Source organism: Pongo abelii, chromosome 8 (genome assembly GCF_028885655.2).
Source record: "Pongo abelii isolate AG06213 chromosome 8, NHGRI_mPonAbe1-v2.0_pri, whole genome shotgun sequence".
NCBI classification, from domain to species: Eukaryota; Metazoa; Chordata; class Mammalia; order Primates; family Hominidae; genus Pongo; species Pongo abelii.
In genome coordinates this window covers 63,780,001-63,898,543 of record NC_071993.2, presented here as the reverse complement: position 1 = coordinate 63,898,543, position 118,543 = coordinate 63,780,001, and the positions used below count along the sequence as shown (strand labels likewise).

At 48.9% G+C, this 118,543-nt stretch overlaps 2 protein-coding genes across 10 annotated transcripts; both read left to right on the top strand.

The window, feature by feature from the left end:
• The first annotated feature begins 1,823 nt into the window (after nucleotides 1-1,823).
• Nucleotides 1,824-27,513, top strand: PRXL2A (peroxiredoxin like 2A). 3 transcript variants are annotated; one of them, XM_054522364.2, is made up of 6 exons: nucleotides 1,824-1,971; nucleotides 13,526-13,688; nucleotides 15,456-15,547; nucleotides 18,907-19,047; nucleotides 20,368-20,532; nucleotides 25,321-27,513. In XM_054522364.2, exons 2-6 carry the CDS (start codon nucleotides 13,544-13,546, stop codon nucleotides 25,432-25,434), a joined length of 657 nt encoding a protein of 218 aa, XP_054378339.2. In that variant the 5' UTR covers nucleotides 1,824-1,971; nucleotides 13,526-13,543; the 3' UTR covers nucleotides 25,435-27,513. The 3 variants fall into 3 exon arrangements, with proteins under 3 accessions (XP_054378339.2, XP_054378338.2, XP_054378337.2); XM_054522363.2 differs by having other exon boundaries at nucleotides 1,879-1,971; nucleotides 13,509-13,688; XM_054522362.2 differs by lacking the exon at nucleotides 1,824-1,971 and adding an exon at nucleotides 2,214-7,197 and having other exon boundaries at nucleotides 13,509-13,688.
• Nucleotides 27,514-47,566: 20,053 nt separating this feature from the next.
• TSPAN14 (tetraspanin 14) lies at nucleotides 47,567-110,676 on the top strand. 7 transcript variants are annotated; one of them, XM_024253695.3, is made up of 10 exons: nucleotides 47,567-47,659; nucleotides 61,881-62,020; nucleotides 80,395-80,492; nucleotides 95,883-95,933; nucleotides 98,384-98,530; nucleotides 100,445-100,615; nucleotides 103,235-103,360; nucleotides 105,095-105,139; nucleotides 107,285-107,404; nucleotides 108,936-110,676. In XM_024253695.3, exons 3-10 carry the CDS (start codon nucleotides 80,412-80,414, stop codon nucleotides 109,005-109,007), a joined length of 813 nt encoding a protein of 270 aa, XP_024109463.1. In that variant the 5' UTR covers nucleotides 47,567-47,659; nucleotides 61,881-62,020; nucleotides 80,395-80,411; the 3' UTR covers nucleotides 109,008-110,676. The 7 variants fall into 7 exon arrangements, with proteins under 7 accessions (XP_024109463.1, XP_024109462.1, XP_063583661.1 ...); XM_024253694.3 differs by lacking the exon at nucleotides 61,881-62,020 and having other exon boundaries at nucleotides 47,632-47,659; XM_063727591.1 differs by lacking the exons at nucleotides 47,567-47,659; nucleotides 61,881-62,020 and adding an exon at nucleotides 52,538-52,852.
• Nucleotides 110,677-118,543: the final 7,867 nt, after the last annotated feature.

Below are 118,543 nucleotides of genomic sequence, written 5' to 3'. Positions count from 1 at the left end.
ATCATATATATCATATATATCATATCATATAGATCATATATATCTTATATATATCTTATATATCTTATATATCTTTTATATATCTTTTATATATATATCTCTCTCTCTCTCAACTACACCCACATTGCACCAAAGTACATGAAATATTTTCTGGCCTTCAAATCATATGCCTAACTCCTGCAGGAAAACTGCATGGGTACTCAAGCTGATCTCCCTTACCCCACAACTTAGATCCACCTCTCACGTTTTCTAAGTACATTTCCGCGCTGTCCCTGGGCCAGGCTCTAAGGTCCCAGAGGTGAAGTGGAGGAACTCACAGTCTGGTTGAGGAGAGACCCCCTTGAATAGATCAAGCTCCCCAAGTGTTGCTATAAGTTTACATGGAACATGGAGTCTTGAGTGGGAAGTCAGGGAGGTGAATCACGGAAGGCTTTGGACTTTGTACACCTGTGCGCAGCTCCCAGATGAAGGGGGGAAGATGTTGCAGGCAAATGGCCACCTTTGACGGGCGGGCATCGGCCTGCTTTGCCACTTCACCTTATGCTGCCCTGTGACTGGTCTTTGCACTGTGTCACCGATATGTCTTTTTTTTTTTTGAGACGGAATCTCACGCTGTCACCCAGGCTGGAGTGTAGTGGCACAATCTCGGCTAACTGCAACCTCCACCTCTGGGGTTCAAGCAATTCTCCTGCCTCAGCCTCTTGAGTAGCTGGGACTACAGGTGCGCGCCACCACACCCGGCTAATTTTTGTATTTTTAGTGGAGACGAGGTTTTGCCATGTTGGTCAGGCTGGTCTCGAACTCCTGCCCCCAAGTGATCTACCCGCCTTGGCTTCCCAAAGTGTTGGCATTACAGGCATGAGCCACCGAGCCCGGCCAACCGCTAATATGTCTCGTGAGTCAGCTCTGCTGTCTCTGAAAGTCCAACCTCCTACTTTTTGTTTTTTGTTGTTAAGACAGGGTCTTTTTTTTTTTTTTTTAAAGACAGGCTGGAGTGCAGTGGCGCGATCTGGGCTCACTGCAACCTCCGCCTCCCGGGTTCAAGCGATCCTCCCACCTCAGCTCCGGAGTAGCTGGAAATACAGGCACGCGCCACTATTCCTGGCTAGTTTTTGTTTTCTACGTAGAGATGGAGTCTTACTATGGTGCCCAGACTGGTCTTGAACTCCTGGGCTCAAGCGATCCTCCCAAAGCCCTGAGATTACAGGCGTGAGCCAGCGCGCCGGACACAACCTCCTACTTTCACGGAAGTGTGGGCACTTCCAACAGGAGGAGTAAGTGGAGGAGCGGTGTGTGACAAACCCGCCTCAGCGTCGCCCGGAGTCCGCAAGGCTGCGGCTCACCGTTCTCTGCCCCATAGCTAGCATTGTGGAGTGAAAGGGAACGTGGGTGGAGGATTGAGGTTGGCAATTCTGAATCTGTACATACAGCTTGAAGGGGCTCATCGAATGTGTCGGTCCTTTAGATTCCCCCTGCCCATGGAGGTTAAAAAAAAAAAAAAAAAAAAAAAAACAGAAAAAAAACCCTATCAAAAGAGCTATTCAAAACCAGGCTGAAGATTGGCCAGCCTCGGCTGCAGGACAGGTGCTTCCAGACTCCATTAGGGGTGTCCAGCGCCTTCTTTTGCCCTAGGCAGCGCCCTGAAGAACGCGTCGGGGCCTCGGTTCGCGGACTCGAGGAGTGGACCGACCGAGCGCTGTGCATAAAACGACCGGTGGAGTACACGCCCGAGCGCCACCGGGGATAGGAGACCGCGGCCCGGCGGTCTGCGAGTCGGGGGCAGACCCGGAGCTCCTCCCACGGGGGGCGGGGCGGGTCACATGGCGGTGGCGCGGCAGCGCGCGATGCAGCACAGGCTCGAGGCTGCGCAAGCGCGGGGCCCGCCCCTGGGACCCTCCGGGCCGGGCGGTTTGGTCCCTTAGCGCCCGGGCGTCGGGGCGGCAAAAGGCCGGCAGAAGGGAGGCACTTGAGGTAGGTGCTGCGCGCCGGGGCTCAGCGAGGCACGTGATGTCCGTAGGCGGGGCCTGCCGCGGCATAGGTGGGGAAACTGAGGCAGGGCAGGGCCGGCGGCGCGCGGTAGGGTGGGTGCTGGGCTGGTGAGGCGGGCCCCTCGGGTCCGCGCCAACTTTCCTGGGAGCCGCCGCAGCGCTGGCGCTCCCTCCGAGGACGACGACCCCTCCGCCACCCTGCGTGGCGGCGGGTGGAAAAACCCTGCGCCCAGGCGTCGGAGAACGGAGACGGGGACCCGGCGCTGCTGCGGCGGGCTAGGGCCCCCTCTGTCCCCGCCCCCAAGCCTTGAGTGACACCGGTGGCGCCAACCTTCGCGAATTATTGGGACAAGGAACAGAGGAGAGGGCCCTGCCCTGGAGCATGGGCCCGGGGGCGGCCCAGCTGGACCAGCCCCAGATGCGGACCTGGCAGTCCTCGTCCTCGTCTCTGTGCCTGCTTAGGGTCGTGTCTTTTAAGAGGGCACGGTTTCTAGCGTTGTTCAGCGTTTTGAAGGCACCTGTTCCCCCTCCTTCCCAAGAGTCACAAACGCCTGACTTTAAATTGGGTAGAGCCCAGTTGTAAACTTAACAGCCCTGCTGAGGTCTAGGAATGAAAAGATGAGCAATCTGCCCCCAGGGTTGTTGCTGGGGCGGGAGGTGAAGGCGCAGGTGAAGATGGTTAGAGGCAAAGGAAGGGAAGTTAAGGCCCAGCCGGTCCAGGGCTGTGGGAAGGAGGCACACCCGGGAGTCCACTGCCGGACCGGGGTTCACAGCTGCTTCTGCGTCTCTTTTCCTTGCCACATCATGCTGTCTCCACAGCCCAGCAACCCAGAACTCAGCTTTTTTGTTTGTTTTATTTTAATGTATTTTCCTTTGAACCTGGCAGGTGGTTTTTTAAAAAGAAAATAATCAGGATTTGTTTTGAAAAGCATTGTGAAAGAGTCAGCTTGAATAGTCTTGAATGCTCCTGCTCCGGCCCAGCTTTGGAGAATGAGGATTGGGATTTCCGCTGCAGACCCCGACTCGTTACCATACTCATTCATCAGAAAACTCTTCATTTTGTGTACAAATAACGTTTTGAGGGTAATCATTGCTCTAGAAATGAAGAATTATACATCGTATTTATTGCACTTTTTGTAAGGTACTTCACAAGGCACCTCCTATACATTTAATCCTTTGATTCTTGCAAATCTGTAGAAGGTAATTAAGGAAGCATTCCCATTTTACTGATGCAAAACAGTTCCTTGTCCAGGTTTATACAGCTTGCAAGAATTAGAGTTAGATATTATTCTTGGCGTGGGCCTTTCCTATATCCCCCTCTTTTATAAATGCATGTCATTTAGTTGAGACCTTCTGCATTACTTCTGAAGGGGTACAAAAGACATTTCTGATGATTGTCTCATCTCGTGTCATTTAAATGGTGCTCAGAAAGTTTGGATAGGACTGGAACTCTAGGGCTCAAGCCCCAGGCTCTGTCCCTATCTATGCAATAAGGCAGCTGTCCTGCCAGTTGGGTTCTTGCCTCTTTGTGAAATGTTGAGCAGAAGCTCCAAGTCTCTTTCTGCTGTGGCTTGTGTGGCGAAAACCATCCTGAGGTGCTGTGCAGAGAGCCAGCCTCACCTTTGAGCTCAGTGGCCTCTGGCACAGGGAAATTACAGCTGGGCAGTGTCGTTTGCCTTCTCTGGTGCTGCTAGTGCAGGAGGCAGTGTTAGCTGCTACAGGAATAGCATGGAGCGGGCCTGCAGGCCAGAGGGGCTGAGACAAGCCAGTGTTCCCACCAGACCTAGAACGTTCACCAGAAAGCAGGCCTGCAGTGACACAGCTGCAGAAGTTCACTATTTTGTGCCTGTCATGCTTCAGATATCTTGTCTTTATAGGGGCATGAGTGAATCTGAGCCCTGCAAAAGAAAGATAATGCTGCTTTGCCGTTTTCTAGTGCGTTACCGCATTGCAAATTGCTCTTCTTATATAATCTTTACGACAACTTTTTAAAGTGCCCTTGTTTTTAAGAAGACACTGAGGTTCAGAGGGATAAAATAACTCTCAAAGAGAGAAAACCCAGGATTATTGGCTTTTAGCCCAGTGTCTTCTGTGGTATTGCCTTGCCTTCCTATCCACACTCATATAACTTGATGGAGCCGGAGTTCTGAGCCCAGACAGGAGGCTGTGCAAATGAGATTAGAATGGCTTGCTCTTTGTGGGGGCCCCTACAGCTTGACGAAACAAGAGGACATAATCAGCTACTGGGAAACCCTGAGATATGCCCAAGAATGAGGAATGTGGGGGCTGGTGCTGCTTTCAGCATCTATTCAGAGGTTTCTGAATCTGGCATTGGAGAGTAGGGCTGGGCCAGAACCAGACAGATACACACCCCAAGGAGAGTTGGAGACTGAGGCAGGTAGGTGAGAGCTCATTGCAAGTGACTGGTTTTGTGGTATATGAAGACAAGGGTGGGTGGAAGGGCATCTGTTGCGCATAAGGCTTTGTGTGCCTGCATCATCCATCAGTCTACTAGACAAGGATGGACAGAGTCTTGTTACTGTGGGGAGGAGAGGTGCAGAATGGCTTCTCAGCGGAGACTAGGCAATGAGACCCTTAAGACATTTGGCTTCAGATTATAAGCTGCTTACCAAGGATTGGGCTTGGGAGAGGCTGATGATGTTCTCTCCAGGCAGCAGATTTCCCAGGCCCTGTTTAGGGGCAGTCTTGCTCTTAGCTTGCCTGAGGCCAGTGAACAGGCTTCAAGACCTGCAGGGCCCCTCTTCCTGAGCCCAGACTCCCGTGCTATTCCAGCCTTAGAGGCCACTGGCCCGTGGCTGGCTGCCCAGGACCCAGCGTGTCTGATGCAGGATAAACAGTCATGAACTGGAAGTTGGGAGACCCAGACCTGAGTCCCAGCGCAGCCACTGACAACCTGCCCTGCCCATGTGACCTTGGACTAGCCAGCTCCTTCTCTGAGCTTTAGTTTCTTCATTTGCTCAGTAAAATGAGCTGAACCAGCGCTTTGAGGGAAGGAGAGGGAAACAGAGGAGACCAGAGAAGGAAGATGAAGCATCCTTTCAAGCCTTATTCACTGAGAGCCTGAGGCAAGGAGGCCCATGTGCACTCTTAGTTTTTTGTCTCCCTCAGCACCATTTCTTGCTTCTCCCCTGTCTCTGCCTCAGGCCAGCTCATTCTGAAGAGGGAGGACTCCCTGGTTGGGGCTGGGCTGCACAGGTGTACCCTTGATGTTTAGAATATGATGCTGTCTCTACTTGTTTCAGACATGATTTAACTCACCCAGTGCTGATACTTTGTTTCATTAAGACTTTATCAGTTCCTGCCCACAGGCAGCTCCTGGAACAGTCAGGAGTTAGGCCCAGCAAAGGAGGCAGTGTGAATGTGCACACCCAGCAGGAGAACAGTGGTGGCAGGGGTTCCCATGGCTTTCTAGACATCAGATCCCTGTAGTTGCAGTCACATGGTACTTTAGAGTCTTTGGATGTCAGAGCTAAGCAACCTCATAGAATTTTGAGTTCCTTCCTGTCTCTATACAGATGATGTGATCCAGGCCCCGAGTGTCTTCATACCTTAAGTCAGATTGCCCTGCTAGTGAGCAGTAGAGCGAGGACCCAGCCTAAGGTTACCTAAGTCCCAAGCTAGAGTGTTTTCTTTAATGTCAAGCCAGCCCTGTCCAAAATTGCCTTTCATACTGAACTGAAATTGGAATTGAGTGGTTACAAGTTCCAAGTCTGCCTCACTGTGGAATTCTAAGAGTAAAATTCAGATAATTTCATTAACATTTAATGCCTGGTAATTACCAGGATCTGTGTTGAGTGCTGGGGATGCAGGAATGAAGACGACAACACATTGTGCCAACATATTGTGGAGACAGACATGTAAATAACTAAAATTTACAAATTCATTTGTGCATTGTGCAGGATTATAGGTGTGTGCGCACACACATGCATGCTATAGAAGAAGTCAGTGAGCAGTCAGTTGTCAGGGCTTTCAGGAAAGGCTTTGGAGAGAAAGTGTTATGTGTGCTGGGCCTTATGAATAAGTAGGCATTTACGTGGTTGGCCTGGGTCGGAGCGGGGGCATCCCGGGCAAAGGAAACAACATGAGCAACACTTGCTGAAGCCAAGCTGTGGAGGGCCCCATCAGCTGGCATGCTGAGGAGTTTATTGTTAGTGAGAGTCTGAACACAAGGGAAAGGTGTAATCAGGTTGGGGTGTGCTGGGATCGCTCTGACTACGGCATGGAAAATAAACTATAGAGGACCAGACTAGAACCAAGCCAGATTTAGTTCTGTGGTTCTTGAAATAGGCTAGGGACAGAGTTATAGGATCCTGGGTTTGGACAGCAGCAGTGAGGTCAAGAAGAGGATGGGTAGCAGATACATTTTAGAAGATGGACAGAATTTCCTGAGTCGGTGTAGGCAGTGAAGGCAAATGAACAGTAAAATGTGAACCCCTTTCCCCCACCGCCCCCCCTCCCTGCCCCCCCATCTACTGAGCCATGGAACTCCAGCAGATAAATCGACTTTAGTTTCGGATGTGGTACAACAGAGATACCTACAAAACCCCCAAGTGGAAACTTTGGGTCAGAACAGCAATAGGAACTTGGAAGTCAATAACAAAGTGGTGGGAGAAGTGCTGGAAGTCACCCAGGAAGGGAGTGTGGGTTGAGGGAAGCCAGTGATGTGGCAGAAAAGGAAGGGAAAGCAAAGGGAGGTAAAGAATAGACAGCAGGTGAGGAGCCTCAGAGGTGCCAGCTGACTTTCCAGGCCTGGGGTGAGGAATGGGGCAAGGGAGCAGGCTGCACAAGGAGCCACAGAGAAAAGGACATCTTCTTTTATTTGCACTAGTGTGACATGGGCTGTGTTACGAGCTTTGCTTCTTTAGTCTGCGCGGGATAGCAGAGGAGTCTGGTGGCACTTGGGAAATGTTATAATCTGCATGACTGCAAATGACTCAAAGGTTTGCTCAACTTTTTGAAGGGCTAGGGGGCCTTGGCAGCTTTCCATTTAGATGTTTTCTGGAGACTGACTGTTGGCAGCTGAAGAAGCCCCAGGGTTTCTGGGTGGCCTGGTCCTGCCTATGGAGTGACTGAGCCTAGGGACCTAGTCCCGCCTCCAGCCCTCCCCTTGCTGCCTGCCCAGGCCCGTCTGCTCACCCCTGGGTATACTTCTTTGTCAGGAGAAGCAGAGGTGTGGACGCTGTGTATGGTGAGTGCCTTGTTCCCAAGTTTGAAGTGTCCGAGGTTGGGGGTAAGAGACCATTTGTGGAAGGGAGTTTCCTTGTATAGGAAAGAGACAGGGTCTCAAAACTGGAAACTGAATTTGGCGAGGGTGGGGGTGGGGGTGGGGGGGTGTTGAGGAACCTAGAATGTTCTGACTCCAAAGTGACCAGTTTTTGTTAGACTCATAGGATGTCACTGGGGATCATTAGGAACTTCCTCATGGAGTTGAGAAAAATGGGGCCTGGGGAGGAATTGACTCAGTATAGCCTAGGGAGCCTGACTGGGTCTCCTCCTCTTGCCCCCATGTTCAGACCAGAGCTGCCACTCTGAGCTGCCACAGCTGTTGTTTGTTTGTGGCTTTATCCTGCTTCACCTTCTGTAGGAGAGGGTGGATCAGATAAGCCCAGCAGTGGGGAACTGAATGCTATAGCTGTGTCAGGTGGGGGCTGGCTCTTCTGTAAACAACGCTACTATTCTGTTTCAGAGAAACTGACCCTTTCCTTAATGGAAGGGGGATAGAAAGGGGGAGGAAAGAGAAGGAACATCTGGTGTATGGTAAATTTCCTTTAGAGTAAACATAGTTTGACTGTACATGATGACTGAAAAAATGTGATTAAAAAAACATTCTCTTTAAGATAAAGGGAATCATACTCCTGGATCTCCAGGACTGACTTCTTTCTTCTTTTCTTTGTTAATCAACAATTACAGCAGATGTAAACCCACTTCTGAATGTGTGGCGAGAAAAGGTAGTCTTTCAAGTTTTGGAGTCCTAATCCTGTTGACTCGGGTCCAGGTTGTAGTACCGCTGCCTGCTGGCTCTGTGACACAGGGGAAGTTACTGAACTCTGAACCTCAGCGTTAGCTGCTAAACAGGGTAATCTTTGCATCACAAGACTGTTGAGTGAATGAAATTAGGCCATTACTGACAGGCTTCTAAGACCACTGACTGCAGAGGTACGAAGGATTGCTGGCCTCCATACCTCTGCAGTCTTAGAGGCCCATGTGAAAATGCATCGTTTCTGTTTAGAAATTAAAGTTCCTTTGATTGTCCTTTTTTGTGTGTAGGAAAAGTTGTGATTTCAGAATTCAGGGTCTGCTCACTGCTCACTGTGCAGCAAGTCACAGTAGTACATGCTTCAAGACATGCCAGGATGGGAGTTGCTTTGTAGCCAAGGGGACTTGGATAAGAGGCTAGGCCTGTGTGCTCTCCAGGTATTCCTGAAAGTGAATTTTCTGTGCTTCTCTCTGGCATAAGAGTGGGCTGCTAGAGGCCCACTGGGTGCGGTCTGTCCATGGAGAGGCCTGACGCTCACCACTGGTCCTGATAACACTCTCAGCATGGTGCTGCAGTGCCTGAGGATGGGGTCCACCGCCCCAGAGGACTGATTCTCTGCTCACACTTTCAGGATCACAGTGGGAGGTTGGAAGACAGCACTTCTGGGGGTTTTGAGGTCTGAATCTTGTACCCAGCCCTTGAACTTGAGGTATGGAGATGGGGGTCTTTGGAACATAGAAGTTTGAGTTCTCAGGGTTCCTTCAGCACTGACACTTGCCCCAGTCAGCCCGCTGTCTCCCAGCTTAGCTGGCCCCATCTCAGCCTAGCCTGTCCATGCTGCCTCCTGTGTCCTACACCGGCTCCAGAGCCACTTCCTTCTGGGTGCTTCTGTGGCTACCCAGACAGGCTGTCATTCCTGCACCACCATAGCCTCATGCCCATACCTTGCCCAAGCTGCCCCACCTTCCCACTTGATTTGTTATTTGTGTACCAGGTCCATATTTTCTTGAGGATTGTGTATCATTTTATGTCCTCCCAAATCGCCATTTATTGAAGAGGTCAGTACTGAATAAATGTTTAGAAATAAATGTTGAGTCTAGTTGAGTTGAATTCCCTTGTGCCTAGGAGCAAACATGCCAAATGCCCATCACTGGACAGTGGGAAGGTGGAGGCTGTTTGAGTGTGGCAGGGGTGGGTGTGTTGGAAGAATGTGGAGCTGACTGTGAGGGGCCCTGGACTTTGTGAATGCCCTGGTGTGTCCTAGGAGTCAGAGTCCATTTGCGGGATAGATGTAAGCCGGTCTTTGTATACTGACACAGAAATGCCCATCAAATCTGTGATCAGAGACCATTCAATGTGCTCCTGAGTCATAACACAAGTCTGAGTCATAACACAAGTCAGAAATCCAGGAACATTTTGGAAGTGCATAAAGGTACAGAAGTTGTTCCAGGCTCTGGGAAATCTCTTGTTTACAGCAAGCAGATAAGAGCTGTGGTTTTCACCATTCTCAGCAAACTATCGCAAGGACAAAAAACCAAACACTGCATATTCTCACTCATAGGTGGGAATTGAACAGTGAGAACACATGGACACAGGAAGGGGAACATCACACACCGGGGACTTTTGTGGGGTAGGGGGAGTGGGGAGGGATAGCATTAGGAGATACACCTAATGCTAAATGATGAGTTAATGGGTGCAGCACACCAACATGGCACATGTATACATATGTAACAAACCTGCACGTTGTGCACATGTACTCTAAAACTTAAAGTATAATAATAATTTAAAAAAAGCTGTGGTTTTCCTCCTAATTGTTCTGTGAACTATAATCCAGTAATGTGTAACTTTGTCAAATTAAAGAATTGGAAGCAGGCCTGTGGCAGGTTCTTTCCTGTTTGTCCCAGGAACTTTGGTTGTCCATAAGCCATTGTCTCTGTAGTTCAATTTTGTTGAGTTCATTTCAGCATGCACTTGTGGTGAGCCTGCTTTGTACCAGATGTGCGCTGTGCTAGGCATGAGAGATTCAGAGATAAACTGCAGAAAGTCGCCAAAGGAGAGAAATCTGACAGGTCCAAACCAGTGTGTCAAGCACATCAGAAGAAATGTGGGTGATGTTTGGGCACAGAACTGAGGAGGGGGTGGATCAACACCTCTTGGGGGTGGAAGTGGGAGGCTGGAAGTAGGGGGCTGGCAGAACATCAGGGAAGCCTTCTTAAAGAGGCCTCTGAGTTGTGAAGCACAGAATGAAATAGGATATTCCAGGCAGAGGGGTAGAGATGTGTGTATGTCTGTAATGTTCTGTTCTCAGGGTCTTGGCTGGGGGCCCAGCTCTCCAAGGCCAGACCGCCCTCGTGACTTGACTTTATTCTGGTGGCTGATGGCCAACCGAGCGCAAAGTCCTGAATTCTTTGCCCTAACACAATGCTTCTCAATCTTTAATGTGCTTATGAATTGCCTGCCAGTCTGACTAAAAGGCAGTATAAGATTCCTTAGTTCTAAGGTGGGGGTTGAGATTCTGCATTTCTAGATGGTGCCATTTATGGGTTACGTTTTGAATAGTGGGTAGTAAGAAGCTCTTCTTTCTCAGCACAGGTCCCTCATGTCAGACACACCATAGCAGCACCCCCTTCCCCAACACACACACACTGATTTTCCTTTTCTTTTTCCTCTTCCCAAGTATATAGATGGCAAATTCCTCTTTCTTAGATGTTGTTTTTGTTTGGTTACTGCCCCCCGCTTACCTGGAACTTCTTTTCTTCTTCTTCATCTTTTTTTTTTTTTTTTTTTTAAAGGACAAGATCTTGCTCTGTCACCTAGGCTGGAGTTCTAGGCTGTAGTGATTCTCCCACCTCAGCCTCCCAAGTAGCTGAGACCACAGGCGTGTGCCACCATGCCTGGCTAATTTTTTATAGACAGGGTCCTCCCATGTTGTCCAAGCTTGTTTCAAACTCCTGGGCTCAAGCAACCCTCTTGCCTCAGCCTCCCAAAATGCTGGGATTACAGGCATGAGCCACTGCACTCAATCAAGGTTCTCTCTTATTCCTTTTTTTAAAAAAAAATTATTTTAGATTCATGGGGTACGTATGCATATTTGTTACATGGGTATATTGTGTAGTGATGGAGACTGGGCTTTTAGTGTACTCGTTATCCAGTAGTGACCCTTATACCTGATAGGTAATTTTCACCCCCCCCGCCCCCTGCCCTCCCCTCCCCTCTTCAGCAGTCCCCAGTGTCTGTTATTTCCATCTTTATGTCCATGTGTACTATTGATTAGCTCTCACTTGCAAATGAGAACATGTGGTATTTGATTTTCTGTTTCTGGGTTAGTTCACTTAGGATGATAGTCTCCAGCTCCATGTTGCTGCAAAGGACATGATTGCATTCTTTTTTATGGCTGCCTCTTTTATTTCTTAAATCTGAATTTCCAGGTGGCTTCAATGCTAGTCTGGCCTATCCTCTCCTTCCCAAAGTTACCACCGACTCACGCCCACCCCCACTTCATGCAGTGCACCCCTCACAGCCCCCACCCTTGGCAGTGACCTTCGGATTTCTAGGGCCTTTCCTGATCCTTTGGAGACATCCTCTCCCGGCCAAGTCCTGCAAGGGAGACTTGAATCGGAGGTTCGATGGGCTGGGGTGAGGTGGGCCACACAATTACCACACCCACTCCCAGGCCTATCCCCGGTGATCTAAACACACAGAAGCAGGCTGGTACTTAGGGAGGAAGGCACCAGGGTATGCCAGAGCTTAGGATGGTGTGAAGACCAAATGGAAAGATAGATATTGTAAGTGGTTGTTGGGAGAAGGAAGGCTGGAGGTGGGGGTACCTTGTGGGCTGCTTCCAGGAGCTCCCACCCACAGGCACAAGTCTTCCTAGCTGGAGAGGGGCCTCAGTGAGGCACCCAGGCAGATGCCAGGAGGAACACTGAATTCTGACAGAACCTGCCTGGAGCTCCATTTCAGTTGCAGAGACCCTTATCTTATGCAGCTATCTTTTGCCCAGCCTCCTCTGCAGATGCCACAGGACCTCCTCTTTCTTTTCTTTTTTTTTTTTTGAGACTGAGTCTTGCTCTATGACCAGGCTGGAATGCAGTGGCACAATCTCAGCTCACTGCAACCTCGCCTCCCGGGTTCAGACGATTCTCCTCCCTCAGCCTCCCGAATAGCTGGGATTACAGGCATGCGCCACCATGCCCAGCTAATTTTTGTATTTTTAGTAGAGACAGCGTTTCACTATGTTGGCCGGGATGGTCTCAATCTCTTGACCTCGTGATTCACCCGCCTCGGCTTCCCAAAGTGCTGGGATTACAGGCATGACCCAATGCGCCCTGCCAGGACCTCCTTTTTCTTTTTTTCTTTTTTCTTTTTTTTTTTTTTTTTGAGACGGAGTTTCGCTCTTGTTGCCCAGGCTGGAGTGCAATGGCACAATCTCGGCTCACCGCAACCTCCACCTCCCAGGTTCAAGCGATTCTCCTGCCTTCAGCCCCCCAAGAAGCTGGGATTACAGGCACGCACCACCACGCCCAGCTAATTTTGTATTTTTAGTAGAGATGAGGTTTCTCCATGTTAGTCAGGCTGGTCTCAAACTCCCGACCTCAGGTGATCCGCCCACCTCGGCCTCCCAAAGTGCTGGGATTACAGGCATGAGCTACCGTGCCCTGCCAGGACCTCCTCTTTCTGATATAACATCTGCATTTGTTTGGCAGACATCTGTGTAGTTCTGTTCACAGGAGAAAAAAGTCAGATTACTAAACACCAGTGTTTAACAGTGGCCATCAGTAGGTGGTAGCTTCAGAGAGTATTTGCTTTCTTATTGACTATGGTTTCATGTATTCTCTTTGTTTTGTTTTTTACTATAAACGTATTTTGTTTTTATAATGAGGGAGAAATAAAACTCTTCTCAATTGGGAGAAATTACTGCCTGCCTATAATGAATGAGGCCCTGCTGGGCACTGGCTGGGGGCTTGATGAGTAGGATATGGTCCCTGTTTCTGGAGGGTCCTCAAACTAACGAGTAAAGAAGATAGGGGAACAAAACAGTGTGGTTGGTGTTCTAAGTATCCTCTGATCACAGAAGAGAAACCTGCCCCTACCCAGGGACGTGATCCTGAGCCACCTGGATTGTGAGGGAGAATCAGGCATTGATGAGGAGGGGAATGAGGAAGTAGTCTGCCTACAGGGGACATAGCTCAGCACAGCTCCACAGAGCTAGGGGCTGCAACTTGGGGCATGAGAAGAGAGAGCAGCAAGAGAAGCATTTGAGAAGGCTGTCCTTTCTGTCATCACTCCTGACGCCCTGGTGAGCTCCACGGTGCAGGAACCTCCATGTGTGTGCTGCATCCCCAAGTTGTGGTGGCAGCAGGTGCTTAGCAGCTCTTGTCCAGTCTCACCTCTGACGCTGCTGCTCCCCTCCCCTGTCCTGACCTCCTGGTTGGCTGTCCTGCCAGAGCCTTGCCTGGAAGATGAAATTCCAGCTACCTTGTGGGAGCAGTAACGCCTTCTTCCTTCTTCTCAATCTCCAGAAATGTCTTTCCTCCAGGACCCAAGTTTCTTCACCATGGGGATGTGGTCCATTGGTGCAGGAGCCCTGGGAGCTGCTGCCTTGGCATTGCTGCTTGCCAACACAGACGTGTTTCTGTCCAAGCCCCAGAAAGCGGCCCTGGAGTACCTGGAGGATATAGACCTGAAAACACTGGAGAAGGGTAAGTGGTGACCCTTCAGGTCTCAGTACTTTTCCAAGGAGCTGGGATACAGGCTTACTTACTGTTTTCTTTCTAAACTCTCTCCTTTTTTTAATTGAAAAGATAATATAACAACATTAGGAAAAATTTAATAACAATTTTTAAACTAGCAATAATTCTATTACCCTAACACAGTAATTTTTATTTTGGCATATTCCTTTCCATGTGTACATATTACATAGTTGTGCTTGGCTTAGGTGCTGTTTTACATTTTAGCTTTTCTTATCAAAAGCATTTTTCATTATCTGTTGTTGTCTCTGTAACTATAATGATAAATTGCTCCATAATATTTAGTAATAATTACCATCTTTTACTAAACCAGTGCTTCCAGAGTGTATTCTAAGGAATTCCAGGCTTGTGGGATCGTCAAACTAAAAGGAGTTCCTGAGTCTTGTATGGGAGACACATTTTATCCAATTCCATGCTCCTGATGCTCAGCACAGACATGTGCTTATTAGAATGAGGTGTCTAGATTGCTGCTGATTCAGGCATGGCCAGCCCCTCCCTGTGAAGAAGCTGTGGTGTCTGAGGAATCACTTCAAGGTCGCCTGTTAGAGCAGACCTGCCTATCTCCCTCTTCTGGGAGACTACTAGAGTCCATTGTGGACAGCTTAGAGCCACACACTCAAATGTGTTAGCTCTGCCTCCTTGCTGTGTGCTCTCAGTGTTAGAGCTGTAGCTTGGTGGGATTTCAGTCATGCCAGTGGTGTGGCAAGAGAGTTAGAGTGGTGAAGGTCTCATTGATGGCGTGGTCACCATGTTAGCCCCCCAGGTGGAAGTCATCGTCATCTGTTTAGTAAGTAAGGAAGCTTGCCAAAGGAAGGCAGGAGATTGTGCAGGTTTATAGTAGGTCACCTTAGTAAGATACTAAGAGAGAGACCTGTTAAGCTTTGTTCAACCCAGGGTTTCCCAATCTTATTTGATTACAGACTCTTCTCCCCACGCTCTCACCCACCTGACCACACTTTTTTTTTTTTTTTCCACCTAACATCTACGGGAACATGGATCCCTCTGGGAAATACTAAAATAATTAAGGGCTCATGTTTATTGAGCCCTCACCAACTCTATATTACCAGACATTGTGGTGAGCACTTTTATATTCATCTTTCAATATGCCTTGTGGCCCAAAGTGGAGCTACTAGATATTTGCATTTTACAAATGAGGAAGCTGAGGTTCAAAGAGCAAAAATAACTTGCCCAGAGTTACACAGCTAGATTCAGACTTAGTTGGACCTTAGAGCTGGGCTTCAACTACAGTACTGTACTACCCCAAAGCATTTTATTCCTAGGCATCTTCTATCCTCCTCTGTTAATAATATTGCAGTTAACATATTTAGGTTAAAAATTTGAGACTTTTTCAGTTTGGGCCATGTTTCTCTTCTAAAGGATTATTATACAATATCTGATGACATCAGCAATAGACAAAATGGCCATTTTTCCAGAAATGTCCCACTTCTGAATGTTCAGGTTGGAAAAAAGATTTTCATGGTGGGAGGGACCTAGTGAGTATATAATAGGATTCTTAAGCTTGGTTAACTTTCCTCAGGAAGGTGAGTATTCTGTCTGTCTGTGTTTCCTGTGTGTCTTTTCCCACATGTGAAATGCCTGTCCAGGTCCTCTGCTAGGCCGGGTCTCTGACCTTGGCTGGACTTAGTGTGGTTCATGAGCTGCTTAGTGATTGGGGCTGGGCCGGGAGGAGATATCGAATTCCCTTTTTTTCTCTCTTAGAACCGAGGACTTTGAAAGCAAAGGAGCTATGGGAAAAAAATGGAGCTGTGATTATGGCCGTGCGGAGGCCAGGCTGTTTCCTCTGTCGAGAGGTGAGTGCAGATGAGGATCTATTCAGAGAAAAGGATCCTGGCAAGTAGGGGCCATTGTTTTCTGGCCAGAGCCAAGGGCCCATAAGCCAGCTTTAGCCTTTTACCCACATGGTCTGTTCTGTTATTTGCTCTAGGTATTTCTTTTGATTTGTGCTCTATTTCTGTTTTGTTGTTTTTTTTTTTTTTAACAACTCACCCTCTCCTACTGGGGTTAGCAACACATCTGACTTTCCCTCAGTACTCCCAGGCCTTTCACCCTGTGCTATACCTTCTGAGTCCTGGACCATCTTCCAATTTAATCAGGGGCAGCGACCAGGTCCAATTCCGTGCTTCTGATGCTCAGCACAGACATATGATGTGCTTGAATTGCTTCTGATTCGGGTGTGGTCAATCCCTCCCTGTGGTGAAGCTGCAGTGTCGGAGGAAACACTTCAAGGTTACCTACTAAAGCAGACCTGCCTGTCTCTCTCTCCTTGGGGAGCTCCTAGAGTCCATCGTGGACAACTGAGAGCCACATTCTCACGTTAGCTCTGCCTCCTTGCTGTGTGCTCTCAGCATTGAATCTGTAGCTCAGTGGGATTTCAGTCATGCCAGTAGTGCATTTAGCATGAGAGTTTGTTGAAAGTTGGAGCTCACTGACTGGGTGGTCTCCAGGTTGGCCCCTCGAAGGGAAGACATCATCTATTTGTATGTGATGGAGCTTATCAATGGAAGGAAGGAACTGTGATTGTTGAAACACAAAATGCTAGTGTGAGAAGGAACATTGCAAATACTTGGATCTAGCCTTGTCCCTTTATAGGTGGGCAAACTGAGGACCAGAGTGGTTAGTGGCCTGTTTGTGGTCACACAGCTAGTCAGTGGCAGAAGACCCAGATTCTGAAATTACTGCCCTGCCTGGGAGAAGACTGGGAATGACAGTATTCCTGCTCTTGAGACAACTTTGCATCTCAAGCAGTGGCTGTGGCCCTGTCCAAATCGTCATCCTCATTCTCCTGGTTCCCCTCCCTGACCCTGAGGCACCACCTTTCAGCCTTGCTGATCTCTGCATGCTTGTGTGGCTGGGCTGGTGAAGAATCCACTTGCACTGCTGGATGCATGTGATGCCTGCAGTACCCTACCCCCAGGGCATTGTGTGCCTGCTATCTCAGTGGGTCCTCACCATAGCCCTTGGAAATACAGCTTGTTGTTTTACTCTCGTTTTATTATTCTCATTACAGAGGAGGAAACAGTTACAGAGGTTGTAACAAAGCCACCCTGATCGGGGAGATGTATTAATTTCCTATTTCTGTAACAAATTACCTCAAACTCAATGGCTTTAACCAGCACAGATTTATCTTGTAGTTCTAGAGGTCAGAATTCCAAAGCGGAATCTGGTTGCATTCCTTCTGAAGACTATAGGGGAGAATCCATTTCTTTTGCCTTTTCCAGCTGCTAGCGGCCACCTATGTATATTGGCTTATGGCTCCTTCCTCTATTTTTAAGTCAGCAATGGCTGGCAAGTCAGCAATAGCATGGAAACCTGTTTTGACTTGATTTCTTGGGGCCATTAAAATCCAGAAGGTTCCAAGAGCAACAGTTCTCCCTAATTATAACCTGTTTCCCTCTGTACTGGTCTGTGCCCACATAGAACATTTAGTGGAAACTTATGTTTCCAAAAAGATGGGTGGATGGCAATCTGAGTTATTTTGAGTGGCCCAACTAGCAGGTATGTGACTCAGTTTCCACATCATGGCTTTGTATAGTGCCACACCAGGAGTAAAGAGCCAGGGAAAGCGAGTAAGACCTTTCATCTCAGCCAGGTGCAGTGGCTCACGCCTATAATCCCAGCACTTTGGGAGGCTGAGGTGGGAAGATCACTTGAGCCCAGGAATTTGAGAAAACCCTAGGCAACATAGCGAGACCCTGTCTCTACAAAAAAAAAAAAAAAAAATTAGCCAGGCGTGATGGTGTGCACTTGTAGTCCCAGCTTCTCAGGAGGCCGAGGCAGGAAGATTGCTTGAGCCCAGGAGTTCAGGGCTACAATGAGCTATGATTGTGCCACTGTAGCTGGGCAACAGGGCAAGACTCAAAAGGCCAGGTGTGGTGGCTCACACCTGTACTCCCAGCACTTTGGGAGGCCGAGGCAGGTGGATCACTTGAAGTCAGGAGTTCAAGACCAGCCTGGCCAACATGGCGAAACCCCATCTCTGCTAAAATACAAAAAATTAGCCAGGTGTGGTGGTGTGCCCCTGTAATCCCAGTTACTTAGGAGGCTGAGGCATGAGAATCACTTGAACTCAGGAGGTGGAGGTTGCATTGAGCTGAGATTGTGCCACAGCACTCCAGCATGGGCGAGTAGCATGGGCGACAGAGCAAGACTCCATCTCAAAAATAAAAGACCTTTCATATTACAAAAAGGTGGTTTTTGATTATATCAAACACAGTAGTCCTCTGCTCTAGGGCAAAATTTGCCGGTCAGTAAAACTCTTGATAAATGTATTGTAATCAATTCTGCCTCATTAGTTGTCTTTTTTCTTACTCTAGAAAATAAATGAAAAATTAAATGTAGTTGCAAGCATACCACAGCAAATTTGTACTGGAGATGGGCAGACTGCATTTAAAAGGATTTGCTGCTCATTCTTTAATTCTGACACCAAATGTGAAAAAAGGATTGAGTTCTTAATGTTTAAGCTTTACTATGACTCATGCAGTTTCCCTCATTCATCTAGCACACAGTTCCTGAGAGTCAAGGGTGTCTGCATCTCTCAGCTCAGCTGCATTCTCCCCATTGTCCCCCTTCAAATCTTTGCACCTGGTATTTAGCACCTGTTTTATACTCAGCCATGTTCTAGGCACTGAGGGTTCCAAGAAGTGGAAGACATAGTTTCTAACTATTAGAAACATTTGGCAATTTAAGAGACAACACTCGTTAGTGGTAACATGCAGACTCAGTACAGAAAATGTCACCAAACAGGGAAGATAGGATATGCACAGAGAAGTAGGGCTTTACTTCAGGGTGGACTAGCCAGGGAGATCTTTTTAGAACAGGGATACCTTTCCAGTGGGTAGGATTGAGCTGAAGAGAGAAGGAAGGTTATGGCTAGGGGAGCGTGTGTCTGCTGGGCCCTTGTGTTAGTTTGGTCTAGTGCAGGGAAGGGGCTGGGAGATGATGTAGGAGAGAAGCATTGTGGGTAGGAGGAGAGGATGTGTTCAAGTATGGCTGCTCCCAAGCTGTGGTTAGGACAGCCATAACAGGAGCCTTGCCTCTGCTTCCCACTGGAGAAGACAAGGAGCCTGGGCTGAGGAGGGAACCTGACATCCTATGTGGAGGCCCACAGCCAGCTGGGACAGATGTCCCTGAACCCTTGTGTCTTCCACAGGAAGCTGCGGATCTGTCCTCCCTGAAAAGCATGTTGGACCAGCTGGGCGTCCCCCTCTATGCAGTGGTAAAAGAGCACATCAGGACCGAAGTGAAGGATTTCCAGCCTTATTTCAAAGGAGAAATCTTCCTGGATGAAAAGGTATGTGTGCTGGGAAGCTTTTAGACATAGACTGCTGGGGATTGTTCTCAGCTGTGTGATAGCGGGGTGGCCCAGGTATGTCTGGCCTGGAGCTAGAGGCTGGCCTTCCCTTCAGCTGTCCTGAACTTGCAAGGCCTTTTTCAGCCCCCTGAGAAGAGCATGATCAGACATTTTAAAGCTGTCCTCTCAGTTACAGACAGTCCCTGACCATCTGATGGTTTGACTTATGAACTTTCAGCTTTGTGATGATGCAGAAGTGATAAGCATTTAGTTTCTACATTTCTTCAAGAACCCATACAGCCATTCTGTTTTTCACATTCAATATTCAATAAACTACATAAGTTATTCAATACTTCATTATCAAATAGGCTTGTGTTACATGATTTTATTCAACTGTAGGTTAATGAGAGTGTTCTGAGCATGTTTACGGTAGTGTAGGCTAAGCTATGAGGTTAGGTGTATTAAATGCATTTCAATGTAAGATATTTCAACTTATGATGGGTTTACAGGGACATAATCCCATTGTAAGTTGAGGAGCATCTGTATTACTTATTACTTAAGACTTTCCTGCCATGTGAACTGGGAGAGTAGGAAATAGCTGAAACTCCAACAGGTTCCTCCACTGTTGGGGGCCTAGTACAAAGCCCCACACCCTGTCCCTTAATTCATTTATTTATTTCTCTTCTGCTCCCACCTCTGCAGAAGGTAGCACTGTTACCATCCTGTCAGGTGGAAGACTAGTGAAAAGGTAGAGTCAGAATTGAAAGCTACGGGTGTCACCCTAGGTCAGGCCTACCTTGAGGTCAGAAACGACCCAGCAGGGTTCTGTTTCCTTGGCAGTTGAGAATGGACCTGGATTGGCTGGGCATGGTGTCTCATGCCCGTAATCTCAGCACTTTGAGAGGCTGAGGTGGGCAGATCACTTGTCAGGAGTTCAAGACCAGCCTGGCCAACGTGGTGAAACCCTGTCTCTACTAAAAATTCAAAAATTAGCCGGGCGTGGTGGCAGGCACTTGTAATCCTAGCTACTTGGGAGGCTGAGGCAAGAGAATCGCTTGAACCTAGGAGGTGGAGATTGCAGTCAGCTGAGATTGTGCCATTGTACTCTAGCATGAGTGACAGAGCAAGACTCCATCTCAAAAAAAAAAAAGAGTGGACCTGGATGTGGGCAGTGTGTGTGTGTTGGGTAGGAGAGAAGACTGGAACCAGCAGCCTTTTGAGTCTTTGCCTTAGAACCAATGCCCTGTCGGGAGACTTTCCTCCTTGAGGAAGGCAGGCATGTAGAGTACTCATATGGCATCTGTCTTTCTCACTTCATAGAAAAAGTTCTATGGTCCACAAAGGCGGAAGATGATGTTTATGGGATTTATCCGTCTGGGAGTATGGTACAACTTCTTCCGAGCCTGGAATGGAGGCTTCTCTGGAAACCTGGAAGGAGAAGGCTTCATCCTTGGGGGAGTTTTCGTGGTGGGATCAGGAAAGCAGGTGAGTTCTTGGTGTTTACTTGTGGTCTGTTGGTGTCTGTGTCTGTGAGTGTGAGACTCCAACCAGAAGCTGGAGTGGGGGTTGACTTTCCCTGTTTTGGGTCTCCTAGCCTTCCTTCTAGCAAGCCAGGGAACATGAAGAAGGGAAGGGAAGGCAGTTGTTGTTTATCACACATCTTTCTCTGCTAGTAGCTCATACTTGAATCTACTCACTCATCACAGTGACACCATGAGACAGTTTGATCATTTTGCAGCCAAGGAACTTAGAACTGAAAAGGGATGAGCAGCTGCACAAGAAGCACAGCTCATCGGTGGCTCTGCTAGGCCTGAACTCAGGTCTGCTGACTTTTAAGTTCAAGGAGCACAGCTCATGGGTGGCACTGCTGGGGCCTGAACCCAGGTTTGCTGACTTTGTTTTGTCTTCTGTGCTTGAACAAAAGCATAGTTTTATTCTGTTTTTGAATTTACTCTCTCGCAGTGTTCCAGGCCACATGGATGGATGACAGAAAAAAAAATAAGAGGAGAAAATAAGGAATAGAACTAGGCCTAATTAGGGGAAGTGGCAAGGAGGTGGCGGGGAGACGATGCTTTTTTCTGTGGGGATCTTGGTGTCAGGGCTGCCTAGGAAAGGTATCTGACTCCTCTGCAAACAGGCTATTATTATAGGTCCTGGCTGTGAGGCTCCACAAGCAGCATGGAGCCCTAGGGGAAGGTGTGGAAAGGAGGAATGGGGTCTCTGTAGGCCCAAGAGCCGGGTGGGCAGTTGTTTGTGTCAGAGTCTAGGCAGCCTTGAGCTATGGTGGCTCCCCTGCCCTGGAGAGCAGTGTCAGCAGAGGCCAGGAGGATGTGTAGCAGGGATGGAGCAAAGTGGATGAGGGGGCTGGGCGTGGTGGCTCACACCTGTAACCCCAGCATTTTGGGAGGCCAAGGCGGACGGATCACTTGAGGCCAGGAGCTCCAGACCAGACCAGACTGGCCAACATGGCACAATTCCATCTCTACTAAAGAAAAGCTTAAAAAATTAGCTGGGCGTAGTGGTGCGTGCCATAGTCCCAGCTACTTGGGAGGCTGAAGCAGGAGATTTGCTTGAACCCAGGAGGCGGAGGCTGCAGCAAGCTGAGATTGTGCCACTGAACTCCAGCCTAGGCGACAGAGCAAGACTGCGTCTCAAAAAAGCAAGTGGATGAGGGAAGGGTATGGGAGAAGGACCTGGAAACTGGTGGCCTGACTTCTAGGCCTGTCTCTGTCAATTTTGGACATGACATTAATGTGTAGAAAGTGTTTTCTTGCTGTAGAAAGACGGGGTTTATCTGCATTGTTGGATCTCACTATTAATGTTGATAATTACATACTCTTCCCAATTTGGGAGGAATAAAAGGGAATAGAAATCCTTCAAGTTTAAGCTTTCTTTTTTTTTTTTTTTTTTTTGAGATGGAATCTCACTGTGTCACCCAGGCTGGAGTGCAGTGGTGCGATCTTGGCTCACTGCAAGCTCCACCTCCTGGGTTCACGCCATTCTCCTGTCTCAGCCTTCTGAGTAGCTGAGACTATGTAGGCATCCGCCACCACGCCTGGCTAATTTTTTTGTATTTTCAGTAGAGACAGGGTTTCAACTTGTGATCTGCCTGCCTCGGCCTCCCAAAGTGCTGGGATTACAGGCGTGAGCTACCACTCCCGGCCTAAGCTTTATTTCTTATGTTTTCCTTTTACAGCTTGGTAACTGATTCGCTTGACTATATTAGAATTTAGCATAAAATGGTGTCTGATTTAACATAAACCTATTTGCTAATTTTCTGGTAAATCTGTCAAAGTGTCTTAGTAATAATGGTTTCCAATGAGTGCCTGTCTTGTTCTACGTGTTCAAGTACATGGTCTCATGTCTTCCTCACAAACCAATCTAGGATGTTAGCCATTTTTATTCCCATACACATATACAGCAGTCGGCTTAGAGATTTAAAATAACTCAGCCAAAGACACAGCTAAGTGGTACAACGGAAATGAAACTTAGGAACTCAAATCTGTCAAACTCCGGAGACCCTGCCCAGCCCTGTCCTGCCCCTAGCCTCTCCTGCCCTGCCCTGCCCCTAGCCTCTCCTGCCCTGCCCTGCCCCTAGCCTCTCCTGCCCTGCCCTGCCCCTAGCCTCTCCTGCCCTGCCCTGCCCCTAGCCTCTCCTGCCCTGCCCTGCCCCAGCCTCTCCTGCCCTGCCCTGCCCCAGCCTCTCCTGCCCTGCCCTGCCCCTAGCCTCTCCTGCCCTGCCCTGCCCTGCCCCCAGCCTCTCCTGCCCTGCCCCTAGCCTCTCCTGCCCTGCCCTGCCCCCAGCCTCTCCTGCCCTGCCTCTAGCCTCTCCTGCCCTGCCCTGCCCTGCCCCTAGCCTCTCCTGCTCTGCCCTGCCCTGCCCCCAGCCTCTCCTGCCCTGCCCTGCCCCTAGCCTCTCCTGCCCTGCCCTGCCCCTAGCCTCTCCTGCCCTGCCCTGCCCCTAGCCTCTCCTGCCCTGCCCATCTCCTAGCCTCTCCTTGGAGGTGTTTCCCAGTGACCACTTCCTGATGTCCTTATGCTTGGGCAGGCCACTTCCCCAGTGGATTGCCCATCCTCTCCCCACTCTGACACTGTGGGGTTCCTTCCCCTACCCGCCTCTGCCTTCTCATGGCCTCTAGGGCAGGGCTTGGCATGCCTGCCAGCCTTTTCTTGCCCGGCGATGACTCATCTGGTGCTCATGGGCCCTATGGCACGTTTCTGATGTTGCTAGGTGTGTTTGACTTTGTTGGTATTCCCTGGAGCCGCTGGCCTTCATTCTTCCAGGAGGAAGGTTAACTGGCTAGCTGAACTTCAGGACTTACCTCAGTTCTTGTTGGGTATAGAGTTTTTGTAGTCTAAAATTGGGGTGGTGGGGATTTCCTTTTTTTTTTTGAGATAGAATTTCACTCTTGTTGCCCAGGCTGGCGTGCAATGGCACGATCTCAGCTCACTGCAACCTCCACCCCCCCGGGTTCAAGCGATTCTCCTGCCTCAGCCTCTTGAGTAGCTGGGATTACAGGCACCTGCCACCATGCCCAGCTAATTTTTGTATTTTTAGTAGAGACAGGGTTTCACCATGTTGGCCCGACTGGTCTCAAACTCCTGACCTCAAGTGATCTACCCACATTGGTCTCCCAAAGTGCTGGGATTACAGGCGTGAGCTGCCGCACCTGGCCTGAATTTTCTTTTTAATAACAATCTTGAAAGCATTCTTAAAGAAGCAGCAGCTGGGCAACATAGCAAAACCCCATCTCTATAAAGAATAAAAAAGTTTAGCCGGCGTGGCGACGTGCACCTGTAGTCCTGGCTACTTGGGAGGCTGAAGCAGGAGGATTTCTTGAGCTCAGGAGTTCAAGGCTGCAGTAAGCTATGTTCGCACCACTGAACTACAGCCTGGGAAACAGAGCAAGACCCTGTCTGTAAATAAATAAATAAATACAGAAAATTTAAAAACAGCAGAACATTAGAAGGTGGGGAAAACCATCCTATGAGCTCAACCACCATGGACAATCCATTGGAACAAAGCTGAGTGGCCTTTCCTTTTGTTTTGCTTTGCTTTAGAAAATTGTACCTTACTAAACTAGATGTTCTTTTTTCATTTAACAGTATATTGTGAACATTTTCCTATGTCACTATATATTCTTAGTTTTTTGTTCGTGTTTTTGTTTGTTTGTTTAGATGGAGTCTTGCTGTGTCGCCCAGGCTGGAGTGCAGTGGCACAATCTTGGCTCACTGCAACCTCCGCCTCCCAGGTTCAAGGGATTATCCTGTCTCAGCCTCCTGAATAGCTGGGAATAAAGGCTTGAGTTACCATACCCGGCTAATTTTTGTATTTTTTAGTAGAGACCGAGTTTCACCATGTTGGCCAGGCTGGTCTTGAGCTCCTGACCTCAAGTGATCCACCCACCTCAGCCTCCCAAAGTGCTGGGATTACAGGTGTGAGCCACAGCACCCAGCCTATTAGTATTTTTAATGTCTGTATTATGGTTTACTGAGCAAGTAAATATAATTTTCTGATCTGCTTGCCCGTAATCACCACAGTGTGGTGGGCCTTTTTTTTTTTTTTTTTTTGTAAGTCTTCATAAATATTGACACAACGTATTTACAGATTTTCTTTTTAAGATGAGTTTCCAGATGTAATGAATCAAAGAACTCTAACAAGGATTCCTTGATGCTGATCTCAAACATGTTATTTTGTCTTTTTTTTTTTTTTTTTTTTACCACCTCTGACTTTAGATAACTTTGGGGTATCCTGTGTCTTAGTGCATTTTTCTTCACTGTATGAGAAGAAAGTGGCTTCCAGTTTCTTAGGAGACTAAAGAAAAAAGAGGGTCTCTCTTTTAGATGGTCATTCAGTGCCTTCCAAAGTCTAACTTCTGAGCTCCACTTCCACACCTTTGGGCCTTTCTGTGTTAGCTTCATTTTTTTCTCTTCACCTGGTATGTTCTTTTACCTGCATCTCTACTTGTAGACATCCTGGTTACCCTCCATGCTTTATCATCTGTGAGGCCTTCCCTGATTGCCCTTGTCATGCTTTATCACTTCTGACTTCCTGCTTCTAGAGAGCTGCTGATACAGGCCAGATGGATGTGGCCTTCCCCGGTCTATCTTCCCTCAAAGACTGAACTCCTTGAGGGCAGGAGCCAGGCCATATTTGGATCTGTGTCCTTTGCTATTCAAGCAAAGGGCTTGACAGACAGCTGGTCCTCGATGCCTGTCTCATGAATGAAAGATTTAGGATGAGGACTCACATTACCTCTTGTTTCCTTTTAGGGCATTCTTCTCGAGCACCGAGAGAAAGAATTTGGAGACAAAGTAAACCTACTTTCTGTTCTGGAAGCTGCTAAGATGATCAAACCACAGACTTTGGCCTCAGAGAAAAAATGATTGTGTGAAACTGCCCAGCTCAGGGATAACCAGGGGCATTCTACCTGTGTTCATGGGATGTATTGTTTCCACTTGTGTCCCTAAGGAGTGAGAAACCCATTTATACTCTACTCTCAGTATGGATTATTAATGTATTTTAATATTCTGTTTAGGCCCAGTAAGGCAAAATAGCCCCAAAACAAGACTGACAAAAATCTGAAAAATTAATGAGGATTATTAAGCTGAAACCTGGGAAATAGGAGGCTTAAAATTGACTGCCGGGTCAGGTGAGGTGGCTCACACCTGTAATCCCAGCACTTTGGGAGGCCAGGGTGAGCAAGTCACTTGAGGTTGGGAGTTCGAGACCAGCCTGAGCAACATGGGGAAACCCTTTCTCTACTAAAAATACAAAAATCAGCTGGGTGTGGTGGCACACACCTGTAGTCCCAGCTACTCGGGAGGCTGAGGCAGGAGAATCACTTGAACCTGGGAGATGGAGGTTGCAGTGAGCCGAGATCATGCCACTGCCCTCTAGCCTGGGTGACTGAGACTCCATCTAAAAAAAAAAAAAAAAAAAAAGATTGCTGTGCCTCATTACAAATGCATATGGTGTTTGAGTGCTGTTGTTTGAAATTATTTTTCTTTTTGGGTCTTCAAAAATCCGAGAAAAGTTGATGATTGACTTGAAGATTACAGAATTTAAGGTTTTTTGGCATGTGTGTTTTCTATTAATAATTGGTTATGTGATGTCAAAGTAATACTTTCATAATAGAATTGACATGCTCTGGGATAGTTTGACAAAGGTAAATTATAAAGTGAAATCTCTCATTTCATTATCTTCCATTCTAACCTTAGAGATCTGTTTCTCTAGAAAAAATGACCACCTCTGGCTTTAATAAAATTATGCATCAGAAATCACCTGTATGTACAAGATTTTCTGATAAAACTAATATTTACCATATAATTGGCTGAAAGTAAAAAAAAGTCAGCATTCTCCATGGCTTAGGGGTAAAGTGCCTGGGGGGATTCCTCTGGTTCTAGCTATCTAAGTGGTTGAAAATGACCAGGGAAAATTCATCCCGTCATTCATGTTAGTAATTTTGCTGTCTTTCCTAGAGGAATGACTTCGGTGTTTAAAATTGGTAGCTGTTTTTCTATTGGTCTTTTAGCCTAATTTGGGAAATCAGAAGAAAGGACATAGAGATGATGAAATATAACTTAATTTCTTAATCTTTTTTGCTTGAATTTTGTCGTGTATGTTTGAGTGACATCATCGAGACCTACCAGGGAGCTCGGCTGCAGGGAGTCTACTCAAGGCATCAAACTGGCCCAGGAGAAGAAAGGTGGGGGTGGAAATAGGAAATAGTGTTTACCCAGGGGACTGGCCCAGCCAGGAGGAGAAGAGAGTCAGTATTTACCCAGGAAAGCAAGAATGGATACTGATGTTGGAGGTAAAGCCGGGAAAGTAGGAGAGCATCGGGATTGAGTATGCAGAGTGAGTTAGGGGTGAGTGGTTCAGGACTAAGACCCACTAAGACCATGCTTGCATCTGACTTCATGTAGCAGTGGCTGCACGGGGTATGCACAGGCCCATAAAGGGCTGGGCTTCTGCAGCAGTTGAAGCCACAGCCTTTGGTACTTGCACAGGGTTGGTACCTGTCATCCTTGGGACTCCAGCTACTGATAGGATAACTCAGTACCTAAACTTAGAACTTTAATACCTAAGACACTTGATGCTGAAACAGTTCTCTTGCAACTAAAGAAGAACCTGAGGTCAGGTGTGGTGGCTCACGCCTGTAATCCTAGCACTTTGGGAGGTTGAGGTAGAAGGATCACTTGAGGTCAGGAGTTCGAGACCAGCCCGGCCAACATGGTGAAACCCCATCTCTACTAAAAATACAAAATATTAGACGGACGGGGTGGTACATGCCTGTAATCCCAGCTACTCAGGGGGCTGAGGCAGGAGAATCGCTTGAACCTAGGAGGCTGAGGTTGCAGTGAGCCGAGATCATGCCACTGCACTCCAGCTTGGGCAACAAGAGCGAAACTCCATATCAAAAAAAAACCTGAGAGGACATTGCACCAATGGAGATGCATCAAGAGAAACATTTTTGTTTTTTTGTGAGCTCTCACCAACTTTTTTCCCCTGGGTCCTCACGTGCAGTGTGGTCTTCTCTTTCTGATTAGCATGTCACTTTGGAAAGAGCACTGGATTGAGTCATGAAGCATATTCAGTTTCTAGTTTACCAGTGTGATCTTAAGCAAAGATCTAACTCATTGGCAAAATGGGCATAATTCCTTCCCATTCAGGGCTGTTTATAAGTCACTGAGGGAATGATAAATATTATGACACTGCTTCTCAGACTGTAATGTACATGCACATCACATAAGGACCTTGTTAAAATGGAGACTTAAAGAAAAAGCTGGACACTAGTTAAAGGCAATAATGACAGATTTTACTCAATAACTACTGCAGAAGGAGAGCGTCCTCAGTATAGAACTGAGCTTAGCTCCAATCTGTGCAGAGGTGACGGAATTTTAAAGAGGGGAGGGAGGAGGTTCAGATAGAACTAGGGAAGTGGAAAATTACAAAAAGCTGGTAAGGAGATTGGTCTATGTGATTAGGCTATCTGTGTCTACTATCAATTTTATCTGTCAAAGTTAGGATCCTAGCCTCCCACAGAGACCAGGAGTCGGCCTTATCATTCCTGATAATTATATGACAAAGGGATGGCTCCCAGAAAAAGTGAGAAACACATTCCTGTGCAGCAGAAGATACATATATCCCTCAAAGGGACAGAAAGGATTTACAATTGTAAATTTTATAAAGTAAGTCCTCTAAGAAGATGGAGGGGTTGGGTGCCATGGCTCATGCCTATAATTCCAGCATTGGATGGCCAAGGTGGGTGGATCACCTGAGGTCAGGAGTTCAAGAGCAGCCTGACCAACATGGTGAAACCCCGTCTCTACTAAAAATGCAAAAGTTAGCCTGTCGTGGTGGCACACACCTGTAATCCCAGCTACTCGGGTGGCTGAGGCAGGAGAATCGCTTGAACCTGGGAGGCGGAGGGTGCAGTGAGCCGAGATTACGCCACTGCACTTCAGCCTGAGTGACAGAGCGTGACTGCATCTCAAAAACACAAGAGGGAGATTAGAAACCTATGATCAGGCATTGGCTGAAACAAATGGTAAATTCTTTTGGCAGCCTTGAGCTTCCCCAGGCAGGGACCCAAAGGGGCCTGGGTTATCCCTGAGACACGGCCTTGAGCTGCTAGAAACTATGCTAGTGTTTGTTCAAGTCTCTCAGTGTCCGGGGTGGGCAAAATCGTTTGTGCTGAAAATCAATGATTTGCAGCTCTCAAGATTCCAGTAGGGAGTCTGGGTGGACCTGAGTTTCCGTTTTTTTTTTTTTTTTTTTTTTAGGTAACAGGATCTTGCTCTGTCCCCTAGGCTGGAGTGTAGTTAGCGGCCCAATCATGGCTCACTGCAGCTGCAAACTCCTGGCCGCAAGCTGTTCTGGCTCAGCCTCCCAAGTTACTGGGCTTACAGGTGGATGCCACCGTACCCAACAGATTTTATTTTTGTAGGGATGGGAGTCTCCCTGTATTGCCCAGGCTGGTCTCAAACTCCTGGGTTCCCAAAGTGTTCAGATTACAGGTGTAAGCCACCACACCTGGTCAGCCTCTGCATTTCTAACAGGTTCCAGGTGATCTTGATGTTCTGCTGGTCCATGGGTCACACTTTGAGAAGCGTGGTTCTAAAGGACTGTACAGATGAAAGTCATTAATCTCTGTGGGCTTTGGACCTGAAGTTTCAGCAGCCTTTGACAAGCGTTTGCAGGTTTCCTTTTTATTTATTTGATAAACTGAGAATCCATATGCAAAGAAATGCAAGAAAATTCAAAGAATGTAAGAAAATGTCCTTGCTGTAAAGCTGGTGGTTCTCAATCTCGGATACACAGTAAAATCACCTGGTGCAGGGGTTGGGGGCGGGGTGCAGTGTAAAAATTATTAAATCAGAATCTCTGGGGTAGACCCCAAGCAACTTTTTTTTTTTAGATAGAATCTTGCTTGTCACCTAGGCTGGAGTGCAGTGATGCAATCATGGCTCACTGCAGCCTTAACTTCTGGGCTCAAGTGATATCCTCCCACCTCAGCCTCCCTAGTAGCTGAGACTACAGGTGTGGACTACCACACCCAACTAATTTTTAAATTTTTTGTAGAGGCAGGCTCTTACACTATCTTGCACAGGCTGGTCTCAAACTCCTGGGCTCAAGCAGTCATCCTGCCTCAGCCTTCCAAAGCTCAGGGATTACAGACGTGAGCCACAGCACCAGGCCAACAATATTTCTTAAAGCTCCTGGGGTGATTCCAATATGCAGCCAAGGTTGAAAACCACCCTTTAAAAGAGCTCGGTATCCAGTGTGGAAGACCAGCACTCACACGTCGGGAGACCTTACCCAGAGCCAGGCTGCCCCTGATCATCTCTGATACTTTAAAACGAAGGCCTCAGAAGCAGCCCCAGAAGCAAAAGTTTCTCTCTGACCTTCTCCTGCCCTCTTGTTTCTGGCTTCTCATTCTCCCCCCAAGGCTACCCATAGAAACTAGAGTCCCTCTTCCCCAAGGCAGGTCATCAAAAACCAGAACCGGTTTTACCCAAAGCCAGTTATAAAACCTAAAAATAATCCTCTCACTCCCCACTCCCCTTTCTGTGTAAAAACTGGTCAGAAAGAAATGATCTGACCTACTGTGTTTGACTGTCATAAGATACCCATTCCAGAGAGGGTCCCACCCTGTGCCCAGAAAGAAGGAATGCTGCGCAGAGAGGCCAAGAAGAATCTAGACAGGCCTTGCTGGGTTTTCCCTCTCAGTCTATTACTATTAGATCATACCCTTCTTGTCCAATCATATTTCTACACAGTCCATAATCTGTTGAACCTAAACATAAAAATGGACAACTCCCCTGTATCTTGGGGTCTTCATTCTGAAGGCTCACATACAATTATGATCAAATAAATTTGTTTGCTTTTTCTCCTGTTAATTTGCCTCTTGTCAGTGATTTTTTCAGCAAGTCTTCAGAGGGTGAAGGGCGAATTTTTCCTTGGCCCTGGCAGTGGCAAGGGTCACAGATGGTGTGGACATGGGTGCATGGGGAACCCCCAGCTGGAGGAACTTTCAAGGCAGAGATTTGGATAGCGAAGCATGACTAGGGGAAAACAGGGAGTCTAGTCTGTTTTGTTTATCTGGTTCTATGTCCTCTCTCCCAATATGCAGATTTCTCAAAAGCAATGCCTGTGTCTGCTTTCTCTCTTTCCCAGAGCAAAGCATACCATTGCAGTGTAGGGGAGTGGAGGGTAGGGAAGGTGAGCTGTGGGGAGGAGGCTGTAGGGATTGTGAGGATAGAGGGTGGGTGCAGTCAGGGCAGACTGAAGTTTCTCCCCAGCACTGGCTGCCCTCCCTCCATTCTGGGTTGCCAGTGCCCCATGGGGCAAGCAAGAAGGTGTGTATTTGTCAGTTTATGTTTGGGAGGGGAAGGGAAAGAAAGTTGACTTGTTCTCATTTAACCCTTCAAATCCTTTCTACATTTAAAGGAGGATTTATTTGTCATTTTGTTTTGAAGACAGTTACAATTGAGGATGATAGTGGGTTAGATCCCTGGATTAGGGAGGTGTGGGGAGGTCCTTTCAAGGACGTGCTTCTTCCAGCTGTACCTGGTCACCTTTCTGTGTTATATAATGATGGTCAAAGTCAACCCACACACTAGTCACTGCAGTAGGGGATAGGAGACAATTCTAAATTTTACTGGGAGCGATGGGAATTTGTTTAGAGGGTTTTTAGAAGAGTGACATGATCTGATTTCTATTATTCTGGCTGCTTTGAGAAAATAGATTTTAGAGGATCAAAGGTGGCACCAGGGAGCCCATTTGGGAGGCTGGTGCAATGATCCAGGCAAGAGAGAACGGTGGTGGCAACCAGGTGGGAGCACAGAAGATAGTGAGAAGTGTCATGATGGATATATTTGAAGGCAGAGCTAAGAGGATTCTTTCACTGTTGGATGTAGGATGTGACAGGAAGAGGAGCTAAGAGGATTCTTGAACTATTTGGATACAGGATGTAAGAAAAAGAGGAGTCAGGGTTACCTTCATGATTTTTCTCCTGGACAGCTAACTGCTCATGAAGTTTTGATCATTTTACAGCAGAAAATGATGGGGCAGTAGAAGGTTTTACTGTGCTATAATAGTTACAATGAATGAATTAGAGGTATAAGTATCAACTTGGATGCACTGAAACAATGCTAAGGAAAACTTCAGAATGTACATTCAGTAGGATACAGTTTACATAAATGTGTAAGGCTTGCAAACAGTATTGTGTAAGCTCCATATATAGATGGTAAAAGTGTAAAGACAAATACAGAATAATTACAGTCAGGGTTGAGCCCCATCTGCGAGCCTCACACTAAACAAAACAAAAAACGAACAAAAAAAAAACATGCCATTGCTCAGTCTAGATCCTAGTCCAGTTAAACCAGAATCTCTGGGGATGGATCGATCCAGGCATCAGTATTTTTTAGAGCTCCCTAGGGGATTCTAGTATGTAGGCAAGGTGGAAGACCACTGCCTTACATTGACAATTGTGAAATCTTTAAGAAGCAGAGGAATTTTCCCCTTTCGTGCCAAGTCTTGGTCCGCGTCTGTTTTGAAGTTAGTTAAGAGACACCCGTGCCCTAATTTCCATGGTGTTCAGCCAGAAAACATGAATAAAGTCTCTCAAGAGACAGCTGAGCCCAGAACATGGTCTTCCAATATCAGTTTCTGCTAAAGGGAACTCCTTGGGGAAATGGCTGATTGCAGGATTGGGGCAGAAAATGTACAAGATGAGCCTGTAACATCTTGTACCAGATACCAAGCAAGCTCTCAATCACCACTAAGGGCTTGTATAAAGGACAGACTCAGGAGACAACTCTCACTTGCCAAAGATGGGACTCTTTGAGCATCAATAAGAATAATGGCAGTGAATTAAAATACATCAGATGTTTAAATCAATGAGTTCATAATGATCCTTTAAACAAAGAAAATCTCTGGATAATGCTAAGAAAGCAACTCATTTGAAACCTGGTAAAGAAAGACAAGAATTTATCCTGGCTTTGTTACTTGAAAGTTACCAAAGAGTTGATGATAGAAGTTTCTCATTGCAGAAGCACTCGTTAAGGCCCAGGTCCAGCCATAATTAGAGTGAGAGTTGCCAAGGGGTGGCCAATGGGAGATACCTGAGTCCCCGAAAATGCCTCTCTGAGTCTGTCCACAGGGCAGCTCCTTGCAGAGCTTTGTTCTGGCAGAAGATGCCTCTAACTGCACTCTTCATCCAACAAGATGTGCTGGTCCCACTTGCTACACTAAATGCTCTCCCAGCAGTCTGAGTCAGTCAAAAATCTTGATCTTGGGGCCGGGCACGGTGGCTCATGCCTGTAATCCCATCACTTTGGGAGGCTGAGGCAGGTGGATCACATGAGGCCAAGAGTCTGAGACCAGCTTGGGCAACATGATGAAACCTTGTCTCCACTAAAAATACAAAAATTAGCCGGGCGTGGTGGTGCGCACCTGTAGTGCCAGCTACTCAGGAGGCTGAGGTAGGAGAATCGCTTGAATCCAGGAGGTGGAGGTTGCAGTGAGCCGAGATTGTGCCACTGCACTCCAGCCTGGCCAGCAGAGCGAGACTCTGTCTCAAAACAAAAACAAACACACAAAAGAAACAAATGTTGGAAAGGATGTGGAGAAAAGGGAACCCTTACACACTGTTGGCAGGAATGTAAATTAGTACAGCCATTATGGAAAACAGTATAGAGTTCCTTAATATAGAGATCTTATATGATCCAGCAATCCCACTACTGGGTATTTATCCAAAGGAAATGAAACCAGTATGTTGAAGAGATACCTGCATGCTCACATTCTTGGCAGCGCATTATTCACAATAGCCAAGATATGGAATCAAGATAAGTATACATCAGTGGATGAATGGATAAAGAAAATGTGGTATATGTACACAATGGAGTACTTTTCAGCTTTTAAAAAGAAGGAAATCTAACACTGGGTGTGTTAGTGCACATGTAGTTCCAGCTACCCAGGAGGCTGAGATGGGAGGATTGCTGGAGCCCAAGAGTCTGAGACCAGCTTGGGCAACATTGCCACACCCCATCTTTAAAAAATAATAAAATAAGGAAATTCTGTCATTTGTGACAACATGGGTGAACCTGGAGGCCATATGTTAAGTGAGATCATGCAGTATCTGTCTTTCTATGCCTGGCTTTACTTATTTGTGAAAAAAAAATTTTTTTTTTCAAAAATTGAACCCATAGGCCAGGCACGGTGGCCCACGCCTGTAATCCCAGCACTTTGGGAGGCTGAGGCAGGTGGATCACCTGAGGTCAGGAGTTCGAGACCAGCCTGGCCAACATGATGAAACCCCATCTCTTTTGTATTTTTGTACTAAAAATAGAAAAATTAGCCAGGCTTGGTGGCAGGCACCTGTAATCCCAGCTACTTGGGAGGCTGAGGTGGGAGAATTGCTTGAACCTGGGAGGTGGAAGTTGCAGTTAGCCAAGACCACACCATTGCACTCCAGCCTGGGTGACAGAGTGAGGCTCCATCTCAAAAAAAAAAAAAAAAAAGGAACCCATAAAAGCAGAGAGTAGAATGCTAGTGGATGGTGAAATTCTGCACATTAGATGGGCTGGGGTGCCATTGGATATCACCCCTGGGAATGAGATGCACCATTGGGCCAGCAGCCTAAAGCTGTACACCAGGCTGACTAGGGTGCCTGCCAGGAGGTGTAACTGACTCTGCGTTCATGTTCTTGATGAGCTCTTTGGTACCTACCTAGGAGTCAGTGCTCATAAAAGAATGATAAGAAATCTGTCCCTGACCATGGCAGATGTTGCCTCCTTCTTCCTTCACTGCCACTGTCTTGGCAGCCCTGCAGACATCCCTCATTTCTCTTGGGAAGATTGTTTTACATACCAATATTGCTCTAGACTTTCTTTTAGCCCAAGTAGGAGGAGTGTGTGCAATTGTTAACACCTCCTGCTGTACCTGGACAAGCACATCAGATTTCATAGAAACACAAGTAGGCTGGGCACGGTAGCTCACACCTGTAATCCTAGCACTTTGGGAGGCCAAGATGGGCAGATCACCTTAGGTCAGGAGTTTGAGACCAACCTGGCCAACATGGTGAAACCCCATTTCTACTAAAAATACAAAAATTAGCCAGGCATGGTGGTAGGCGCCTGTAATCCCAGCTACTCAGGAGGCTGAGGCAGGAGAATTGCTTGAACTGCGGGCGGTGGAGGTTGCAGTGAGCAGCGAGCCAAGATTGTGCCATTGCACTCCAGCCTGGGTGACAAGAGCGAAACTCCATCTCAAAAAAAAAAAAAAAGAAAGAAAAGAAAAGAAACACAAGTAGAAGAAATTCAGGAGCAGACCCACACAAGCAGAAAAAATTTAGGAGCAGGCCCACCAGCTGCAGACAGTGGGGCTACCTGAAGGATCCTTCTTTGACTTCCGTACCAACTTCTTAACGGGATCGCTGGGTCCAAGGCTAGGTCATGCTCCAGGCAGCCCTGGTTATTCTGCAGTTGTAGGGGTCCTCCTGGGCCTCGTGAAATGGATTCTGGCTATGGCTCAATGATGTTGCACTGAGATTGTGTCAGTTAAAGTGTTAACATCGAACTAATGAGACAAAACAAACCCCTGCCTCCAAATCCAGGGAGGTTGGTGGGATATGAAATTGACCAGCTTTGCTAAGGGGGATATCTGGGTTTCGGATGGACTACAGGGCAGTTCTCCAGATGGCCTTGGACTAACCCAGTTCTCCCAGCTTTCTCACTGTAGTTCTCAAGAATAACTGTAGAATGTGCTGGGAATGCAATAGCCTGAGGTCAGGAGGAACTAGCCAGAACAGCCTGGGCTTGTTCCTGTCCCCGCCATGAAAGAATGCCCTTCAGGCCGGGAGAGGCGCTCACGCCTGTAATCCCAGCATTTTGGGAGGCCAAGGGGCAGATCACCCGAGGTCAAGAGTTCAAGACCAGTTGGCCAACATGGTGAAACCCTGTCTCTACTAAAAATACAAAAATTAGCCAAGTGTGGTGGCACACACCTGTAATCCCAGCTACTTGGGAGGCTGAGGCAGGAAAATCACTTTAACCCAGGAGGCGAAGGCTGCAGTGAACTAAGATTGTGCCACTGTGCTCCAGCCTGGGTGACAGAGAAAGACTCCTCAAAAAACAAAAGAAAACGAAACAAAAGATGATGATGAAGAAGAAAGAGTGGATTTGGGAAAAAAAAAAAAGAAAAACCAGCAGTGTCTGCCATAATATATTTATGAGAAAATACGTGAAAACTTGTAACAGTATTTGCCCTAGGAACAGGATACTGGTGATTGGGGACATAAAGGAGAATGTCCCTTTTAATACCCTTTTGAACTTTTATAATCTGTTCCATATGAATATATTAACTAATCACACACTTTTAACAGAGTAATAAAAATGCACCATACTGCGTGCTTGGTAAACCTCCCTAGCTAGTTCACTGACAAGAAGTTTTTGTGCCCTCACCCTTAGCCCCTCAGAGAGGGCTATTTGTGTTGTGAAACTCAGGCCACATAGAACTGTAAGAAATCCATTTGATTCAAGGAGCACAGGAAGTCTCATGGGCCTGCATGGGTAGGAGCCTGGAAAGGGACACAAATCCAGCTAAGTGTCCTGGGGGGGATGCCAATCTTCCTGAGCCAGTGGACCCAGCTGGTACTAGCCCTCCCTTGTGCCCTTCATGACTGTGCTAGGCTTCCTTAGGGGGAGAGAAGGCCAGTTCTGCTGCTAAGCTCTCACCCCAGCACTGCTTATACACAGAGGCAGGAGGAGGCCAGATGCCTCTGGCCAGGAGGGGCTAGGGTGTGGAGCCTGGGGGCCAAAGCACAGCCAGCTCCTGGGAAAGCGGGTGCTGCATGAAGCAGGAAGTCTTTAAAGTCTCTGCCATGTAGAGCTCTGGGCTGCCCTTATTGGACTCTCATCTTTCCCCAGCCTTCATGACTCAAGAGAGCCAAATTTATGAACCTCGTCATTCTTCAGCTGACGATAATTTTTAGAAAGTAGATTTTCTTTGAACATTTAAACATTAAATGTAATCAGTTACACTCTTCCCAACTGTAATGACTCAGTCTCATAAATGTTTAAAACGCCTTTAAAAATTGACAAATAATAACATAATCATTACAAAACTGGATCTGTATATGCATGCTAAAACCAGTTACAAATGCTAATATGTGGCTCTAAATTTGCTTTTTTATTATTTGCAGTTAGCAGCCTTAGCAGCAGGTGGCAAGACATTATGTGCCCAGATGTTGCTGTCCCATCCTGGGGACCTCAGAGTTGGCCATGCCACACCTTCCATTGGAGGCACCCAGACTCTCCACGGTCTGCACCACAAACCCCGATCCTGGGCACATCGACTGGACCGGGGGGGACCCTGGACCCTAACTCAGGCCTCTGTGAACTAGCCAGGGACCTGTAAAACCTGTACAAAGTTTTTCCCCAGAAGGGGCGCAGATGGTGACAGCTGCCCGGCAGAAGGCAGGGAGGAGCCCTGAGGGGAAGCTGGCCAGAAGTTGCTGGCACCGTGGAGATAAATGAGATACCAATGTCTTAGCGAGAATAGAGAGTGGGTGACGTGGAGGCAGTACTAGATCCTGACCTCTGCTGGGCGATTCTCCTAAGGGCCTGGCTGCGAGGTTGTGCTGGGTGGCTTTCTACTTCCTGTGCTCAGACAGGCAAAGGAAAATAACTCAAAAGCTGTTCTGAGCCAAAATGATGGCATATGCCAAGTGCACAGGAAATGGAAGCTGGTCCAGAAATGTGTATGCAAGAAGTGAGAGGAGCAAGACTGAGTGGAGGGTGACCTGGAGCTGTGAGGCCTCAACTGATCCCACAGGAGCTCTGAGTTGGGATCACCCAGCAGATGCCCCAAAATGAGACAAGGGGGCTTTGTAACTCCCACCCATCACTCATTTAGTGGACATAGGCTGCACGCTGCACCAGGAATGGGGGTGGGGCAGAGCCCTGGCGGGGGGCAGCTTCCTTCTGCCAGGGGCAATTCCAAGTGAGTGATCTAATCTAACACAGTGGGTCCTGAAGTGTGGTCTAGGTGGTCACAAACCAGAGGTGACAGGCTAGGTCACTGTGTGTGAGGTAGGCCTGTGGTCAGAATATGGTTGGAGAAGCCCACTCAGAGGCCAGGCCTGGTTAATCCCTGTAGAACAATGGAAGGAGCTGTGTTCATGAAATGAACCTCTAAGGGTTTGCAGGAGGAGGACTGATAGGATCAGATTTTCTTTCTAGTGTGAGGGATGGGGAACCGGAGCTCAGGAGAGGGATCTGGCCATAAAGATGGGTGGGGCCAGTGCACAGAGGATTCTAAAGACACAGAGTGGCACTGAGGGCAGAGAGCCTGTGGAGATGAGAGGGGGAAGAAAGTGGTGTTAGATGTTTCCAGCATCTGGGAAAAGTAGCATTTGCAGGAAATGGGGAGCAGGATCTGCAAAGAGACTGAGGAGGAGCTGCGTGCAGGACACGTGGTCCCGAGTGGGTAGAGGAAGAGAGCCAAGGGCTCCAGGAAAGAGAGAATCAGCAGTGCCAGACAAGGACTGAAAAGCCCTCCCTTCCTCCCCCAACACACAGAAAGACAGACAGACAGACACACACACACACACACCCCCCCGTGGTTTAATAAACTTGGAGTTTCCTCAGACTGCCTCTAGGTGGCAGTGTCTGCACGCAGCATCAGCTGCTGCGCAGCCCTCCCCGGGGACTACCAGATTCTCCCATGGAACCAACTAAAAGTCCCCAGAGCTGTGACAGGGACAGGGAAAGGTACCTGTGATGTTTGCAGCATCCCTCTGTTTTCTGCTCTGTGTCAGAGGAGTCTAGGTGTGCCTCTCTCCCCTACTTTATAGTGGTAGGGGGAACTTTCAGTGGCTCTCCTAGCAGTGTCTGCGCCTAGAGGTCCCAGGGCCTTAGCCGACCCTCAAATCTCTGGGTGTGAGATTGAGACAGACTGGGGACTCAGGTGTGGTCATAAAGCTGACAGTCCTGCTTCTACCACTTATCAGCTAGGTGATTCCCTCTGAGGCCCCTTTCCACATTTATGTTACTAAGTCAGAGCTTTGTGAAGGTCAGTTTGCGTGACATTATTCCAGAAGTAACACTCTGTGCTGTCAAGTGGCTTTGACATCCGCACAGATCCCATAGTTCCCTGGGTAGACATGAGCAGCTCTCCAGCCTGAGTGGACCCAGCTTTCAGGGGCAGAGTTGAGACTTAGCCCAGGCAGTCCCATTCCTGGTATTATACTTGCTCTTAACATCTAGGATCTGCTCCCTCCCTTGATGTCTTATTTGGCCACATCTGGGGTTTTCTTCTTTGGCAAAACTTTCTTCTCCCATGTGGAGTCATTACAGTGTGGTTGATGCACAGGGCTGAAAGGGCCATGGGATGTCACCTGTTGAACAACCTTTCTTTCTCTGCCACCTTCAGTTTATGAAATGGGACAACTGAGGGCAGAGAGACAATGGGACTCCTTGTCACCACCATCTGTTTAGACGTCTTAGATGCCATAATTAAAGGGTGTTCCACTGTGTCTTGTCCTCACACATGGGCTCCTATCACAAATCTTAGTCCTAACTATTTGCAGGGGACACCACTGGCAGGCAGAGGTCCCATGGCTGAGGCTGTAGATGCAAATAAGAGTAGGAGCCTCCTAGAAGCTTGCAGATTCCTTAAAATAGATTGTTCTGGAACAAATAGGCCAAGTATAGAATGACAGGCCAAGAAATAAATTTCGTTTCTGTTCTCTTTTCCCCAAGGCTCCCTGACCTCTTTCTTCAAGAAAGGCAACATCAGTGCAAAACTGAGCTTGAAGTAAAAGTTCTACCAAAGATGTTGGCGCCTAACTCATTGCCATTGCCTGCACTCCAAGTCCTGCCATATACTGATGGAGTGACCCATCTTTCCACTAGCCTCTTGGTCCTGACCTCTTCACCCTCAGGGCCATTGGTTTCTCCGTTTCTTCCATCTTGATCACCTGGTCCCATGGATACACACCTCTGTCTGACCACAGCCTTGTGTCACCATATCTCCCTTCTTCACATGCTGAGGGCCCTCCAGCCCCAGCCTCATCTTCTTTCCCCCTATCTACTAGCCCCTCCAGCTGTCACTTCTCTCCCCTAGTAGCCAAGACTCAGGATACAACACCTCAACTGCTTTATTTCCAACCTTCTTGAATCCTTTGCACCATTGTTTTTCTATCATGCTCTCCTGGCAAACCCCAAATTTTGATCAATCCTGCTGTCTGTACTCTCTGCACTTGCACTTACTCCAGCTGCTGAGTACTGACGAAAAAGGTCATGTAATCTGAGATGTGTGTCACTCTCACTCTGGGTCTCCATTTGCAGCTGGGCTTGCAACCCTTCCCCAAACATTCCTGCTTGCCCCTGCTCAGAGGTGTCTCTCGTTCTCTCCTAGGTTTCTCTGAAATCCTTGGATCCCACCCAACACCCACTTACCTTCAGCAGGTGCCCATTCTGTCTACTTCCAGAGAAAGTGGACCCCTTCCCTTAGGAAGCCTCACCGAACCCACAAACATCTGCATCCTCACCCAGCTTATCTTCCTGCCTCCTGTCTCTATGAAGGTCCTGCTGTCCTCCAGTTTGGGGCTCTCCTCTTGTTCCGAACACCAATCCTTCCCACCTTCTCCAGCAAGCGTTTTCTCTCTTCCTTCAGACTCTCCCATCTCCCCTCTTCTCTTGCCTTCTCCCTTCATCATTTAAACATATTTGGGTCTCTCCTTTGTTTTTCTTGTTATTTTCTTTTAATAGAAACAGGGTTTTACTATGTTGCCCAGGCTCACCTGGAACTCCTGGGCTGAAGTGATTCTCCCACCTGGGCCTTCCAAAGTGCTGGTATTAAAAGCATGAGCCATCGTGCCTGGCCCAAGTCTCTCCTGCAACTGCTTATCCTCATCATCTTCCAGTTAACAACCTCTCTCTAATTTTCCAATTGCTGTTCAGCCCACTGTTAACTGTCTTTGACCCAATTCTCCACTGAAACAGTTCTCTGAAGCTATTAACCCCATGGTTGCTCTTCAGCCTTGTTTCACTGGCCCTCTGCAGCCCTGGAAACTGGACCACTCCCCTCTTCTTGAAACACTTGTTGCCCCTGGGCTTCCATCCATTCCACCCTCTTGGCTTTTCTCCTACCTCACTGGACAGTCTTCCTCAGTCTCTTTGGTCCCTCTGCTCTCTCATTTTCCAAAGATTCTGTCCTTGGTCCTTTTCTCATCTCCCAGTCCCAAAATAATCTCTACTCTGATGATTTCAATTATCACATGCTGCTTCCTCAATATCGATTCTCTCTTCTTTCTTTAAAACAGGAGTTAATTTTTTAAACATTTCCCAACCTCCTTTGGAGTTAGGGTGTGTCATGTGACTGCACTCCGCGAGTGAGGCATAAGCAGTAGTCTGGGGATTTCTGGGTAAGTTTTAGGTGTTGCTCCTTCATTGTTTTTGCTCTTTCTTCTGTCTGGAATGTGGGTGGGAAGCTGGAGCTGGGGCAGCCATTGTATGACCACAAGCCAACTCTGCCCCATAAGGAGAGCCAGACACACCAACAGAGAGGAGCTGGGACCTGATGACATTGTGGGGCTGCTGACCAGCCTTGCTCTGCTTACCTTTAGACTTCTTGTTGTGTCAGAGTTTTTTCCTACAACTACAGCAAGAAAGCTGAATGTAGTTAAAGCAATGTAGTTGTGTTGCTATTTTCTCTCCCCTCCCTCCCTCCTTTCCTTCCCTCCTCCCTCCCTCTTTTCCCTCCTTTCCCTCTTTCTCCTCTCTGTTTTCTTTTTTTTTTTTTTCCTAAAGAGATGGGGTCTTACTATGTTGCATAGATTAGTCTCAAACTCCTGGGCTCGAGTGATCCTCCTGCCTCAGCCTTTCAAAGTGTTGGGATTACAGGTGTGAGCCACTGCACCTGACCTTGGGTTATTGTTAGAAAAGCTAAATACAATTTCAAATGGATACAAGTTCCAAATTGATAACTTCTGTTTAGCTGTCTCTCTTAACTCCATACAGCAAATTGCACCTCTCCACCCTACCCAGGAACACTTCAAATGGAAGACGTCTAAGGCATCACCTCTCACCAAACATATTATACATCCATACAGGGTCTCTTGTGTTCCTTCTCAGTGAATAGCGCCACTGCCCATGCAGCCAGAATATGATGTCTCTTTATTCCTCATTCTCCCATGCAATTAGTCACTTGTCAGTTCTAGCTCCTAAATATATCTTGATTCTGTCCACCTCTTTCTATTTCCTCATCATTTCTTTCCTAACCATTTTTTATTCCAGTCTTGCTCCCTCCCACCTTCCCTTCCCACTCCAGCCTTAGGGATCTTTCTAAAGCACAGATGTAACAATGTCACTATTCTGCCTAAAACCTGCCCAGGGCCTAAAGAATACTTGGTATATAAGACTGCTAAAAATGATGATGTTGGCCTTGCACACACCACTACCCCTTCTTCTGCATAAGCCTTGCCCTACTGATCATAGGCATGGGCATGCGACCCAGACCTAGTCCAATTACGGTATCTCATCTCCCTCACCACACTGGTTGTGTCAGAGTTTGTTTGGCTCTCTCAAGCCACTCCATGGTGCTGTAAGAATGGGTCCAGGAGTGAACATGTGACCAGAGCTGACCCAATTAGGATCCTTTTTTCTTTTTTTTTTTTTTGAGATGGAGTCTTCCTCTGTCGCCCAGGCTGCAGTGCAATGGCACAATCTCAGCTCACTGCAACCTCCATCTCCCCTGTTCAAGCGCGATTCTCTCACCTCCGCCTCCTGAGTAGCTGGAACTACAGGCATGCGCCACCACGCCCAGCTAATTTTCCTACTTTTAGTAGAGACGAAGTTTCACCATGTTGGCCAGGCTGGTCCGAAACTCCTGACCTCAAGTGATCCGCCCACCTCGGCCTCCCAAAGTTCTGGCATTACAGGCGTGAGCCACTATGCCCGGTCGATCCTTTCTTGAGATTTGTTCATACCGACTTAAGAGTGTAGACTTACTCAGTCACACACCTGACATGGCAAACTCTGAGAACTAGGAGAAACAGAGGGTAGGGCCCCTGGTCTGGGACGCTGTCAGGATCAGCCCTGTTTTGTGTCACTGGTTTCAAGTTCTTCTTTCAATTCTGTGAGCGATCTGAGGCTCCTTCCAGTATCTCCCCTTTGATGACCTAAGCTAGTCTGAGTGGGGTTCTCATTTCCAGCCAAAATGTCCCGACTAATCCTTGGTAGTCTGGTCCTAATAAGACATCTTTCCTGGGTAACAGAGTTCTTTACAGCTTACCCAGTATTTTTCGAAGTTTTACAAACTTTATCTCTTTGGATTTTTATTACAAGCTTGTGAGGTGGGTTTTAGTATTACCTTGACTTTACAGATAAGAACAGCAGGGCTCAGGGATGTAAAGTGGTTTGCTCAAGATCATGTTGAGAACTAGGAGAGCTTGGACACCAACTCCCTCTTCTGTTCAATCTCACTCTGACCTGCCCATTGACCTGTAAACACACACAGAGGCTGCAGAGTGGAGCCCAGGGTGGGAGTGCAGCACTGGGGACCGACACAGAGGGCTATAGAAGAAGTCAGGGGAAGACAAAGGGCAAGCTCTTCCACTTAAAATTTTATCTGTGGCAGCTTCAGGTCCAGGAAAAAGAGGAGAAACTCTCAGCTTTTTTCTTTTCCTCCTTCCTGTACTGTTTTTGTTCCCACAGTCCATACATTAGGCTTGCAGTCTGCACTAGAATTCATTATATGCTTGGCAATTATGGTTCTAGGTGCTAGCCAGGAAAGTAAACCACTGGTTACAATACAACCCTTTTATGAGTTGGGGCTGTTTATATTGAATTTTTTATTTTTTAATAAAGGAGAATAAAATAGACCTGTTTTGCATTTTGTGTCTCTGAGGCTCTCTCAAGCCACTCCATGCTGCTGTAAGAATGGGTCAGATAGGCCAGGCACGGTGGCTCATGCCTGTAATCCCAGCACTTTGGGAGGCCAAGGAGGGCAGATCATGAGGTCAGGAGTTCAAGACCAGCCTGGCCAACATAGCGAAACCCCATCTCTAATAAAAATACAAAAATTAGTTGGGTGTGGTGGCACGTGCCTGTAGTCCCATGAATCCAGGAGGCAGAGGTTGCAGTGAGCCCACGCCATTGTACTCCAGCCTGGGTGACACAGTGAGACTCCGTCTCAAAAGAAAAAAAAATGGGTCAGATAAAACTTTGTGGGTCTCTGCTACAGCCGGGAATGGCAGGTGAGTGTCAGATGTGACTGTCTGGGGCGTGGCAGGGAAGGCCATGCTGGCTTTGTGGGTATTCCCACCACACTTTTCATAGCCTGCAGCAGTGTGGCCAACTGTTCCAGAAAGGACACGTCTCCCAGACGCTGCTCAGGCCAGCAAGATCTCCAAAACCACTCAGTCCATGGTTGGCAAAGCTGGCTTCCCCATCTCCTTCCTCCTTGTTCTAGCTCATGACCTCCTGCACATCCAGGATTAAGCAGAAATCACCAGGTGTGAGTAATCATCTTCCCAATCCCAGCCTTTACTAGAAACCTGTCCTCGGCCTCCACACTCCTCTCCTTAATAATGGTGGAGGTGTCCCTTTGTAGGAGGTGACCCTCATTAGTGCCCATACCATATCTCCTTTCACCTGCTCTTCCTATCATGGCCCCTGTCTTCTTCTTAGATCATTCCTATCAGTGTGCAAGCCTGCTTCAGTGACTCCCATATTTTAACAAACCCCTCTTTATTCTAACAAATGTTAGAATTAGATGTGGCTACATGTGCCATAAAACAGAGGATTAAACAAGACAGAAATGTCCTTCTCCCATAAAGAAAGTCAAGAGGTAGTAGTCCAAATGTGTGGTGGCTCCCTACACATTAGCATCCACATTTATTCTCACTTCCACTAACATCCTCAACACTTTGGCTTCCACTTGAGATCCAATATGGATGCTTGAGCTCCAGCTATCTATTAATATATCCTAGTGGGCAGGAAAGAGTAAAGCACATGACTTCCCTTTAAAGCCAGTTTTGAATTTGCACATGGACTCCTACACTTACTTCCTATTGGGAGGAATGAAGTGTAGCTGCAAGGGAGGCTGAGAAACTTGCCTTTATTCTGGGAAGCCATGCGGCCAGACAGAATTAGAAATTCTATGAAGGGAAGAGAGAATTACTACTAGGGGCATCTAGCAATCTCTACCAAAGCATTCTATGCTTCCATATCCTTTCTAGATTCCTCCCAGTTCTCCATTCCCTGTTAGACAAGTTGTGCAAACATGGTAGCTCTACCACAGCATGGCTTCCACCACTACTCCAGGAACACTGCCCTTATCATGTTCACAATTGCCTTCATGTTGCCAGAGCCAACAGGTCCCAGTCCTCATCTTACCTGATCTCTAAGCAGTATCTAACACAGCTGACAACTGCTTTCTGGAAACATTTTCTCAGTCTCTGGGATACTCCTGATTCTCCTTCTGCCTCCCCAGCCTCTTTTTCAGTCTTCTTGCCTGCTTTGGCTCCCCTGGGTCCCTCCTGAACTCTCTCCTCTTCTGCATCTACTCCCTCACACTGTGTGTCCTTCTCAGATCCCATGGCCTTGAGCATCTTTATGCTGATGTATCCCAAAGCCCCTCTCCAGCCCTGGCCTTTCTTCTGAGCTCCTAGTGATAGATAACCCCACTGGTTCTCTAACAGGCATCTTAAGCTCCATGTGGCTTTAACAGAATTCCTGATGTAACTCCCTGAGATGTGGTTGGTGCTTTTTGATCCAATAAATGAAGCACTGTCCACCCACTTACCCCAGCCAGAAACTTGAGTTATCTTTGGTTTCTCCATTTCCTGCCCCCATGTCCTTCCTATCAATGTGTCCTGTTAAGTCCAAAATAGCATCTCTCAACTACTCATCTTAGCACGACCACCACTTTGGTTCAAACCACCATCATCTTTGGCCTGGATTGTGGCAAGCCTAATTGGCTCCCTGCTTTTATTTTTGCCTGACACCCACACACAGCCTTAAATCAGAACATGTTAGTCTTCCGCATAAAACCCTCCCAAGGCTCAACAAAGTCTCCATTCTTTGACACAGCCCACAGGCCCTGCATGCTCTGGCCCCTGCCCACCTTCCCACTCCATCCTGGGCCTCTGCCCCTAGGCTTAAAACTTCAGCCACACTGATTTTCTTTCAGCTCCTTGACCCATCCAGAACTTACCCTGAAAAGGCACCTACACCTACTGCTCTCAGCGAGGAATGTCTCTGCCCAACTTTTCCCAAGGCTAACTTCCTTACTCTTTTGACTTCAATTTCAGCATCACCTCCTCACTTTCCCTTACTGCTTCATCTAAGGTAGCTTTTATTCTCTATTCTAGCCCCTTGTTTTTGTCCCAGCCTTTACTTCAACTTGTGATTATGTATTTGTCTTCTCCACTAAAAATTAGCTTTATTGGGCAAAAGGCCTCAGCTGTCTTGTTCACTGAAGTATCCCACCATGCACACAGGGCCTGGCATATTATCAGGCACTCATTCAAGCACTCACTATCTGCTGAATGAATGGACAGGTTCCCAGGGAGGTTCCAGAGCTGACTGAGCTGTCACAGACAAGTTGCACCCCCCTTAATTAAACAAACAAATAAAATTAGCCAGGCACAGTGGCTCATGCCTGTAATTCCAGCACTCTGGGAGGCAGAGGCGGAAGGACTGCTTAAGCCCAGGAATTTAAGACCATCACTGGCAACACAGCAAGATCTCGTCTCTATAAAAAAAAAATATATTAGCTAGGTGTGGGGGGCCTGCACCTGTGTTCCCAGCTACTTGGGGAAGCTGAAGTGGGAGGTCGAGGCTGCAGTGAGCCACGGTCATGCCACTGCACTCCAACCTGGGTGACAAAGCGATACCTTAGCTCAAAAAACAACCCAAACAAACCTGGGAATGGACTGAACAGTCTCCATTTCAAGACTTCCTCCTTCCATTGTAATTAACCTGTTGGTTGCTTGTACTGGCATGTGGCAACCAGTCTTAGCCCAGTTTTAATAGATCCCTGTTTGGTGTCACCCAACAGAGCAGACCACTCGGCCCTCAGCCACCGAATAAGTTTAAGAAATAGAGGTGTGGCATGCTTCATTCTACAGGTAGGGAGGCTGAGGCTGGGGAGCCGCCCCTGGCTATCCCTAGAAACCCCTCTACCCCACAAGAATCGTCCCAGCCATCTCTTTAGCGTAAAGGTGAGGAACAAATCTCAGCTACGATCCAAAGAGGGGAGCCACCCCTGGCTGTCCCTGGAAACCCCCCTACCCCACAAGAATTGTCCCAGCCACCTCTTTAGCGTAAAGGTTAGGAAGAAATCTCAGCCACGATCCAAAGAAAGCTTGGTATTTTTAGCACCAAGGCCAGAAAGAGCGTGTCCTTACTCCTTGGTTTACAAAGAAATAAAAACCTTTTCCCCTTCCTTCTTTTGAAGACTACCCCCGCCCCCAGGCTCCAAAGCCCGGCAGGAACGCCTCTTATCCCCACCACAGCCATTTTCCTAATCCTTCGCCCGCTCTCCACGGTCATCCCGTGTATCCCTCGAGACGCCGCCTCCCACAGCTCGTGCTTCTCCCAGGTTCGGCTCCGACAAGGCCAGAGCGGTGTCTGCGCAGCGCAACGGCTCAGAGCGCTCGCGGCGGCTACAAGTGCCCGGCCCCGGGCCAGGCCCGGCCTGCGCCGCGCACCCACTGGGAGGGCGCGGACCCGGGCCGCCCCAAGCCTCCGGCACCGCCCAGAGCGGGACAAAGGGGCGGGCCGGCTACCCGGCCTCGCGGTCCCTGGTGCCTCGCGGGCCAGGAGGCGGGGTGCGGTGGGGGAGGGGCGAGGCGGCGGGGGGAGGGGCGGGGCCAGGGCGGGCCCAGGCGCGCGGGGCCGCACCGGGCGGCGCAGGGAAGCGGCGCCCCTTCCTCGGCAGCCGGTAGGCGCCGCGCCTCCGGCCCCGCCCCTCCGCGCCCCGCCCCCGCCGCTCGGACGGCCCGAGTCGCGCCCTCCCGCCCCGCGCCGCCGAACTTGCTCTAACTTCCTCGGCCGAGCCGGGCCGCGCCGCCGCTGCTGCCGCCGCGCGCGGGTGAGTAGAGCGTGGAGACTCGGCTGGGGCGTCGGGCCCTGCCCCTTTCTTTGTCTGAGGCCGACTTCCCCGAGCGTTCTCCGGGGACGAGGGCTGCTCCCTAGGTCCCTGTTTGGCCCCTCAGCCTCCCTCCCCGCCTGTCCGGGAGCGGCCCCGCGGGCGGCGCTGGCTTTGTCTGCCAGGATTGCTCGCTAGAGGTTGGAGGCCTCGGCCGGGACCCCGCTGAGCCGAACTCCGGCGCCGGGCGGACGAGAGCCGCGGCGGGCCCGGGGCCGGCACTCCTGGTTCGGTAGCCCTCGCCCCATCCGCGCGCCCCGGCGAGTGCGCGCCCGTGCCGGGCGGGGTGAGGGCGACGGGAGCCTGGACGGCCGCTGCGGCTCGGAGCTCTGCTTCTCGTCCCCAGCAGCGAGCTCGGGGATGGGCCACCCTTTCGGCTCAGTCACCCACCCTCGGCCCCCCGGAGCTCGGGTCCGGGGTTGGGGTGGGCGTAGGCCGGGGCGGGCCGCCCCTTCCTCCTGCCCCGCCGTGGTTGTGCTCAGTCTCCCACGCTGCCGTGGGTCCCACTCTGCCCGGCTTGGGTTTGGGACGGCTGGAGTTTGAGTAGGCGGTGACCCAGCTTCTCCACGTTAGGCGTGTGGGGTTGTGTTTGGGAGCAAAGCTTGACCCCTGACCTAGCCGGAGTTCTGGTAGAGTGAGGTTTGTGGCTGCCGAGTGTGCTGGTACCGGGCCGCTGCTGCTTCTCCTCCACCCCCAGGGGTGGGGTGCGGGTGGGTAGGAAGTGCCTGTGTGACGGTGTGTGGAGGGACTTTGGCCCTGGGACCGCAGGAGCACTTGTCTTGGGGACTTCAAGTTGATCTCCGGCGAAAAGCAGTCCGTGCTAGTGGGAGTCGGGGGAAGTCGTGGGCCCGGGTACTGGCCTGGGGCTGGGAGCAGAGCGGTGGTGAGTGCGGCGGTGTCACACACTCGTTGGCTTTGCTGGCGCTGCTATCCCGGAGGTCAGGCGGTCTTGGGAGGCTGTGCAGAGCGTTGTATTGGAGCCTCTGCAGGTGTGCTCTTGGCAGTGGTCTGCCCCTCAGGGGATCTTCCTCCCTTCCGAGAGGGGGTTGCTCTTGGGCTAGTGAGAGAGTGGCCTGCCAAATCCTCAAAAGTAACCTTCCCCTCGCCCCTTGACCTTGAAGTCCAGAAGCAGTTAGTGCCTGCTGAGTGCTCCGGCCACTCTTTTCTATTTGTGAAGGGAAACCTGGGGACAGGCCATCGGAGCACCCCTACGTCCTTGCCACATTTCAGTCAGCCGAGTGGTTGGTGGGGGCGGCCTTCCTTCCAGGGATCTTCCTGGGCCCTGGCACCCCCAGAATGAAGCCCAGACTCCACCATCGTGGCCCTGTATGCCCTTCTATCCCCTTAGCTGCCGGTGTGATCATAGCCTCAAATTGCTGGGCTCAAGTGATCCTCCCACCTCAGCCTCCCAAAGCACAGGGATTACAGATGTGAGCCACCACGCGCAGTCTGATCCCACTCTGATCCCTAACGTTATAGTGACAGGCCCTGGAAACCCAGGGCCACCAGATGTATTTTCCCTTTCCTTCTCATTGTGTTGCACCTCAGCTTCAGTTGGAGACTTTCTGGATATATCCATCCCCACATCTCTGAACTCCACTGCTTGGACCACCTAATGTCATCCTCAGTTTACTTAACAAAGCATGGTTGAGATTTCTGTGGGGTGCGAGGCATTGTTGCAGGCACTATGCCAAGTCTGGAAAGTCCCTCACCAGCTATAAACTTGGTGTGGTCTTAGAACCCAGGTTGGATGTGGCATAGGTGCTCAGTAGTGTTTATTGATCTGAGCTTGATCTCAGCGTAGCAGGATCATTTGGGGGTGGGGTCTGAGCCCATGTGTGCTTCTGAAGGTTTGTGGCTGCTCCAGGAAGAAAGGGCATGGAGCCGCAGAATGGTTGGCTGCCCAGGGAAGTGTCCCCTTCACCAGCTGGGCAGCTGTGCTAGTCTCTGAGGACTGGTGAAGGTCCTTCTCATGTAGGAAGTGGCAGGATGAAGTGGGAGAGGAGATGGCTCTGCCCTGAAGGTGGTGGCGGCAGTGAAGTGAAGTTCCCATGGAGGCCGGGGAGCAGGAAAGCCCTGGGTTCTGGAACTACTTCCTCAGGCCTCACTCTATGCTACCATGTGCTCAGGAATTTGACCCATTTAACTTCAACTGAGGTAGAATTCGTTTTAGCAGTGCCTGCAAAGTGGCATTTTCCAGGCCTGGGAAACCTTTGCTGGTTTAAAATTTAGTGAAGGACAAGATTATTTCATAGTGATACTAATAGTGAGTTTATTGAGACTTACACCCTACAAGTTTGACTTGTAATAACTCATTTAATCCTTGAAAACAACTGTGATGGCTGGGCGTGATGGCTCACGCCTGTAGTCCCAGCACTTTGGGAGGCCGAGGTGGGTGGATCACCTGAGGTCAGGAGTTCAAGACCAGCCTGACCAACATGGTGAAACCCTGTCTCTACGAAAAATACAAAATTAGCTGGGCGTGGTGGCACATGCCTGTAATCACAGCTACTTGGGAGGCTGAGGCAGGAGAATTGCTTGAATCTGGGAGGTGGAGGTTGCAGTGAGCTGAGATCGCGCCGTTGCACTCCAGCCTGGGCAACGAGAATGAAACTCCATCTCAAAAAAAAAAAAACAACAACAACCGTGATGTCAACAGCTCCATTTTACGGATGAGGAAACTGTGGTCCCGAGAGGTCACAGAGTAACTTGCTTGAGGTCTCAGTATGAGCTGGGTTTTCTCATTTCTTTTTTTTTTTGATACGGGGTCTCACTCTATTGCCCAGGCTGGAGTGCAGTGGTACGATCTCGGCTCACTGCAACCTCCGCCTCCTGGGTTCAGGTGATTCTCCTGCCTCAGCCTCCCAAGTAGCTTGGACTACAGGTGCGCACCACCACACCCAGCTAATTTTTGTATTTTTGGTAGAGACGGGGTTTCACCATGTTGGCCAGGCTGGTCTTGAACTCCTGACCTCAAGTGATCCACCCGCCTTGGCCTCCCAAAGTGCTGGGATTACAGGCATGAGCCACTGTGCCTGGCCAGGTTTTCTCATTTCTAATTTAGACAATACGTTCCTCTCAGAGGTGATTAAAATGGATTCATATACCAAACAAGCCTGGCCCACAGTGGAACTAATGAGTGTTTTCAGTGAAGGTGTCCTTGTATCCCTGCCTCTGAACACATCTCATCTGTCCAGCACAGCCTGGGCACATAGCAGGTACCCCGGAACCCCCGCTGATTGGTGATGTAGCTTCTGTCTCCCTAAGGCCAGGGAATGGGAAGACCAGCACTGCCACATGCAGAAGACTGGGGAGTCACTGCTTGTGTCTGTCTGGACAGATCACGGTTTGCTGTGGTAACAGCAATCCCCAGGTCTCAGAGGCTTAAAGCAACAGAGGTTTATTTCTTGTTCACACTGCATATACATCACTTACCTGCTTTATGTTGTCCTCACTGGGGGAACCCCTAGTGATTAGTGGGAACACCCCTGGTGGCTTGGACAGAGGGACAGAGAACATGATGATCCCTCTTTCCTGCCACTGAGTCCTGGTGGCCTTTAAGACGCCTATGGGAAGGGGATTAGGCTCCTGCTGCCTGTCTCTGCCCTGCCTTGTCAGTCCTTGGACATCTTGCATGTTCCATCCCCTACCTCGATGTGGCCTGTAGGGGCAGCCACCTTTCCTAGAAGCAGGAGCAGGTAGCGATACCCAGGCAGGCCTGGTCCTCCCCACTTTTGTGGGACTCGGGGATTGAGCTTGCAGGCATGGGGTGTAGAAAGCAGTGGTAGTGAGGTGACTGAAGGTGGACTCCCACTGGGGACGGGATTGAGTGTGGGGCTAGATCCCTGGTCTGTAGAAGGGAGTAGGAACCCTCTGTTAATTACATTTTCCCCCTCAGGCCACCTTAGCAGGATTTTGAAGAGTCAGCCACACTGTGGCTCTTGATTTTGTGCCTGGTCACCTGCTTAGTCTCTGGTGATTTCCCTCGGGGCCAGCAGACACTGTTGGAGGTGGTGAGGCCTCAGGTTCTTCTGCTTCATGGTTAACTCACTCTCCTTCGGCATATTTCCACCTTTTCCAGGGCCTCCGTTTTTCTGCCAGTGGATTGAGAGGTGGTGGTAGTCTCCAGCAGTGGTCTCACTCTTGGCAGGCTATCAGAGTACCCAGGGAGCTGCGTAGAATGAAGTTTTGAGAGTCTTTGGTCTAGGTGAATGCCAGTGTTTCAGTTTGCTTATCTTGCATTATAGCAGTGTCCTCTGTAACTGTGAATCAGGGAGGTTATTCATAATATCTCCACATCCATTTTCTCCCTTAATTGTGTATGCTTTTGGTTTAGACAGGGCAAGTAGCCATGTTGGTGGAGCGCAGGCCCTGGCAGGGGGGCAGTGTCCAGTGCTGCTCTCGATTAAACGTGAAGATGTGAAGATGAATAACACTGTCCAGCTTGCAGAGTGGACGGTGGTGAGGCAAGCTTTCAAGTTGTACCTACTTTCTAGTTGAGTGACCTACACAAGTCTTTGATTTTTTTTTTCTTCCTGGAAAAAAAAAAAGTTGTCTACTTTTCTCATCTGTAAAGTGAGAAGAATCAAGTCTGCCTTTCCTGTCTCACGGGGTTGCAGTGAAGCATTAGTACACTGAGAAGCAAGATCCAGAGCCCCTGAGTTAGGCCTGACACTGGTGTGAGACAGCTGCCATCTCTGGCGACACTCAGCAAGTGTTCACCAGCAGCTGATTCTGGGAACCTCACTTCCTCCGCCCTTGGGCTTGGTGGGGTTGGGTAGGGTTGGGTGGGGCTGTGGTTTTCTTTTAGGAGGCAGCAGGCCAGGCCTGGAGACCAGAGCTTAAGTGGGCCTGGGCAGGCTGGGGTTGAAACTCTTCACCCCTTGCGGTCTGTACTGCCTCCCAACTGAGCAGCCAGGGAGAAGGCCTAGAGCCTGTGCCTTTCAGCTAGATAGCTGGAGGAACTGGCTCCTCCCTCCTTAGGCTGTGCTGGCCTGAGCTGGGAGCCTGAGAGCTGGGGCAGTTGTCTCTAAAGTGGCTTCTGGGATTCTGGTAAGAGGTGAGCTCCTGGTGCTGCCTCAGAGTCTTTGTGTTTCCTGGCATTTGGGAGAGCTGGAGTTGGGCTGTCCTGCATGGGTAAGGTTTGAGGAGGGACTGGAACAAGGGGCTAGTGAACCTTCTCTGGGTTTTTCCTGCCTGACTATGCATCCCAGCTGTTGGGCCTGTGCTCCTGTACACTGCACGGCCTTGAGAGGAGTTCGGAGCCCTAACATCCAGGAGAACGGCCCCACAGCAATGGAAGGAAATGGGTCTCTCCCAAATCTCTTTTGTTTGTACCCCGAGGTCTGAGTGGTGATCCTGGGGGTGCTGTGGGACTCTCAGCAGTAGGGGTGTGTCTGTCCCCAATCTGGGTGCCCACCAGCTGTGCTGAGGGTCCTCTCCTGTGTCCCTGGGCCAGGCAGACAGGGTCTTTTTCTGGGGCTTGGTAGGGGAGGTCATCGACAGCCCCAGACCAAGTAATTTACACACTGAGTGAGGGGTGGGAGCAGTGGGTCCAGGAAGACTTAGGGAGCTGGTGAAAGAAAAACTGAATTCTGACACTTGTTAAACTGGTAAGGTAGACTGTATCAGGACTATTACAATAGATGTAGGAATTATCGCAATGGATTTTGCGGTAGAGGGGAGAAAGTGGGCCAACTCCAAATACAACAAAGAAAAGTGGGAACTTATAGCCAAGGAGCGGAGTGTGGGGGCTCCTGAAAATTTCTAAGAGGGTAGAGAAATTTTCACTAAACTTAGCTAACTGAATTCTTGCTGCAGGCAGGCCAGGGTGATCAGGTTTTACCTGGGAGATAGTAGAGGATGAGAAATACCATCAGATATCCAGGGTGATTAGATATTGAGGATGGGGGATTCTGGTTAACAGGATTTTTGCTAAAACTAGACTCTTAGAGGGAATGGAGTTAGGAGCCCTAGGTCAGGACCAGGTGAGTAGAGGGCTCAGAGGAATAAAGTTTGGTCAGGGACAGAATCTCTGTCAGTATTGCATGGCTGGCAGTGTCCTGTCCATTCTTCTTGCACTGGCCTGTCCCTCAGGAGACAGGTGTGAGTGGTCCTGAGCTTGGGCCAGTGCAAGAATAGGGGACAGGTTTCTCTCCTTGTAGGTATCCCTTCTTGTAAGTGTCACTCTCTTTTTTTCCAGAAACCTTGGTCCTTTTCAGCATCTGCTGGCCCCTTGTCCCTTGGCTCCCTTGCTCTTGGCCTGCTGGATTTCCCCTCTGCACCCAGGAAATCGCATGGACTGGGTCCTCGTTTCCCTACAGCCCACCAATTTTGCTGTTTGTAACAGCTATCCGCCGCTAGCCTTCTATTGCCAAATCTGTTGGTTGTCAGACCACAGCCATTTTACTTTGGACTACTCTTTTTTTTGCCCCCTGAAACTGAGCTCCTGCTGCAATTTGTGTTTCCTGCTCTCCCTGTCCTGGGCAAACCAGTCTGACAACTTTGTGGTTCTCGCTCTCGCCTCCATCAGCCTGGGGATTGACCGTCCCATTTGTCTGAGCTGGGCAGAGGGAGGTGCTGTGGGGGATCTCTTCCTCTTGCCTGGACTGCATACTCCCGCGGCCTTCTAGCCAGAGCTCCTGGGCATTTTGCCTATGGGAGCTTCACCAGCTTCCTTCTGTCTGAGGCCTTCAGGTCCCTGCCTCCAGCCCACCTTGTTCCTCCTCCGTGAGTGAGGCTCCTCCTTTTCTCTCTGGCCCTCCTGTCTACTTGATCAGACTCTGCCTCTCTTGAGGGTCGGCTCCCTCCAGCCTCCCCTGCACAGGTGACCCTGTTTGGCCTGCCTCCTTTTCTTGAGGCTGATCTTGTCTCAACAGTCAGCTTTTCAGGAAACAGGCCCTTGCTGTTGTAAGGAAGACCTGTCGGCTGTGGATCGGGCCTTCCCTCCTTCCTAGAGGCTCTGCAGCCAGCTTCCACCCTTGCAGCGGAACAGTGGTGGTGACAGAACCCTGCTCTCTGCAGACATCGTACCTGCCACAGTCATTGTGTTTTGTAACTCTAGTAGCTTCTTGTGAAATACAAGTGATGGTATAAACGTGGATAGGTTTTTGAGGGGGGCGTGCCAAAATCAGAGTTGGTGGTAGTGGTGGGGGATTCATTCCCAAGGGCTCTGGGATGCTAAGTGTGTGAGCAAAGAGGAACAAGTGGCATGTCCCCAGGATGGGGTGGGGCGGGCAGGTTTAGTTGAGGGCTCTTCTGGTGTAGGGTAGCCCTGACGCTCCCCTCCATGGCATGACTGATGAGGTGGCAAAGGCAGGTGCTAGGGTTTGGTGTGTTGAGGATTAGTGCTTGGGTTGGGCTCTGCTCACTCCTGCAGAAAGACGGTTGGAGAGGGGCTGGTCTTGGTTTCACAGAGGATTGTGGGATTACAGGCAAGACCTGCTGAGGGCTTGCACTGAGCTACTGAGAGGAGCAGAATGAAATATGAGGGCTTCAGGTGCCAGTATGATTCTCACTGTTGTGAGATCTCATTTGTGCCTTTTTTTTTTCTTCAGACAGGGTCTCACTCTGTTGCCCAGGCTGGAGTGCAGTGGCTCTATCACAGCTCACTGAAGCCTCCACCTTCCTGGCTCAAGTGAGCCTCCCGCCTCAGCCTCCTCAGTAGCAGGGACCACAGGCATGCTGCACCACACCCAGCTAATTTAAAGAATTTTTTGTAAAGATTGGATCTTGCTATGTTGCCTAGGCTGGTGTCAAACTCCTGGGCACTTCATTTGTGCTTCTTAATTCAGGGGCTACTTATTGAACATATTTAGCAGTCTTCAGAAAGCATCTTATTCTGTAAGGGGAACCAAATATACCCATTCCCCTCTCTGGCCTTCTTTCCCTGTGGTCTGGGTGGTCTTTGAGCTTGAGGTCATTAGGAGTTGTTTATTTCTGTCCGCCCTGGTGGCCTAGGGGGTAGGAATGGGGTGGGATGGGATGTGATGGGGTGGGGTGGGGTGGAGGAGTTGTTCTACATAGATAGAGTTCTGTTTGTGAACCATTCCCTGCCATCCACATCTCTCACTCAAATGGTCTGGCCAGTCCTGGTTCTAATGGTCATTGTGTCATTCCCCTCAGCAGCAGGAAAGGCTGGAATGGTTTTTGTATTGTTCCTTAGGGGGAAAAATCACTTGGAGGAAGTATATCAGTGCTTCTGAGTGCAGAATATTTATTGACACGTCAGTTAAAGGAAGCTTTTAAGCAACATATATGTATCCCTTTAGTGAGGAATAAATCTACAAGTACATCTCACAGCTCCATTTTGCAGCTTCCACTTCCTAGAAGGTACATGGAGTTTAGTGGTTAGGGAATGGGGTTTTGAGCTGGGATTTTGGAGAAATTGTTTTTAGCCTGTCCTTGGAATTGGGCCAGGCCTAGAAATCTGTTGAAATAGCTTTCTTTAGTTGCTGAAACTGGGATGTGTTCATAACACTAAGACCTCGAGCTCTAGTGGTGACTGAGTGGGGAGGGCTCAGAGAAGGGTCCCTGTGGATGCCCGGGATGCCTGGGTTTCAGCCCCGTCTCCTGCATCGCCTACATTGCCTGAACCTTAGGGTCTTACAGTTTTATCATGAAGTGGGCTTGGCAGCAGATGGTCTGGTTTCTTTTGTGCCTTTGTCAGAATCTGCTCTTGCTCTTCTTAGGAAAACTTTCTATTTCGGGACTTGGGGTGGAGTCGTAAGCAGGGAGCCCTGTGAGTTGGTGAGTCTGTATCCCTGAGGCTGCCACTGCCTGACCCCCTCCTTCCCCTTGATTCCTTTCCCCTCCCCGTTACTCTGCCATGTTCTAGGGAAACACCAGAAGCTGCCTGCAGACAGCTACGGGTAAAATTGTGTGTCCAGCCACAAACTTTAGGCGTTTTAAATATTAATTTAGGTTTAACATTTTTATTTACAAAAATGTATACATGATGAAAAACACATAACAAAGATACCCGGTGAAAACTCCTATTTCTATCCCTGACCCCTTCAGTTCTGCTCCCCTGAGGCCCCTGTCACCAGATGTTCAGTGCCTAGTCAAGCATGTCTGTATTCCTCTCTTGTTTATTACCCCAGTGGTATACTAATTATGCTGTTTTGCACTTCCTGATTTTTGCTCTAAAAATTTATCCCAGGATTGTTCCATTTTAGCATACATAGTTTAGTCCATTCTTTTTAACAGCAGCACATGATTCTGCTGTACAGTGAATGATGACTCACTTTACCAGCCCTCTATTGATGGATTTTGAGGTTGCTTTCAGTATCTTGTTTCTATAGGCTAAGCTGCAGGAGTGTCTTAAGCATGCTGTAGGTCTGTAGTGGAAATGACTAGATGTGGAGTTACTGCATTAGGTGTGTAAAAGGAAAAGAAACATGCGGCTTTGATTCCGAAAGGGGGAATGAAAGTTTACAAAGTTTTCTTTTGGAGGGATCTTGGCCTTCTACAAAGACAAGAGCTAGAGAAACTACCGGGAAGGCATGAGGGGTGCCAGCGTGTTGGTTCCCACCCAAGTCCATCTTTGGTTCAGTTCAGGCCAGCCTGTCTCCGTGAGCTCCATATTTACAGCCCTTGGCTGGCCCTCTGGGTCACGCGGCTTGTGCCCATAAAAGTGTGAGGAGTCAGTCAGAGTGAGCTGGGGTGTAGGGAGTGGGGGAGCAGGCTTCTCATAGTGGGTTCCAGCAGCCTCACGACTTTGCAGGACCTATGTGGGGTGTGAAGGCGGAGCGTTGGTTGCAACAAGCTGGAGCTGGCGTCAGCTTTTAGAGGAGCAGATTTTCCCGCAGTGTCAGGGGTTGGTGTGAGGATTGGCCTCCTGCTCTGGCCTCCCTTGGCCTTTCGCTGCTCTGCAGACCTCCCTGTTCAGGCCGCCTTGGGCCTGATTGCCACCCTGTGATTTTAAAAGCCTGTGTAAAAGGCACCTGGTGAAAATAATAGATGGGTTTTGTGTTTTGAGCCGGCGCTTCTTTTCAGAACAGAAATGGGGTACGGTTCTTCCTGGGGTGGGTGGGGAAGGAGGGACAGTCGTGAGAGCATGTTGGAGGTGCCCACTCCGTGTTGGGAGCTCTCTGGTTGTTTCCCTGTGTGGCTGTCACTGCCCCATGCCAGGGCAGGGTGGGAAGCAGGGAGACTTTAGGGCTGGCTGGCAGATAGACCTCCTAAATAGACCCTGACTTGGTGGGTTTGAGGCCTGTGTCCCTGCCATGGCTCTCCCACCCTTCTCCTCAGAGAACTTCTCACCATTGCAGTTACATGCAGTCCCCTTGAGAAGGCCAGAGCTTCCCATGTGCAGCTCATTGTCTGGGCCTGGGTCCTTGGTAGCACAGAGGTTTCTATTGTGGCCTGGTGGCAGTGAGGGCTGACCTGTGGGGCTGAGGAGGCGGGACCTGGGGACTCACAGTGGAGCTATTCAGGGGCTCTGCCCTGGTTTCCTGCTGCTTCCCATTGTAGATTTTTTTGGGGGGAGGGTGGGAGGGGACTAGAGAAGGAGGAGAGTGGGAGAGGGAGTGGTCAGTGCAGCTATTGTTGCTGGTAGCAGGAGCCCATTATGCTTAAGAGAGGTCCATTTGCAGACAGCCTTGAGCCACTCCAAGGCCCATCATGTGTTCTCAGATTCTAGTTTCTGCCTCTGTCAAGATCCCCCTTCGCGCTTCTCAAGTCCCTGTGCTTGCCTGGAACACCTCTGGGTAAGAGTTCTGAGCAGCTGGGCAAGGAGCAGGAGTGGCCGGTGCCAGGCTTGTCGGCCACCTGCCCACTGCTTTGGGGAGTGAGTTCTGCCGAGTCTTCCCGGCCCAGCTGTGCCCTTGGGTGGGGGCCAGGCACGTGCCTGGGTTGCTATTAGTCTCCCAGGCCCCCCACTTGCTTTGTGCCTCAGTGCTCAGCCCAGTGCCCCCTGTTCCTCACGCGAGCACTCAGCTGCTGAAAAGCCTCTGTGCTGGCAGCTCAGCCTGCAGCCACCCCCGCTGCAGGAGCCACAGCCATTTTCCTTTGTTCTGCCATCTCCGGGCTCTTGAATCTCAGGCTGGCAATGGGCAGCAGGCAGCCAGCACACAGCGCTGGCGGGGTGGAAGCCCTTGTGACATGAATCTGCCCACTGAGCCAAAGGCATGGCAGCCCCCTGGCTGCACCCCTAATTCCTCTTGCCTGTACCCCTATCTCCCAACCATGCTGAGAGAAGCACAGAGTATCCCCTCTTACTGGATCAGAAAGATAGTGACACCTACAGTGGGAACAGAGAGAGGTCTCACCTGTTTTGGGCCACCAAGGTGCACACTAAAGAGAGAGAGAGTTAGCCTCCGGGTCTTTGGCAGAAAAAGCCACTCTCAGGCACAAAGGATGCTCATTCTTAATCTCCTGGTCTTTGTTGAAAACAGAGGCAGGATTGGTTAAGAATATTTTTTATTTTGGTCCCTGTGGTTGTGAGGACTTTTCTCTGAGGGGAACTGTCCCCTGCTCCTTCACATCTGAATCTCTCCCTTCTCTCCCCCACCACTTTTTGGTGGGCAAAATGAGCATTCTCTCTGGGGGTACAATTTCAGCTATGTGTGGGGTTGCAGGCGGGGTGAAGGCCACTCTCACCCGCTGTCTGACTTCTCTATCTGTGGTGTGCCCGCCCCAACCCATACTGCCTCCTTTCTAAACCACAGACAAAATCTGTAAGGCACCTGCCTTTGAAATAGAGTTGTTATGTATAGAACTCATAACTCCTGCTAGTTTCCATGTGTTTAGCATTATATCTTACCCTTTCAAAACCCATCCTGGCTGTCTTATTTGATTCTCTTATCAGCCAAGTCTTACAAATCAGGAAGCAAGCCTCAGCCCCAGATAGGGTTGCACCTTGGAGTGTCCTCATTTTATTTTATTTTTTGACATGGAATCTTGCTCTGTTGCCCAGGCTGGAGTGTAGTGGCATGAATATAGTTTAGTGTAGCCCCCATCTCCCAGGCTCAAGTGATCTTCCTGCCTCAGCTTTCCCAGTAGCTGAAACCACAGGCACGCACCACCATGCGCGACTGATTTTTAAAAATTTTTCATAGAGACGAACTCTTGCAATGTTGCCTTGGCTGGTCTCGAGCTCATCTTCTGGGTTCAAGCTGTCCGTCCGCCTCAGACTCCCAAAGTGCTAGGATTACAGGTGTGAGCCACAGCACCCAGCCCTCATTTTAGCAAATGTTGTAGCACCTACGACTCAAAGTAAAAAGAGCTGGTGCTCATCGTGAAAGGCATTGAAACACAGACGCCACTTCGGTGGGGGGTGGGGTATGTTAACAGAAAAGCCAAAGTCTCTGAAATATTTTAAAGAGGTTTATTCTGATCCAGTGAGTGTCTGTGGCCTGGGAAAAGCACGGTCTCAAGAGGTGTGGGGAAAGGGTGCTTGAGGACGTCGGATCACAGTTTTGTTTTATACATTTTAAGGAGGCAAAAGTTACAGGCAAAGGCATAAGTCAGTACATGGAAGATATGCATTGGTTAAGCCCAGAAAGGTGGGGTATCATGAAACGGGCTTACAGGTCATAGGTGGGTTCAGAGATTCTTTAATTTGTAATTCGTTAAAGGAGTAAAGCTTTGTCCAAAAATTTAGAGTCAGCAGAAAGGACTGGTAAGATAAGGAAGTCCGTTAACTAATACACTGGGTTAGAGCTGTGGCGTGAGTGACTTAACCCTTGTCTGGCATGGCCTTCGGTCCTCTTTATATTTCGGTATCTTATTGTCACAAACAGTCTTGTTTCTTAGTCTTATGATCTCTATTTTAATATTAATGATGGTCAGTTTTTGTGTCTAAATCCCAAAAGGGAGGAGGTATGTAATGAGGCCTTTCCAGCCTCCTCCTTGTTGTGACCAAGAGCTGTTTTTCAGGTTTCTCTGGGGTCCTCGTGGCCAAGAGGGTCTGTTTAGTTGGTTATGGGGCTTAGAATTTTATTTTTAGTTTACAGGTTGTTGGACCCAAACAAGACTGGGAAAGTCACGATCGAGGCAGCTCAGTATTCTTTCTGGGAAAAACACAATGGATGTAGAGGCTGGGGTTTGAATTCTGGCTTACTGGGTGACCTTGGGTCACTTCCTGGGGTGTAGATTCTTACTAGAAAATGGAAGTGTTGCTCAGAGGAACTTTGGGAACATTTTAGCTATAACCCTTGGAGTTCTATTAATCTAACTCCAAAATGGTTCTATTAATCTGACTCCACTACCAGGAATCTCTCTTGCCAACTCAGGATCCTTTGGAAGAAAATGTCATCAGATGGAATTAACAAAGGGCCCCTCTTTTCCTGGGCGTTTCTTCCTCAGGTTCTTGAGGGGTGGTGATGATCACCTCAAAAGATGCCTGCAGTTTTCAAATGGAAACCGAGCCACCCTGAGCCCAAACACACACTCCCAGTTCTCAGGCGCTGAGTCTGGCCCCTGGAGCAGCTCACTGATAAGTAGTCTTACCTTGGACCTCGCCTTGGCTTTTCTTGGAAATGGCACATTACTTTTGTTTATTAGTGTAGCCCCTCTGTTGTGAAGTGGAATCCAGGGAGAGGGAAGTAAAGCTTTTAATTTTACCTCTTGCCAAAGTGAGGCCAAGCTCTTAAATGTAAAAACAAACTTGTTAAAAGTAAAAACGAAAACAGTATCCCCATTCCTCTTTTGGGGGTGGAGACAGTGTTTGAATTTTGCCTCTATTTTGTCAACAGGTTCTAGGAGACAAAATGTTCTTTTCCTGGTGACCTTTCAGGCTGGGTTTCTGCCCTTTATGTGCCTTTCCTGGCCCAGCCTCCATCCTCTGGGCCTGTCCGCCCTAACCAGCACTGCCTACCAGGCCCCCCTGTGCCTGCTGCCCGTCTGACTTCCTCCCATTGTCTTCGGGGCCAGCCTGTGTCACTGCTCTAGGCTGTGTTTCTGCCGGGCACGACACAGGAGGGCGGTGGTCTTGGAAGAGGCAGGTCTCTATCATTTGGTTAGAGTAGTTTTTACAGCTGAGAAATGGGAATAAAAATAATCTGTGAGGATCCAGTGGGATGCAACAAAATCCCAAACAAATCCCAAAATTAAAGCATTCCTCCAGGGAAGCTGATTGCATCCTTGTAAATCAAGCACAATAAAGATGGGTGGCTTTCTTCCCATGACTTGCTTTAATGGTTGTTTTCCTTCTGTGTGTCAGTGTTACATCCTTACTATTCAAAGTGCCATCCACAGACCTGCTGATGGGCAGCATGGGCATCACCTGGGAGCTTGCTGCGCTGTAGAATCTTGGGGGTCTCCATCCAGATCAGCTGAATCAGAATTTGCATTGTTAACAAGGTAACCCAAGTGATTTGAATGCTTTTTTAATTTTTTTTTTTTTTTTTTTTTTGTGAGATAGGGTCTGACTGTGCATTCAGTGGTACAATTAAGGCTCGCTACACCCTTGATCTCCTGGGTTCCAGTGATCTGCCAAAGTGCTGGGATTACAGGCCGAAGCCACCGTGTCCGGCCTGAATGCACTTTCATGTTTGAGAAGCACAGCCTCAGCCAGCCACACTGTCATGCTTGCGCCTTCGCTTTGTTAGCCTGTTTCGTGGTTTTGCAGTCTTTACCCACTTGCTTTCCTGAAAGTTGTCGACTTTAAACAGGTTCGGCAGCCCCGGCTCTGCAGTCCTTCCCCTCTGGGTGTGCAGTGCACAGCAGTTATTCCTCGGTGCTGGGGATGTCTTGGAAATGGAGCTAGTTCGAGAAAGCCCCCTTGGCCCAGAGCCCTGCTGGCGAGGTTATCTTTGGGGCATGGGGGTGGGGGTGGGGATGGGGGGGGTAACTGGAGCCCTCCTGGGTGAAAGGGCAGCCCTAAGCCTCCCTGGCCATCTGGTGCCACTTGCCCTGTCCTGTTCCAGCTGGAGAACAGGTTCAGAATCAGGTCGTAAATATTGTTTGCTTTTGGAAGAAACACAAAGCATTTTCTATAAAGGTGTTTTGGTGTATATTGAAGATAAATAAATAGTCCAGAAGAGGGACTGTAAATTTGTATTTTGTAGTAGTTTTGCAGCAGAAAACAGTTTGAGGTGCTCTCCTGATTTCACTTTACGCCTGCACATCCCCTGCATTCTGGCGAAGTTTGGGGCTTTGTGGGGAAGAGCTTGCTTCCCTGGGAATGAGATCCTGACTCTCCTGCTCAGCTACCCAAGGGGTCCCCTGCCTTTCTGGCTCTGTTTTAGGGGATGATCTGCTTTCTCCTGACTCTTGATTTCCTCTCAACCTTTTCCAGCAGTTTCTCACCATTGATTTGCAGTTTAAAAAATTCTGCCGCCTCTTCCTCCTCTCTTTTGACGTTCACGAGGCACACTTAGTTTTATTTTTCGCCACTGGGCTTCACTTTTCATGGCTTCTTTGGAAAGGATTTTTGTTTGTTTGTTTTGTTTTAGCTCTGTAAATCTTTTTCCCCCAGTCTGGGGCAGCCAGGCCCTGGGGTGGGCTGGAAAGTGTCCCACCCTAGACTCAGAAGTTTTCCAGATTGCTGTCCTTTGAGGTGGGTTTTTTTGTCTTAAAACACAATACAGTTGTCCCTTGGGGATTGGTTTCAGCCCCTGCACTTAGTAGTATTTGCATATAACCTATGTCCTTCCTCCATATACTTTAAATCATCTCTAGATTACTTATAATAACTAATACAATGTAAATGCTATGTAAGTATTATATAATTTAAAGCATTTGTATTTTTTTTTTTTCTTTTTGAGACAGAGTCTTGCTCTGTTGCCCAGGCTGGAGAGCAATGGCGCGTTCTCAGCTCACTGAAACCTCCGCCTCCCATATTCAAGCAATTCTTCTGTGTCAGCCTCCTGAGTAGCCGAGACTACAGGTGTGTGCCACCAGGCCCGCTAATTTTTCTATTTTTATTAGAGACTGGATTTCACCATATTGGTTAGGCTGGTCTTGAACTCCTGACCTCAGGTGATCCACCTGCCTCCCAAAGTGTTGGGATTACAGGTGTGAACCGCTGCGCCCAGCCTTTCCTGAATATTTTTGATCCTGGTTACTCGAATCTGAGGATGTGGAACCTGTGGATATATGGAAGACTGACAGTATATTCTAGCTGACTGTGCAATTTTGTATAAAAAGATTTTTAAGCATCTTACAGCCATAATCTTTATGGCTTTCAGGCATGGAAACATAGAGAATGAGGAGTAAATATAATTCTAAACTCTCTTATGTAGTTTCTTTGTGACCTGTACAAAGAGAACACTTCAAATCTACATTAGGCATGTAGGTCAAATCCCTGCAGCCTACTGGAGCAGGTCCTGTAACAGCCAGCTTTTAAAGACCCAGTTATTGGAGCAAAGTTTATTTCTCCCCCAGAATGGGCCACTCATCACTTGGAACATCTATGGTGTTCAGGAGTGGCTCCCACCCCAATGGTGTCAGCCCTGCAAGGATGACCATGCTGGTTTTGTCTTGGTATCATCTGCAGGGCCCAGCCTGGAGCTGGGGATACACTGAAGGCTCTGTTAATAATCTTCATTGGAGGGTCAGTCTCGGGGTGAGACAGTTGCCTGCTGCCAGGTTGGGTTGCAGTGTGTCCCTCCCTATCTTCAGGCACAGCTCTTGATCCCAAACTGGGGAGCTTCTAGATGTGCTGCCCTCATCTAGTACACATTTAAACTAGCTGCTTTAGGGAGCATTTCCTGACCAGCTTGCCACCACCACGACCTCCTCCTCTCTGCCCTCCAGCACCTACTTGACTGCATTTAGTGAAGGGAGTCATGTTCTGAGTCCCCTGAGTCAGGCACAGGTCCCACTCTGAGTTGGTGTTTGTCTCCACGGCCTCATTCTTGGTGTCTTACATGCAGCAGTGCCCTGAACATGTAGAAACAAGTCTTTAGGTGCTTGTCTCCCACAGCAAAAGCCTTTTCACCCGATGGGCTTGGCAGGCGAGCCTGTGCACTGATGGATTGTTGGGTGGGTTGCTTCAACCTTGCTGATCTAGGGAGGCCACAGGGCCCAGCCCAGTCCTCCTGAGGTCTGGAGGCACAGCACCTTGGACCCCGTGGGTTCTTGTTCACATTGGGAATACTAGTGTAGACTGGGCCCAGACTCTCCACGTTTGTTTGCAGCTAGCTGAGGAAGAGGCTCTGATGTGCTCTTACCAGGAGCATGTAAAAGGATTCTGTGTATAGACATTTCATGTAGACTTAGATTTTCAGAAACAGGCCTGTCATGATGATCAGGGTATGGGTATAGGACACGTTCACTATGCCTGCCTTGGCCTAGCATCCTCCCGTGAGTGGGCAGCTTCATCTTCAATGGCAGAGGGAAGTAGGTTGGGACATCAACTTGGAAGCCAAGGTGCCAGGCCTCCTTTTGCCTAGCCATTTGAGAAGTGAGGGTGGGGTGGGTGGCAGGTGTGGGGTGAGTGGCAGGTGTGGGTGACCAGGCCCTGCCTCACCTGGGTGGGCAGGTGTTGCCCTGAGGCTGCTGGTGCAGTTGAATGAGCTGCCTGATGAATCATTCTGAAAATCTCTCATGGGTGCTGGGCGTGGTGGCTCATGCCTGTGATCCTAGCTAGCACTTTGGGAGCCCAAGGCAGTAGGATGGCTTAAGCAGGAGTTTGAGACCAGCCTGGGCAACATAGGGAGACCCCATCTCCCTATGTAGCTGGGACTGCAGGTGTGCACTGAGGTAGGAGGATCACTTGAGCCCGGGAGGTCAAGGCTGCAGTGAGCTGTGACGGTGCCACTGCACTCCAGCCTGGGTCACAGAGTGAGGCCCTGTCTCAAAACGTGAAAGTGAGAATCTCCAATGGGGCCCAAGGCCTGAATGTTTTGTTTGCTTTTTTTTTTTTTATTTCTCCAAGAAGGACCACAAACTCTATGTTTCAGTTACTTGAAGCCAGTTATTTTGTAGTATCTCCCTTAATTTAAGTTTGTTTGTTGTTTCCTCATGGTTAGATGCAAGTTTTGCAGTTTTGTAAGGAATACTGCGGAAATGGTGAGTCCTAGGTGCATCCCCTTGGGAGGCACATGATGTGGGTCTGAGTCATTACCGGTGATATTGACAATGATCGCTTGCTTATGGTGATGTCTGCTGGGTTTCTTCCTTCTGAGTTACTATTTTGTTCTTCGTAAGTGTCCTGTGGGGAGATACTTTGAGACTATGCAAATACAGTATGCTATTTCATGTCAAACTCATGACTGGTTTTAGGACCCATTGCAGATTCTTGGCACAGTCGGTTGTTTCTGTCATGGGTGTTGAGTGCAATGATTTAATTCCATAATTCCTCCTACATTTATCATTTAACTATACGGAACTGCTGTAGCTATGTATCATTGTGCTACACATAGCTTTTCCTTCTTTCCTGTTTATTTATCTATGTGTGTGTATTAGAATGGGCTCATGAATTCTTATTTTATTCAGTGAGTTAAAATCCATTGTTATTATTGTTTGTTTTGCCGCTCAGATTGTTCCAGATTTGGCCAGTGGGGGCTTTTTCAAGCTGCTGTGAATGACAGCTCTTCAAAACATGCATTTCCAAGCCTATCACAGTTCTGTTGAACTAGTTGCCATATGATTCTGGAGGCAGCTCCTTGAGCCATTCTGCTGTCCTGTGGAGCGTGGCATCAGTCGCACTAGGCCCATGGTTTTTAGTGTGCACCTTGTGAAGCCTTCCTTTCCCCCAGCCACCCGAAGATAAAAGTGTCCTGCTCTGCCTGCCTTCATGTTGGGTTTCTGGGTCAGAGTTTCTTTGAACAAAGCCTCCTGTAGCTTAAATAATAATAAAAATAGTAAGCTTGGAAGTCACTGGACTAGGTGACCTCCATTCCAGGCCCAGTGCTTCTCCCACTGAGGCCTCCCCTGACTCACATCCACCCACTCTGCTGCTTTCCTGATGACAGCATTGAGGTAGACAGAGGCCTCCTCTCACCAGATTAACGACGAGGCCCCTTGGTGTCCTGAAACTCGGCAGGTTTTGGGTTGTGGGTTTTTGGTGGTGGAAATTCACAGTGCTTCAGTCGCTAAGATCAGGGTTTTTACAGGATGCCAGGCACTGAGACCCTCAGACCCGTTGGAGAGGCTGGTGGAGCTCAGAGCTGGGGCCCAGCCTCTCCTGCACCTCCACGTGGAGGCCATCCAGGGCTGGCGGTCAGGGGCTTGATGGCCTTGGAAGCCGGGGGCCCACTTTCCCCACACTGTGCCAGGGCAGTGTTTGTCACCCTGTGATAAAGGAGGGGATCCAGCCCCCCTGACATTGTGCAGCTGTGTAGTGACTTCCCACAGTAAAGAGTCAAACTTCTTCACTCCAGTGAGTGGTTGCTGCCGCCATGGTGGGTTTTTTTTTTTTTTTTTTAATTAAAGTTTTTTTTTTTTTTTTTTTCTTTTTTGATGTAATCCATAGGTTCACATGCCACGGTGTCTGATTTTGCATTGTTTCTGGTGGCCCCTGGATGTGGCGTTTGGGTTAATGAGGGAATGGGTCAGGGATATACATGGACAGTTCTGGCTCTAAGGGGTGAGTCAGAGAGAGCCGAGCCCCTCCTTCCATCCTCAGAGGGTGAGATTCCTGTGGGCAGCTGAGCAGCCTGCCCTGGCCTGCCTTAGTGATTCTCTCTCCTACTGGGGCCCATTCCCTTTCATATTCGCCTGCCCCCTCCTAGGCTTCTGTCCCTGGGCCTGCCTGTTCCTTTGGCCTGTGAATGTTTCCCAGTACCTAGCGGGCTCTAGAGACCCCCTTCTCAGATGGTAGGAATGTCCAGGCCCCAGGTGCTACTGGAGGTGCAGCAGAAACTCCACCTTCCTTGGGGGATGTGGCTGCCCTTCCTTGGGATGGGCCTGTGATCAGGTCAGAGGCCAGTTCTGGGAGCCTCAAAGGCCAGGTGGTGTTGAAGGATTGGCTTCGGAGAATGAGAGGGAAGAAGAGATAGCAAGGATAATTTGGGGGCATGGGGTGTAGCTCAGGATATGGGTGGTGGGTGTTGTCATTGTCAGTTGGGTCCTTAGGAAAAAGAGGGGCCAGAGGAGGGGTGGGGTTGAAGGTAGAGAGCAGGGTAAGAGACCTTCAGACCTTCCCTGTGAGGTCATGAGGAACTGACCTGTGCCCTCAGGAGGGAGGGGAGGGGAGGTATTGGAGCGTGAGGAGTTTGGGAAAGCTCCTGAGTGTCTGGGTGGGTGAAGGCTGAGGGATTCCGGGTGGGGCCCCTTGGTCCATGCTTTGTCTGGTATTTGTGCCTGGTGCTTGTGTGGAAAGATGCAGATCTCTGGAACCATCAGCAGAGTAGTGTTGGAGGGTTGTGAGGCATGTGATTATCCCATAGGAGGGGCAAACACTCCAGGGACATCACTCTCGGGAAGCCTGGGGAGCTCGCAGTGCCTTTGTGCAGGGTCAGGCCACATGGTTTGGGCCTCGCCTTCCCAACACTCAGTTCACTTTTCTCCACTGTCATGTCATCCGGCTTCCTTCCCTTGGGGCTTCTCTCCCCTCTTCCTCCCTCATGACCCCTTATTAGTATATAAAAAAAATGAGCCTGTTGTCTCAGAGCTTCTCAAATTTTCATCTTATTCAGGATCTTAGTGAAATGCAGATTGAAGGGAATTGAGATTCCACATTTCCAGCAAGCTCCTGAAATGGGCATCGTCCAAACAGGGCCAGGCAGAATCGGGGGATGCTAAAGAACTAGAGGTAGAGGACATCCCGTTGGAGGGGTGCAGGTGGCCATCCTCCCCCTCTGAAGGTCCCTGTGGGAGGAGCCAAGGGCCTGACTTCTTTGGGTGTGGGGCTGCCAAGCACTGGCAGTTTAATCTGGATCCAAGGCTCACAAACAGCTGGTTCTTAAGGGAGTGCCAGTGTTGCAATGATGTTTGATAGAGCTAATCTGGCAATAGGAGAGATAATGAGCTTTTCTGTAAATCTAAAAGTTTTGGGCTGAGCGTGATGGGATTATGCCTATAATCCCAGCACTTTGGGAGACTGCAGAGGGAGGATCTCTTGAGCCAGGGGTTTGAGACTAGCCTGGGCAACATAGTGAAACCCTATTTCTACAAAAAATTAAAAAATTAACTTGGTGTGGTGGTACACACCTGTGGTCCCAGCTACTTGGGAGGCTGAGGTAGGAGGACCACATGAAGCTGGGAGTTTAAGACCCTGTCTCTAAAAAGAGAAAAAAAGTTTTAAGTTAAAGGTCTACTCTGTTCTGAGTTGATGTTATTTTTCTGCCCCCTTTCCCCATCCTTTTTGTTGTTGTTGAGACAGAGTCTCGCTCTGTCGCCCAGGCTGGAGTGCAGTGGCGCGATCTCAGCTCACTGCAACTTCCGCCTCCTGGGTTCAAGCAGTTCTCTGCCTCAGCCTCCCGAGTAGCTAGGATTACAGGTGCCTGCCGCCACACCCAGCTAATTTTTGTATTTTTGGTAGAGACAGGGTTTCACCATCTTGGCCAGGCCGGTCTTGGACTCCTGACCTTGTGATCCACCTGCCTCGGCCTCCCAGAATGCTGAGATTACAGGCATGAGCCGTGGTGCCCAGCCTCCCCATCCTTTTTATACAGTCATCCATCCATTGTCCCAGGGGGTTTGGTTCCAGGACATACCCCCTCCACGATGCCAAAATCCATAGATGCTCAAGTCCCTAATATAAAATGGTGTAGTATTTGCATATAACCTTCACACATTCTTCCCTAAACTTTAAACCATCTCCAGATTACATAAAAATATCTAAGACAATGTAAAGGCTGGCTGGGTGCGGGGGCTCACACTTATAATACAAGCGTGTTGGGAGGCTGAGGCAGGCGAATTGCTTGAGCCCAGGAGTTCGAGTCCAGCCTGGGTGACATAGTGAGACCCTGTCTCTTAAAAAAAATTTAAAAATCAGTTGGGCATGGTAACACACTCCTGTAGTCCCAGCTCGTTGAGAGGCTGAGGCAGGATTGCTTGAGCCTGGGAGGTTAAGGTTGCAGTGAGCCCAGTTTGTGCCATTGCACTTGAGCCTAGGCGACAGAGCATGACCCTGTCTCAAAAACAAAAGTAAATGCTGTGAAAATAGTTGTTTTACTGTTTTTTTTGTTTTTTGAGACGGAGTCTTGCTCTGTCGCCCAGGCTAGAATGCAGTGGCGAGATCTCTGCTCACTGCAAGCTCCGCCTCCCGGGTTCACGCCATTCTCCTGTCTCAGCCTCCCGAGTAGCTGGGACTACGGCACCCGCTACCACACCTGGCTAATTTTTTGTATTTTTAGTAGAGACGGGGTTTCACCGTGTTAGCCAGGATGGTCTCGATCTCCTGACGTCGTGATCCGCTGGCCTCGGCTACCCAAAGTGCTGGGATTACAGGCAGTTTTACTGTATTTTTTACTTGTATCATTTTTTGTTTTTTTTAAAATATTTTTCAAATATTTTTCATTCCCAGTTGGCTGAATCCATGGATACAGAACTGTGGTTGCAGACGGCTGACTGTATGAAACCTCACAATTTCTGTAGGTCAGAGGTCCAGGCCCAGCATAGCTCAACTTATTCCCTCCTTAGGGTCTCACAAAGCCCGAATCAAATTGTTGGCGGGGCTGTGCTCCTCTCTGGAGGCTCTGGGAAGAATCCACTTCTAGGCTCATTCAGGTTTTCAGCAGAGTGCAGTTTCTTGTTACGGTAGGACTGAGTCCTTGCTGACTGTCAGCCAGGGCTACTCTTAGCCCTTAGAGTCCCTCACTGGTCCTCGCATGTGGCCCCTGTACTCAGATCCAGCAATAGTGCATCAAATCCTGCTGCTGCTTCTCTGCCTTCCTCTTCTGCCCTCAACTGGGAGGAAGCTCTGCTTTTAAGGGCTCATGTAATTACGTTGGATAGCTCAGATGATCCCCCTATGTTAAGATCAGTTGATGAGTAACCTTAATTACATGTGCCAAGTCTCTTTTGCCCTTTCTTTTATGTAATAATAGACTATACTTCCTGATTTTTTCACTTTGCTAAATAAAAAGGTGGCAATTAAAAATACTTTGAAATCTTCCTAGAGGTCTTCTGGGTAAAAAATAGTGGTTTGAGTAGACACATGTAATTTTGCTTTCTCCTAAAACCCCACATAAGATAAAGGGAGTTGTAAAAAAGAAATCAATGCGTGAGAACAGGGAGAATGAGAAAGAAAACAGCAAGAAAAATTTTGCAAGCAAAGAGTATGTGAATGATTCAGTTTGAAATGTAGGAGTGGATGGCATGAGATTTTTTTGTGGGGGGAGGGGAACGTGGGCATCAGAGGTTGCTGAGTACAAGAATAGTTTGAAAGCAGCTGATGCAGTTACATCCTTCCATCCCTTTCCTTCCACCGCGATGCTGGGTGATGGCCTCCGACTTTTAGCTGCATGTTGCACATTTCTGCAGAAGGAAAAACCAAGGGCCCAGGAGCCTCCAGATATTCTTGGGAGTTAATATAGAGACCACCTCCATTCTCTAGTCTTCTAACCCCTTTTAGCTTCTAGAACATTGACAGCCCGGCCATTATAGATGAAAAGGGGCCTCACTGTGGAGTCTAACCAGCCTAAGATGGGAAAAAAATACAAATGATGCTGACAACAGGGCTTTCCCAACAAATGGCCCAACCAGATCATCCTAGACAGAAACTTAGCTGCCCAAGGACTCAGAGCTTCCAGCTAGTTCCTGAGTCATTCACTCTTAGTCATGCGGACTGCCAGGGATTACTAGATGGCTAAAGAAAGTGCCTAATATGAAGGAAAGCAAAACAAATGAAAAAAAGCAATTTGAAAGGAAGTCTATTTAGAGAAAAGAACATTTTGAAAAAAATTCTTGTATCCATGAAATAAGAACAGGATACAATAAAAAGGAACAGTTAGAAAACAAAGTTATCAGAAAATTTTTAAAAAGAGCAGAGCAAAAATATCAGTAGTAGTATTAGAAAATAAAGTTCAGAGAGTCTTTCAGAAAATAGAGCAAACAGATGAGGAGATGAATAATAAATAAGGCAGAAAAGGTAAGAAAATTAAAGCATCAGCCAGGCTTCCCACATCAGTTGATAGGAGCTAACCGAAAGGGAAAACAGGGAAGAATGCAAGTGTCAAAATCATTGAGGAAAATATTGCCTGAAATAGGTTATTAGCTTCTCTATGGAGGGGCCTATGGAATGTTGAGCCAAGTAGATGAAGGCAGACCCAGACTAGTACCCTCAAATGTCAGTATGCTTGGGAGAAAGGGATGATGCTACAAGTTACACAGAGAAAGAAACAGGTCAAATACAGAGATCAGAAATCTGAGTGGTTTTGGGCTTCTCAATACATCTGAATAAAGGAGGTGGGGGAGTGATGCCTTCATCATGCTCAATGAGATTGATCCCCAGCCTGGAACTCTGCACATAGCCAAACTCATTCAAGAGTGAAGGTGTCCTGTAATCCCAGCACTTTGGGAGGCCAAGGCAGGCGGATCACTTGAGACCAGGAGTTTGAGACCAGCCTGGCCAACATGGCAAAACCCTGTCTCCATTAAGAATATAAAAATTAGCTGGGCGTGGTGGTGCATGCCTGTATCCTAGCTACTCCAGAGGCTGAGGCAGGAGAATCTCTGGAACCCAGAAGGCAGAGGTTGCAGTGAGCTGAGGTTGCACCAGGGCACTCCAGCCAGGGTGAAGGAGTGAGACTCTGTTTCAAAAAAAAGAGTGAAGGTAGAAAAAAAATGTTTCAGACATACTGGATGTGAAAAACTTGCTTTCACATTGAAGAAGCCCATGAAGGTGAACAAAGACTGGATCTTCTTTAGGGTGTATCCCAAAAGATGTAAAGGGAATTCTGTGCACTGGTCCAGATGGAAGGATCTCCCCAGGAGGATTTCTTTCTGAAGAAGAAATAGAAATAAAACATCAGATGTGAAAAAGCTCACCGAGGGTAGATTTAGACAACTGACATCAAATTTTCGGTTAAATATTGATAAATTCAAAGAAAATTAAACAAAACAAGAAGTTGTACGGGAAAAGAAATCATGTGTTATGTTGCTCACTCTGATAGCTCACGTGGTCATAATAAGGTCAACTATGAAAATTACTCCAGCCAGCACTGCAGTTTAATTAGTGGAGAGATTGGAAAGGACAAGCGTGAGGGGTGGCTTGCAGGGAGAGGGATTTATGGGGAGTAAAGGGTTAAGTCCTCCTCTTCCAAGGTAGAAAGCGGATGCATAATGCGTAAAACTGAAAAGCTGGGGAATTGTAATACAAAATGGCACGATCTTGGCTCACTGCAACTTCCACCTCCTGGATTCAAGCGATTCTCCTGCCTCCGCCTCCTAATTAACTGGGATTACAGGCATGGGCCACCGCGCCTGGCTAATTTTTTTTTTGAGATGGAGTCTTGCTCTGTCGCCCAGGTTGGAGTGCAGTGGCAGCGATATCGGCTCACTGCAAGCTCTGCCTCCTGGGTTCATGCCATTCTCCTGCCTCAGCCTCCCGAGTAGCTGGGACTACAGGCACCTGCCACCATGCCCGACTAATTGTTTGTATTTTTAGTAGAGATGGGGTTTCACCGTGTTAGCCAGGATGGTCTCGATTTCCTGACCTTGTGATCCTCCCACCTCGGCCTCGCAAAATGCTGAGATTACAGGCATGAGGCACTGCGCCCAGCCTATATGCAGACATTTCTAAGAGATATTTGGGTGTAAACATCAAGAGTCAGCTAGAAGTTGGAAGTGTCACCTAGAAAGGGAAAACCTGACTTAAGGGCTGGGATCTGCTGTTTTCTCAACACGGTTTTTACAGTCGTTGATTCTTAGATTATGTGCAGTTATGATTTTGAAACATGAAAAGAAAAAAGCAAATCTACAATGCACGGCATATGATAAGGGGACAGATTTCACAAAACTCATTTTTATTTTTTTGAGCTGGCGTCTCGCTCTGTGGCTCAGGCTGGAGTGCACTGGTGCAATTTCTGCTCACTGCAACCTCCACTTTCCAGGTTCAAGCAATTCTCCTGCCTCAACCTCCTGAGTAGCTGGGATTACAGGCGCCCGCCACCACGCCTGGCTGATTTTTTGTATTTTTAGTAGAGACGAGGTTTCGCCATGTTGACCAGGCTAGTCTCAAACTCCTGACCTCAAGTGATCCACCTGTCTCAGCCTCCCAGAGTGCTGTGATTATAGGCGTGAGCCACTGTGCCCGGCCTCCACAAAACTCATTTTAGTTGTGCATGTGAGTGTGCATGTGCACTGGATTGACTTTTGTTAAATGTATTTCTTACTATGGGTCGTGATAAGATTTGAAAACCCTTGTTTAGTGGTTTCTCATTGTCAGTTCACTTTTCTTTTCCTTTTTTTTTTTTTTTTTGAGACGGAGTTTCGCTCTTGTTGCCCAGGCTGGAGTGCAATGGCGCGATCTCGGCTCACTGCAACCCCCGCCTCTCTGGTTCAAGCGATTCTCCTGCCTCAGCTTCCTGAGTAGCTGATATTACAGGCGTGAGCCACCACGCCTGGCTAATTTTGTATTTTTAGTAGAGATGGGGTTTCACCATGTTGGTCAGGCTGGTCTCAAACTCCTGACCTCAGGTGATCCACCTGTCTCGGCCTCCCAAAGTGCTGGGATTATAGGCGTGAGCCACTTTGCCTGGCCAGCCAGTTCACTTTTCACACTTCTGAATTGTTGAGATATTTTACAGTTGAGAATGTGCTACTTTTTTAATTTAAAAAGGGGCAGGAGGGAGGAATGTTAAAGGTGAGTACAACACTGAAGCCAAGGAGCCCTGTTTATGATGACTGCCAGCCTTATCATATTGTAGCCAGCATTCTCCTCCCCAGCAGGGGCACCTCCAACCAGCAGTGGCCCCATTTTCATTTATAATACAAAGGTGGTAGTGGTAAGTGTGATGCTGGAAACCTTTTTGGAAAATCACTTGTAAGTCCACCACCACCCCATGCAGCCATTTTCATGCTCAACATTCTACTTTGGCCTTTAAGCACATGCTTACAAATTGTCTCATAATTGCAAACCATGAGGTTCATGTTTCACTTAATGTGTGTTCTTTTTCTGGAGGCAAATTCTTAGTCATTAGTTTATTGATTAAGGGTGTGACCTTTTTTTGGGGTGGTAAATGTAACCATATTGCTACCAAATGGTAGTAACCTTTTTATCTGCTGCCAACAAGGAATAAATGTGTTTGCCACAATAGTGGTGGCAATTTTGTTAAATTAAAAAGTGTAAAGTCGGCCGGGTGTGGTGGCTTACGCCTATAATCCCAGCACTTTGGGAGGCTGAGATGGGCGGATCACCCAAGGTCGGTAGTTTGAGATCAGCCTGGCCAACATGGTGAAACTCCTGTCTCTACTAAAAATATAAAAATTAGTTGGACATGGTGGCAGTCGCCTGTAATCTCAGCTACTCAGTAGGCTTAGGCAGGATAATCGCTTGAACCCGGGAGGCGGAGGTTGCAGTGAGCCGAGATCGCACCATTGCACTCCAGCCTGGGCAACAAGAGCAAAACTCCGTCTCAAAAAAAAAAAAAAAAAGTGTAAAATAGGCCAGGCACGGTGACTATTGTCTGTAATCTCAGCACTTTGGAAGGCCAAGGTGGGCGGATTGCTTTGAGCTCAGGAGTTCAAGACCAGCCTGGGCAACATGATGAAACCCTGTTTCTACAAAAATTAGCCAGGCCTGGTGGCATGCACCTGTGGTCCCAGCTACTGCAGAGGCTGAGGCTGGAGAATCACTTGAACCAGGGAGGCGGAGGTTGCAGTGAGCTGAGTGCGCCATTGCACTCCAGCTTGGGCAACAGAGAGGGACTTGTTTAAAAAAAAAAAAGTGTAAAATAGTATGTCTGGATTGTCTTTAAGTTTTATTTCTAGTGACATTGACTATTTTCCTTTATTTTTTATTTTTTATTTTTTAAAGACCGGGTCTTGCTCTGTCACCCAGACTGGAGTGCATTGGTGTGATCACTGTTCGTCACAGCCTTGACCTCCCAGGCTCAAGTGATCATCCCTTCTCAGCCTCCCAAGTAGCTGGGACTTCAGACACCACATCCAGCTAATTTTTGTACTTTTTGTAGAGATGGTGTTTGGCCTTGTTGCGCAGGCTTATTTTTCCATTTGTTATGTTATTCTTCCCTTTGTTATTCTTTCCTTTGTGTATAATGTTCATATCCTTTCTTCATTTGTGTACAACGGGAGTCTTTTTGAAGTATGGGTCTCTATAGGTTGCAGATATTTACTGTGTCATTTTTTCAGCTGCAGATAACATTTGTGTTTCCTTTTTTATTTTAATGTTACTTTTAATCACGGGGATTTTTTAGATTTGTTATCTGTTCAGGCTTGGTAGTCTTGTGCTTTGAATTGTTTTTTCCTGTTGCCTCAAAAGTTGAAGGAGGGTAAAATGGACTTGAAAACCCTGTTCTCTGGGTGTGGTGTGTGCGTGTATGTGCGTATGCCCTTTAAATCTGTAAGTTGTTATTTGCTTATTATTTAACTCCCCTCAAGTTGCTAACCAGTTATCTCACTACTGTTAAACAATTCTCCGTTTGCGCCATTTTGAGAAGTTGGTATTTTGATAAACATGTGCCTCCTTCCTGCCACACTGATGCTTTATTTTCTATCACGTTCTTAGAGTTGAGACAGCTTGAGATCTTAATTTTTTTTCTATGCACACCAAATAGCTTTTGGAGATTCTTCTCTGCTGGAATGGTACTTAACATTTGTGAAAAGTTTACCCATCTCTACTTTTAGGAAGGTTCTTAGTCGTGCGTGCGTGTGTGTGTGTAAGATAAATGGTGTTGGTGTTCTTTGTGGATGCATCTGCTCATAGAAGGCTAACTTCTGCCTTCCTTCAGTATGATGTGGTTGAGCAAATGAGGTGAGATGCTAGGGACCATGGTCATTTTGGGAATCATTTTGGGTCAGATCTGGGTTCTAGTTTCAGCACTACTGCCTTTATCAGCCTTCCTGCATTTTTGTGAAATGCCCTAGTAGCTCCGTTGGTGGCTCAGGAGCGCTCAGTCCTTTTTTCCTCCATTGGGGTTCTGAAGCCTCCAAGCCACACCTGTTGTGCAGCTCCATCATTACCCTCCACAGATAGAAGGCCACCTTACACTGTGTAGGAGGATATGGCTTAGGCTGGAGTCCAAATGAGTCTCCCATTTACCTTCCTCAGCTTAAACTATGTGGAGACCAGGATCTGCCAGCCCCACAGAGGGTCAAGACCTGCTTTGCAACCCGCTGGCCAACACAGCAGAGAGGGACAGAGTGAGAGGTGCCTTCCTCCCTGTCCCGAGGTTAGATGGGTGGCAGGGGTGGGGAAGGGGGGCGTGGAGAAGGAAAACTGAAATGTTTCTTTTCAACAGTTTATTGCAATAATTTCCTCTTCTGTGGGTTGAGGATGGGGGAGAAAGTGTCACTGGGACAGCCCCACCCCTAGACCTCATGGGGTTATCCTGGGTTGTACAAAAATGGCCAAAAATGGCATAATACTGGCAGTGCATGTACTCTGGGTTGTAAGTGGCACGTGCATCAGGATATGTTGTCTGGGTGTGGCACACCTCTTCTTGGATGAGAGGGGGTTTCTTCCTAGTTATTCCGCAGTGTGGCCCCTAGTGTAGTTTCGAGTGTTGATGTTACCGGGGGGAAGTGAGGGCTTAGAGTTTAGGATGTGGCTGTGAGAGTCTCTGACTGGTGTAGGTGTGGACCCCAGCATCTGAAGGCAGAATTGTTTCCTGGTTGGTCATGTGTGTTGGGTGGAAGGTGAAGCAGCAGATGGTGAGGGAAGCCAGGCGCCACGTGGAGAATCCTTGCTCCAGAGCGCTGGCCTCCCTGCCAACTGCATCCCCATGAAGTGTTCCCTGTAGCCTTTCCATGTTCTGTACACTTTATGGGTGTGAGCTGCAGGAGACCAGGGACCGTCAGGTTGAGATTCCCTGTGTTGTCACAGGACAGTCATTTTGCAAAGGCCCCGGGCAGGGGAGCAGAGGTGAGCCACCAACACTGTGGAAAGTACACAGACACATTTGCTAATGAGCTGGTTTCTTTGTGGAGCTTTCATCAAGGAGGAAGGGGGAAGTTTGGCTTTTCTTACTGCTTCCGGAGAGTTCTTTACAGGGTTGGGTTAATTGAGGTCAAAGGAGCACTCTATAGGATCCCAAGGCATTGGATTCCGTGGCTTGCACCAGCCCTCCTTAGTTCCTGAGGCCCAGCTCCCTGGAGGGCACAGCCTTCTACTTTCCAGGCTCCTCTGGGAACCACGAGGAAGAGAGGAGGCGGGATTGTCTTGTCCCTAAAAAAAGAATAGAGTTTCTACCGCTTAGGACATTTTTCTGCCTCATAAGGCATTTCCAGCTGAATTGACAGTTCTCTGTGATAAATGTACTTGAGTTTTAGGTTAAAAATTTTTTTTCATCCTATGTGCATTAATCCAGACATGGATTTATGGTTGGGTAGCCCAACCCTCCCCTGAAGGGAAAAAAAAGAACAATTAAAAAAGTCAAACCATTGGCTGGGTGTGGTGGCTCATGCAGGTAATCTCAGCAATTTGCAAGGCCCTGGCGGGAGGATTACTTGAGGCCAGGAGTTTGAGACTAGCCTGGGCAACATAACATAGTGAGACTCCTATCTCTACCTACACAAAAAATTAACAAACCAACCCAGTGCTTTGGGACCCTGTAATCTGAAACAAGCTGGTGAATGTTAGCTATAGCTACCTTTAAGTTAGTTGCCTACAAGGAGCCCCTCTCTGCGAATCCGTGTGCTGCACCACAGTTCAACAGGCCCATCTACCTTTGTAAGATCCCCAAGGGGACTGCTGCAGCCCTCGGTGCCTAAGCTGATACCTGATCTGCTGGGCATGGGTCTGCTGGCATGTCAGTATCACAGTGAGGGCGGGAGTGGGGGACTTGTTGGAAATGCAGATTCAGGGCTCCAAAGCAGACCTTCTTACCAGAACCTTGTGTTGGGAGCTGGGATCTGTATTTAAAATAAGTGATTCTGATGCTGCCAGCCAGGCCCCTCATGCCATTGACGTTGGGGCAGGTCACTAAAAGCCCCACTTTAGTTGAGGATGCTGAGGTCCCGAGAGAGCAGGGACTTGCATGGGCTGAGGTCATGTTGCTGAAGGAAGGCGCCTGTGTCTCTTCCTTGAGAGCTCCTTTTCTCCCTGCAGCCGCTCTGGCCCATACAGTGTTCAGGCCTTGCGTGTGTCCTTGTGTCCTGTAGAGTCCTTGGGCAACAGGTGGTTGTGTTCACACTCATTCTTGGAGGCAAGTTTTATGGATGTGCTCTTGTGATGGTGGGGCGGTGGTATTGGGGGGAGGTGGGGATGGGGCAGCTGGGTAGCCGTCTGCCTGTCATTCTCCCCAGCTGGTTTCTGAGGTCAGACAGAAGGAGGGGCTGGTGGGTGAATGGTGGTGTCTAGGCTGTGCCCGTCAATTCCACACCGTGGGAGAGGTGGAGCGGTCACAGGTTCCGTTTCCAGAGGAGTGTGGTTTCATGTCCCTTCTTGGCACTTCTTTCTCAGAACATTGCCGACCAGCAGCCAGCCTGCCGTGGCTGCCTCACAGGAAGGGGTTTTGCAAGTAGCCACTCCGTGGAAACTGGTTTCTCACTGGCGGATGTGGGTGGGTTGCCTCCTCACCTCTAGGGTGGCCTTGTCTGCTTTCGCCTTGGGCTGTGTTACTCTCCTCACCTGGGAAGTGGGGGGTGAGCAGGGGGCTGGCATGGGACCACTGCCCTACGGGCCTCTGATCCTGTCCCTACCTGTGCACTTGAGGCACTCCCTCCTTCCCCGCTGTTCAGCCACTGCATTGGGGGCAGGGGACCATGGAGGACTTAGGGGTCCACCTGGATTGCTACTGGGGTTCAAAAAGGAAAGCAGTAAAGGTAGGCCAGGCCCTCAGAAAAGTCCCTCAGAAATAGCACCCTCCTGCGGTAGGATCTCTGAGGTTGCTTTGAGGGTTAGACACAGATAAAAAACAGTGGCCCCACCCTTCACTCTGTAGTTCACAGGGTCTTCCCACATAGGCTGTGTAATCCAAGCTTCATTACAGCCCTGGAGGACAAAGCAATGGCTATAGTCTAGGTTGAGGTGGAGTGGGGGGCGGGTGACAGGGGAGGGAGGGAGCAGGGGGATGGCTGCTAGCTGTAGTGGCCTTCCTCACCTCTGAGGGCTGAGCTTCAGAGGTTTTCAGAAAATGTTGCATGAATGAGTATGGAGCCCTCATCTTGGCTTTTCTTCACTGGGCACAGTTGTATCATGTCCAGACCTGCCTGCACGTTGATCTCCCAAACGTGGCTCTTTGTGATTAAGCCCGTTTCTTCTGTTGGCTCTGGTGGGTGGAAAGAACGTGGACTGTGAAGTCCCCTGTCCTTGGTTCCAATCCTGGGCTGTCATTGCTCTCTTGTCCTTGGGCAAGTCATGTGACCTTTCTGCATGGTTTCCTCAACCATGAAGTGGAAAAAATCAATTCCCAATCGAGGTGATGAGATCAATATTTGGGAAGGCTCCAAGCAGAATTTCTGGTACTTAGAAGACACTTAAAAAGCATCTTTCTTCCTTTCAAAAATCTCCCTTATCCTTTCGTTTGTTTTTTGGAGAGCTGATTTAACCTGAGTTTTGCATTACCTATACCTGGCCTTGGTATCAGGCCTCTGCTTGGACCAGTAAAGGGTCATGAGGGAAATGATCGGGAGCTTTCTAGAATCCACATATGAGCAGGTTTGGGGGAGAGATTTTAACGCTGAGCCTGCAATCTCACTAGTCACACATCTCTCCGCAGATTCTGCTTCTCAGAAGATGCACTATTATAGATACTCTAACGCCAAGGTCAGCTGCTGGTACAAGTACCTTCTTTTCAGCTACAACATCATCTTCTGGGTAAGTGGATGAGAGCGGCCACGTTCCCTTGTTTAGTCCTTCATTCAGTAAATTATGGTTTTCCACACACTCTTGATTTGCCAGACATTATGTAAGGCTCTGGGATAAGGTGGTGGGCAGGGTCAGTGACCCCTACCCTCACAGAACCAGTTGCAACTGTGGGGATGGGGGAAGGCCAAAGGCCGAGGTGATTGAAAGCCAGAGTAAGGCCAACCCAGCCTTGGGGGTTCAGGAAGCCTTGGGGCTCTGGCCCAGATGTCTGTCTGTCTCCCCTACCTGCCCCCTGTTCCGATCCTGGGAGTGCCCCAATGAGACATCAGCAGCAAGGTACTTTGTGTGCATCTGACTATGGGCCAGGCCCTGTTTTAGGTTCTGGGAGGTGATAACAGACAAGGGCAATAAAGTCCTATCCTTGTAGTGCTTATGTGTAACCAAGAGCCATGTTAGCCTCCTGAGCAACAGGACAGTGAGGGAGAAGCTCCTTGGCTAGGGTGGCCAGGGAAAGGCATTCTGTGGAGGTGACTTGTGGGCTGACAACTTGAGTACTAATGAAGAGGCAGCCAAGCAGGGGTCTGGGGAAGAATGCTCCAGACAGACAGAATGGCAGCTGCAAAGGGTCTGAGGCAGGAATCAGCTTTGTGTGTGCAAAGGACAAACAGAAGGCCATGTGGCTGGAGCTGAGTAAGTGGGAGAAGGGACACAGGTGGGGACAGAGGCATGCAGGAGCCAGGTCACAAAGGATCATACGGATCTCAATAAATAGTTAGAATTACTTTCTACTGCTTTAAATAATTATTGGAAGGCTTATAATTTGGGTGGTGTGATCTGATTTTGGAGTGACTGCAGAGTGAGGGCATGGATGGTGGTACCAGGTTCTGAGATGGGGTTTGGGGTAGAAGGGGTACATTTATGTTATCTCATAGCCAGCCTCAGGGAGAGACTATTTCCTTTGTCGTTGACTGTCCTGGAGATGGAAGTCTTGGCCAACCACCATCAGAGGAAGGGATGGACCAGATGAGAGCATGGAAGATGGGTGTGTTGACTGAGAAGAGGAGAGGTCTGAATATTGAGCCCTACGATGCTAGAGGTTGGGTCGAGGAAGAAAACCCACTCCCAAGTTGGCTGAGGGTGAGTGGCCCGTGGTAAAGGGAAGACCAGGAGATTGTGTATTGTAGAAGCCTTTAAAGTAGAAAGGCACGGTCAACCATGGTGCAGGGAGGTGAAGAAGGATGAGGACAGGACATTGGTAATGGCTTAGACAAAGTGGAGGTTGTTGATTATGTTGACGGGACCACTGTGAGCTCTGGGTAGGGGATCTGGGTGGGTAGATAGAAACCCAGCTGGAGTTGGCTGAGGAGCCAATGGGAAGTAAAGAAGTGAAGGGGATGACTCTTGACAGTTCTTCCGAGGATGCTTGCCTTAAAGAGGAGAAGAAAAATTTGGACACTGGCTAGAGATGGTCAAGGGGCCAAGGGAGATATTGCATGTGTTTATTGCCAGTGGGATTGGTCCAGGGAGAGGCAGACATTGATTCTGTGCAGGAGGGCCTGGGGACATGATCATGCACAGAGGCTTTGAAAACCATTAAGCATAGCTTATGAATATCTGTGTGGGGGTAGGTGGAGAAAGAAGGACAGAATGAGTAGCCATGATGTCACATTTGCTTCTACTGCAGATTTGGCATCTCCTATGGGGATTGGAACTCTTGAAAACAAGGCAGACTTACTAAGCCTTCTCAGCCTTGCAAGCTTGATTTTACAGCCTCATCTCCTGGTGATTTATCTTAGTATGTTTGGGAATTTTCTGTCCTAGAGAAATAAGATGGGATTCAATGGCTTGGTCTTTTAGCCCACATCTTTTCCTGTGGTCTGATAACTTTGCACCAACAACTGCATCATTGTCCCTGGAATAGGGCATTGCTGGATATTTAATGTGGTGCCTCTGGGTCCCTCTTAATGCGGGAGTCCATGCTTCATCCTCATGATATATGGCTTCTCAGAGCAGCATTGTTCCCTGTCTGGAGAGCCCTCTGGCCTTACCTGGTGTTCCCCTCCACCATCCCGCACCCCCAGGCAAGTATATGGTGGAGGTTCGCTGGGCTAGGCAGGCAGTCTGACACTTGTGCACTTGGACACCCAGTTGCTCCTCTCTGTGGGTGTGCTGCTTGGCTTTGTGCCTCAACCTCCGACTCTCATCTTGATTCCTGCAGCTAGAGCAACACTCTCCCACTACTGCTGTGGCTGAGGGCCCTGGTATCTTCATTTCTTCAGAGGGTTTCAGGAGAGAGTTTTTGACATCAGGGAGCTCTACTAACTTGCCCAGTAACACGTTTGCAGCACTATATTCCAGTAGTGGAGTGCATGAATCCAGCATGGTAGCAAGTCTGCTTGGTGGTTGAAGGGTGCTGCAGTGTTTTTGGGCTTTTGCAGATTTGGCAATGTGTGTGTTGAAAGTTAATCATTTTTCAGTTAGTGTGCATTGGGGCAGAACAGGAAGGAACAAACAGGAACAGTCAGGAAGACCAAGCAAGAGAGAGCTTGGTTGGGAAATAAGAGTGGGAGGCCAAGTGCCTTGCTTAGGCGGAAGCTGCTGGACCCCTCCCCACTGGGTTCCTGGTAGTGATGTGCAGTCTTCATTTGCACTGGAGCTGGCAATGTGGGGTGAGGCCTGAGACGGGCGCACAGACCTTTGGGAAGCTCACGGTGTAGCAGGAGGGTGCCAGGCTGGCTCTGGGCACCCAGGGCCTCCCTGAGCTGAGTGACCTGGCTAAGCCTCAGTGTTTCCCTTGTGATGTAGCACTCTTAGCTGCCTAGTGTCTGCCTCAGGTTGCTGAAAATGTATAAAGTGGAATGCCCAAGCCCTTACCTCTCCAGATAAGTTTTCTTTTTTTTTAAAATGGAGAAAATATAAAAGTAGGATAATAAAATGAACTCCATGTTCCCACCATCTAGCTTAGTTGATTTGTATCCCCCTGCCCAACCCTTTGGATTATTTTGAAGCAAAGCCCAGCTAGATGATTTTGCAGTGTTTTTATTTGTATTTTGTTTAATGAATTAACAGTGAGCAGTGGTGCAGAAGGATTGCACGTGCTGATGGTGGACACTGGGCTCAGCAGGCAAGTTTGAATGTGCAGAAAGCAACTTGTTGCTTCTGTGACCAATCCTAGGTGTTGGGACAAATATGAGGTTTTATTTAGTAGTTTGCCCTCACTTAGAATTATTTTCACAGGCCGGGCACAGTGGCTCACATCTGTAATCCCAGCACTTTGGGAGGCCGAGGCGGGCGGATCACGAGGTCAGGAGATCAAGACCATCCTGGCTAACACAGTGAAACCCCGTCTCTACTAAAAATACAAAAAATTAGCCGGGCGTGGTGGCGGGCACCTGTAGCCCCAGCTACTCAGGAGGCTGAGGCAGGAGAATGGCGTGAACCCGGGAGGCGGAGCTTGCAGTGAGCCAAGATCACGCCACTGCACTCCAGCCTGGGCAACAGAGTGAGACTCCGTCTCAAAAAAAAAAAAAAAAATTATTATTTTCACAATAGCATTCTTTATAGATAAATACCCTTTGGTCGCTAATAGATTTTTTTAAGCTTTCTGACTAAGGGGCCAAGGTTTTCCAGGGATTGTTAAAACCTGCTTGGGATAAGAAATGTGGATGCCACTGATGTTTGCATGTCTGTTCTGAACCTCTTGGTTTACAGAATGAGAATGGAATGGGCTTCATGAGGTTCTTATCACAAGGATGTTAGGGAAAATATGCTTCCATGCAACATGGCTTTTTGAGAGCACTAGTGTTTTTTACTTACTAAAAAAATCATTCTTTGGTTGTGCTAGACCTGTTTTTAGTGCAAAAATCTCACTTTGACTTAGGAAATGCAAATCAAAACCACAATGAGATACCACTTCACACCCATTGGGATGGCTATTATTTTAAAAAATGGAAAATAACAGATGTTGATGAGGATGTGGAGAAATTGAAACCTTTGTGCACTGTTAGTGAAAATGTAAAATGGTGCAATTGCTATGGTAAACAGTATGGTAGTTCCACAAAAGTTAAAAATAAAATTACCATATGATCCAACAATTCCACTTCTGGGTATAACCAATAGAGCTGAAAGCAGGATCTTGAAGAGATATTTGTACACCTATGTGCACACTCATAGCAGCATTATTTACAGTTGCCAAAAGGTAGAAACAACTAAAGTGTCCATCGATGTTTGAGTGGATAAACAAAATGTGATATACAGATGTGAAAGAGCTTAAAAAGGAAGGCAGTTCTGTCACGTGCTACAGCATGGGTAGACCTTGAGTACATAGTGCTGAGTGAGATAAGCTAGATACAAAAAGACAAAACACTGTATGATTCCGCTTATATGAGGTGCCCACCGTAGTCAGAATCATAGAGACAGGAAGTAAAATGTTGGTTGCTAGGACCTGGGAAGGGAAGATTGGGGAGTTGTTGGTTAGTGGGTACAGAAGATCTCACTTTGACGTGCAGAGGAAGGGAAGCTGGGAGAGGCGTACACTGGAGGAGTGGCATCTGGCTCTTTGTCTTTGTTCATTCATACCCCCCACTGGTTCCACAAAGCACTTGGGCTTTTCTAAGTTTGCCGAGTGAATCCTCTAGAGGGATGATTCAGATAATGTCTGCAACTCCAGGGTTGGTTTCCAACACAAGCATTGGCTTTAATCTGCATACAGAGGTTGGATGAAGTCCTTGCCTGGATCTGCTTCAGAGATGGATTAAAAGTGAAGAACTGAGACACTTTCTAAATAGACTGTAGGCCTGTGTTACCCAGGAGAGTCCTTTGCTTGTCTTTAGTTTAAAAAAAATTTTTTTTAATGACATTCTGCCATTGGCTTTCTCAGTGACTTGGGTCTGTTTGAGCCTACCCTTGTAAAATGTGTGAATTTGCCTCTGTGCAGCCTGTTTCTGAGTAAGATGAGAGTCATGGACATCTGTGCTCTGTGACCAGCATGGCTTGAGGCCTCTTCCTTCAAAGTCACAGATGCCTCCTGTGAGTAGGGTGAACATGTAATCTCTGGTTCAACTTTTGAGAGTAAGAGAATTTTGAGAGTCTTGAGAATTTTGCCAGAACAACAGGTGTACCCCAGGCCTGTCCTGTGCAAACCTGGGCATGTGGCCACCCTGCACAAGAAAGGGAAGACAAGCCCAAGGTGGAAAGATCAGCTCTCTTCCCTTACCTCTGTGTAGGGCATCTTTGCAGGTGGGGTCTTATTCTCTTCCTCCGACTTTTATTATGCTTCTCTTTATAGAGGACTTGCCACCTCCCAGGATAGTCTGCTGTTCCTGGGGCTCTTCTGACTGATGGAGAATTGCCCTTATTTGAGCTGAACTCTGCTCCTTTGATATCAGGCCCCAAGGCCTGATCCCTAGATCTTCAGGCAAATGATTTCTTCATTACCATCTCAGTAATGCAGTCAAAAGGGAAAAGTCTAGTGTTTTAATAATGTATATAGTGTACTTTTGTTTTCACTGCTGGGAAGATATCCCTTTTTCTCTTCAAGTAGTATTTAATCAACTTTTGTAATTTCATGGAAATTCATAAAGGCTAAACAAGGCATCCCAGGTTTACTGCATTTCCTCTTCCATGCCCCAGCGTCCTGTCTGCAGGCACACAGTTTCATATCCTGTGAGTAGTATCCTTGCAGTCTTAAGATATGCATTTTCACATCAGCATCTACTAATACAGAACATCTACTAATATAGAACATTCCAGGTTGCAACATTATCTTTCCAATTGTATTTTTAGAAATTCCCGTATTGGACATTTAGGTTGTTTCCATTTTTTTTGCTATCCTAGATAAGGATGCAGTGATTAGTTTATATAATACACATTCTTCCCTTTAGGGAAGGGAGGGAAATTATTCACTGAGATAGATTCCCAGGAGAGATTAATTGGGTCACAAGGTGTGTACATTGTTTTGACCTGCCTGAACATACAGTCAAAATCACATCCCCAGAACGACTGCCCCAATTCATAGGAAATTGACTGTCTTTTGGCACTGTGTGTGTGTGTGTGTGTGTGTGTGTGTGTGTGTGTGTATGTGTGTATTTCATCATTTAGGCTTGCCAAGGCAGAGGGCAGGGATTGCTTAATCAGAAACTCCACTAGAACTTAAGGAGTGGCCTGTGGTGCTGATGCCTGCATGGCCTCAGCCCCTGATTTCCCCAACTTAGGCAGGTGTGAGGCTGGGACCACCAGTTGGGATTACTGAGGAAGGGATGTTCCAGGTGCTCTGAGATTATTGCCTGGCACACAGGACTGTTAAATGCTTGCACGTACTTTCAAGTCTTAAGTAGCTTAGTGTGCTTGTATAACTCTGCCTCCTTGGCTGGTAAATAATCAGCATGGCATAGTCTACAGGAGTGATTTTTCTTGTTTGTACTTTTTTTCTTTAATGGAAATCCTTCTTATAATGATCACTTCTATTGATGTCTGATTTGGATAGAATAACATTTATTCATTTCAACTGTACAGTTCAGTGACAGCTGTACATGCCACATAATCACCATCATCACAATGAAGATACAAAACATTCCTATCACCCCAGAAACTTTCCTTGTGCCCCTACAGTCATGCCTGCCCCACCCTACCCCTTCCCTGGGTGATGGTTGTTCTGCCTGCTGTTGCTATAAATTAAACTCTTTGGTATCTGACTTTTTTTAGTTAGGTGGTAGTGTCTCTGTTGTTTTTCTGTTTTTAATTACTTTTTAAAAATCTTTTGAAATTATTTTTTATTTTTTAATTGTACAATATAACAACATTTGTCATTAAAACCATTTTAAGTGTATAGTTCATTGGCGTTAAGTACATTCACATTCACCTTGATTGCTGTTCTTATTTTTATTATTTCTTCCTTTCTACTTGGGATTATTTTGCTTTTTCTTAGCTACTTAAACTGGAAGATTAGATCACTGATTTTTAGATCTTTTTTTCCTAATATAAATATTTGAAGCTGTACATTTTCTGCATCCCACAAATTTTGATATGTTTTCACTTGATTTGGTAAAAATAGTTTGCATATGCATACTCTATGAACTGTGTCTCCTCCCACCTCCAGGCTGACTTCAAGAGTTTCTCCTTTTATTCCGGATTATAGCAATTTTATACATGCTGGTATAGTTGTCTTTGTGTTTATTCTTTTTGGAGTTCATTGGGCCTTTGAGATTTGTGGGTTTATAGTTTTCATCAGATTTGGAATATTTTAGCTATTATGTTTTCAAATGCACACCTTTTTCTCCCCTTCCCTGTCCCATTTCCCTAGGACATTGTTTATCTAGGTCACAGAGGCTCGGTTTAGTTTTTTATTTTGTTGAGTGTTTTACCCTTCTCTTTTAGTTTCCATAGCTTTGTCTTCAGCTTTACTGATCTTTCCTTCCATAGTGTCTCATTGGCTGTTATACCCATCTAGTGAAGTCTTCATTTCTAATATTGTAGTTTCTATTTCTAGTTGTTACATTTAGGTCTTTTTTATGTCTCCAGTTTCTTTCCTTATCATATTTATATTTTCCTTTAAATTCCTGAACATATTTGCAATACTTGTTTTGAAGTTGTTGCGATTTCATCTTCTTTGTCATTCTTGTGTCTTCTATTTACTGAATTTTTTCTCTCATAGCTCACTTCTTTCCTTTTCTTGCCTATCTAGTAACTTTTGATTGGATGTTAGTTATAGTTTTTCTAAGTATTCTTCCCTAACAGTATTAAGTCTTTTGTGTCTGACATCTTTCATTTAATATCATATGTGAGATTCATTCATGCAGTTGTACGTAGTTGTAGATCTTTTATTCTTGTTGTGTAATATTCTATTGTGGGGATATATCATTTGTGTTATTTACAGTTTTAGGCTATTAAGACCTGTTACAGTGATATAAAAACATACCGGTGTTGGAGACCTGAGTATAGGGTATCCCAGGCTTTGTGTGGCTGAGCAGGATGAAATCCCATCCTTCCTCTCCAGGTCCAGATGGTTTTAGTGTGATAGTTTAGAGCTGAGCTTTTCAGACTATGGCTTGCAGGCCAAACCTGGCCTTCCGCCTGTTTTTACACATACAATTTTATTGGAACACAGCCACACCCATTCATTTATGTATTATCTATGGCTGCTTTCCCATTATAACAGCAGAGTTGAGTAATTGCTACGGGGATCATCCAGCACACAAAGCTGAAAATATTTACTATTTGGCCCTTTACAGAAATACTGACCACTGCCTTAGTATCTTGATTTTCTACCCACTGTTAATCACTGTGAACTGTGCCAAAGTTAGGTTGGGGGGTTCCCTCTCTCCTGGGGATACTGCCTGTCACCTCCCTTGAATGGCTGTGCTCCCTCCGCCTTCCTTCCTTTCCAGGGCCTTGACTCAGGTTCCTGGGCAGGGCTCAGTGGGGGTCAACTCTCTGTTATCTGGCAACACAGAGACAGCTGTGGAAGCTGTCCCTGGAGCCCTCTGCACAGTCCTTCCCCACACTGGGGCCCTCACATGGGTTTGCTGGCTCTGCTGGGAGGGCACATGTGTTGCCTTTTCTCAGAACCACCCTTCCGGCAGGAGGAAAAGCTGGGGTGTGATAGCTATGTGACCCCATGCAAGGCACCTCCTGCTCTGGGCTCTGTTTCCCTCTGTCATAAGGAAGCCAAGCCCTAGCATCCCTTCTGGCTCCCAGACCTTCCGAACTCCCACTGAGAAGTGGCTTGGTTCAGACTTTCAACACAGGACAGATAACTGCAGCTCCTCCCTTGGCCCACTGGGCTCTCAGGGCCAGGTTGGGTCTGGGGTCTGCACCCTCTGGTCCTTTTCGGCTTCAAATTCAATTGAATCGTCAGCATTTCAAGTGGCCACAAGTATCTCTGTTGTTTCCTGAATGCCCCAGGCCTGGATTCAGGATTTCTTAATCTGGAGAGTGCCAGGACCTTGGGGTTTCCATCTGGCGTAATTTATAATGGCAAAACTTAGCCAGTGGGAGGTGCATGGGTCCTTGCTGCTTATTTTGCTGATTGGCAGACTGAGGCCCAGGAGAGGGATGGCTTCCTCGAGGCCGTGACTCTGTGAGTTAGGGACAAAGCTGAGACTCAGTCCTGGCTTCCTCCACTCCCTGCTGTTTTCTTTCCATCATCCTTTCCTACCTCACTTGAAAAGCCTCCAGAAGGCCCTATTTCCCTAAGCTCTGCTTCACTGTTGTCTCCAGAAGCCCAGTAGAACAGGTGCCTTTGGAAAGGACGTGGCCTTAGGACAGAGGCTGGTGCTGGAAGTAATTGGGGGTGGGGTACAGAACACCAGTGTCAAGAGAAGGAGACTCAGTGTCTTCAGGACAGCAGATGCTTGTGGCATATCCTTGAACGTCCCTCACATCTCTGCTGTGTCTGCCCTGCAGGAGGGCATGGCCACCTTGAGACTGGCTCTGGAATAAGCATGTCACGTAGGATCTTCCTTCAATCTTTACAACCTTCCTATGACCTAGGAAAGATCATCCCTGTTTTGTAGAGAACATAGGCTCAGAGAAGGTCTCGGACTCGCATGAGGCCCTGTCACTAGGTAGCTACAAAGCAGAGACTGGACCCAGGGCCGATTTTGTTCAGGGGAAGAGGCTCCGTGAATGTCAGCCTGAGTCAGCGCGTGGATTGTGCAAGACCCGGAGGCCAGCAGGGCAGAGCTTGAGAGCATCGCCTGTTGCTGGTGGTTCGCCTTGATCTTGCTGAGGAAAGGCCTCTGGGGCCTGCAGGAGTTGCCAAGTACTTTTATACACGCTTAAATGAAATCTTGCAAGGAGCCAAGGCCATTAAACCATGGGTGAGAGGCTGCCTTTGACCTGCTTGGAGCTGCATCTTTCTCCTCCAGTTCAGCAGGGCCTGGCCAGGTGTCACTTCCTTTGTGACTTGATTGTGCTTGGGTAAAGTACCACATGCTTGCTCATGTGGTAAGTGGATTTCTTGTGTCTGGACTCTGGCTGGACCAGCCCAGAGTGCCCCAAGAGGACCTCCTGCCTTTCGCAGGGGCATTTGCCTAAGGTGAAAGGTCAATATTTAATCTTTACAGTGACCCACAAAGAGGCCCTGCGGCCTTGTCCCCCTGCCCTGGTTGGGACACAGAGTGGTCTCACCACCTGACAGTGTGGGTCATTTGGCTTTAGAGCTGCACAGCCCCAAAGCCTCCCTGTGGAATTCCTACATCCCCGGGCCCTTGTGTGAGTGCCCCTGTGTGGAAGGCAGCTGCTCTGTGGGTGGTAAGATAATGTGTTGCCAGGGTCAGAGGCATCCAGGTTTGGTTCTTAAGTCTGCCACCAGCTAGCCATGTGACCTTGGGCAAAGGACCAAATTGCTCTACATTTGAGCTTTCCCATCTGAAAAATGAGGGTAATTGAGCCAGAGTTATGGGATATGGAGGGATAGCCCTTAGGTCCATTAAGTGTTTAATGCAGCGCACAGCTCCCAGGAAAGGGCAGCTATTCACAGTGACCATAGCAGTCTAGGTGCTCGCTGGTCCAGCAGAGAGAAGGCTGGCTTCTCCTCAAGCTGGGCCGGATCTGGGCCCCGTTCTTCAGTAGGTAATTCAGTTAGATCATAGGAGGGAGACAAAGAAGGTCACTTGAGGCTGGAGGGCACTCAGCTGAACCCTCACTCCCAGAAGATTGGCAGCCAGGGCTCACAGCAGCCAGGGCTTACCCGGCCTGGCCCCATGGACCATCTGCTGCAGAGTTCCAGGGAAGGGTTCCGTGGGGTGAAGCGGGCCAATGACCCGGTTCATTCATGGGACTGTTATGTGAGCTCTCAGGCAGGTCACTTCCCCTGTCTAGTCCTCCCTCAATCTCCTGGTCTCTGAAACCAGGTTTGTTGGTACTCAGAGTTCCCGCCCTGGGCCACTGTTCATTGAACCCATGATCTGACATGTGATCCCCAAGTTCCTGTCTTTCCGGTGTGAGTTAACTTTAGTTCTTCCTTTAAAACAGAATGGAAAACAACACAAGGCCTTATTCTTTTTTTTTTTTTTGAGACGAAGTTTTGCTGTTGCTGCCCAGGCTGGAGTGCAATGGCGCGATCTTGGCTCACCGCAACCTCCACCTCCCAGGTTCCAGTGATTCTCCTGCCTCAGCCTCCTGAGTAGCTGGGATTATAGGCATGTGCCACCACGCTCGGCTAATTTTGTATTTTTGGTAGAGATGGGGTTTCTCCATGTTGGTGAGGCCGGTCTCAAACTCCTGACCTTAGGTGATCCGCCTGCCTTGGCCTCCCAAAGTGCTGGGATTTCAGGCATGAGCTACCACGCCCAGCCAAGCACTTATTCTTAGAGCTGAGAGAAGGAGAACTGCATGCAGTGGTGGGGAGCTGGCTTCCCCAGCAAACAGAGTGTCAGCCAGGGCTTTCCCTGGGGGCCTTGAGAAGAACAGCAAGCGAGGGAGGGTGTGGTCTGTGGGCCATATGCAGAGCGGTAAGCGGCTCTACAGCGGCCCTGCATTTGGGGAAGGGGCGATTGGAACAGAGGTGAGCAGGAGCGGGCCTACCTTTGCATGGGCACTGTGCCCCTGAGGGTGGGGATATGAACTGCTCTTGAGGTCGAGGGTCTTTTTGAGAACTTATGCAGACCAAAATTCCTTTTGTGAAACCAGTCACCTCTTCCTATTGTATCTGTTTAGTCACTATTTAGTCACCTAGGAGAACAAAACAACTAAAACAGCACCTCAGCATGAATTCACAGAAACCTATTAGTATAGATGGAACTGAGGCTGTTTTTTTTTTCTTTTTTTTTCTTTTTTTTGGGAGACCTGATCTTACCCTGTCACCACCCAGGCTGGAGCGCAGTGGTGCAATCTCAGCTTACTGTAGCCTTGACCTCCCAAGTTCAAGCCGTCCTCCCACCTCGGCCTCCGTGGTAGCTGGGAATACAGGCTTTTTTTTTTTTTTACAGCTAATTTTTTTTAAAAACTTTTTTTTTTTTTTAAAGAGATGGGGGTCTTGCTATGTTGCCCAGGCTGGTCTTGAACTCCTGGGCTCAAGCAGTCCTCCTGCCTCAGCCTCCCAAATTGCTGTGAGCCACTGTTCTCAGCCTGAGGCTGGTATTAATGTGGGAAACGATACCGTTAGAAGTCAGACTTAGTAGTCAAGGTGAGAGAAGGGGTGAGCTGTGAAGTGCAGTGTGGAGGAGAGAGGGGAGCTCCAGCAGTGGTTTTGTTGAGTGTCTTTAAGGCAGACTTTTCTCACCTGTCCCATGTGGCACCACAGGATGAGCGGACTGGCACAGAAAGCTGTTAGGCAGGGGCTGGAATGTCTGTTGGGAATGCTGGATGGGGCATCGGCCTCTGGGCTTGTTCTGCTCTGACCATAGGCGAATGCCCCTGTATAGAGCTTGACCCATGCACCTGGGCCAGGCTGAGCTTTTCTTGGCCCACATTTGCTCTGAATGCCTTTGGATTGAATCACACCCAGAAGTGTGCCTGGGGGTAGCTAGAAGGACCCAGGCAAGCACTGTCCTGGTCTTGAATCCTGGGGAGTCACTCATGCCTGCTCTGTGCCTACTGAGGGCCAAGCCCTCCTCGTTGTTGGGCTGCAACTCTGAACAAAACAGATAACATCTCTGGCCTCAGAAGGGCTTAGCTGGGGAGACACAATAGAGAGACAGCCCCCGTGGTCTGGGATCAGTGCCGTGAAAAAAATCAACAGAGGAGGTCACAGATGGAGGATGGGGAGCAGTTCCACTCAGGGTGGTAAAAGGAGGCCTTGAACGCAGTGAGGGAGGAGCCAGGAATGGATATGGAGGAAGAGCATTCCAGGCTGAGTGTCCAGGCTCTGAGGCAGGGGTGATTTTGATGACTTCAAGAAACAGAAGAATGTCAGGGTGGCCCAGGGAGTGGCATTGGAGCAGGGAGGTGGGAAGGAGATGCCGTGGGAGATGTGTGTGAAGCCTGGCTGCAGAGGCCCTTGGCGGCCATAGGAGAGACCGTGCATTTTCTTCTAGGTCTGCGTGGGAAGTCACTGCAGAGTTTCGAGGGGGGAGTTCCCAGCCCTGTATTTTTGAAGGATCAGTCTCGTTGCTTGGACCAGTGAGGAGCCCCGTGGGATCCAGACCCGAGTGGGTGGAGCCGGGGCAGGTGGGAGCAGAGACACTGGAGGAAAGCTGGTCGAATGCACTGTGTATTTGGAGGCAGAACCAGCAGAGGGTCCTCTGGGTTGAGTGTAGGTCAAAAGAGAAAGAAGGCACCAAGCCTGGGGTCTGGGTTTTCTCTCTTAACACTTGCTGGGTGGACGGTGGTGCCACTGAATGAGACGGAGAAGAGTTGAGGGGAGCTGGGTTGGGGTTGGGGGACCAAGGCTGCATAGTGGGGCACAGTAAGAGTAAAATATTGTTAACTGTCTTAGGAGGACAAGTAAAGTAGACATTAGGGTATTTGACTGGGGGCGTGGCCAGGACTGGACATCTGAGTGTGTCGCTCAGCAGTGTTTAGATGGTATTTAAGCCTTGTGAATTATGAGATCATCGAGAGGGCTCAGGGCAGAGTGAAGGAGCTAGGACTGTGAGTGAGGCCCACCAGCGTCTAGAGGGGTCTGAAGGAGGAGGAGAAGGAAGAGCAGGGAGGATGGCAGTCAGGGGCATATGCTTGGAGTCCCCGAAGCAGGGTGTGTCAGTGGAGTGGTTGGAGGAGGAGAGAATGACCAGCTGTGACCAATGAGGTCAGATACCATGAGGAAAAGTCTTGGCCTCCAGCTTTGGCAAGAGGGACGCAGGTCCCTTGGGGCCTTGAATAAGATGGGTGAGGATGGAGCCTGCAGGATTCGGCAGGTGGTGACCAGTCGCCTTCAGGCTTGCTCAGCATGCCAGTGTAAGACACCTGGGGAGGGAAAGGAATTGGTCATGCATTCCATCAGGAAAACCCTTCCCAGCTAGTCAGTTCAAGGGGAGGACCGAGAAGCGGGAAATGGGTGTGGTGTGGTAGAAAGGGCTAGGGATGAACCCAGGGAGCTCTGCCCCCTTGGCTTGGTGCTGTATCCAGTACTTGAGACGGTATCTGGCACTCGGGATGTACTCCGTGAATATTTGTTGAATGAATGAGTGAGGAGTGAATGAATGAACTGAGACTTGTGATTCAGCCCTTCTCCCTACTGCCTGGCATTTTGGTCTTGGCCCTCCCTGGGCCCCAGTGCTCTGCTTTTGTAAAATGGAGGGATTGGTTCTTGGTGGGGGTTCTTTACTTAGTGTTCACAGACCATTGTGGGAGCCAGCAGTGGGAAGCTGTGACCCCTCTAAAATTTCATACAAAATACTGGGCATGTGTGCATTTTCTGAAAGTGATCTGTGATCCAGAAGAGGTTGGATCACAGATCACTTTCAGGTTGGGTGAGACTTCCTGGGGCTTTCCCTGAGCCCTTTCTTTCTCTTCTAGCCCGTGGGGCTAGTTATTGAGTAAAATAGGCAGATCTCAAGCTCAAGGCTTGAGATCACTGGTAGTCATAGAGAAACGTGGTCCTGTTATTTATTGTGACATGGTGATAAATGGCAGTGAAATGCCAGTGTGGTGTAAAGTAGTCACAGAAAAACAGGAGGCAGCTTTATTAGCAAAGCCCACATTGTGTTTTGTTCTATATGGAAAAGCCCTCCCTGGTTCAGGAACCTGTGTGATGTATTTGGGTGGGCCCCTTTCTGTTGTGGTGCACATGGGGTGTGGGTTCCTGCAGGTGGGAAGTTGGGGTTGGGGGTGGTGCTTCTCTGGGGCGAGCTCATTGGTTAGAGCAGGCCTATTTTCATTCTCTGGCTAAAAACCCAGCCTTTCCTGAGCATAGATGCGCCCGCTGCTCAGTAGATAACAGTGGGGAGGAGGCTCAGCCTTGGCCAGTGAATGGCCTGGGCCGCTGGGTAGCTGCTTATCTGTGCCTGGAGTCTATCTCCAGGGCTGGAGAGCTGGGGTGTGTGGCAGAGATGCTGGGCTGTTTCCCCCCTTCCTCACCCTGTGGTGGTGCCTGGTCCTGTGCAGTCTCATCCTGCGTTGGGAACCTCTGAGGGGACCTGGGTCAGCCCTCCCAAAGGGTGATGTCTTCGTATACACCAGATAGTGCACTGAAATGAGTTCAGGGTTGCAGAAAGGGGAAGAAGCAGCACAGCCTGATGTCTGTGACCCATAGTCTCTCCAGGGTGGAGTCTGCTCTGAGATCTTTTCCTCTTCCCTCCCTGGGGCATAGGGTCATCTGAGGTTGAAGGAGTTTGTCCAGATATTCAGGAAGGTAGGTTCAGGTTATCTGTCATCTGCAGGGCCTGAGGGGCCATGTGGGATGTGAGCTAGGAGCATTCCCTACCTGGCAGTGTGGACTTTGCTCTATGAAGCATGTTCACAGTGCTGGTTTCCAACCTAACTTCCTTCTCTGTCTCTTTCCTCTGCCCCGCTTAGTTGGCTGGAGTTGTCTTCCTTGGAGTCGGGCTGTGGGCATGGAGCGAAAAGGTAGGTGTAACTGTCACAGGACACTGAGCTTCAGGTGGCCAAAACCAGATTCATTGGACTTCATTTTCCCTCCTCCAGTCTGTTCCCTGACAACAAGCATTTCTTGTGCAGTGTCAAGGTGTATAGTTGTCAATCTTTACAGACACAGCTCTTGCGTACTCTGCCCACATGATAGTATTGGCTGCTGGAGGCATGGGCTGAGGTGGTTGGGTTTTGAGCCCTGTGGATGTGGAGAGCTCAGCTCTTGTATGCAGCTGTGCCCAGAGCAGGCTTGGGGCAATCCAGCTTCCTGACCCTGTCTGTGCCTCTGGGAGCAAGCAGGCAGGTCCCTGAACACAGGCATGCTTATTGTTGAAGCCCTTATCCTCCAGGATGAGAAAGAGCAGGGAGCGGGGCTGGGTGACATGCCTCCAGGGTGACCTGTGGGGCAGGGGTGGGCCTTTAAGCACCTCTGGGCCTCCTTGCCCAGCCTCAGGAGGAGAGGGGAGGAGTGGAGACCTGGCTCCTACTGTCGGGAAGGACATGGGGCAGTTGCGGCTCCAGGAAGGGGATGAGACTGGATATGGGCAGGATGGGGCTGTGCTGCTGCTTGTTGCCCCGTGGCAGGGGTGCTGGGGAGGCGGTGAGGGCTGAAAAGGGCCAGGGAGGGAAGAGGGGAGGGGAGGGAAGCAGTAAGGTGGAGCAGGCCTGGCCAGAAAGAGCCAGGACTAAAGCTTCCTCTAGTGTCTTGGGGCCAGGCCTTCTTCCTTCAGTGGAACCTCCCTTTGCTTCCAGCAGGAGGAGGCAGGAGAACCTAGGTCTACAGGCTTTCCTGCCATGGTCTTAGGAACTGCATAAGGCCCACCTTCAGGTTTGGGCACCTTCAAAGTGGCCTGTGAACCCCTAAAGGGCAAGAGCTGGGGTACGATGTCCCTTTGCCCCAGTGACCCAGAAGCAGGTTCAATCTGTGCCTCACAGCACCACCGTGTGGCTGCCCCTGGGACTGCAGCCGCCTAACTGGGTGTGGCACTGAGTGTGAGCTGGCTACTACAATTCCTTTGAATCTGTCGATCTAAAATAATTAAAAAGGCCAGAACCTAGTTTAGAGAGAGTTTATTCAAGCACCCATGTTGACGACAGGGCTACCCAGGAAGCACAAATTCCAAAGAATGGAAGTCAGCCTTCCTGTTCGAAGTGTAGGAGCTTGGGATCATTTATCTAGCTAAAGCCAGACAGTCTCTGTTGCCCAGGCCGGAGCGCAGTGGCTGGATCTTGGCTCATTGCAACCTCCGCCTCCTGGGTTCAAGAGATTCTTGTGCCTCACCCTCCCAAATAGCTGGGATTACAGGCATGTGCCACCATGCCTGGCTAATTTTTGTATTTTTAGGTAGAGATGGGGTTTTGCCATGTTGGCCAGGCAGGTCTTGAACTTCTGGCCTCAAGTGATCTGCCCTCCTTGGCCTCCCAAAGTGCTGGGATTACAGACGTGAGCTGCCATGCCCAGACACCTATGTATGTCTTGATTCTTAGTCACAATGTTCTCATTAGTTGAGGCGGTCTTTTTCTTTCAGGAAAGGTATGTTTAACATTCCACACTGAAGATGTAATTGTCCCTGGGTCTTAGATGATATCCGATCTGAGTTAGTAAAGAACAATGAAGGAGGCAGTTAAACTTTAACAGAGATCAGTGACTAGAAGGGGGACTGTGGTCTCTCCAGTCCCTTAGTTCAACCATAATCTAAGAAACAGAATTGCAAACATGCTACATGACTCAGTCTCCAGGGCTTAGCTTCCCCCTTGGCATTTTACAAACCCTATGGAACTGCTCTGCCCATTGTGTGACTGTCTGTGTTTATATTTAAATTGAAATTGAATATAAATTAAAATTCAGTCCTTCTGTCTCATTAGCCACATTTCAAGTGCTCCACGACACCTATGGCCAGACAGTGGGGGTATAGTCTAAAACACCTCCATTGGTGTAGAAACTTCTATGGACAGCATTGCTTAGGCCTGTCCTTGGGTGTGTTTTCCACAAGAGTGTTCATATTGTGGCTGTTTTCATCTCAGAAGAGTAGTGTTCTTCATTAATTAGGTGCTAAATTGGGGGACTAACAAGGTCAGCCACCTGGGTGACCAGTTTGACCACAGGCCACAGGGCCCCGTTTCCCTCCAGGCCTGGAATAGGCACCCCAGAGGCTGCAGAAGAAGCCTGGTGGCTGCCTAGGAGGAACTCGCAGCGTAGGTGGAGGCCAGGAACACTTTCTGGGACCTGAGGTGGGCAGGGATCTCCTGGTCGGAGGGGCCCCTGAGGGCATGGATGGGGCCGGACTCTGGCCTGGCTGTCAACAAGAGGACTGAGCCTGGGGAAGCAAGTCCCTGTTTTCAGTACCACCTGCACCCCCTAGGGCTGCACCCCCTAGGGCAGCACCCCTTCTGGGCCAATGCTGCCCTGCTTTCTCTGTCTCTTTCAGGGTGTGCTGTCCGACCTCACCAAAGTGACCCGGATGCATGGAATCGACCCTGTGGTGCTGGTCCTGATGGTGGGCGTAGTGATGTTCACCCTGGGGTTCGCCGGCTGCGTGGGGGCTCTGCGGGAGAATATCTGCCTGCTCAACTTTGTGAGTGGCCACAGAGACAAGAGTGGGATAGGATGGAATGGGGTGCAGGCTCTGCTGGGCAGGATTATATGTTACCTGGTCAGAGCAGGTGGCAGCTCTTAGGAGCCTCCCCCAGGCCCCTGCCTGGGAGCAGGAGGCAGCCCTTTGCACTCTACTGTCTAGAGAAGCTGGTTCCTCCTGGCAGGAGAATTAGGTACCCTCTGGTTTTTAGCCCTGGGTGGGAGGAGCCAGCTGCCTATAGGCCAGCTCTACTCCCTGCTCCTTTGCCTTTTATCTTCCTTCAGAAGTTCTAAAAGAATTGTTTGTCTGCTACTGTCCTTTGCCCTTCCTGGCTAAGATCAAAAGATGTTGCAAGTAACCTTAAATCATTTCCCTCCTCCAAGGATGTGTGAGTCTGTTGGATGTACAAGTCAAAATCCCAAATTTCCTGGCAGAACTGCAGATTACTAAGAGTTTAGTTTTATATTTAGATACAAATTCATTTTTAGATTTATTCAGTTAAATAACACCTGGTGGGGAAAACACATTATCATATTTTGCAGTATATTGTTTGTTGACTTGATTAGATCAAGCCTTCTTTTTCCTGGACATAATTTTAAAAGCAAAGCTATGGGCTTTTTTTCCTAATTTTTCCTCTGGAAAAAAAAAAAAAAGCTATGTTTAGCATCTTGCTTTTATATGAACAGAGATTATGTTTTGGCAGGCCTTGTGTGCATGTGTGTGTTTCCTTTTTCTTTTTTTTTTTTTTTTTGAGACCGAGTCTCGCTCTGTCGCCCAGGCTGGAGTGCAGTGGCGTGATCTCGGCTCACTGCAGGCTCCACCTCCCAGGTTCACACCATTCTCCTGCCTCAGCCTCCCGAGTAGCTGGGACTACAGGCGCCCGCTACCATGCCCGGCTAATTTTTTTTTTGTATTTTTAGTAGAGACGGGGTTTCACCGTGTTAGCCAGGATGGTCTCGATCTCCTGACCTCGTGATCCTCCCGCCTCAGCCTCCCAAAGTGCTGCGATTACAGGCTTGAGCCACTACGCCCAGCCGTGTGTATGCTTTTTCTTACTTTGAAAGATTACTCCAAATTTGCCGGTTGTGGCAAGCTGCTTAGTGTCTTATATGGCCAGTGATAATGTCTGTGAGAGCACAGACTGCAGGCTGGGAGTCTGCCCTGATGGGATGTGGACCTGTGGCTGCACTGGCCCCTTGCAGAATGCCACCACTGCTTGTGGCCTGGGGCAGCTGAGAGCTTCTGGAGGGGTCTTTATGCAATCATATACTTTCATGCAGAGTTGGTCCAGATAACATTGGCACTTCCAGAATTGTAAAGAGCCCTGCAGGGAACTCACATGTCCTGCATGAACTATGTGACCTCAGGCAAGCTATATACCTCGTGACATAGCCATAGGTTCCTCGTCCCTGAAGTGAGGTAACAGATACGTAGGCACTCGATGGTTTTGTGTGTGTATGGGGAGACATCAGATAGTGTCTTGGGCACAGTGTCCGTCCGAAAGGAGCCGACATCCCAGGATGCCACCCTGGAGGGTCCAGGTGGAACTGCTGGGGTAGGACAGGCATTCATTCCTGTGATAGGGTTTCCTCTTTGTCCAGGGAGGAGGGCTGCTTCATAGCAAATGATTGACACATTGGCTTGGAGCTTTCTCAACACTTTTTCACTCATTTGAGTGTTATCAGCAATGCAGTGACATGGGTAGGGATAAATAGCCCCTTTTTACAGATGAAGCGAAGTTGCGCAGAGTCACCCAGCTAACTAAGTGTGGGGTTCTGGGGCCCCGATGTGGGACTCTCAGGTGCAGGTCCCACGCTCTGCTGAGGATGGTGGTTCTGGGTCAGGTGGGGTTATGTGTGTGGGGGTGCAGGCTGGTGGGGTGGTGACTCCTGCTCCCGTCCCCTTCCCCTGCAGTTCTGTGGCACCATCGTGCTCATCTTCTTCCTGGAGCTGGCTGTGGCAGTGCTGGCCTTCCTGTTCCAGGACTGGGTGAGGGACCGGTTCCGGGAGTTCTTCGAGAGCAACATCAAGTCCTACCGGGACGATATCGACCTGCAAAACCTCATTGACTCCCTTCAGAAAGCTGTAAGCACCTCCCCAGCGGGCCCCCGATAGAGCACGCGCCTCCCTGTGCTGCCCGGAGCTGAGTCTAGCAGGGGCACCAGGCCTTCTCTGTGGGTTTTCTGCCTGCAGCTTGGCAGACAGCAGGGAGGCCGTGGAACAAGCCACCCCACCTGTGGTCTGTTCCACTTTGCCGGCTTGTGGTTGCCTGGTGGGCCAGCCCTTTCCCATTGGGATTGGGCAGGCAAGTCCAGCTGCACCCGAGGCCACCCACCCCCACGTGCCCGGCCCTCCTCTTTCAGCCCCGGATCTTTCCAATCCTGTCCAATAGCCACACCAGCTGAAATCTTCCTTAGGCGCTGCATACCGTAAGGCACAGCTTCTTCCCCCTGGCTCATGACTCACTGTCTGACGCTATTCCTATCCCCTTCCTCCCCGGGACCTTTTCTCCTTCCTGTTTAAGAAGCCAGGGCTGCCTGGAGGAAGCTTTGTCAGATCTAGTGGAATGTGACCTCCCTGGAATATGTGCCCAGGGGTTTGTCTAAGCAGTCCCAGGCTGTGGCCTTTACTCCATCTGGTCCCCATCCCTCTTATCTCTCTCATGTGTGGCTGCACCTGGAGGCTTGGACCATAGTTGTCACAGCCCCCTGGGGAGGAACCCACTCCTTGGCCATGTCAGCCTGTGCAGTGCAAGGCTCTTGTTTGATCTGTGTGCTGACAGAAAGCCCAGCTTTCTTAAGAACTTTTCATGTGGAACACTTTGGTTTTGAGAAGAAAATAAATCAGAAACCATTAAAAATCTATGATTCACTCTCATTATTAACGAAAACTTGTTCACCTTTATTTCATGTATTATGGAATCCAGCAAAACCCATTTATGGGACCAAAGACCCTGCCTGTATTGTTATTACTAATGTGTATTAGTCTGTGAAAGTCACCAAATCCCAGCCATGTTTTGATGCCTCTCCTTTCTTTTCTGTTCAGTGCCACCGTCCTCTTTTCATTTTCACATAGCCTTGGCTTGCTGGTCTCAGCATGCTAGGTTGCGGTTCATCCCTGCATTGCCTTAAAAACATAGTTGTCTGCACTGACTTCTTTTTCTTTTAAAAATAAAACTTCTGGCCGGGCGCGGTGGCTCACACCTGTAATCCCAGCACTTTGGGAGGCTGAGGCGGGTGGATCACAAGGTCAGGAGATAGAGACCATCCTGGCTAACGTGGTGAAACCCCATCTCTACTAAAAATACAAAAAATTAGCCGGGCGTGGTGGTGGGCACCTGTAGTCCCAGCTACTTGGGAGGCTGAGGCAGGAGAATGGTGTGAACCCGGGAGGCGGAGCTGGCAGTGAGCCGAGATCATGCCACTGCAGTCCAGCCTGGTCAACAGAGCAAGACTCCGTCTCAAAAAAAAGATAAATAAATTTAAAAAAAAAAACAAAAAAAAAACTTCCCAGGGGAGGGAATTCAGTAAATTACAGAGCTTCCTTGGAGTGAAATTTCAGGTAATCACTAAAGCAAGTGGAACCGTGGAGGTGTGGGGGAGACAACTTTACCTGAGAAGTAAGCAAAACAAAACAACCAACCAGAAATCACTGTTGTCATTTGTTGTGATTATTGCCATAACCATGTCAGCTGTAAGGGCAAATGCAAAAAAGTTTTTTAGGGGAAGAGACACTGTCAACTTCACAACGATGCTTTCAGTGTTTGGATTTTACAAATTTTTTAGTCAAATGAGGATTTTCTTTGTAGCCACACCAGATGAGAGGAAGGGGAGGGTAGGGGCCCCAGGTGTGGGGCAGAGCTTTGATTGTGTTAGCTTTCACCTTCATCGGACCTCTTTTCCTCAGGAGCAGACACTTAGCAGCTGTTTTTTGTAAAGGGGTGAAAAGGGGAATTTGCTTGCAAGTTTCTCAGGGAGGAAGAACACTGCACACTAGGAAGTGTTCTCTTGTGGCAAGTAGAGGACCACACCAAGGTGCCGAGGGGGCCACAAAGGAGAGGAGGCCACTCTCCTATCCTCTGAGGAGACTGGAAGGAGGCGTCTCCTTTGAGGAGGCTGGGAAGAAGGGCAAGCTCCCTGCTAAGGAGGGCCAGGGCTGGGTATGTTGTGCCCGGCAATGGGGCCAGAGGGCTCCACTGAGCCAGCCATGCGGGTTGGACAGAGGAGGCACTGTGGCCCGGAGATACCTTCACTGCCATTTCCTTTTTGTTTTTATTATTTTCTTTAACACATCAAAAGGGCAGGTCCTCTCTCTCTCTTTCTCTCTCTTTCTCCCCTTTTTTCTTTCCCTCCTTTTCTCTTTCTCTCTCTCTTTCCTTTCTTTCTTTCTGATTGGGGGTGGGGGTCTTGCCGTGTTGCCCAGACTTGTTTCCAACTCCTGGGCTCAAACCGTCCTCCCACCTCAACCTCCCGAGTCACTGAGGTTACAGGCCTGAGCTACTACGCCTAGCTGTTTTCTTCTTAAAGGGCTGCCTGGGTTGCCAGCTTAGCATCTCTGCACATGGGAGGTAGGGGGCGGGCCTTGATTTCTCTGCATGGTAGATGCCAGCAGACTTAGCCTGGCATCACTATGAATGATGCCCTATGCTGGGCAGCCATGGCCCTGTCTTGGAGACCCTAACAGTTCTGGCTTTTGTGGTTGCAGAACCAGTGCTGTGGCGCATATGGCCCTGAAGACTGGGACCTCAATGTCTACTTCAATTGCAGTGGTGCCAGCTACAGCCGAGAGAAGTGCGGGGTCCCCTTCTCCTGCTGCGTGCCAGATCCTGCGGTGAGTTGGCTTGTGCTGGGGCACAGGGAGCCTGCCTTTCCTGAAGCCCAGCAGCTTTCCTGACTCCTCCAGTGCTCTGAGGTACTTCTCTGTCATGGAGGTCTGAGGAGCGGGTGTGCTCTCTCCAAGCCCTCCTCGAGGCTGCCTCAGCTCTGAAATCCGATATGTGTACATTCTAGGAACACTGCTTGCATGACCCACCCTGGCCTTGGTGTTCTGGGTGAGGCAGGAGAAAAACAGTATTATTTCTACCTGGAGGGCTGTCACTCGTGGTAGCGGGCCAAGAGCTATGAGTGAAATAAGGCCCGCTTAGACCTCTTCACTGTCCTTTTTCTGGAGCAGATTCCTAGAACTCAACAGTGCACAGGGGCTGGGGGTACACATCATTAACTGGGGAACAGTAGTGGAGAATTATTTTCTTTCTTTCTTTTATTTTTGAGACAGGGTCTTGCTGTGTCGCCCAGGCTGGAGTGTAGTGGCATGATCTTGGCTCATTGGAACTTCTGTCTCCTGGGTTCAAGCGATTCTCCTGCCTCAGCCTCCTGAGTAGCTGGGATTACAGGTGCACGCCACCACACCCGGCTAATTATTTTCTGGTTTTGTTGTTGTTGTTGTTTGGTTTTATTTTAGAGACAGTGTCTCACTCTGTCACTCAGGCTGGAGTGCAGTGGTGCGATCTCAGCTCACTGTACAACCACTGATTCCCCGGGCTCAAGCAATTCTCCAGCCTCAGCCTCCCAAGTAGCTGGGACCACAGGCTTGAGCACCACACCTGGCTAATTTTTGTATTTTTTGTAGAGATGGGGTTTCACCATGTTGCCCAGGCTGGTCTTAAACTCCTGGGCTCAAAGCGATCTGGCCATCTTAGCCTCCCAAAGTGCTGGGATTACAGGTGTGGGCCGCTGTGCCGGTCCTGTCCTTTCTTTACCTATTGGCATTCCCAATCCAAGGCCAACGTCCTTGGGTTCCAGAAGCTGGGTTCTTGGGGTGATCTGTGAAGGAGCTCTGAATTTTGCCTGAACTGAGCCTGAGTAGAACTGGGCCAGTTGCCAGCTCTCGGTGCAGTTATGCAAAGCCTGGTCCTGGGTTACGGGCTTTGAGAAGGCAGAGCATCACCACTATTATATGGGCAAGTTCTGCAGCCCAGGAGAGGCTCAGATTTGCTGAAGCTGCACAGCTCTTCTGAGGTCTCCACTGCGACTGTGAAATGTACCAGTCTTGTAAGTGTTGCTTTTAGCACATATAGTTCTTACCTGCAAGTATAGGTCTTACCTCCTAGCAAACTGTGGCCCCCAGGCCAAATCTGGCTTGCTATTTTTCCATGACCTGTGAGTTAAGAATGCATTCAGATGTTTTTAAATGGTTGCAAATAAATCAAAAGAAGAATAATATTTTGTGGTACGTGAAAATTATATGAAATTCAAATTTCAGTGTCCATAAAGTTTTCTTGAAATACAGCCATTCCTGTTTGTTTACAGATTGTCAGTGCCGGCTCTCATGCAACAAAAGCGGAATTGAGTCTGTGTCTGAAATACTCACTCTCTAGCCCTTCACAGAGAAAGTTTGCCACCCTGTCCTGGCCTGAAGGATTAGTTGGTGGCGTGATTGAAGGACATGTGCTGTAATGGAATTTGCACAAATGTTTGCTGGTGTTTGATTGTGACTTTACTAGAGCCTCTTACCACCAGCTTCTTGAGACACCAAAAGCAAATAATTTTTCTGCTTTTCTTGCAGCAAAAAGTTGTGAACACACAGTGTGGATATGACGTCAGGATTCAGGTGAGAACTCCCATGTATACAACTTGAAGAGTTCTTTAGGTTTTATTCCCTATGGTTCAACATTCTGATTTAGCACAAGTGCAAATTGAAGTGGGAAAACTCAGGGCAGTGAAGCTCCTGATGCCACTTAAGCTGAGCATGGGCACAGGGTCACACACACTGCTTCCTGAGCTGGCGGCAGGACTCCTGGGAGCAGTAATGGTGATTCTAAGCCTTGTGAGCTGCAGTCCCAACAACTAGGAGTTGCTGCATTTAAAGAGGTGGGATGGAAGTTTTGAGGGACAAAGATTGCATTTTTAGGAGGCTCCTTGGCATCCCAGAAGATGTCTCTCGTTAAGGGGACAGCTGCAGGAATGTATGTGCCTTGGTCTGGCCTCCGTGTGGAGACAGTGGTGACAAAGAGGGAGGCAGGCCTGGGGCAGGGGCGAGGCTCTGTCCTCCAGGACTTCCTTTAGGCTGTAGGGAATGTGCTCTTGGATGCAAAGAGAAGGAAGACCCTACCCCACTCCAGTCCTTGTTCTAGTGGTCTTTGGTGATATGAGTGACTGCTGTTCTAAAAGGGAGGAGTCTCGAGGAATCTTCAGAGACCCCTCCTGTTAGCCTTGGATATGAGGGATGTGTCCCTACAGCTTGGGGAACTGTCCTCCTTTAGGGACCTGCATTTCACAGGGAGAAACTGCTGTAAACTGAATGTGTGTGTCTCTCCAAAATTCACATGTTGGAACTTAAACTCCAATGTGACGGTATTTAAGAGGTGGGGTCTTGGGGAGGGGATTGGGTCATGAGGGCAGAGTCCTTATGAGTGGGATGAGTGTCCTTATGAAAGAGGCCCAGAGAGCTTATTTCTCACTCCACTGTGTGAAGACACAGTGAGAGGGTGCCATCCATGAACCAGAAAGTGGGCCCTCATCTGACACCGGATTTGCCAGTGCCCTGATCTTGAACTTCCCGGCCTCCAGGACTGTGAGAAATAAATTTCTGTTGTTTATAAGCCACCTAATCTGTAATATTTTATTCTAGTTACCTGAATGGACTAAGATGAGAACCTATATCAACATCAGTTTCCCTATTTATGATTTTTTTTGCCACTTATATTAGTTTGCCAAGGCTGCTGTCACAACATACCACAGATAGAAATTTAAGCCACAGCAGACATTCCTTTTCTCACAGTTTGGAGGCTGGAAATCCAAGATCAGTCAAGGTGCTGGTGAGGTGAGGTGGGTGCCTTCAGAGGGCTGTGATGGAAGGGTCTGTTCCAGGCCTCTCTCCTGGCTGCAGGTGGCTGTCGTCTCCCTGTGTCCTCACGTGGGCTCCCCTCTGTGCATGTCTGTGTCCTGATCTCCTCTTCTTAGCAGGATGCTCTTCATATTGGATCAAGGGGCACCCTGATGGCCTCATTTTAGCATAATTATCTCTGTAAAGAGCCTGTCTACAAATACAGTCACCTTCTGAGGTCCTGGGGGTTAGGACTTCAGTGTATGGATTTTGAGGACACAATTTAGCCCCTAACACCTCTAAAGTTAGGGGCTAATGCTCTATCATGTTGCCATGGAGGAGGCTGATAGGTGTGAGGGGGCTGGGGCCGATTGCCCTGTGTGGGGTGGGCAGGGCTGGGGTGTGTGCTGGGATGGTTACTGACACCCCACCGGGGTTAGCACTGGAGGGAGCTGGTTGGCTGGTGACTGTTGCCTGCTGGCTCTGTCTCCTGGAGCTGAGCTTACTGGTGGGATGCCCGCTCTGAGAAGCACCCTTCTTCTCTTCTTAGGAGACTCTGGACCCCCTTCTCCAGGTTTCTCTCCCTTTAGAGGCACATTTTCCTCCAAGCCTTCAAGCCCCTTCTCTTTCTCCGGATGTGGATGATGGGGAAGGGTATCTTGAGAAAGTTCGTCTTTAAATCTCTGGAGACCTGAAGGGAAACAGCCAGGGAGCCTTTGGTCAGACAGGTGGTGCGATGGCACAGTGCCCAGCGAGGGGCAGAGGCTGAGAGGAGCCTACAAGCATCTCCTGGAGAGTCCTCCTTGCCTGCCTCCTGGATCCCTTGTTCCCACCCTGCTTTGCCCTGCTCCTTGCCAGAGCTCACTAGGGGATCAGGGTGGGGACTTCGTGCGTGCCAAAAGCTCAGACCCGTGTGGTGTTTTCCTGCAGCTGAAGAGCAAGTGGGATGAGTCCATCTTCACGAAAGGCTGCATCCAGGCGCTGGAAAGCTGGCTCCCGCGGAACATTTACATTGTGGCTGGCGTCTTCATCGCCATCTCGCTGTTGCAGGTGTGTCCCAGGAGCCTATAGGATTGGCAGGTGGCCTTTTTTCATTTGAGGTTGGGCCCTTAACATAGAGTGCGTGGGTCCAGTTTGGGTATGGTATTAAGGAAGCTTGCAGAAGAAAAAAAGGGATTCAACTGGATGTCCAAGGCTGAGAGAGTGTATGTGTGTAAGCATATTGGGGAGGAGAATGGTGGCTTCCATAAATGCTACCTATAGGGGGGCCCTCTGGGTGGAGGCAGGCTGGGAGGGACTTGTGGCCCCGCACAGGTCCTGTTGGCAGCCCTCTCCAGAGGACCCAATGGGCTGCAGAAGGGTCACTGCCTATCTGGAGGTAGGTCAGGAGTGTGCTCGGGGTGGACCATCAAGTGCTGCAGATGGGAAGGCGAAACTCTTGGTCACCTGGGGCCTGAGGGTGGCCTGAGGCTCATGTGTGTACACTTGCCCCAGGACCTCTCCTCCTGTCTCTGGCCCCTGGGCTGGAGTTGTCAGGTATCTTCCCTGTCCATGAGACATCCTCTGAGGCCTGCTGCCGTTTGTGGCATCCTTTCCCCTCCCAGGCTGTGCTTGTTCATTTGAACCAGGTTTCACATGTGGGAGGATGTTGGTGGCTGAGCAGGCAGTGAGGCCTGGGGTGACTGGGCTGGTTGGTGACTGCCAGGAGAAGAACTGGCAGAGAAAGTCAAGAATTCAGTGATCAGAGAAACCAGGAGTCTTTCCAGTGCTGTTCAGGGCTTCCAAGAAGCTGCAGCTTCTGGGTCCACTGATGCATTTCTTGTGTGGAAAATAACACCATTTAGAAAGTGTTTGACTCTGTTTTTGCCTTGAAGAAGGTGACTGAGGTGGACCCAGGGCCACCAGCCACGCACACATGCCTTCCTCCTTCAAGGAAGACTAAGAAATAGGAGGAAGCAACTGGAAAAGGAAAGAAAAAAGTTATTTGCAAAATAGGCAAGGGAAGAATCAGACTTCAGAAGGACTGACTAGTCAAATTAGAACCACACAAGAATTTAAAGGGAAAAAAAGCCATTTCCAGAGGTCACCAAGTTCGTGTTCATCTGTTCACATTAGAAGAACATCAGTCTCCTCTCACGATTTCCCTGCTCACCAAGGTTGGGATGGATCTTCAGACATTAGCACAGCCAAAATTGGGGATGGCCTTGGTTTTATTGTGGAATCGACGTTTTCAGGAAACATTCAAGATTTATTATTTTGGGAATCAGAACCAGTCAGGGTGACCTGTTATTTTTGGTTTAACCCAGGGACAGGCGTGTCTTGCCCCATGGCTTGTGACGTACTTAATCATGTTGGAGGCAGGACAGAGTGCCTGTTTTGCTTATGGTGCCTGTGGTTTGCCTCTTCTAGGCTTTGGGGATGTAACAGACTAGACCCCAGGACCCCCCTTTTGTGGGAGGGGTGGCTGTGCTGTGCCACTCGCTCCACGGTGCTGTCTCTACGTCCTCAGTCGCAGCTGGGGGGTGAGGAGAGGCGTGCAGTGGGAGCTCCCAACCGCTGACTCTGCTGGTGTTGGTTTCAGATATTTGGCATCTTCCTGGCAAGGACCCTGATCTCAGACATCGAGGCAGTGAAGGCCGGCCATCACTTCTGAGGAGCAGAGTTGAGGGAGCCGAGCTGAGCCACGCTGGGAGGCCAGAGCCTTTCTCTGCCGTCAGCCCTACGTCCAGAGGGAGAGGAGCCGACACCCCCAGAGCCAGTGCCCCATCTTCAGCATCAGCGTGACGTGACCTCTCTGTTTCTGCTTGCTGGTGCTGAAGACCAAGGGTCCCCCTTGTTACCTGCCCAAACTTGTGACTGTATCCCTCTGGAGTCTACCCAGAGACAGAGAATGTGTCTTTATGTGGGAGTGGTGACTCTGAAAGACAGAGAGGGCTCCTGTGGCTGCCAGGAGGGCTTGACTCAGTCCCCCTGCAGCTCAAGCATGTCTGCAGGACACCCTGGTCCCCTCTCCACTGGCATCCAGACATCTGCTTTGGGTCATCCACATCTGTGGGTGGGCTGTGGGTAGAGGGACCCACAGGCGTGGACAGGGCATCTCTCTCCATCAAGCGAAGCAGCATGGGGGCCTGCCCGTAACGGGAGGCGGACGTGGCCCTGCTGGGCCTCTGAGTGCCAGCGCAGTCTGCTGGGACATGCACATATCGGGTTGTTTGCAGGATCCTCAGCCATGTTCAAGTGAAGTAAGCCTGAGCCAGTGCGTGGACTGGTGCCACGGGAGTGCCTTGTCCACTGTCCCTCTGTGTCCACCAGCTATTCTCCTGGCGCCAGAACTGCCTCTGATCTTGATAGCATTAAGCCCTGATGGCGCCGGTGGGGCGGTGGGCATGGTTCTTCACTGAGAGCCGGCTCTCCTTTTCTTAAAGTGTGTAAATAGTTTATTTATAGGGGTAAGAATGTTCTCACACCATTTCACTTCCTCTTCCTCTCCTCCAGCTTTCTCCTCTGAGCAGCCTTAGATAGTGTCCATTGCTGGAGCCGACCCTTTGAGTCCCCTTGAGAGTCTTAAGAACCAGCCCACAACAGCCTCTCTTTTCCCCTCCACATACTGCAGCCTCCCTCCATGCATCCCACATACAAGCACTCCCCCACTCCCCAGCGTGGCCTCACTGTCTTCTGGTCTTGGTGCTACTGAAATTGTCGCCCAGAATTTGAATCCTGACCCTCCCCACTGCAAGCCCAGGGAGCCCCAGCCCAAGATGGCCAGCCTGAAACTGTTGGCCAGGGCTCCTCTTGTGGCCATGTACCCAGGGCTGGCTGGCCTGCCATTTGCCACTCCCCGGAGACAGCCGTTCTTCTGCAACCACGCCCCATGCCTAGCCACAACCCCAGGCTGCAGCTGCTCAGACGCTCCAGGCGTTTTGTTTCTGGTGACCGCCCCTAATGGGATATCGGTGATCACTGGTCCACCCTTCCTGTCAGGGCTTTTCTGGGGCTGCTCTTGGAAATGAAGTCTTAAGTACTGAATAACTCTCCTGGGGATAACTGGGGCATTTGTCTAGCTGGGCTACTTTCTAACACTGCCATAGCTCGGACCACTTCTCATCGTTCAGGGATCGAGTGCAACCTTCAGTTACTTGCCGGAGTGTACATTCTAGTGTGGTGTATACTGGTGGCTATTTGTTGCTGATGATATTATCTTTTTTTTTTTTTTTTAATTCTCTGTAGACTAGGAGAAGAAGAATGCTTGTGTTTTTCGGAAGTGTGATGCTTCTCTTTGACTTCCAAATTCTTTTATGGAATATATCTTTATATTAATGCTGTTTTGGTCGTTTTTGTTTGGGGTCACTATTGAGATATTGCTAAGCATCTCAGTGGTAAACGCGGCTGCCAGAGGAACCAAGGGATAGGGTATGTAGACCTTACAGAAGGGTGGATGGTAAAGGCAGTCCATCATCAGCACAATCTGACTTACATTTCACTGAGTGATTTTTTTTTTTTTTTTTTTAAGATTCTGTATGGCAGCACTTTCAGTTACCCTTGTGTGCCGGCCACAGCCAGCACAAGTTGGCTTGTGGTTTATCCCCCGCTATAAGTGAGAGCTGGAGAAACTTCAACTCCATAGGTCTAGAGGAAACATTGTTTTAGGTTATTTCTGTCCACCCCTGGGCGATACTATTTATTGATCCAAGCAGAAGAGCTTGGGGACACTGAGTCGAAGTGGGGACACGGGATTGAAGCCTGGGCACTGCTGCTGCATGAGCTGTGTGTCCTGGGTGTGCCGGCCTTTCTGTGAAGGGGGTTGGTGGCAGTGCCCACCTCACTAGATGCCTCTGACCCAGCCTCCCCTGGGGGAGTGGGTGGCCGCAGACCCTCCCTGCCAGAGCTCCTGGAAGGCTCCTGCAGGCCTGACCCATCTATTCCTGTAGACCTGGTTTAGGATGAAGTCTCGGTGTGACTTTTGCAGAGTTGGGTTTGTCTTTCAACTATAGACCCTTCTGGCTGTTCTCAGCCATATCATGTGACTCTGAATAGTTGGATGAGGAATGGAAAGAAAGCAAGGATGAGAGCCGGGCACGTGGCAGTCTCCACCCAGCAACGGCTCTCCGCACAGAGGCACAGGGCAGGCCTCCTGTGCACTCCCCACCCAGCACTGGCCTGTCCTGAATCCCTGCCTTCCCTGGTTGGAGGCCAGCTGTGGTGTTTGCACCCTTTTCTCACCTCACCATGCACATGCTCACTTTAAAGCCTTGGGGTCTTTCCTGTACCCCTTCCTCAACCCTGGTCCACCCCCTCTCAGGATCTTGCCACGTTATTTTTCCTGTCCCCTCTTCCTGTCGCTGGCCTACCTTTCCCCATCCTAAAAACTTGCTGAGGCCCTATGGCTCCCTCCCTCTCTTTCCCAGGCAGCTTCTTAATCTGGGCTGTCTGTACCCCCTCCTTTCCACCACCCACCATGCCCCACGTAGCTGAAAGCTGCTTATCCCAATTGTCAACCCTGGCCTTCTTCAGCCTCTGTAGCACCAGACACTGCACCTCCTGAATGTCCTCTGCTTCTCTGCTTCAGAGGCCCAGGCTCGCCAGTTTTCTGACCTCTCCCATGTGCCTGCTTAGGACTCTGCTGCAGCTGTCCTTACCGGCCTCCAGGGAATCCCACTTCCCACAGGGCAGTGCTGTGGGCTAGGCTGAAAAACCATCTGCATGGTCCACAAGAAGCCTGGCACTGGGTTTCCCCATGAATAACAATGAAAATTAATGGATGCAGAACCTTCCTGGAACATGGAATTTCTCTGGGAGATTCCATGCAGAAGCCACTGGGGAGGTGACAGGCACGCATGTAGGTGGCTGCAGTGTTGGAAGGCTCCCAGCAGAGCAGAGAGGGTGTCAGTCTCATCAGGGAACCCACCTGATGGCTTCTCAGCCAGCAGTCTCAGAGGAACATAGACAACTGCTGAGAAAGGAGGGAGGCAGCAGTGGTCCCGGCACCTGAGGCATCCTGCTGTCATGGGAAGGTCTCCCCCCAAATGTCAGATGCATCAGCCTGTCACCCACTGGTCCAGAGCTTTCAGCTGTACTGGTTGGGGGTGGGTGGTGGAGTGCTGAATGACCTTCACAGGTGGGCCTTTCCAGCTCTAGGGTCTTACGGGTGTCAGTCCACAGAACCACGGTTTTTAGGTTGTGTGTCCGGGGCTATGGGAACCTGTCCCCCATGATGGATCTTGGTAGAGACACTTCCCTCTGTCATCGTGCCCAGGAGGATGCTGCAGGTGACTACCTGCAGCCCTGTTCTCATTCATCTGGATGCCCTCCAGAAATCTGGGGAGCCATATACCTTTAGAGCCTTTTTAGCTCCTTATCAAGTTGGCAAGGCTGGCCAATTCCTGTTCAAGGCTGCATTAAAGACACGTTCACCATCCTGGCTAACACGGTGAAACCGTGTCTCTACTAAAAATACAAAAAAATTAGCCAGGCTTGGTGGCGGGCGCCTGTAGTCCCAGCTACTTGGGAGGCTGAGGCAGGAGAATGGCGTGAACCAGGAGGTGGAGCTTGCAGTGAGCCGAGATCACACCACTGCACTCCAGCCTGGGCTCAAAAAATAAAAAAAAAAAAGGCACGTTCATTCTCAAATGCTTTTGGCATCTCCAGGGTGCCTCAGGAAAACATGAAGTGGGCATTGTAGAACTTGGGGCTACTGTGTAACTTTGGAAGAAAAAGTTAAGGGTACTTTTAAGTGGATACTGTTTTGATGAAATTGCCAACTTCAGGGAGCCCAGCTTGGAGAAGGAGGACGTGAGTATTCCTTACAAGGCTCCGAAACAATTCTTTCTTCACTCAGCTTGCTTTCTGTGCTCTGCATCTTGTATTCCAGCAGGGTATTCCAATGCATGGTTTAATAACTACCAGAACTGGCCGGGTGCAGTGGCTCACGCCTTTAATCCCAGAATTTTGGGAGGCTAAGACAGGCAGATCACTTGAGGCCAGGAGTTCGAGACCAGCCTGGACAACATGGTGATACCCAGTTTCTACTAAAAATACAAAAATTAGTTGGGCATGGTGGTGTGCACCTGTAGTCCCAGCTGCTCGGGAGGCTGAGGCAGGAGAATCGCTTGAACCTGGGAGACGGAGGTTGCAACGAGCCAAGATCGAGCCACTGCATTCCAGCCTGGGTGACAGGAGACTCCATCTCAAAAAATAAAAAAAAAACTACCACAATAAATTATCAGCTTGGACTGTACTTTTTGATACCTCAAACAACTTTTAAACTAGTCTTTTTAAAAAGTACACTTAAACAAAAATCTAAACATAAGAGAACGTAAAGTGAAAAGTGAAAGTATGTCTTCTGTTCCCCAGAGGTAACTACTGTTAGGAATGCTTCCTGAAAATGTCCATGCATATACTCAGGTCATCACACCCATGGAATCATTTTACATAGTATTTTATGAGTGTTACTTAATATACTGATCCACAGTGCGTTTTCACGGTCATGCCATCAGTTGTAGGAGTGTGCCAAGAACAGATGGGCCTTGCCTTTGTACCAGAGGAGTCCATTTACAGTTGCAGGTAATAGAAAACCCAATTCAGACTGGCCTAAACAATGAGGGGAGGTTTTGGCTCCCGAAACTGGAAAGTCCCAAGGTGGGGTGAGTTTCAGGGTTGGGTTGATCCGAGTGGCTCAGTGACATCAACAGGATCTTGTTTCCATTTCTCTGCCTTCCACAGCATCCCCTTCATCTATGGTGGAGGGAAGGAGTCTACCATAGACAAACCCCGAGCCTCCCCCGATGGGTGGTGTGGTGGTGAAGCCAGCAAGGGAAGGGACCCCCGGACACACCCCTCCTCATGCTTCATCCCACTGAAACCATGCGGCTGTGAAATGCAGCATCCTCCAGGAGGGGGACGAAGGCTGGGGGTGCTGTCAGCTGTTGCCATCGCAGTTCTGTGGATGGGTGTTACAGTTTTTTGCAGGGTTTTGCACTTATAAGGACATATAAAAAAAAGTACAGTGTTATTGGAATTACTTCTTACAGTTTGTAAGAAAAAAACATGTTTTTAGAGGAGTTCTCCTGGGAGGTGGGATCACATTTTAATAAGTAGGTGCTCAGGGCTGGGGTGTACCTGTTGCTGCCTGACCACTGCTGGTGTGTGTGGGTATAAGGTGACAAAACCTCCTACCTCCGTGAGGTTGTTTCAAGGATTAAATGAGTTGAGATGGGTAAAGCATCTAACAAAGATCCAGATTATTTAGTATGCAGCCCCTGAATTATTGCTAACATAAATTTAATGATTGGGGAATTTTATCTGTGGCTGCCAGTCCCTACGAGAGAGCTGCCTGGGTCACATGTCAGATAGCTCAAGCTTTGAACCACGCTGAAACGAAACGGTCCACTTCCCTGTCCCTTTAGGAACAAGGCTTCGAGGTCTGTGGCAAGCCTCAGCAGGCATTTGGAGTTCAAGGTCTGTTCTCTTTCTGTGCCATAGAGGTGGGGAGGCAAGGTAGGGTGTTGCTTCTTGCCTGGAGCGCAGATCCTACCAGAAACCAACACAACCGAAGTTGCCCGGGAGCCCCTAGAAGCAGCAGAGTGGCCATCAACTGCCAAGGGGCCAGGGTAGGCCACAGGCCTGGGGCCCAGGAGGGATGGTCTGTGGGGAGAAAGGGGATTATTGTGAACATCAACGCTGGGGATAATGTGCCCTGAAGACAGCAGGATATCACATTTGGATGGTTGGTGGACCCCATCTGGTCCCACTCATAAGGAGAACAGAGGCCCTGGGGTGTGCTGGGACTTGCCTGAGGCCTCAGACTGGGACTGGGTGCTCCTCCGCACCTCCTATGAGGGAGGGTGTCCGTCTCTTTGAGGACAGCTCAGCAGCGCTGGGAACCTGGGGGTGGGGCTGGGGGACATGTGTGAGACTAGTGTGTGTGGGCCTTGCTCGGCTTGCCCTGGTGCCCTGAGAAAAACCTGGTATTTGAAAATACACACGGACTGCTGAAAGGTCAGGAAATCCAGGGTTTTGTTCTGAGGCAGTGGAAATGTTACCGCGAGCCTGTGTTGGCCTCTCTCCTCACTCCACCTGCAGCCAATTCAGCCACACTGCCTTTGCATGGAACCCAGAGTTGCAGGCCGCGTGTGTAGATGCTGATTTAGGCCCAAGCACTCAGCTGTCAGCAGGAAGGACCATAGTGTTTTCTTCTAGTTTTGGATTTGCACTCGTTCTGTGTTTTAAAGTCACAGCTGTGATACAATATGGGAAGAAGTGAAGTGGCCTCTAGGAGGGACTGAGTACCCTGTCCTTGGAGGTATGCAAGCCCAGGCTACACCCTTCCTGTCTGGGATGATATGGCTGGGGGTGGGCTTTGTGCTGCGTGGACCACGGCAAGCCTTTCCATCTCTGAGAGGTAGTGGTCCTTCCCGTGCCTTCTGTTAAAGATAATTTTTTAAGAAAAAGCATAACTCATAAATATTACATGTACACATGTCAAAGATTTTATTTAACTCAGTAATTGAGAGTGCTGCTAAGATTAACAGCCAGTTCAAAAGAGAAATCACAATGAACCATAAATCTATATGGAGTAAAGGAATGTTGAAACTGGCTGGGGTTTTTTTTTTTTTTTGAGGAGAAAGGTCAGTTGAATCTTATTCGTGTATATTATATGCACATCCATAGACAAGAATTATTTTGCATTAACTCTACAACTTAGTTGTAAAAATACTTCAAAGGCAGTGAAAGACTAGAATCAGATAACTGGAAGGGTGCGCCCTAAGCAATGCATAGTTCTATTTTCTTTCTTTTTTTTTTTTTTTTGAGACAGAGTTTCCCTCTTGTCACACAGGCTGGAGCGCAGTGGTGCAATCTTGGCTCATTGCAACCTCTGCCTCCCGGGTTCAAGTGATTCTCCTGATTCAGCCTCCTGAGTAGCTGGGATTACAGGCGCATGCCACCACACCTGGCTAATTTTTGTATTTTTAGTAGATACAGGGTTTCACTGTGTTGGCCAGGTTGGTCTGGTACTTCTGACCTCAGGTGATCCACCTGCCTCGGCCTCCCAAAGTGTTGGGATTACAGGCGTCAGCCACCATGCCCGGCCCCAGTGCATAGTTTTTTTTACTGAAGACAACCAGAATCTCTGTTGCTTATTCCAAATTTCCTTCCACCACTTGTCCATCCAGCAGAGCCACTTTTAAAATAGGACGCAGGCAGAAATTTAAAGGAGTCAACATCTCATGGTGAAAAGTGGATCCTGAGGGTTAGAGCATCCGCCAGGTGCCCTAGGTAAGGGCCAGCCACTCTGGGAGGCAGCCCCGGGCACTCACTGTCCTCTCAGTAGTAAATGAATCACCCAGGCCATGTCTGCTACCCAGAGAGCCTGAGTGTCCTCAAATGCTTGTTAGTTCTGCCTCTTCATCCACTCCTGCAGACACTTCAGTGGCTGCATCCAAAACCGCTGAACTTTGCTTCTCTTTCTCCAACCCCCAATTCCACCCACATCCAAAACTGCTCTGCCCCCTATTCCCATCTCAGCTGAGGGTACTATCATCCACCCTGTGGCCAAATCCAGGAATGTGTGTATCACCTGGGCTCTGAGGATGACATCAGCTCTTCTAAGTCAACAGAATATCGGGTCTATTCTAAAAGTCTCATTGACAAGATCTTTAAAGCTTTACTCCCTGGGATAACTATCATGACGGATTTCAGTGTCATTCTGTCTTTTTCTTCGGAATGATTCCTGGGACTCGCCTTGTTTGCAACATGTGCATTCAAATATCTTTTCAACATAACTGTGTTCTTAATTGTGTTTACTTCCCTTCTCTGTGAATCTCAGTGATTCCTGGAAGCTGTGGTTGGCGGGGGATGGGGTGGGAGGACTTTGGTAGTATAAAAGAGAACCTGCAATGAATGTTCTAAGAAACTGGAGTGTTGGGGTCCTCCAGCCCTTGGCTGATAAACTCTCCACTCCTTCCTCTTTGCAACACAATTCTCATAACTGGCAAAGGTGTGCATTTAAAATTTGTGACTGTAGTCTGAGTTTTTTTTTCCCTGTACAATTCCGCCTTCCCCCCTGCAAGCCTTGTACCAGGAGAGGTCTCAGCTGCCTTGGAGGCGGTGAGACATGTGGGTGTTCGCTGTGGCCCTCAGGGGTGAGGCTGGCACTGGGGTATCTGGGGCCAGAAGTCCTCCTTTAGTCCCAAGTCTCTGCCACTCAAGTGCATCAGTGAGAGGTCCTCATAGAAAATCTACTGTGGGCACAAAGCTGCCAGGCTGATGGGGGTGGGGAGCAAACGAACACCCTTTTCCCCTTTTACACCAGAGGAAACAGACTCAGACTAAGGAAATTGCCTGCTGCCAGACAGCTGGGAGGTGGTAGAACCGGGCTTACAGCCCAGGGTTTCCACTCTAGGAACTCTTCTCCCTCCCTCTGATGACACTAACTCGCAGGCCATGATCAGTGAGCAACGATGTAGGCAGGCACTGACGAGGCACAGCAGGAAGGCAGCTCAGTGCCCATGACGGCCAGGAACTGGGTACCATTTCCTCAGCAAAATGGGATAGTAACTCCCACACTGCAGCTACGCGCAGTGGTTCACAAGGCCAGCAGCCACAGCATCACCCCAGACCAGCAGCAGCTGCAGCATTACCCCCAGCACTTGTTAAAAATACAAATTCAGGCCAGGTGCGGTGGCTCGTGCCTGTAATCCCAGTACTTTGGGAAGCCAAGGCGGGTGGGTCACCTGAGGTCAGGAGTTCGAGACCAGCCTGGCCAATGTGGTGAAACCCTGTCTCTACTAAAAATACAAAAAATGACCCGGGCATGGTGGTGGGTGCCTATAATCCCAGCTACCCAGGAGACCAAGGCAGGAGAATCGCTTGAACCCGGGAGGCAGAGGTTGCAGTCTGCTGAGATTGCGCCATTATACTCCAGCCTAGGCAACAAGAGCAAAACTCTGTTTCAATAAATAAATAAATAAAAATGCAAATTGTATGCCCCTTCCTTCAGGCCTATGGGACCAGAAACTGGGATGGAGCCCAACAAAATGTTTTAACCAGCCCTCGGGTGGTTACAGAAGGATAGAGCCAGAATAGACTAACCACTATAACAAACATCACCTATACTTGGGAGGCTTTGAAAAATGTTTATTTAGCCGGGCGCGGTGGCTCACGCCTGTAATCCCAACACTTTGGGAGGCTGAG

What these genes read in the sequence shown, in the direction of transcription:
- TSPAN14 (XM_054522360.2), top strand. Translation starts at nt 81,402, where the DNA reads ATGTTATCTCATAGCCAGCCTCAGGGAGAGACTATTTCCTTTGTCGTT. An exon ending in CACTCCCAAGTTGGCTGAGG is followed by an intron (nt 81,621 to 95,882) that starts GTGAGTGGCCCG and finishes TGCCCCGCTTAG; the next exon opens with TTGGCTGGAGTTGTCTTCCT. An exon ending in TCGCCATCTCGCTGTTGCAG is followed by an intron (nt 107,405 to 108,935) that starts GTGTGTCCCAGG and finishes TGTTGGTTTCAG; the next exon opens with ATATTTGGCATCTTCCTGGC.
- PRXL2A (XM_054522363.2), top strand. Translation starts at nt 13,511, where the DNA reads ATGTCTTTCCTCCAGGACCCAAGTTTCTTCACCATGGGGATGTGGTCC. An exon ending in AAATCTTCCTGGATGAAAAG is followed by an intron (nt 19,048 to 20,367) that starts GTATGTGTGCTG and finishes CTCACTTCATAG; the next exon opens with AAAAAGTTCTATGGTCCACA. An exon ending in TGGTGGGATCAGGAAAGCAG is followed by an intron (nt 20,533 to 25,320) that starts GTGAGTTCTTGG and finishes GTTTCCTTTTAG; the next exon opens with GGCATTCTTCTCGAGCACCG.